The sequence below is a fragment of the Cephus cinctus genome, unplaced genomic scaffold (genome assembly GCF_000341935.2).
Source record: "Cephus cinctus unplaced genomic scaffold, Ccin1 Ccin1_scaffold0661, whole genome shotgun sequence".
Lineage (NCBI taxonomy): Eukaryota > Metazoa > Arthropoda > Insecta > Hymenoptera > Cephidae > Cephus > Cephus cinctus.
This window is the reverse complement of record NW_014333290.1, coordinates 287,199-430,754: the sequence shown is the minus strand read 5'-3', so window position 1 is coordinate 430,754 and position 143,556 is coordinate 287,199. Positions and strand designations below refer to the sequence as shown.

At 39.1% G+C, this 143,556-nt stretch overlaps 10 protein-coding genes and 2 long non-coding RNA genes across 26 annotated transcripts; 4 read left to right on the top strand and 8 right to left on the bottom strand.

Annotated features, from left to right (window-relative positions):
- Window positions 1-6,531: 6,531 nt before the first annotated feature.
- On the bottom strand, window positions 6,532-21,805 carry LOC107269426. 6 transcript variants are annotated; one of them, XM_025086721.1, is made up of 8 exons: window positions 21,336-21,805; window positions 20,434-20,796; window positions 20,080-20,343; window positions 13,805-13,918; window positions 13,618-13,704; window positions 8,430-8,636; window positions 8,098-8,283; window positions 6,532-7,928 (listed from the first exon to the last, which is right to left on the bottom strand). In XM_025086721.1, exons 2-8 carry the CDS (start codon window positions 20,735-20,737, stop codon window positions 7,120-7,122), a joined length of 1,971 nt encoding a protein of 656 aa, XP_024942489.1. In that variant the 5' UTR covers window positions 20,738-20,796; window positions 21,336-21,805; the 3' UTR covers window positions 6,532-7,119. The 6 variants fall into 6 exon arrangements, with proteins under 6 accessions (XP_024942489.1, XP_024942490.1, XP_024942492.1 ...); XM_025086722.1 differs by having other exon boundaries at window positions 20,434-20,748; XM_025086724.1 differs by having other exon boundaries at window positions 20,434-20,650.
- Window positions 21,806-25,897: 4,092 nt separating this feature from the next.
- LOC112494599 lies at window positions 25,898-29,024 on the top strand. Its single transcript, XR_003060187.1, has 3 exons — window positions 25,898-26,295; window positions 28,198-28,402; window positions 28,742-29,024. It is a non-coding gene; the product is annotated as an uncharacterized LOC112494599 (long non-coding RNA).
- A 5,476-nt stretch (window positions 29,025-34,500) lies between these two features.
- Window positions 34,501-48,351, top strand: LOC107269461 (MOXD1 homolog 1). The gene is made up of 9 exons (XM_015743327.2): window positions 34,501-36,192; window positions 43,219-43,371; window positions 43,948-44,124; window positions 44,528-44,614; window positions 44,975-45,164; window positions 45,237-45,502; window positions 45,579-45,997; window positions 46,172-46,496; window positions 47,844-48,351. Exons 1-9 carry the CDS (start codon window positions 34,918-34,920, stop codon window positions 48,024-48,026), a joined length of 3,075 nt encoding a protein of 1,024 aa, XP_015598813.1. The 5' UTR covers window positions 34,501-34,917; the 3' UTR covers window positions 48,027-48,351.
- A 491-nt stretch (window positions 48,352-48,842) lies between these two features.
- On the top strand, window positions 48,843-52,381 carry LOC107269462 (uncharacterized protein PFB0145c). Its single transcript, XM_015743328.2, has 4 exons — window positions 48,843-48,991; window positions 49,211-49,375; window positions 49,455-52,040; window positions 52,118-52,381. Exons 2-4 carry the CDS (start codon window positions 49,212-49,214, stop codon window positions 52,155-52,157), a joined length of 2,790 nt encoding a protein of 929 aa, XP_015598814.1. The 5' UTR covers window positions 48,843-48,991; window position 49,211; the 3' UTR covers window positions 52,158-52,381.
- Window positions 52,382-52,478: 97 nt separating this feature from the next.
- LOC107269444 (centrosomal protein of 162 kDa) lies at window positions 52,479-58,971 on the bottom strand. 2 transcript variants are annotated; one of them, XM_015743293.2, is made up of 7 exons: window positions 58,654-58,971; window positions 58,124-58,399; window positions 57,773-57,872; window positions 55,874-57,709; window positions 53,979-55,798; window positions 53,661-53,822; window positions 52,479-53,596 (listed from the first exon to the last, which is right to left on the bottom strand). In XM_015743293.2, the coding sequence occupies exons 1-7, from the start codon at window positions 58,690-58,692 to the stop codon at window positions 53,372-53,374; spliced, it is 4,458 nt and encodes a 1,485-aa protein (XP_015598779.1). In that variant the 5' UTR covers window positions 58,693-58,971; the 3' UTR covers window positions 52,479-53,371. The 2 variants fall into 2 exon arrangements, with proteins under 2 accessions (XP_015598779.1, XP_015598780.1); XM_015743294.2 differs by having other exon boundaries at window positions 58,208-58,399.
- Window positions 58,972-59,090: 119 nt separating this feature from the next.
- On the bottom strand, window positions 59,091-62,409 carry LOC107269447. 2 transcript variants are annotated; one of them, XM_015743299.1, is made up of 2 exons: window positions 61,930-62,409; window positions 59,091-61,397 (listed from the first exon to the last, which is right to left on the bottom strand). In XM_015743299.1, exons 1-2 carry the CDS (start codon window positions 62,050-62,052, stop codon window positions 59,841-59,843), a joined length of 1,680 nt encoding a protein of 559 aa, XP_015598785.1. In that variant the 5' UTR covers window positions 62,053-62,409; the 3' UTR covers window positions 59,091-59,840. The 2 variants fall into 2 exon arrangements, with proteins under 2 accessions (XP_015598785.1, XP_024942523.1); XM_025086755.1 differs by lacking the exon at window positions 61,930-62,409 and adding an exon at window positions 61,503-61,908.
- A 490-nt stretch (window positions 62,410-62,899) lies between these two features.
- On the top strand, window positions 62,900-64,237 carry LOC107269448 (pre-mRNA-splicing factor Syf2). Its single transcript, XM_015743300.2, has 4 exons — window positions 62,900-63,127; window positions 63,186-63,326; window positions 63,388-63,680; window positions 63,764-64,237. The coding sequence occupies exons 1-4, from the start codon at window positions 63,038-63,040 to the stop codon at window positions 63,927-63,929; spliced, it is 690 nt and encodes a 229-aa protein (XP_015598786.1). The 5' UTR covers window positions 62,900-63,037; the 3' UTR covers window positions 63,930-64,237.
- Window positions 64,238-64,260: 23 nt separating this feature from the next.
- Window positions 64,261-71,998, bottom strand: LOC107269445 (TGF-beta-activated kinase 1 and MAP3K7-binding protein 3). Of its 4 annotated transcripts, XM_015743297.2 has the most exons (10): window positions 71,661-71,998; window positions 68,506-68,644; window positions 67,767-68,115; window positions 66,990-67,382; window positions 66,679-66,924; window positions 65,863-66,014; window positions 65,710-65,803; window positions 65,353-65,634; window positions 64,443-64,499; window positions 64,261-64,357 (listed from the first exon to the last, which is right to left on the bottom strand). In XM_015743297.2, the coding sequence occupies exons 2-10, from the start codon at window positions 68,611-68,613 to the stop codon at window positions 64,332-64,334; spliced, it is 1,707 nt and encodes a 568-aa protein (XP_015598783.1). In that variant the 5' UTR covers window positions 68,614-68,644; window positions 71,661-71,998; the 3' UTR covers window positions 64,261-64,331. The 4 variants fall into 4 exon arrangements, with proteins under 4 accessions (XP_015598783.1, XP_015598782.1, XP_015598781.1 ...); XM_015743296.2 differs by lacking the exons at window positions 64,261-64,357; window positions 64,443-64,499 and having other exon boundaries at window positions 64,965-65,634; window positions 68,506-68,640; window positions 71,661-71,994; XM_015743295.2 differs by lacking the exons at window positions 64,261-64,357; window positions 64,443-64,499 and having other exon boundaries at window positions 64,965-65,634; window positions 71,661-71,993.
- Window positions 71,999-72,401: 403 nt separating this feature from the next.
- Window positions 72,402-80,905, bottom strand: LOC107269458 (chloride intracellular channel exc-4). The gene is made up of 4 exons (XM_015743322.2): window positions 80,707-80,905; window positions 74,356-74,661; window positions 73,952-74,278; window positions 72,402-73,838 (listed from the first exon to the last, which is right to left on the bottom strand). Exons 1-4 carry the CDS (start codon window positions 80,773-80,775, stop codon window positions 73,758-73,760), a joined length of 783 nt encoding a protein of 260 aa, XP_015598808.1. The 5' UTR covers window positions 80,776-80,905; the 3' UTR covers window positions 72,402-73,757.
- LOC112494593 lies at window positions 74,668-80,406 on the bottom strand. Of its 2 annotated transcripts, XR_003060178.1 has the most exons (6): window positions 80,335-80,406; window positions 78,182-80,275; window positions 77,927-78,030; window positions 76,842-77,834; window positions 76,356-76,765; window positions 74,668-76,232 (listed from the first exon to the last, which is right to left on the bottom strand). It is a non-coding gene; the product is annotated as an uncharacterized LOC112494593 (long non-coding RNA). The 2 variants fall into 2 exon arrangements; XR_003060179.1 differs by lacking the exon at window positions 80,335-80,406 and having other exon boundaries at window positions 74,678-76,232; window positions 77,731-77,834; window positions 78,182-79,567.
- Window positions 80,906-81,508: 603 nt separating the features above from the next.
- On the bottom strand, window positions 81,509-83,123 carry LOC107269430. The gene is made up of 5 exons (XM_025086712.1): window positions 83,086-83,123; window positions 82,632-82,672; window positions 82,476-82,538; window positions 82,162-82,267; window positions 81,509-82,084 (listed from the first exon to the last, which is right to left on the bottom strand). The coding sequence occupies exons 2-5, from the start codon at window positions 82,647-82,649 to the stop codon at window positions 81,600-81,602; spliced, it is 672 nt and encodes a 223-aa protein (XP_024942480.1). The 5' UTR covers window positions 82,650-82,672; window positions 83,086-83,123; the 3' UTR covers window positions 81,509-81,599.
- Window positions 83,124-86,054: 2,931 nt separating this feature from the next.
- On the bottom strand, window positions 86,055-135,475 carry LOC107269422 (neuropeptide CCHamide-2 receptor). 4 transcript variants are annotated; one of them, XM_025086725.1, is made up of 8 exons: window positions 135,295-135,475; window positions 134,561-134,818; window positions 89,486-89,731; window positions 88,945-89,093; window positions 88,659-88,858; window positions 88,384-88,565; window positions 88,088-88,302; window positions 86,055-87,991 (listed from the first exon to the last, which is right to left on the bottom strand). In XM_025086725.1, the coding sequence occupies exons 3-8, from the start codon at window positions 89,729-89,731 to the stop codon at window positions 87,799-87,801; spliced, it is 1,185 nt and encodes a 394-aa protein (XP_024942493.1). In that variant the 5' UTR covers window positions 134,561-134,818; window positions 135,295-135,475; the 3' UTR covers window positions 86,055-87,798. The 4 variants fall into 4 exon arrangements, with proteins under 4 accessions (XP_024942493.1, XP_015598724.1, XP_015598725.1 ...); XM_015743238.2 differs by having other exon boundaries at window positions 135,305-135,475; XM_015743239.2 differs by lacking the exon at window positions 135,295-135,475 and having other exon boundaries at window positions 134,561-135,057.
- Between the last annotated feature and the right edge of the window lie 8,081 nt (window positions 135,476-143,556).

Genomic DNA, 143,556 nt, shown 5'->3' with positions numbered 1-143,556 from the left:
AAAACGATTATGGTAACCAAATTAAAAATTTGTCTGAGAAAAAAATAGAGGTAGCGTTGGAGTTAACTAGACAAACAGAATTTTCGAATTTGACAGAGTCGTCAATGTCATCGATGTCCTCGGAGTCGTCCAAGTCGTTAGTCCACGAAGTGCACACTTAAATCCTTTCCGAGGGGTAGCGCCTACCAGGGGCGTCGGTAACTCAGCAAAGAAACAGAAGGGTAGGAAAGAAAAAGGGGGAAGTTTAAAAAAAATGGAGAAAATCCTTGCACCCTCTTAATCTGTCCTCGAGCTCCTTCGCCTTCCTTGTAAGCCCCTTGTCGGCATATTGCGACGATTCGCGGCTATAAAAACGCGAGGGCTCACCCGCTAGAAGGAAGGGTAGTAGCAGTAGCAGCAGCGAAGGGGTTGTCGGGCCTGAGTGACAAATGGTTCGGAATAATACCACCCAGCCGAACGCCCGGGAACCCGCTACCCGGCATCCGGCAATGCGAATGCCAAGGGTGCTACGAAGAAATCCTACACAGGGGGTGGCTACGACAATGTCGTTAAACGTTTTCTTTGTTTTATCCCTGGCGTGCGGGGTTTGTTGAGGTGTCATTCAAAACTATATATGTATATAAGAAAAAGGGTATCAGCATTTCTCCGCTTGACTCGGAATCATTCAATCCTGATTATACCGATAGAAAGTCAGTTCGAGTCTGATTTGCGAAACCTGGCAGGGGGTGACTTTTCTACTTTGCTAAAGGGATGATGAGAAGGCACTATTTTTTCATTAGCTCCGTGCATCGCGAGGATCCCGGGGGCATTCGGCCATGGAGAATGGCAGGGATCCGGATCCAGATTCAAGCCGATGACAGGGGGAGGGGATGGAAGGTCGGAGGTTAGGTCGAAGGGGGTGGTTTGAGGCACCGGGACACAAAGCTACTTTAAATAAAGGAGAGCTCCATCCATCGAAGCCATTGTCAACCTCTGACGTTGACTGAGCGAGCGGCAGCTCGGCCGAATCCATCATCTCCATAGAAAACCTTAATTATTTTCCGATGAAAGAAACTCCCGGGGCGAATTGGTTCCTCTTTCTGTTTTCTTTTTTTTCTTTTTTTTTTCTTTTCCTTTAACTTACTTCTTCCTCGGCGTCTTTTCTTCTTCTTAATTTTTTCCTTCTCCGTTACGTTCTTTAATTCTCTCTCCTGTATCTCGAAGACGTCAGGGATTCTGCGCGATATGTTTCAGAAAATCTGAAGAAATTTTTTTGAATTTGATATTGAGGACGAGAAAAAAAATTTATTTATGCTTATATTCAAAATGGCCGTCTATTACTTGAATCGACCGTATTGCCTACAGACGTCCTAGAGCTCAAAGTTTCGTGTCTTGTCGTGGCCTGGTCCAGTAGCTACGGAATTGAGAGAACCCGACAAAGCCGAGATGAAAGAGCGTTCATCCCCTTCCGGTGGCATTCAAATGTGGCCTTTCTAACCATGCAACCCCATATCTCCCGCATCCTTCCCTCTATTCGTGCTTCAACATTCTCTATAGTTGGCTCTTCTTTACTTCCTCTGACTCCCTCTTGCTAACCCCAATCTGTCTCTATCGTTTCTTCGCTCTGTCTCTCTTTCTCTTTCTATCGTAGCGCAGCTATAGCCACACCGTTACCACCCCTATAGTTCTCGTGTCAGCCGCCAAACAAATGACGCTTGAAACAAACGAAAGACGCGACTGGCGTTTGTCTTTTGTCCGCGCTGGGCGTGTAGGCACGCACGGAATTCCCCCTGAGACAGAAGAGAAAAAATTGTAGCAGCCTGGATTTTTGTCTCGGTTAGCCAAACATTTTTGTTTAATGGATCGCGAGATGCGCGAAGGGAAATTCGGCAGTGGGACACTCTGAAGCGGAAGAATGAATTTCTACAGATAAGAGAAGGAATACCTTAGAAGCTGAATCTAAGGGATGGGGAAAGGGGTTTAAGAATAGTACAGAACAGTATAGGAATCTAGAAGGAAAAATTCAACCCTGTTATTTCCAACCCTTCCTTTATCTCCCGATACCAATTCCGTACGAGTGGACGCGAACGCGCAAGAAAGTTGAAGTCGAAGATGAAAAAAGAAAATTTCTCTTTTTTTCCTATACCATTAAAATATTTTCATTTCTGTTACTGAATTTCTTTTTTAATATCGTAATGATATTTCTAGGCGAATAAAAAATTAAAGATTTTACAGAAGAATGAGACTTTCGCTATTCCAATACCTTAATGTCACTTCGCGTTACGAGTCTTTGTCTTCGAACACCCTCTTCGGCATGATCAGGGTGCAAAGGGGTTGCCACCCGCCGCACTCGAGGATAAAGCTTTATTTAGCAGATGATATTTACGACTTCCAATCTTGCGCAACCCTCAACTTTTATATTGTCTTTGGCGAAGTTACGTTTTGGCGACGCGACTCTCTCGCGAATCTTCTCCGATCCCCTTTCTATACTCGTCATCCCTTCTTTTCTCAGTTTTTTTTTTCTTCCGTTACCCTCACGTAGCAAGACTCGTCATTATGCCCTCATAAATACGCTAAATGTTTACATCCGAATGTACGCTCTTTTTTTTCAAAAATTATTTTTAACCATTGCTTCTCTTGCGAATAAGTTTCTACCTATAAGGGAAGAATTTCTAAAAATGTGGAAAAAATAAAATTCTAAAAAAATATGAATGCAGATTTTTTAAAATGATTTCTCATTCCGATATCAAAGTTCTGTACGTGTGCCCAGAATTAGGACTTGTATAGCAGCTCCTTATTGGCGCATTCCTTTTTTTTTTCCTTATTTTATCGCAACACTAATGACAGATTATACCGTAATCCTGGACCAATATCCACTTCTCTACAAACTCGTTACTATCTATTATCATTATTATATACATAGATACGTAGACTGTAGTGTATATTACTGAGACAAGTGTCGAGTGCACCCCTCGTGGAGCGTTTTTACGTTTTCTCGTGAGCATTTTATGGGGTAGTCGTTAAAGGTATCTACTGATCGGTTATTGCACTAAGGGTTGAATTCTCAGGGTAGCATCTACACACCCTCGTAGAACAGGACAAACAGACGATTTACCGCGAGTCGAATTTGTCAATCTGGCGTCTTAGCATCGTACCACCCCTGGATGTAGACCGGTAACTGAGAGAGACAGGCGGTTGTAAACAGCGGGAGCAAACATAATATGACGACTGCCTCCGGCTTATAGGGGTGGTACAGAGGGGGTTGGAAGACTCATTCCCAACCGAGACTCACATACCAGTACATACAATGTTCGTGGCACGTCTTCGTGTCGAACTTCGTTTCAACCCCTTTCTGCATTATTTTGTTTCTTCTATTCAGGATCCCTTGATTATCCTCTATCGTGCTTCAAAAAAAAATTCCTAGAGATAATTTTGTACGAATTTCTAGAAGCTTCAATCTCGCAAGGTACACTGGCTACTATACTGTATCCAAGATATAAAAATGACGGCATTCATTTTTCACAGCACTAACCAAATTTGTCGAACTCGGACCTTCGCCAAGGGTGCACGATCTAATTTAAGGGCTATTCCGATGGATAGGAGGTAACGATAGTGTGCCAGTCGAGCAGTCAAGCCAGAAAATCGACCCTTGAATATCCACCCTAACAATAGCTGGCGGAATCATTTATACGAATTACAACCCCCTTCAAGTGAGGCATCGTTTGTTATTATTAGTCGTGCAGTTGAACGAAACCGTTAACGTATGAAGTGTCAGACAAGGGGTAGATTTTCTTCGTATATCACAAGAGAGACGAAACTGAATTTCCACTCCTTCGCCGTGTAGCACAATGATACTTTTTACAGAAACGTTATCAAGGGGGTAGCTTTGATAATGGTAACAAGGAGTTTAAGTTAAGGGGGGTTTTCCTTTAAATAATAAAATATATATTCAATGGTAAATAGTACAAGATTAATTAATGGAGAAAATTGCGATGGCTTCCTCGTACAGGTAGAACGAGGGTAGATTACGGGTTATGTTGGCGGATAATGAGCGGTGCGAGGTAGGTCTCGTTGTTACCACGCAAGATGGCCGCTGGGGCGCCACCATCTGACGTCATACCTTCAATTTCACTCAGTGAACCCACCCTTGGTCTGTCTGGCACAGAATTGTTTCACTTCCTTACGTAACCAGATAGACGATATTTAACATCCCCTAGAATTCGCTAATGTAACTATGCAAAATCCACTGTTACCATTTTACCATTAAACGTAACACTATGCAAGCATTCCTGCCTGGTCTTGGTCGTTTCGCTTTCAAGATATCCGCTGATGTTTCAAGTGCGTTTAAGGATTAAAAAAAAGAGGGATGTTGCGACTCGAGAAAATAGTAGAATATCCCGGCAACCAGCCAGACAGCCAGCCAGCCAACTTAGGATACCAGGCGAATATGTCCGCTAAAGAAATTAAGGAGATAATTCCTCCAGTAAGGGTAATATGGCTAATTTGCCCTTTCGTTCGTAGCTACGTCCGTCCAAGCATCCTAGCCTTATTATCTAAAGTGCTCGGCCGACGCCAGAGCAAAGGATAAAAAGTGGCTGGAGAGAAAAAGGATGTCCAGAAAAAAAAGTATACAGGAAGGATACTACGCGCACATCGCGCACTTCGGATCCTCCCGAACACCCCTTCTGGATTCGAGACACTTTGGACAGGGATGTAGTATCCTTTTTTTTTATCATTTCTTTTATCTCTCTTTCATTCCCTTTATCGCCCCCTCTGTCTCTCCCTCTCTCTCTCCTTCACTTACTCAGGAAACTGACAATTTATATGGGAGTGGTAGACAAAAGGGAAAATTCACCAATGAGCAGGGTCCGAAGGATGAAGTCAGTGGTTCGTGATTCCACTTGTGATGAAAAAGATAAAAAAATTTAATAAAAAAAAAACAATGTTTCATCATCATTCCAGAAATGCATTTTGGTGCAGGGGTGGCTGGTCAGTGACGCCTGGTCATAGTAGCCCTAGGCTTGGTAGAAACTCTGGCCAATGCTACTGTCATAGGTCAGAGGGCAAAAGGGAGAGATACTATGTGGAGGGGGTGGTTTGCTATTTGGCAAGGGGTAGTCGAGTCTTTGTCGCTATTTTGGTGGATGCTCGAATAGATATTCGATCGATGAATCAATCCGTTTCTCGTGACGTTGACGGGGCGGTATGATGGTGCCAGCCAGAGGGTGTCCAGCCTATATCCTGGGGATGAGGTATGAGACCGGGACGCGCCTCGCGGTATGGCTGTTCACCGTCCGGGTGTAGGCATGCAGGTGCGGGTGTATTAAAAAGCGGGGGTCGCTGCGGTCGCGTACCAATCACCCTCCGGGGTGAGGAGGGTGCGGTAGCGCGGAGGGTTGCCAGAGTGGAGAGGGATCATATAGATGGTTTGTTCGGGGGTATGAGAACCCACCACGCAACCCCCCGTGAAATTTTAATCGCGTCGTCATTGGGGTAGTTTGTTGCGATAACCTGACCAGCACCGTGTACCGGTGGATTTTGAAAAAGCAACGTGATAACGGTACCTCGTGAATATTCTACGGGATTTGTCTTTCCTTCATTTTTTTTGCCATTCTGTATTCTCATCCCTACCCCTTGTTTACACTAATTTTATTAATTTTACTTATACGTCGTGTAGAGTTACCAAAATTTCGGAAAACGGGCTCGTGTTTATTTGTTCAATTTTTTTCCGAATTATCGCTATCGAACCTTTAACGAAAGATTCTGTTATTATCTCTTGAGTCAGACGCGTCTTACCTTCTTATCAATAGTGACGTATACTTTACGGATAACGTGATCTGCGCATGCGCAGATATACTCCCGTACTCGTCAAATTACAATGCTTAATCTCACGGACGTCAGGCTGGCGTTAAAATTATTTCGCATTTGGCATAGGACATATTGGAGAATAATGTAGAAAATTGTTTGTGGGCTTTTTATCTCGATTTCCCATTCTCCCCCGCTCTTTTCGGCCCCAACGATTCTTCCTCCGATGGCAGGACGTGTGCGGCCGGGATTTGTATTTCCATCAATCACACGATTTTCCAACGGATATCGAGGTTGCTGTTTTTGCGTGCGGTGTATTTCTCTCAATTGCAACGAAGCGAGACACACGGCGTTATTGAATCTGGCGCATCTAGGCCATACACGTTGCACACCATCGCCCCCCCCCCCCCCCCCCCCCCCCCCCCCCCCCCCCCCCCCCCCCCCCCCCCCCCCCCCCCCCCCCCCCCCCCCCCCCCCCCCCCCCCCCCCCCCCCTACCACCCGCCACCCACTCTATTCATATTTATTTTTTTTCACATATGTATATCTCGTTCCCTGCTTCTTTCGGCCCCTGCGAACTTCTGCAGCCCATGTCTTTTATTCGTAGTAACTTTTTTTTACTTCCATTACGTAGATGTTAATCTTTTTTGCTTCATCTTTACCAAAATCCATCAACGAGTGGGACATTCAAGAAAGACAATGAAAAAAGAAAGGATTCACGGATTGGACCAGGTGAGGCAAATCGATCGATAGAACAAATGATATTTATTCGATGACGTAATTTGAACAGTTGACGAAATTTTGGACACTAAATCCTAATTCACGAGGTCAGAGAATGGAATTAAAGGTCGAGGACGAATCCTTTATGAGTAATCTCACACAAGTATATTTGAACTTCCCGCCAGAAGAGACACGACAGTAGCCGAGTACTCACGAAGTCAAATTTAAGTAAAGCAATGTCGTTAAGTGCATCGATAAGGAATCCTACGAACACAACGAAGTAACATAACAGTCCTATCCCGATTCAATATTAATCGTACAATCACTTGAATATTCTCTAATCAGTATTATTTAATCCAGCGTCATCGAATCGGTCTCTGGTTATCGTTATCGGTTCCGACCCTACGGATGCACTTAATTTCATTATTCTTTATCCTACGCAATATCGAATGATGCTTAGATATATTTACATGCTAGTCGAAGGTAAAACCCTGGTTAGTCCTCGAGTCCTTGAGAATCATTCGGATGATATAATGCCTGAGGCTTTGCATGACTCTAGTCTCAGGCGACTTTGATTTAATAAGACAATCTTCATTGCTTCCCTCCTACTTCCTGTTCAATAAGGTCGCCAGACTTGTCTAGGCTTTGGTGTTCTTTCTCTCCTCGGCCTGAGAGATTCTCGGTCGACTTCTTCGTCCTTTCTTCTGGTCATACTGAGATCCTGACCTGTACTAAGATCCTCGCCCATGTTCTCCTTATCCTGACTCCTCTTGGTGCTAAGGTCAACGCTTTCCTCGATCCTAACCTTTGCTGTAGCTCCGACGTCATTCCTTTCCCTACGGTCCCGATCGTTTCCACTGACAGGCACTTCCGGATCCTGGAGGTTGTCGGCGCTGCTCGGTTGAAGCCGCGCAGATTCGGAATCTCGTGATTCATCTCTGGAGACGATCTCGTCTTCGTCGCTCCTAGCTGATCCTCTACTCGCTGATTCCTGCTCCAGGAGCAGAGACTCCGATTCGCTGACAACACGCTCCCTCTTCCTTATTTCTTGACTTTCAGGATTCTCATCGGTGACTCCAATACGTCTGTCTATAGCATCGTCGACCTCGATGCTACCATCAGGACTCTCTGTATGCCGTAATTGAGATACTTCTGGTTCATCCAGTTCCTCCAGTTCTACTCTCTTCTCTGTATGATCTCCTTCAGGACTCGCGCTGGAACGCCGAAGTTTCCTTAGATCCTCAAGTCGCGCGTCGGGCCTCTGTAGTCTCTGTTGAGCCATGCGTAGAGCCAGTGCGTGCCATTCTGGTTCCAGGATGTACTGCTGCGTATGATAGAGTGGATTGTAGAGCCAGGACGACTGAGGCAATAAGGGTGCAAATATTGAACCAAACAGCGAATTCGTTGCTCCCAGAAGGTGTAGACCTACAATAAAATAATTTTAGAGAATATAATATATTCTTGTTGTTATCTAGATTAAATATGTCTAAACTCATGTTAGGGTTGGAGAGAAACATATTTTTTAATTCTAGAATTACAAAGGAGAATTTTTAGGATTGTGCTAGTTCCGGTAGTGAAACACTTGGTGGTGTACCTTGAAAATGTGGATGCGGCGGATGATGGCCAGAAGGGCTGGACGTGGTGGTCGTTGGTTCTGCGGGTGGTGTGGGCGCAGTGACGGAAGCGGTGGTTAGTAGACCAGTCCCATTTCCTGGAGATGTTGTTGGTGTGACTTCCCTGACGGAGACGCTGATTGGCCCTAGATCGCTCCTCGAGGATTCTATAAGCACGCGATTAAGGTTATGTAATAATATGTTTTTTCAAACGTTAATACAAATATTTTCTTAAATCACAATAATTGTTCTAAATACATTTTTTCACTCAGTAAATTGAGTCATCTAATTTTATATTAGGTCCTATACGTACCGGTAGTAGCTGGTACCGGAAGTCTAGGTGATCTCTGTTCGATGACATGATGAAAAGGGTTAAAAGCGGAGGCACCGCCTGGTGGTGGATGGGTATGCGGATGATGACCAGGTGGTGGTGGAAGACAGTGTGGAGGTAGTGCAGATCCACGAGGTAAGCCACCCCAACCCTGGTTACTACCTTGTTCCAGACTCACATGCTGCAGACCTGCATAACCAAGTGAAACGTATTTCTAGGTTAGTGTGCTTTGACTCTCGATATTAAATCGTTCTAACGTAAAGCTACAACTTTGGAGTTTGATGTATGCTTAAAATGTATAGGACGCTTTTGGATCAGTTAAAAGCGGTATAAGAATTATGCGAAAGCATCAAAGGTGAATTAACACAGCAGAGAGGAAAATTAGTGAAACATTATATAAGCCCTTAGAACACGTTAGACGTAACGATATCCCTTTTTTTGGAAAACGTTGATCAATAGCAGATTATACCGTCATCTGTGCCGGGCAGTTTAAAAATTCCGTAAAAGCTCTGAAGCCAGTATAAGGGTGGGAGAAAGAGAGTAGGGGGTTATGGGGGGGGGGATGGAAAGGTAGGGGAGTCGACTAGTATATGAGGGTGGGAATTGTATGGTGGGGAGTAGAATGTTAAAAGAAGGGGAAATCGTTGGTAGGGACACAAGGAGGGTTACTGGTTCGTGGGCGTGGCTTGTGGAGATTGCGGCCTGCGGGATTGGTTGGCCGCAAACCTTGGCTCGTGGGTGGGGTGAAAAAGCTTCTAGTGGGATTGTAGGGGAAATTTTTAAGCTCTCTTTAAGCCGGCTAGCTGCAGGGAGGCCGCTACTATCTAGCGTCCTATCGTTGGCACGGCGCTGCCGTAGCTATACTGCTTTATGAGAGGATTAAGAAAACGATAAGAGCTTGCGAGTTGAAAAGCTTCGTAGCTCGAGCTTACGAAGCGCAAAAAGTTCACGTTGTAGTACCAACGGAAACTTCGTGCCCTTTGTATATTCCTAGCACTTCTTTTTTCTTTTGTCTCTCCGCCTCTTACTCTCCGTTTGCACGAGGCAAACGTGATGTTCCTAAAGCTCTACGCCATAATGTATGCCGGGGAATGAATCGTCGCCTACGTTTTGTTCTCCATCCTCGTAACGAAAAATCGACGTCACATCTCAAAACGACACTTGAAGGATCCATAAGAATTTCGACCTCGGTCCTCGTAAGGGATTGCTTCACTGCCAAACCGCCAGCCGTAACATATTTTCAATTTAATAAACCCGAGTGCCTGCCCTTCTGCTGGAACTCGCGTGCCGTGGATGGAGGCGATAATTCCGAAAACAAATGAAGACTAATGAGGGGAGGTCTGCCGAGGGTTGCAGGGCCAGAACGTTAAAGAGGGATCCGAACGCCAAGGGAAAGAGAGTCAGCGAGAGGGAACTCCAGCGAGCGAGGGAGCCACCGTTTTCAGAGAGAAAGGGTTCAAGGAGCTGCTACCCTTTAAGGGGTGAGAAATGTTAGGCTTAAACGTTACGACCCTCGGGTTAGTTGCCTTCGGTGCTCCAAAGGGGCTCGCAGTTTAAGGGATGATGTATTATCGAGCAGCACGCACAGAATGCCTAGGTTTCGTATAAGAAGCGACTATGCGGCCAGACACCAAGGTGGTCGAGTTCACATTTGATGTGTCTGGCTATTATTATATTAAGGACGGAGGAGTTCATTGATTTCTTTAATAACTCTCTCTCTCTCTTTATATCGCTTCGCAGTTACATGATTTTACATGCTGTCGCTCCGACTGTCTCAACGAAAACAAAGGAAGTCGTAATTATCCCTAGTCCTCGTGGAACTTCCGGTTACCGTGGAGGGCCACCGTTGAAACTTAAAGAGGCATTAGGCTAAAGCCTCCGAGTAAAACTCCCTCATGAAAGTAAAGAGTAAAGCCTCGGACGACGAGCGAAAGGGGATGCTAGAGTAAGGGACGGATAGCTAACGTTCGGCGCCCTCTTAAACTCTCCGATCCTAAGATACATAATAAATTAATTCGCGTATTTTCCTGTCTCCTTATCTATTCAAATCTATGCAAAACAGGCGTTAAAAGCGCCCTTCTTACTTCCCAGGCGTTAACCCTTATGGAGCCGGTAGCATTCGCGCCCTCTGTTTTACCCGCCCTTACACCCAGCCTCATCCTTCGTTGAACATTCCCAACCCTCTGTGCTTCTCTACTGCGGCCCCTTCCCCGCCCGCGCCCCTCGCTCTCTCCCCTTTCTCCCTCTGTCTCTCTCAACTCTCTTACCGTAGTTGCGGAGGCGGTCGGTCGGGTGTCTTTGCACAGCCACCCTTTGCGACCGTTCTCATTATCGCGTCGCAGCAACCCCTAAAATGCCACCCTGAAAGGTCCCTGCATCGGCAACTGGCGCACCGAAATATTTCACCAGGCCAACCACTCCTGTAATATCCCTTACGGTTTTCACTAACGTTTCAATGACTGTCGGAAGTAGAACATTTTACCGTATTTCATCAAGTATTTTCTTCTCTCTTTGTTTCACATATTCTGTTTTCACTTTACCACCCTACGAACAATAGTTTTGGCCCTGCCACCACGAACACCCTGGGCTCTCTCGTCCCGTTAAAGGAACGTTCGGTCCGTGATGTAAAAGACAAGTGAAACCAGCGGATAGGGGTAGAAGGAGGTGGAAGTGTCATTAGTTACCGTCGCTCTAAGGAAAAGCCCAGAGGCTGGTCACCGGACCTGATTAAAAGAGAGGACGAGACTTGGGGTTCGAGCTACCCTTGCAAGACTCCGGGTGAAATGTGAGGCGAATTTAAAGGATCCACCGTGATTCGACACGGGGATGGACAGGGACAACCCCTTAAAAAGGTTCCCTTTAAGGGCCACTACAGACTCTCGCTCAGCTCGAGAAGGGTTTCCTTCTCGCCAAAGGAACAAGAACTTACCCTTAAAGGTAGCCCACCTTCGTCGGGGACTCTGTGTCGCGTTGCTTGTTCGGTGTTCAAATAAGGGATGTTACGAATAATGATTAAGAATCATGGGGAACTGTTAAAGAAACGAAACCGAGCCATTTCTAAGGGACGATGGTCCAGGGGGAGAGTGGCTTAGGAGGAACAGATGCAGGGGACAGATCTGCTTTAAGAACAGAGGAAAAAATGACAAAGAAAGAGAGAAGGAAGAATAAAGGAGAATTTACTGCAAAGCGATCCGGCCGGAGCGACAGTTTTAAACGCGCGCCTAACAATCTCCCCCAAATGAGGTAAAGGCCACCTTATTGAAACAGGGGTTGCGATTTTTCCGGAGCCCGGAGGCGGTTAATTGACACGGGAGGGCGGAAAAGGCAGAGGCGGTCGCGCTTCTTGTTAACTTAAATCCCGGCTCTCGATTTTTCATCCCCTTAGCGTGCTCCGACCTTCCCGAGACTGCTGGATCGGGGTGTTTTCACTCTCGGACGATCCCGAATATCTCTCTGGGGGATTTTACTGGCTCTGACTTTCATCCCTTATTCGTACTCGGCTTTTCGCAATAGTTCCTTTCGCACTATTGTCACCCACCGTCCACGGGACTGACAGCCTAAGTAATTTTCATTGATCAAAGGTCAGCTAAGTTGACCTCTCGTAATACGTGTGACGCAAGAGGGTAGTTGAGGATGAAGCCACGAAACATTCGCAGAAAGTATTTCAAGACGAGGAAAGTCCTTCGGCGTTATTCCCTTAGGAGGAAACCCGTAAAATTCATCCCTGTCGATCCCGCTGAGGTCGCCCGAACGAAATTTAATAACATCCCCCTAGTTACACCTCAATGGACACCTTAACAACCCCTACACGAGTAGCTGGGCGGTTCTCCCTACGTCTCTCTCCTTATCAACCCCTGACGCGGATATCTAATAAACCACCCCTTGAAACACACCCTTACCAAGGCAGCGATACCTTCTTGCCAAGAGCCCGTACAACCCGACACGGTCCAGCTGGCACCGAATGGGGTTGCGGATCGGTCAGGGGTTGCGCGGCTGACCGTCCGCCGGACTGACCAGAGGCGACACCTGTGCGGCGCACCAAGAACTAACACCACATACCTTCCTGCAGAAAGGGTTACCCTGTAAATTCGCCAACTCTTTTGAACGGCCATTTTTACATGAGACTCGAACCAGCACGGTGTCCGCACGCGCACCGTCCCTTGCTCCCATCCTCCTACGAAATCGAGCTAGATCGGGAATCGACAGAGGGGTTGATTTAGCAAAAATGGCCCCACGGTATAATACTAGCAGCGGCTCTTCATTGCGATCCTAGAGAAGAGCAGGCTATGACGAGGGCTCACTGAATCGGGGGCGACGGGGGTGTACTAGAATGAGTGGCTAGGGGTTGGAAAACGAGAGACCCAGGGGATGGTCGAGCAGAACTGCGCCCGAGCCCTCCGGGGGTAGAGGGTAGCGAAGCTCCGTTAAGCCGCTTATCATGCCGAAACAATACACTGTTGGTGCACCAGTATCACTTCCCTGCTTCATCCCCTTTTGTACCCTGGCCAACCAACCCTAGAGGCTAGTCCCATAAAAATTTCGAGCTTCCAATGAATTCGAATAAAATCATGGCTCTCGTCTCAACGAATTTTCCAGAATGGCTTCACGTGGGCTCGATTGTTGAAAATTTTAAAAAATATATTTACCTCGCTGTAGCTAACAATTCCAACAGTAGGAGGACTACCCCTCTGTCAACCTTATGCTAGAAGCTAAGTGTGGACGGGTCAAAGGTGTGGGATTCGTAAAAGACGAAGTTCGCGAGTTATTACGACGAACGCCCGACTTAATCAGAATCTCCTCACACTTAGAGGCGGGTAGGAAAACTCAATTTTGAGTTGGTACCTGCTGCCGCTCAATTTTGACACCCTTCGCGTTACGTCGCTTCCAGGATCCCTCTTGCGCCTCTAACTGGGGTGTAGATCCTAGGACGGGGTAGGGTTGCAAACTTAGTTATCTATCAACGGAACCCGTACGGAGTAGTCAAGACGAGGTCTGAAGAAGATACCCACTAGGGTGAGTGTATATATATATATATATATATATATATATATATATATATATATATAGTATACACATTATATACAGTCAAGCATACATCTTGTACTTGTGCAAAAGGTATTTCTGCAACGACACCCTATTCGTGTAAGACAAACATAAATAGTGAACTTACCAGAAAACTTGAATCCTAGAGGATCCTGCGGATGCCCAAAAGGATATGATCGTGGTCCAAAGTGAAAAGGATGAAAGGCTTGATGTCCTGAAAAACAGGACCTCACGTGAATGGAAGATCACGAAAGAAAAAAAATATTCTGATTTCTTCCACCAATAGAGATCATTCTCAATGGGAATAGACTCACTTGTCTTTGACCTGGGTTCACGAGGACCATCCACGGTTACCTTAATAGCCTTGGATAGGGTGGCTATTTGGGGTGGTGAAGTCTGCAGCATTATCGTTAACGTGAAACTTTTACCTGTAACAAAGTGAAAATCAATCGACCCGACCCATAAACAACGACCCATAAGTAATCGACTTGGGAAGACCGTACAGTCTATAGTAAATGATATAGATAACAAGTCAAGGGATCGAGAATATCACGTATCCCAATAGGGACGTTAACTCAACCGGGAAGGGAATTAAAAACCATAAAAAGGCGTCTGGTTGGCGAACACGACCGAAGTTAACTTCGGTCTAGCTCGGTTTTCCCGTTCATTATTCAAATCCAATCGTGCCAACCGCGAGCTACTTATTTCGCCAGCGTTGAATTCGCGTTATTTTTCTTTCTCTTTCTCTTCCCTCTCCTACCCTGCCATCCCTTTATTTCCCTAATTGTAAGCATAAACCATCAACCCGAGGGTGAAGCTATTGTAACGTAGTTGTTATTGCGTGTTCCTAAAGACGAGAAAAATGATGCTTCCATCATGCTCGTCTGCTAGGACAAGAATAATCATCAAAAAACGATGTCTCGCTGGAGTTCAATGACACATACAAGTAATGTAGAACGTACATGTATCGTATGTATAGGTTGGTATAATGCGACAGCATCACGTATGCTGGAAGCAAGACATAAATGTGCTGGAAGTAAAATAAGGGGGTGAATAGGTGACGCCACTGTGCCACTAAAACAAAATAAAAAGAGATGAGAGTGATATAGGATCAGTGAGAAAATATAGAGTAGAGAGCAACGCTGCGTAATGGTAAAGATCGATCGATTATTCGCGCATTCAACGATCGACATGATCATTGCGATGATCTACGAAAGACTATCTAATGACTGTACAAATAGCACATGTAGATATATAAGCGTTTCACGGTAGCTTATAATGGGACACGACTACGTAGTAGCGCTTATACGCTGTACGACCTGCGGGGGGTTGTTTTATTTTATAGTAGGTCGCCAAGGGTGGTTAACGGGCCTGGTTTTTACGGTGAACCACGACATTTAACAGGTTTACCGGCGTCGCCAGGCTGCCGCGTCGAGCAAAATATTCGCACGAATTACTCCCTTTGCTGGGTATCTATATACTCCCGTATGTCCGTGTATACGTGCTAGTTTTTAGGGGTAAATAATAAAAGGGGATGCGCGTACGTGCAACGTTACCAGGGATGCGATGGAGACACTTTGCCAATCGAGGATATCGCCGATGTCAACGGGGATAAGCAGGGAATCGTGAAACGACAGTGGCGCCACTGTCTACGGCGGATCCTTACGGAAGAGCAAAGGTGGTTATAACACGTTTCGCAGATATGACGTTACTTTAGGACTATGTGACGACACTCCCGGCTTTAACCTCCTCGCCAAATCCTAACAAGGCCAAAGTTTATTGCAGCGGTGTCAGGAGCGTAGGGGTAGCTAACTGAGGGTGGTTCTGATACCGGCGGTGGTGAAGCCGACGGTGGCAGTGGCGGTGTCATGGCGGTAGTGGTGGCAGCCGCTCAAATCGGAGGGAGATGGCAGGCATTTTGGGGGTGTTTATGAGGCATTATGTGTAACACGCTGGAAGAACGATCCTTCCACGTTATCCACCCCCTTGTAATATCCCTCTAAACTGCCAACCCCTCCCAGCCAAGTAGGTACCCATCCAAAGATACATCTAAACATTTCTATACAGCACTAGCAGCAGTACTTCTCCTACTACCCCTTAGGTCTTTGGAGTCTACATACTTTTTTATAGTCTATGCGTCACTTTCGATACGCGGCAATTCATTTTCTGGAACACCCCAGTTTGTACGGGGATCGTGTGGCGTTAAAACAAAAAATCCGAATAAAAGAGAAAGGTGAAAGAATCATTCCCCACCCTCCCCTGCCCCCGTTTACCAAAGTCGGGGCGAACACGAGGGTGGCGCTGAATTGTTATTTCAGAATGTTTGCAGTGTTTTAAGATTCTGACGTTTTGACTACCCGAATCGGCGTTGAGGGGCAGGTACACCGAATTGCGTGCTGGAATATTTCAAGGAACCCACCCCCTGTGAAAACTCTTCACGCCTGTCTCTGTTCGAGGAATTTTACTTCGCTTCTATCCATTCTACTTTTTTTTCTTTCTTCTACCTATACGGCTTCTTCGGTACGGTCGCTTTTTTCTTATTTCACTTACTCTCTCTCTCTCTCTCTCTCTATCTCTCGCTTTCTCTGTCTTTCTCATCCTCCCTTACAAATTCATCCCATACACCCTACAGTTGTGTACATCTAGTAAACGGTGGCACGCACGATGTGCTGATAATCGAAGCGAAAAGCTTAAGTCGAGGTTCGAAATGTGATCCCGCTTCAATATATCATCCACTTCCATTATACATGACATTACTGGAGTGAATTTATCGAAGCGTTTATAATAGTTCATATGCATTCTATACATATATATGTCCTAACGGTCCGTCAAGGCAGTGGAATTAACATGTATGTAAAAAATAATAGAGCCATGAAACCAAATGAACGTAATGTGCGCGCAGTAAAATCTCGAATAAAAGAAAATATTTATAATCGGCAGAGAAGCACGCGAACCGTACACTCTACCATGGTAGCTACTCATTGCCTCCACTTGACGAAGTCGGCACGAGACTTGGGGGAGATTTTTTAATTTTTAATTGGGAAAAAAAGTCCTAGCGACTCCACCAGGGAGATATCTCCGAATGCTCGTCGTTTCGACGACGATGACGCCGTTTCTTTCGATTCTTGATCTTCTATGGAACTCCTGGCGCATGAGTCAAATGTCACGCTCCGATGCTTTTAAAAGAAAATCTAAAATTCTTTCTGTTTCAAATTTCCCGCGTTCTACAAATGAAAAATATTATTACCAAAACCCTATGGATTTTCTACGACGTTATCGCATCTACATGGCCTCTATACATCTTAAACGCGAATACGTAACGTAGTATGTATGAAAAAGATCACAATACCCGACCCTCTTCAACGTCGACTCTTTTACGATTTATTAAATCATTACTAGCAGAATATTGTCATACCTCGAGTACCATTGACCCTTCACCCTTTCATAAAGTACTAGCAGAAGAACAGTACGAGCTTGTGTGTGTGTGAGTGTGTGTATATATATATACTCCCAATGGTCATGCCAGAAAGAAACTCAAAATACAATATAAACGAGTACATAAAAAACAAGGCTCTAAAAATGATCCATATAAATTTTCCTAAAATACAAAAAAAAATATATATAATCTCAATGATATTTTTAATTTTCAGAAAACTCCAACAAACAGTACATGCAAGGTTGTCTACGTAAAAGCTATAATTTTGCATATGGAAACGACAAACTCCATTCTACGTGGATCTACAGATAATTCCAAAGAGTAGGATTGATCGTAAGAGCAGTGCAAAAGAGCAAATACAAAAGGACAGTACGAAAAAAGTACAGACGGCAACTGGGCAACTACGATCCCGATCCTGGACATCGGTCAGGATCTGCTGTCGATTGCCGCCACGTTTCTCGTGGATTCCGCGACTCTTTTCTATCTCCGAACCGTCATAAAACACAGGTAACTCCGGTATTTATGCGATCCGTTCGTCGTTTTACGCTTTCGGCGGGTATAGGCACATAGATACGTATCATGGAAAGGGGTTGGCATACGTATACGCATATGGGGATGGTATCACGTCTGTGACTCCTAGCGTCGGAGGTTGACGCTAATCCCTGTCGGGGTCGAAAGGGGTGCGACGTGATATACACCCCTGCGCCGGTATGATAATATTCCCGGTTCTCGTTGGCTCGGCTTCTCACCCTGCTTCTCAAACATACACCCGGACAACCCGGTCCCACCGTTGGGGATGTAAAAAGCCAGAATAAGCATTAAGGAGTTTCAACTTTTAGTGAATTTAGCATAGGTACCCCCGTAGGTCACCATAAACCTGTGGATCTACAGGTCGTTCCTGGATACCAAAAAAAGACCTTCGAGCTGTGCACGGAAGCACGGCGAATATATACATATACGGTGGTTCATAAAATCTCTGCGAATGTGTAAATATTTGAATTTAAAAATCGGACTCGCCAGCTACTCAAATAACGCTACTCTGCGTATACCGGCGTTTAAAATAATAAATGCCGAATTTGTTTATAAAACGTAATACGTGTTGGTCCATATATATACACACACGCATGTATATATATACATATATATATATATATATATATATATATATATATATACATATGGAAGAGCTGGATAACGTAGTGTGTGTAGAATGTATATGTAGCTCTCTCTCTCTCTCTCTTTCTCTTTCTCTCTCTCTCTGCCTCTCGAACTGATATCGCCATGTAACGTAACAAACAACATAAATTTCAGATTTATTTTATAAATCTGTTTACCTGCCGTTTGGTCGGCTAAAACCCTACCGCCCACCGTCTCCCTTTTCTCTACGGTTACTATTTTTACGTTTTATTACGTTAAGTCACGTCCATCGAATACCCAAATCCATAACAGTCGATCTGTGTAATGTGTCGTAATATACATGAGTATAGGGATAAAAAGTACTAGATATTTTCTGGCATATTTATATCCGTTATACGTATGCGCTATGTATTATGTATACAGCTAGATACATTAAGACTAAGAAGTGAAGGCATTACATTTAAGACGGTGGACGGCAATTTCCCTGGATACGTAACAATTTCATAACGGCAGATATTGGCCATAGTAGCACTGAGCCAAATCGTTGCGTACGAGTGGTAGTTGGGGGTAGCCCGTAATGCAGTAATGAGGGCTTACTGCCATGGAAACCAAAGCCGCTTACAGCCAACCACTCTGCTCGATTCGGCTATAGCAACTAATATCCGAGAGAGTCGTTCGATGATTTAACTAACAAAAAAAATTTCGAAAATCGTCAACCTGTAAAGTTTCTTTGTATATCGATATTTTTGTCGAGAGTCTTTTTGTCTTCCTGGTCCTTTTCTTTGTTCGATAAGTCGTGAAAAAGTCGACAGGAAGTAAAACTTGCCATTAAAGATCAGACACGTTAAGGGGCTTTCGAAAAGAATGGACGTTCAGAGCGGAGTAGAAATGAAGTTGGAGCACCTATAGGTGGAGATTATTCTCTTCTGTTTTATGAAGGAAGGGAAATCGTGACTTTTCCTACCCGATCAAATTGCAATTTCCGCATCCAATTTACCATAAACAAGTCAAACCTCCCTTCTCGTTAACCAAATAATCGGTAACTGTGAATTCCATGAGGTTTTACTTAGGTTATGTCTGTCTGTGGGACTTTTGGTGGATTTTTTCATCGCTCTGTCAAACTGTCGTTGCTGCTGTTCATACTGTGAAAATTAAAGACATCCAAAGAATATCGTATTACACGAGCTACGTACATCTTCCACCGGGTAATTTTCGCACTAGGTCTCAATCTAAAGATGTATGAGGGACGCCGAAAAGGAAGAGGATCTACGGTGTCTTCTTCAAAGAAAAACTTTGCTCTTTCCCCAGCACTCCTTACCCCAACGCCACATCAACTATCCGTAATGGCTGCGATTATTAGAATGCATTATTCAAGGGGTTCTTTCGGACCCCAATTTTTTGTTCTTTCTTACCCGGGTATATGCATACCCCGCACCAAGTTGGCGGATGGTCCTGGGCTAAAAGGAAGAGTGTCGAAGGGGTGGGTCGTACTAGGCTGGTACTGCGTTGGCAGCAAAGAAGTACTGAATTATTAAGGAAGACTTGGAATTAAAAATCCTGTGTCCGCCGACAGTCAGATGGATGGTGGATCGAGCCATGGTATTTGGCGAGTGAATTAAAAATGAGGACGAATAAGGACCCACCCCCCTATATATACACCCTCTCGACTCATCCTCTTTTCTCTGTTTAGAATGAGAGTGACTCGGGGTACGGCGTTGAAGAAACGAGGCCATCAGGAGGGGGTTACCTTTAATGTACCGACTGCTGAATCATTTACGCCAGAGTCTCGATAACGTCAACGCCCGTTCTCGATTTAAGAAGACGGCATGCTTTTCTCGGGGACGTTGAGAAAAGTGTGAGAGAAGGATGGAAGAGGGAAAGAAAATAATATGAAACATTTTTAAGGGACGAAAGGGTGTAAACTCAATCCAGTTCAAAGGAAATTGTAATTTTTGGAATTTCTTATTACGAGAGAAATATTGTTAATTTAAAAAAAAAATGTAAATAAAAGCGAACCATTTCTGTAGGGTACTCCAACCGAAGACTCACCCCTGCCGCTCCTGCCGACGAACCTGAGGTCATTAAACTTGGCCACCTGATTCTTCATCAGGGCTGTTGAATTCCTCAGCTCCGCACAGCAATTCTCATCGTTACCAGCACGTACTGTTACCAGGGTGCCGTCGCCCACGTCTCCTAGAGCTACCACCTTGAATGCTACTGGTAGAGTCTTGTTTGATCTCCAGTGCGACGGTAGCACAGTGCAGACCACGTGTGGACAACCTTTTATAAAATGAAAATCCGTCGGCTGAATATTGCAATTTTTTAATTTTTGTACAGTGAATCTGTCGAAATTTCTTAAATATATCTTACCCGTTCGCACGAGTTCTCCAGGATGTTCCGCGAGCAAACCGTCCAGGGTACGTTCGGCGAGGAGGTCTGCAGTTAGGGCATAATCGGGAAGATGATTAGAACCTGTGGTACTCTGAGGTGGAACCTCATTAGCTAAGTGCATTCTTCTTCGAGAGGATGCCCTTGTTCTCCGCACCCTGGTACCCCCTAGCTGGTTCACTTGGTTCGATGGATTCACCTGGTTCGATCGGGATAGTCTTGTGTCAGGATAGTCTAAGCCGAGAGGCCGATCCTCGGGGCATACATCTCGCGAAGGATTCGTCATGGGAACGAGGTCTTTAATTTTTCATGTGACCAAAAATCATTTTCTTCTTGTGTTATTCACTTGTTAAAAAAGAAAATAGTCTCTCGTAATGATTAATAACAATTTGTCTATCAACGAATTTTAAATCAGTCGATTTCTTTGTATATATATTATTACACTCTGATATCATACAATCAGTTAATCAGAATGATCTTGATCGAATGACAAAGTTCAATTGATCAATCATTTCCGTGTTATTGAAGTCTTTTTTTTGAGGGGGGGGAATCAAAATCGTAACACTCGTTAATTCCTGATTTGCTCAGATACATCAGTCAATAAAACACCAATAGCATATCAATCGTATCCTCCGGGAATTAGATTCGTTTCCTCGGGAACACCAGAAACAGGGTCCTTTGATCCTTATTTCATTATCCCACGACAGAGCGAAGCATCCGTTTGCAAATTCTTCGACTCGACTGCCAAGTCGCGGAGAAAATTCGTTTTATTGGAATCGGCTGGTTCTATCTAAGCCACCCTCTTATTTCATTCATCCCTCTTACCCTTCCTATTCTATAATTCTATGTCTCCCTTTCACACACTGTCAGTACGCAGTACATACCATGTTCCTCAGCATATAGATACCAAGCTCTTGAAACATCGTCACCATAGACACTCTTCACGACCCCCGGGGGTAAAATTTGGCACGATAAATTTACAAAATCAAATTCACAATATAATCGGTACAATAGATTTATTAATTGTCATTAAAATATAATCCCGTCAAATCACAAGACACATTTTTTTTTCAATTTCTTCACTGGACACCGTCGACTTGCACATTTCACCCAGTCTTCATTTTCGTAATGGAAAAAAAAGAAGCTAAGTGAGCAAAATTTCTCCCGCGAAAATTTATACTCTCAAACACACGTTAATTTCTCGCGACTGGATCCTCATGCAAGGAATCCTTAAGTCCAGGAATTCGTCCTTGCCAAGTGCAGTGGATGATCGCCCCAAGGAAAGTTGGCTCGTGCGACCTCAGCCTCGGTCTCGTTTCGGTTGAGCGGTGGAAGGTGGCGGCTTCTGCGGTGGAGCCGCGCGGTGTGGTTGCGGTGTATTTTTGAGGCCGCCGCCCCCAGCCCCAAACCCCAGCCCCCAGTCCCCGCCGACGCGCCGTACGGTACTGGTGGGGGTGGTTTTTCACACGGAGGGGAAAAATCCTGCTCTCGGAACAGACTCGGTTCCTCCAGTCTTCTCTGACGCTCTTTCTCCGCTCCTCTCTCTTTATCCTTCTTCCACTCCTCTTTTTCTCCGTACTAATCTTCTTTCGCCTATATCCTCCACCATAGACTTTCCAAGCGTTCTCCAGCTCCCCAGCTTATTTCCGTAACGTCGATAACAACGATATCTCTGTATCGCGTAAACTTTCATTCGTTCCATAAAATTACTATGAACTATATGAAAAATTATTGAGCTCTGCTTTGAACTGAAAAACCTTTTGACTGATAGGTAAAAACGAATTTTACCTGTGTTCGCATAAAATACAGAGGGGTCGGTGGACGAGGGAAGGTAGTTAATGCAAAGTGTATGACACAGTGTACCTATGGCAGAGTAAGCGTGCGCGCCAGCGCACGCACGCACCTCCTCGATACCGATAGGGAATGCTTTTAAAATCCGGTACTCGTCAACGCTTTCATTAATGCCTTCACGTCGAGCCGCACTGGACATAAAAATCATTTATTTAAATTCACGTCAATTTGCTCGGGCTGTATTCATTACCGTAGAGTATAGCATTCGAAATGATGGCTACCACTTGCGTAGCAAAAACACTATTGTTATTGGTGAGGGATCCATTATTTTTTTAATCTCCTTTTATAATGTCCATAATTACCGAACGATTCGAGACTTATTACCCACGCACTAAACACACTGGTACTTCATTAGAGTCACACACACGGGATCAATCTCACCCTGGTTTCTGACATCGCGGCCCTTTAAACCACCAGCTACCACAAATACCATCAGTGATTCTACCGGTAAACCTCCAGATTCGTGACTTATTGGTTATTGAATGATCAGGATCCTGGTAGACAACCGTATAGCGTAGAACACGAGACGTCACTGGGAAGAATGGAAAACAAAGACTGCAGAAGAGCCCTGGCTTCGTTCGGGGGTGGAAATATGGGGTTGTGCATGGAGGGTTGAAAACGGGCTGCGATATGCACTACTTCAGAGAAGCAACGAGCCGGGGGCCTAGGGGTAGTTTATCCGGGGTGAAGAATTCATGCTCTACCGAGTAACGTTGCACTTTGATACTACTTTTTTATATACTACTTTTTTTTAAAACAAATTTCGCGGGCTTTATTTTCGAATGACAAATAATACTGTCTATTTTATATTTTATACACGCAGTGATCGATAATTAATATATTCTATACACGAGAGGCCAGGATATTATTTAACGTATAAGTGAGGTAAATTAAACACTCCCATTATCAATGCGGATTGATTGTCGTTCGCGTGAAAATTCACGTATTGTAACGTGTTGCTCTTTCGGATGGACTAGCATGGAATTATCGACCATGTGCGTCTATCTGGCTGAAACTCTGAGAACCCCAAATGAGAGAAGCCCCCCCGCCCTGCCCCTTATAATCCGCCCCTATTTCAGTAACAATACGTATGGGGCCCCCTGCATCACCAACACTCTTCGTTCCACTGCTTTACGTCATACACGTGAATGAAAGATCGTAGTGGGTATTTATTTTTTTTTCAGTTGCCAGTTACGCTTTATCCTGGGACGCATCGAATCGGGGCCAAACTACCCCCTGGTACACCCCCGTTTATTACAATTCTAGTCCCCTCGATATAGGAACATTTTCAATTGCTACTGTAATAGTCTCCGGGCGATCTGCAGGAGGTCCTAAGTGGGACAGTCGTCACTACTGAAACCTTAGGTCCGTTTACAATGATAATAAAAAGTCAGAACATACTGCATCCGACACGGCTTACACGTGCTATTTACAACCCCAAATGAATGCCGAACGATTATTAACGCATTTTTTTATTCAAATTAATTGGACCAATTATGGAGGCCGAACAATTACCTGCTGGCAACCAATTAGACCGGTGGATTTGTTTGTTGGCTGCTACAGTGATCGTTCTGTTCTAGCCGCTCGAAGAAATAATTGGAGTTTGCATTTACGCAATGTAAATTGTACGTGGGAATGCAAAATGTTCTATCCGTTGCTCATTATGAATGACGGAAATTTTCCTAATTTTCCGTTTGAGATAATCATTATAGAATTTTCAATAAATCGTCTGCTCGACACTCACTGTACACTTTTTTCTTTCAGTTAGATTGTACACGTTCAAGCACTTCACTCTTTGTCGGCAAAGGACACGTAGGTTATTACGGTAGCACTTGAAATTTTCCACGTGTCTTCTTCATCGAGACTGTACCGGTGGTTGGATAAAGTTTTAAGAGCCCAAGGACACACTTCCGGATCCTGAAGCCGCGTATGTTAATACACATAGAGCGTCATGAGCAAAAAAGGTAATCGCACAGTTAGCACATGTTACCGGGGAATTCGCGAAAAACGCCGGTCTTCCAAGCATCTTGGGGGTCTCCGGGGGTGTCGAAAGGGTGCCAGGGGGTTGACGTGATGGAGGCGGCGCCACGGGGGCGGATCGCAGATTTTTCAGAGGATTGCGCATGCGGCAACTTTTATACCCCACCAGTGCCACCGCCTTGGCGTTGTTAAAGGCTTCTTAGGGTAAGTTTTGTCCTGGAGACGTTCCCTCGAGTCGGGGGTGTCACTGGGGTGGCTTTGGAAGGGTTGCTGCTTTCCGCGCCTTACACGCGGTCCTTGCGGACCCCGACATTACTATAACCTCCCTACTTTTCAAAGACGTTCGCAGTACCTAAACCCTCTGTCATAAAAAATATACTCTACTATTAATTCCAGTCATACCAGACCAACTTTTCATATATTATTTATATCGATTAAAAAAATTACCTCTCAATCCTACGTGGTAATCTTCCCATATGGGAACGTGCCGAGTACATACGACGGTTTGACGTAACAGGATTGTCGAGGGAAACCAAAGGAGTAAAGTATCAAGAAGTTCTGGTCTGGAGGTGATCCAAATCAGATTATACCCGAGACAAGAAGTCGGGGCTTATCGAGTTCGATATTACGTTCCGTGGAGGTTTTAGCCAGGAGTTAAAATAAAGGCGTTCATGATCATCTAGAGAAAAAGGAAACTCTATACAGATAAAGATTGGCCCAACTAGGCAACGAATGGACGCGAAGACGTCGCCTTGTTGGAATGAGAGAACGGAAGGGGAGGTCGTCGAATTCGCATCGTAAAACCTAGAAAGGATGGAAGGACGTACGAAGGGTGAGAGTATCAGAAGGTTAGGGCGATCCGGATGGAAGGTGACTGGGAGAGAAAATAAGAAAGCAAATTACCTAGCAGTCACCTACCCTCTGGGGTGAGGTGTCGATATGACATGTAGGGAGAACGGGACCGACGGCAGCAACCCCTGGGGTTTATTACAAGGGTGGAATCAAATACACCGGGTGTCAAAAAATGAAACGCCACCCTACCTACCCTTAACCTTACCCAGCATCCCTTATACTCGTTCTCTATTAAGTCCATCTCCTTCTCTTCCTCGCTGTATAAACGGGAATGAGTTTACCAGTTCAAGGATGAAAGATGAAGACAGGGGTGAGTTTTTCCTACTCGCCGCTCGTTTTTCCGCCGACGAATCAAACTCCAGCCGTTTCCTTTACCTTCAGACAGCTCGAAGGTCTTATCGGGATTTAATGAAAGTACTCGTGCCGCGAAATCCCGCGGACAATTTTCGCCATGGTTTCCTTTATACCCCCGACCAACAATATAGCCCACCGTGTCCCCTCTAAACATCCCTACGTAAATATCCAGCTCTTGTCGCCTTAAAGGGATGCCTAGAACGTATAGCTACCCTTGGCTTGACACCCTATTTCCCTCTGCTCCTTTCTCTACGACGCTCTCTCGTTTGTTTCGCAATCTTTAAGATCGGAAGGGGTTGAAGCCAGTAGGCTTTATACGGCCGGATGTTCTATTGTCCCACTACACGAGTAGCAATATACAGATTGCTATGGAATCCAACCTTAAACATCCCTTCGGAAAAATGTTCTGGAACGCGTTTGACATGTCTGAATTCTGTTTGAAAAAATATTTGTATCATTGCTAAACAAAATTTATATTGTTTATTAATATATATCTGCATTGCGCAAGGACTATAATTTTCCTGTCGCCGCTACCGAAACTTTGGTGCTAAGGCGGCTTTCGGGGGAATAAACGAGTAGTGATTAAATATTATGACCATCGCCATTAGTCGAGACGTTTAACCCCTTTTCTCACCTCTTGCTCTCACTCTCCGTATTACCCTAAGAGTATCACTTTCTAATCTCCCATCTGCATCATATCTCCAGAAGAGTCTGTACTTTCCCATATAATTAAAAGATCCTTGGATCCTTGGATGGGATAGGAGCTCCTCTTCGTATGGCTTTTCCAATGAAATCTTCAACTTCAAGGTAAGACTTGCATAAGGGTAGAGATTAGCTGTACCACTAGACTATCCGCCGTATCCGAGCAACCTCCAGTTCCACGCATCCCTATTAGATCCCATGGGACGACCGTGGGGAGGACACATGTTCTCACAGTGTTCAAATCACATATGTAGGCACCCTCGATAACCACCCTCTATGCGTACTTAGGAAAGAACCGACAAAGCGCCTGGGTACTTTACCTCGCGATACCCTCCTAACTGTGTCTTTCTCGTTATCGGCATCGTCATCCTGGACAAAACCCAGCCCTTCCATTGGATTGGTCCATCGTGATCGAGGCGGATGCCCAGCTTCCAAGGGCATTTCCATTTTGCCATGGCAAAGTGGGATCATTTCCCTAGAGAGCCAAGGTCCTCTATCCATAGCTCCTAGTGCAGCTGGTAGCCGGACCATTCGACTATCTACCTCGCTCTCTATACACATGTATGTTACATACTGAGGTTCTCCTTTAGTTGAGCCCTTTAAGAGGATAATCCACTGCTCTACTCGTATTTTACAGTACGCTTGGAAATCTTTTTGAAAACTCATTAAAAAAATATTATTTTCCAAAAGGTACATCGTGTAGTTTGATTCTGATCATATTTTGTTAGATGGCATAAACGCCTGGGTACAAACTTCAGGTATCAGAGGTTTCTAAAATTGGTCTCATGTACATCATTGGATCTTGATCAAATATTTTTGTTCTCTGTTACGTACAGGCTCCAACTCTTGCATTAGGACTTTTTATTAACATATAAGCATATAAGAGGTATATAAGAGGTTTCTCTTCTGAAAATGATCATCGTGGTCCAGAATTTCAGTTTGTCCAGACTTGCCTTTTGGTAGGAGGGTTGTTGGTACTTGCCCATCTCCATACCTAATGTAATCGCTCGCGGGTGTATCAGCCGTGATCTGCCGCGCGGAACTAACTACTAATGCTGTAATTTTTGGGAGATTTTACGTCCGCAAGTTATGGGCCTCGTTTACATGGAAATGGAAAGAGCCACTGTGCGATGCGTCCGATATCCATTTCGTAGGGTGAATTCCTATGCATTTAGTAACAGTGAAAAATGGTAGGAACGATATTTCATGAAATTAAATGTACTCTCGTAGAACCAGTAAAAAAATGATTATTGATAAAATTACACGAGTTAATTAAAGCAAAAAGTAAATTTTCACGAGTCGACATTTCTAACGCATTCGACAAGTACAATGATTTACGATACAAGACGTGCTGAAACCACCCCCTAGAAAAATCGCAAACGAACAATCTCGAGGGGTGTCTTCCGTATTCTTGTGAGGGTAACAAAGGGACAGTAGCTCATACGGCGGTGACAGTTTATCAAATTGCAGTTCGCCCTTCACGCGCGTAAAGGGTGCCCAAGACGGTTCTTGATTCTGTAGCTAAGGGATGCTGTATAAGGGAAGGAGTGAGCTTCAGTCAGAAAGGGAGCTTATTAAAGCGACGACAGCGTATCCGCACGAGGACTAACCTACGTCCGACCTCCGGTCGCCCCTGGAGGAACCCTAACTGTGCGTCTTACCCAATCATCCCTTGCAAGATGCTATTATAACCTCAAAATAAAAATACAAGGACTGCAATTCAGTATAACACATTTACAACTTAGGTTTAGCACACAAAAAAGAAATGTCTATTCCAAATCCATTCTTCGCTTTTACACCGTAGCTATAGTATATCTATAGCATTTCGTTCTAAGGGCAACTACCCCCCTAGTTTCAAATCAAGTAGCTACGTAACCAAAGCCAATGTAGAAGCCCGAAACGGGTATATCGACACCCTTTCCCGAGGGACGTGTAGCACCCACGCAGGAACAAGCCCATGGCAAATTCTCCCACGCTTAGCCGGATTTTAAGAGATGCTCCTTGCAGGGTCTCCTGGGGATAGTTTTAAAATTCATCCCCCATACGAGGACGCAAGGACACAGGGAGGCAATGCGCGCTCGAAGGAAGGAAAAAAGGGGCCGAGAAATGGTGATGGGACGTGTAAGGGAGCGAAGATGCCGAGACGAACTACACGTCGCTCATATCAATTTAGTGATCAATAGTCGACCCTAAATTAGGTTAAGTTTTTCAGGTACGTGTTCGCTGCCATATAGTACCTACCAACTGCAATATGTATAGGCATATACTATACTATAAATATGCTATGGTATAACGTCATAGTACTCTACTGTACTGTCGCTGGTGCTCTAGCTGAAAACGTACGCTCATACGCTGCTAATCGTATCGATCGACTACTCTTAATCCATTAATGAACTGCCTCTCTATCTCTCACGCATATACAGGGCCCTCTCTTTGATTCTCTCTCTGTCTCTCCTGATGGCCCGTGGCATCATTCACGCAATTCAGCGAGTATCTATGCTTTTCACGCTAGCGCGCCCACGCTTTTCAAAGTTGTCGCTTTCGGTTCCAGGTCCCCATGTCTCTCGATGTCTATTGCCCAAAATTTCATCCACCACCGTGCACCATAGTGCCACCCTCCTCCCTCGACCCCGCCCAATCCGCCAATTATATACCTAACTTATCACCGCGCGCCACTGATTTTCCACTGAGTGCAAAATTCTAATTAGACCCTTTCCGAAAATGGCCTTTCAAACCCTTCTCTTGAGTCGTGAAAACTTTAGTCAAATGCTGCCACGAGGGTACCAATACGTAACCGCGGCTTGGTAAGAGTCACTGTCAATTTTTTAATTTTATATGCTATTTTTTTGTCTTCCGTTGAAAATTAGATGGATCATTTGTCACTATTGATTTGTGCAATTTTATTATCACAGACAAATTTTGTATTGAGTCTGAGTTATGTAGACGATGGTGTCCATGATTGAAACTTGAACATTTTTATAGAGGTCAGAATAGACGCGCTACGCATTTTGAGACTCGTGAACGTTAAACTGACTATGCAAATTGAACGAAATCCTTTTATCGTTCCGCCAAACAAGCGATAGTCCCGTTTCTTATTCCGACGTGTCCTCGCACTACCTACACGACGTGTGTGTCGTCGAGGCGTTCCTCTCGCTTTCGGAATCCTCGCCCCCTTTTTCCAGCGACAAATTCCTCAAATATTTATCCCTCGCTTGAAGCCCCGGCTTCCCCAGCCACGCTTCCGTTTCACGCCCGGCGAGTGTGTCAATTCTGACGCCTATCGACGTATGACAAATACTTCTTGTCGGGATGTCAAGTCTGACGACAACGTGGGGGCTAAAAGTAAAGGAGCACGAGACATCCTCGTCACTTCTATCAAGCCACCCTTGCAACAAGAGGGAAAGACAGGAACGATTTAGATGCGTCTAGTACGTACAGCGATCGACCTGGTACAAACCTTAAAAAAAGAAGATTACAGAATTGAGGATCTGTAAGACGTCTTTCGGTCAGATTGCTACGAGTGTTCCTGACGTAGAGGAAACCTTGCAATTAATTTTTTTTTTTCCCGAGGTGCCGTTAATTGTTAAACTTAGATGGGCGGTCACCGACAGACCCACAGACTGTTGGTTCTCACTTCGTATCCATTGTACTGGTGAGAACTGAAGTTATATAGAAACTGTATGCAGTTTGCAGAACTTCGAAACTGTGATATATATGGTATATCTTGAGTGAGGGTATTGAATAAATTGTTAGAGATTGTTGAAGATTTGGAAAATAAGACTTGTGGAGGGAAGTATATGAAGAAAGGGAGAAAGATGAGACCAGGTCCATGAGACTCCAGTGAGACATTCTGAGGGTAGGAATTCTTAAGGGTTCAGACGGTGTAAGACATTCAGAGTCAGTGAAACTCTAAGACAACGTTAAGGAAGAGCGAACTGAAGGGAATCGAAGCAAGAAGCCAAGGAGCGCTGGTGGGATTGGGTTACCAAGATAATTAGAACGATGATTAGGAGAGAAGCCACGCTTCGTTGACCAACTTTTACCCCAGTGGCAGCAGCTGACTTGTTTTCGAGGTTCGCACAAAATACTTTCTAGAATGACAATCGATTCTGTCGGCCATGTCCGCCCGGTGAGATGATAACTTTTGAAGGAAAATATTATGGCACCCCCGTGGCATATTTTTATGCGTCGCGGACCCACGACTCGGCCGATTGCCCAGCAAACCACCCCCTCGAGGGATACTTTGTCGAACCTACCTAGCTGTACCGGCCGTAAAAAAGACTTATGTCATTTTGTGATTATTCCTGAAACTCCAGCATCTACATGGGTCCTGGTTTCATCCTTGTGAAATTGCACGATCTTCCGTCAGGTAATATCTCTTCGCTTCCTGAATTGGTGCCTCTTCTTGGGGACTTTGTTGGAGTATGATCTTCATCATTGGGAAGGATAAGGATGAATTATTTCTTGTTTTACAAAATATCCTCGTTAAGTTTCCCACGATGGAGAAATTAAAACTTAATGAGTATACAGTATGACTTTACTATTCTAATAATATTTTATTTATCATTTTTAGGATATTTCTTCGTCCAATCTTAGTAAAGAAATGGAGCTTAAAAATACTGCGACGCTCCAATTCCTTTCGCAAGAGAAAATCATTAGAAAAGAAGATTTTAAACTTAGCTACTCGACTTGACGTGGCTTAGCTATATCCGCGTTGAGGGACATGTGAATATTTGATCGGTCCTTCAGTTTCCACCCCCCCGACTCCTACACTCCGGTCTGCCTCTCAGCCACCCTCGGTCCCAGCTGTGGTGAATTATTTAATGTCCCTAGTGACAAAGAGTACGTACGTATGCGCCGATGTGTCAGCCCCGAGATTTCATGATTTTTCTTGGAATTATCCTGCCGCGTTGCTTACTTCTTTCATCCTCAATTTTCTCTCTTCTTATCCATCCCTTATCCTCTCGTACTCTAATTGAAATCCTGCCGTCTCCTATGGTATTCCTCGCACCTACCGTGTCCGTCGTTGCTTTTAAGAGTTAAATCGTCAAGATGTCAAGAGGATTCGCATTTCGACTACCAGGCATAAGAGCCGTCAAGGAATCCAGGGAACTTGAGGAACCCAAAGAAAAGTCAACAATGCTGAACGACAAGCAACCCACCCACCGACTCGTTCGACAAATACACGCAGCTGAGGGAGTAAATGGTAAACTTCGAAATACAAGGTGGAATTGGTTAACATACTGAATAACGATTTACCCTTCGAATCTTCCTATGATGTTTGTGAAAAGAAAATCAAAAATCGTAGCAACTTCCAGTTCCTTGACAGATTCTAATGAAAATAGACCATTGTCTTGTATAAAGTGCTGCCTCTTGCGTCAGTTAGGCGCAACTTCTATCACCACCTTTCAAGAAACAAAGTTTCGACGATACAAAGTTTTCGACAAAAAAAGAAATATATTACAAGTACCCTCAGAGGATTATATAACGAGAATACCTACAAGTTAATCTTACAAAGGGTGTCCGACATACCAACTTTTACAAATGGTAATTCCGTAGCGACTTACCTACAGTCGGTAACTCGCTTGAAAATTGTTGAATAAGTGCTGCCTCCTATACGGCTCAAGCAATTGTACGGAACCAGAAAAAAACGTGATTCAGGCCTCTGACGATACGACCATAATTACCCGAATCAGGCTGTATCTTTATGTCGAATGAAACCAGTATGCGTACGCACGTACCACAGAGGAAATGTGTGTAAAACCGTCAACGGCAAGACCATAAGTCAATGAAGGATTTATCGGGCTCTTTTAAGCAATGTAAATCTCAATGTACCCGATGATGACTGCAGAGCTCAACGCGAATACATCTTTATTCGAGGAAATCCCCAGGTTATTTGGCGGCGTTCAAATTCCTGCACGACGCTCTTACGTACGTATGTGGCATAAAACACGAAGTCTCCAGCACACGAGTAGAATACCATAGAAGCCTGCGTAGGTTTCTTAGTATGCAACTTCGCGAAATCTCAGAAACATCACAGGCGACGTTTTATTCAAGCACAAAAATTTCGGCGAGTGCTCGGGCATATTGTGAGGATAAAAAAAATAAAAAATAAATACGATCCAGGAAGAATAACTGAAGAACAATAAATAACTTTCAAATAAGTACCGAGGAGGTACCAACCATACAAAAAATCCTGAGTCCATTCGCCATTTGAATTATTCCAAACGAATGATCTCCAATCAATAAGAATTATCAGGGCTTGTCTTTCAGTGGCAGATGTCCTGACCAAGTACAAATCCCGCACGTTGTAAAAGCAGGTGTCATGGCGGCAGGTGAAGTCGCTCTCGTATCTTTCAAGGTTGTAAAAAAAATGAACGTTCCATCCGGTTAACTTTATTCAATGTCCTCCTGTAACAGCGTAAAAAGTTTTAATTATTTAAAAACGCCTCGACCGTTTAATTCACCGAATCAATCAAACTGGTACAAACCCATACTGCATATCGCGTGCTTTCCCAGGCCAAGACGATTTCCGATACGATACGATATCTTATTTCTGGTAAAGCCACGACGATGAATAATCTCACTGGATGAATACTAAGGAGTTTCGTGTAGCCTTCCTACCTTGCCCTCTACAAGGAATGCTTTTCGTGCCGTGAATATAGCCAAGGTATAAACTTCAAGTCACATTAAATCTTACTGCTTATCGTAGTATATGTATATAGGTATCTCCATATGTATATAGATACTATATACATATATACATATCGTATATAGGATTATATATACTGTCGAATTCTCTAACTGTTCCCATCGATACTCATTCAAATGATTTCCCGCATATCAATCAGAAATTTTCTTCAATTACACATAACCTTGAAAATTTTCCAAAGAATTTTCTTACCCTCCCACAAACGTTCTAGCATTATTACATTTTTTTTTTTTTTTTTTTTTTTTTTCCCAGTGACAATAGAAAGGTACCAGCGGCTACGAACAAGTCCCGTGCGACCTTTTTCGAAATGAAAAAAAAAAACCGGGAAATAAAAGAGATCACGAACAATGCACTGAATTCTTTTGAGGTACGATGCGTTTCCCAACGCTCAAGGGTAGATTCTAGGAAAATCTGTACTGCGCTGGATTAACGATTTTGTCTAGACATCCGGACGCGTTGGGAACCTTATGCGTACAAGTCGAAAATATCCAGAGAACTATTTTCGTGAATTTTACGAGCGACGGCGGCAGGACTCTAAGGCCAGGGAATTGATTGCGGCGAGAAACAGGTTTGCTATACAAGCAATTAATACGATTAAGAACTGTCTGAGCTCCAGTCTTTGATTACTAATATAACATACTATGTCCCCGTATATGGTTACTTAATCGTCAAAGGCTTCCATGAGAAATCGATATCTTCGGAAGCTATTCCTTACCTGACTTAACGATCGATAACCCTTCTTCTGGTGCCAGCGTAACACGATACACTAGTCAATGTCCACGCGCGAACGACGTCCGATCGTTAATTCTTTGTTACCAAAATTTACCAGGCGTAAAACAATAGTTCTCAACGCAAAGCACAGACTGTATAAAATTGTATAAGGTACATTTTCTACACGCAACTTCTTTGTCACTAGCCGTATACGCCATTTGAGCACCCCTGTCGAGGATAAGGGCGCGTGCCAAGGGCTCGCATCTGCCATATGCAGCCGCCCCATCAGCCAAACTCCCCAAAACGACACCCGGTCTCGGCTCTCCGGTTACAAAAACGTTTCCGCAGGAAGCGGCCCAGATCGCTCCCCATCATTTCTTTTTAGAAACTCACCGAAGCCCTTCGGAAAGTCGAGGGTAGCGAAGGAAGTAAACACGTGGATGTATGTGCGTATATACATATGCACATATGTGAATTCAAGTTTGTAGTAATAATATGCGTGTTATTATTGTGTTCGCGAGATCATTGGGCCGGAAAGCGAATTCAAAGTAGAATTATTCGTAAGAGCTCATTCCGTAAATATATATGTGTGCAAGTACCCATATGTATGCATATGTCTACGGTATGAAGTGGAACGTGCATGCGTGGCCGGCCAATGAAGAAAAAGTATGTCTTTTTAGATATTTAGCGGTAGAACGCTTTCCGGTGTATTCCACTGTATGCTCAATGGCTATTGGCTGCTACGTTTCAGGGTCCTACCGTCTATACTACGAATGGATAACGCGTTGGGCCGGTTGAGTCCCAACTATTGCAGACCGGCACGGCGTTCGACTGCTGGTTAACGTGGTGGGGATGAGGCCAGTAGCTATACGGTTGGGCCTTATGGGCCTGAGAGACTGGCATGGGGAACAGCAGGTAAGCAGCTGCGAGTATCCACAGGGGCAGCCCGCGTGTTTAAATTAGTCCTGGCATAACTGCCGCGCGCGCAACATGCAAGAACAGACAGAGGATGTGCGTTCACGATCACGTAAAGATCACTGACGACAGTATAACAGTGATTCACGAGCGTCGTTAGTCGATGGATAAATTTTTCGTGCGCGTATTATCGGTAGTGCATTGAGATTAGATTGACTCGAATATAACGTGAGTTGAGATATATATATATATTTTTTTTTATAATGCGAGAGATCATGCGATCTTGTTTTTGGTGAAGACTGTGAGTTTAACAAAATTTTTTCTACGAACATTTTCGTTTGACTCTTCGATTTCGGATGTTGATTTGAAGAGAAAAAACAAAGACGAGAATGTTGCTATTACGAACTGTCCTATTGATCTGCGTTCATCGAATCGTACTATGCGATCTTCTCGATCTTTACGTCCAGCACATGGACGAGACCATGAAGACGTTGGCTTACAGAAGAAATCATCCGAGGAATCTCAGGAGATCGCGTGCCAGAAGAAACGCACCACCGGAACCCTTTTACTCTCTTTCTAATTTCAAAAAACAATTGTTGGATATTGATGAGAAGACAGGGAGAGGTTACGACGCGAAAAAGAGCAAGATGGTCTTTATTGGAAAGGATGATGGTCTAGATTTTCCTAACGATCAGGAGAATAGCGATCCACGAGAATATTCTGTAGAGATCGATAACGACACGGCTCCTCGTAGGAAGACTAAGAAAGTCATCATTAAGGGGAATGACGCTCTCGATTTTCCGAATGATCAGGAAGATAATAATTTTGAGGATAAGTGGATTCTCACGGAGGAATTTGATGCGCCTGGATTCTTGCCCGAGACTGTAGACTCTAAATCGTCTAAGGAAGTCATTACTGATACGAATGGAACCGATATTCAGAATTTTGTCAAGGACGTCGAAGATCCTGTTACACTTGGAAAAACGATATTCATAGAGAAGGATGACGGTCTGGACTTTCCCAATGACCGCGAAGAGAACCTAAATCCTGATCAACACGAGCCGGTGCCAACCGAAGCACAAAGTGACGATGAGAATTCTACGATTAGTATGAATGTCTTAATAGAGGATTTGGAAGTGCCTACGGAATTAGTATCAGTATGGGAATCGTTGTCGAAGCCAATCATACCTAAAGAAGCTGCTGATATGACATCCAAAACCGAACCTGAATCGATGATAGAGATCGACGAAACTGAAGATGAGAACGAAGATGATATAGATTCGGCATTTGAAATGGTGGGCGATCTGGCCTTGAATGGTCCAGCGATCAAGGTTCTTCCTAAGATCGGAAATCGAGTTCCTAAGAAATATGTGCCAACCTCGAAGGAATTAAAAATCGCGAATAAACCTGCCAGGGAGAGACTGGTTCATTCGAGACATGCTCGAAGCGTTCCTGAACCATCATTCACACGATATGAGAAACTGGATGATGACGGTATCGTCATACTAGAATGGGATCCTAGTGACGAGGATTTCGTCACCTTCCGAGTAACTGCTAAGACCCGAGGATACGTGGGGATCGGGTTCAACGATCACAATCATATGATGGGTGCAGACATCATTCTGGCTTGGGTCGACGATGATTCCAATGCCGTAAATTTGCTGGTAAGTACAGAAAGTAATATTTCATAATGATTGTTTAAATGTTTTTTGTTATATTAAGAAAAGGAAAACTATACCCTTCGATTTGTCTTCCCCTCCTTTATCTACTCGTCATCGTCACTCGCCTTGTACCATTTCTCACACACGGACACACCGGTTCGGACGTACTGCGATCTCGGTCCCGAGAGCGCAAGGAAGAAATAAAAAATAAAGAGAAGTCAAAGAAAAAGAAGAACTAGTGGCAAAGAGCGAATAGCCCGTCGAGGGAAAAAAAAGGAAAGCAAAGGAACGAAAACCCAAGGAATTAAACGAAGATTAAGAGAGCGGTCGAGTGGAAGAGGAAAGGATGGGGAAAAAAAAGATAAGGGAAAAATAAAAGGAAAGAGAATAATAAGAAATAACAGCGTGGCAAACGAGAAGGAGAATCGCTTCGAAACAAAAGAGAAGATATCCCAGGATGATGCTGGATAGACTTTGTTCCCTTTAAGTGAGGGCCCAGTCGAAATCGAGTGAGGCCCAGTCGTTAGGGACTTCTTAAAGATCGTTCGTTTGATTGTTATAATGAGCCGCGTTAATTGGCGTAGTCCGACAATGAAGCCGTTTCGCGCTCCACTGCAATATCATCCTTCGTCAGATCGAAATCTTCATAATCGAAATCGTGCGGGACACTTCTATAATGCTAAGAGATCGGTCCCAATAATCGGGGCCCATTTGCTTCACCGGTAGAGTGAGATCTGTTTTGAAAGTGTAAGTGTTGCCTGGAGACTCGTATTTCACGGGCGTTTAATCCTGCAGTACTGCCAACCTACAGCGCGAATCGGCTCCCATTACATCCGTGACAATGGATTTCATCGTTGCGTTTACACATCCAACTACACAATGGCGACCCAGTCTTTTCAAAGGGATGCCGATCTCGGAGCCTCTCTCCAATATGTATCTAAGTATTCAAATGTTCCATGGGTCCATTCGGATTCTGTAATCCTTTAGCTTCTGAGGTATCTTTCAGTAACATGGGTCGATCTTTCATAAATCGTCCGGGGCAGATTATTCATTTTTTTAAAAGCAGATTAGAGTTGAATATTGTAAATGAAATGATCATTCATCATTTTTAATGATTATTAATTCTTATAGGACACTTTCGATTATTTTAATCGAACCGAAATTCAAGGGGGGCTCTATTGACCCTGCGATTAGAAAATATAAGGGTTATTTGAGTAATAATTAATATTTAGTCAAATTTTTGAAGTTTACAATTGTCGTTGATGCCCATACCTGAGTTCGATTAAATTTTAATGTCTATGAGATCGTTATCCAATTCTTAACTAGACTTGGCGCTGTCTTCTCTTTTTTTTTTCTTTTTTTTTTCTAAAACGTAGACAATTCATAGCAGAGACTATACAGCGTCCTCGCGAGGGTCTCACAATTTTTAATTGGAATTTCGAGCGTGGAAAAAAAGAGAAAGAAAAAGGAGCTAGGACGAAACTCGTGTGGAGACCGACCAAAGGAATAAGGATCGGGCGGAAGGTCACACCAGCTAAGGAACCTGCTTCGCTCGGCTTGCCCGAATTCCTAATCTTAATTAAATTTATTCCCATTACGGATCCCAGGTCCACGCTATCGAATAGGACCCCTGAATATAATACCCACGAGACGCACAATAAACACAGTCCGTTCATACGACATGGAAGACATTTTGAAAATTTCGAAAAAAAATTCAAAATAACCAATACCATGTACCAAAGGTGCAAAACCCTAACAGTTATCTACCATTTCCCTAGTAACTCTCTCCAATCCATCTACCTACCTTAACCCTGTACCACAGAGAGATTATAACAAGCGTATTGGAACGGCAAGAAAAAAAAATGTAAATACAAAAATTAACATATACGTCCCAAGTCACCATAAGATAACGTCACGATTAATTTACATTCAACAAGTCCCTTTACTTCCCCGAATCGATGACAAGACGTTCCCCATCCATACATCCTCGAACCACGAAGAATTAGCTGTCTCTTCCTATACTGTAATACCGAATGAAAAAAAAAATAAAAGTAAATAAAATAAAAACTTAAGAAATTCCCGTATTCCGCGCAAGGACCACGAAGATCGTGACTAGAAATTTGCAAGGATAAAAATGAAATGGTACCTATAGATAATGGGTAGTCGAGGGTGGCCGGAAGATCGCGCGTCGTTGCGTGTAATCGATTCGATCGTCCAGTATGTGCAGTGCTCAGGTCAAAGTTATCGTCGTAGCCAGGATAGGTATGTCGGTACGCCGTATGTCGGAGAGGAGAAAGAAGAAAGAAGAAATAAGAAGTAAAAGATAGAAGGGACCGAGGTAGGCGGAGGGGAGGAGGACCGATGCGGATACCGCGAGCAAGTGTAGCGAGGCCCGTTGGGCACGTTGGGCCCAGTTGAGTCCAAGGGGCCAGTCCAAGGCCTCCAGACATCGGCGGGCCCCCCCGTCGCGGTGGCCGACGCGAATCTTTTAGCATCAGCGAGAGAAAGACGGCCGTCTCGCCGACGGACAGACGGACACTCCAGTGCAACAGTGCATGCACAGAAATCCTTGGTCCTCTTCTAACTCCTTCGCCTTCCTTCTCCAGCAGCAGCGTATCCCATCCGTTGGCTCGCTCGCTGATTTCCTCTTTTATTTTTTCTCATTATCCTCCTCTTACTCCTCTTTTTTAATCCCTTTGTACCTCGGCGCTCCTACCCTCTCCATCTCCAACCTTAACCTAAACCACCCGAAGCCCTCTGGCTGCACTCCTCACTCTTTTCTCCTACCACCGATTTTACCTCCGAGGCGGTTCTACTGCTTTATCTCGTATGTTACCCCAGCCGTATATATATACGACGAAAGATTCGTACGTCGGTCGTTAGTCTTTCGTACTGGCGCGAGGGATTATTTCTTAAGGAATATTTCAAGGATTATGGGATATATAACCGGGACTATTCGAAACTGCCACTAACAATAAGACGGACAACCGTACTCTTGTGGAATCTCTTTGCTATACGGTCTCGTCTTAAACTTTTTCATTCCCATTGTCGGCGGTATGGTTATATGCTTACCAGGGACTTTCGTGGGAAATTCATAATACGTGTACTGCGCATGCGCGAAGAGTATATCTGCAAATGCGGTGGACTCATTAGCATACCTGGGACGACATCGGGTCGACATAATCCTACATATGATTTACAATACCCCTTGCCGAGGAACCGGTCCAGTGGTACCAACAGTAAAATATTACAATCTTTTCTCTCCTGCTATCTTTCGCACTCCCGTCTCTGCCTAACGTCAAGATGACGATTGATTTTGACCCTCTCTCTGCTCTCTTGTCCCTCCTCATTCTCTGTAATGAACAGTATATACATATATATAGTGACAGCGAAACCATAGGAAGTACGCCGAAGAAGAGGAGGATGGGAGTATAAGGTATAGCCTGGGGGATCGATACCAGGGAACCGTAACGCTCGTTAATGGCAATTAGAGTTCCATGATCCCTGGCGAACGGTCTTGCCACCGTGTGCCGTTCCTGATATCTAGATTGTTAGCCTCGGGGTGGCAAGGCTTAATGCAGGCCAACAGAGCCTGATCGAATTTGTCGCAATTTTTTTATACCTCATAAATCAATACTCTTAATTATACTTGTATACCGTTTTGGTGATTTATGTATATTTGTATAATGACGCTCCTGATAAAACGACGGTTAATAATATACCGCGGTGTAATTGATTGCGGGTACTTGGGAAATTAAGTAATGAACGCCTAGGGAGCCTAGAACGTTTTATTCGTTTCCGTCGCGGTGGTCTTGAAGCTTTTTCTTTGGAACTCTAATAGACTGGCAAATCGAGTTAATTCCATGAGTTTTTCGTTTGTCCCTGTACTCCTTGGAAACGGAGCTCGTTTTCATCCCAGTGTAATCTTCTTATCCGTGCGATCCTTGAAAGGATAAAATAGTTCTCTCCCGTGTCTCCCCATGGATATGTTCTCATGGGGGAGGTCTCCTCACGTTCCGCCTGTTTAATGGTCGCCGTCTGGGTACCTATATAACTCGCGCCCTCTTGGAAGGTGAGAAAAATAGAAGGAAAGGTGGCGGCGAGACACGAACGATCCGGTAAACTGTAAAGCGTTCGTTCAGAGATGCCGAGGAACTTTTACGACGCGAAGGCAGTTGCTGGTAGTGTCCAGCATCCTCAGGTACCTTGCTTCGGTCTGTGCTCGGTGTGAAAGTCGTCCTGTTTCTTGCGTACAAATAAAGGGCTAGGAATACTTGTATTTAACCACGAGGAAGAAGCAGAAGAAAGGGCGGGCATTTCAAAAAGTGGAATAATGGAAGAAGCAAGTCGTCATAGTCAGGACCCTGACGTAGCACGAGTGCGAATGAAGAGAATCCTGGAGGTTCCAGGCCGAAGGACGGGAGGAACCCCTTTTATCCAGTTCTCTAAGGACCTCAAAGTTCCAGCTGCCGCTCTAACCAGGTGGCAAAAGGGAGTCGGTCTTGTGGCCCGAACCGAAGGGGAGCAGAATTTAGGATGACGAAGAGGGAGCGGAAGGAGGGATGCAGAGAAACCGGAGGAGAAGGACTCCCGTTCGAAAACACCTGGCTACCGTCCTGGTGGCGCCTCGAGGGGCAATCCCCGCGAGAGAAATTCCTTCCTTTTTCTTCGTCTTTTCTCTTCCTCCCCTTTTCACCCCGCGGCCAGATCCCTGGGAACCATAACACAAAGGATGAATTTCTATTTCTCTTCCAACCGGTATCGATCGACAGGCCCACAGGACCTTGTTATAACCATTGCGTGTAGATGAGGTCCTTGAAAGCCATGGGCACTGCGTGAGATTCTGAGATCCTTATGAATTTCAGGTACACTTAGGTGCATGGGTACTGGTTGTACTCAATAGAAAGATCGAAACAAACCTGATCTTTGGTACTGAGATTGGTACAGCAGCTTTCAGTTTATTGTTCCCCGCTAAAGAAAAAAGTTTGAGGCACTTACTTAAAAAGCTAGTCTTCTCCCGGTAGTCGTTACGCCTCTCAATTATCCTTACCGACGTTATCGTCCTTCGAACCACAGGCCTTTGAGGTCCCTCATAAGCAGCAGTCGAACATTGTATATGTATACGAGGAAAAATATATTTCGAATCATTGGAAATCTTCGAGCTAACCTTACAGTCTTAAACCAGTCGCTGAAGATTCTCCATTTTCTCAATTACGTACAGTCTTACCAAACGTTAAAAGAAGCTTCCAGCAGACTTCGAATGATCCTTAATTACGACTCCGGGTTCTTGTTACTTCGAACAAAAGAATTTCAAGATGCTGAAGAAAGGTCTTGGCCATACCTCATTTTATTTACTCGTTATAACCATAACGATCGATATAGGTATAGCTAGCGTGTATACAATAAAGGTGATCAATCGCAGTTAACAGATCAAACAATTTTATAAGACCAATAAATACATACCAAGGATACAGACATACGTACATGAAGATTAATCAAACGGATGTGACGCCATGGATGGGTACCTGCGTTTCCTGGGGCGTCGGAATACGTATTCCGGACCTAGTCCCGTAGCTCATAGCGAGTGGATCGTACAGAATGCAGTGCAATGACGGAATGATTGGCGCGATCGGCCAACCGTAGATTTCATTAAGATTATTGAGTAATGATTTACGATCCATTTTCCAAGAACGAAAAGAAATATCTTCCCTTCATTTTGCCCCAATTATTTTACGTATATTCCAATAGAATAAAAATCGAATAGCCAAGCGATAAAGTCATCCGTCTAATTGATCTTGTTTAAGCGACCGGTCGAAGTAGCCGTAAAAGATCGGCTATGACGTCTCATCTAATAGTCTAGGGACTTTCAAGATCGGTAGGTAATTGGTAGAACGATGGGAATATCCGCATAATGCGCGAGAAAATGTACGATGAGAGATTACGGTGAGAAACGCTCACAAACCGGTCGGCTTCTCCTGAATCGGAATAGACGCACAAAAAGAGATCAATGAAGGGAAGATCTTAGCAGGACACATCCGGTCGCCAATACAACCGTTTATGACTATGTTACTTTAACGATCAATTTTCGACGGAACTGATGTGGAGTTAAGTAACTGTTTTTTTTTTTTCGTGTTCAACATTAATGTCAATCGGTAGAAGTTGGATGATCGTATACTGATCTTGTAATACAAGTTTTATGTTTTCGTTAAACGATGTTGTCCTTTTGTTTTCTCTTGGAACTTTTTTCCCCCCTTTTCTTACCACCTTGTCCCGTTCACTTGTATGGGTGTAGAGCGTGTAAGTACCTATTCTCAATGAAACCACGAAGATACGATCTAACCTGACTGAATTGAATCCAAACGAGACACGAAGCTGAAACGGTCTGCTGACGGAGGCGGTGGTAGGCATGACGGCACTTGGTAATTATTTGGATTCATTACGTGCAGGAAGGCGACTTCCCTTGGAGGAACGTTGGCAGTCCTGCCCGTGAGTCCAGAAACAGACGCAACGGACCTAGACGCTCCGGGCGTTTTACGCTCACGTGCATTCGTGCCTTTAGTTTGTTACAAACGAGAGACGTACGAGCAAAAGAAAAGTTAAAAGAAAAACGATAAAGCTACCAGCGACTAGGATGAAGGAGGAGAAGGTTAGACGAAGAAGGAATTATGATGTAAGATTTAATGAGGTTAAAAAAAATTGCTGAAGACTCTTTTGAACTAGTAATATATATTTGATTTCGGATACGTACCCCATGTAACGAATGGAAATAAAATAAGCAATGAAATAATTGAATTTAAGGAACATCATTATTTTCTCAAATAATTGATGTATACGTGCAAATGTGAGTATGGTAAATTTGATAAAGGTTAATGGAATTAATAATATGTATCTAACGTGCTTCCTGTATCTGTAATTAGGATTTAATCGAATTCATTCGGAATCTCAATTGTGAATGGGACTTCTGGTAATTCTTAGAAAGGACATTGACCTCTCGTACGACGCTCATTGCACTCTGGCTTCCGTTTGCAGGACTCTCATGGGATCGAGGAGTCGAACGCGGCGCCGGTAACGGATGCCTCGCAGGATGTGGAAGTCCTCCATAGTTCGCAAAACGGCACTCACACGAGCGTCACGTTCTCCAGGAGGTGGCAGACCTGCGACCCCCAAGATCATCAACTAACCGTAAGCAATGGAATTAAAACCAGTCGTGAATTCCTTAAGAGATTTTTCATGAATTCAGAAGAACGACGTTCGGAAGATTCGTTTCGCGGTAGTGGCTAGATTAAATTTACAACGGAGGAGAATTAAGAATAAAAGAAAAGGAAATCAGCTAACAAACGGAATCAAATAAAGTAAGAGAGATTCAGCCTGATTTACTGGACGCGTTTAAACTTCCAAATGGAAAGTTAGAGCCTGTAGCGATTGTCAGGACTGGTATTTAAGCGTTTAGCATGCCGAGCCTTTTGCGGTATACCCTAAACATGCCTGTCCTCTTACAAAATGCTCCAGGACTCCCGGTCTTTCACATATGTTTACCAGTTCCAAACCCAACCCACGCGATGCGACCCATTAAAATACTTTTAATCCGTGCCGATGTACCTACGGCCATACGAGCGACCCCCTGAGAATTTCTCGTTCTTCTTTTTGTTTCCGATTGGTATCCTTTGTTCTTTAACCGATTCCGCGTTAACTATAGTCACTCCTATGACGCTACGTTCTCTAGGATAACGTCACCGAGACCGTCTCGCTCATTTTCAGGGGGACACGATACGAGTATTATGGGCAATACACGAAACCGATCCGGAATTAAATACCGCGATGTGGCACGGTGAGAAACGTGGGGGTCGTGCCCTTAGGCTTAAAGCTCCAGCCCCACATCCTCAACCGAAATTGGACAGTTCAGATCTACGGCACTGGGATGTCAAATTGAATCAGGTAAGCTAAAAACTATGATAATTATTCCATGTGTGAGCGTCAGTGAAAGAGGAGGGGAGGGGGAGAGGGGAGGTGCGTATGGAGAACTATGTGTAAGAAAGAGAGATAGAACGAATGATTAGAGAGTCCGATCGATGATCGATGATTGGGACAAGCCGAGTAACTATAAATAATTAGTCAGATGGGCTAAACAAAAAAAGATTATGAGAAAGAAAAAAGTAATTAAGGAGCGAGCGTTGGAGAGATTCATGAGGTATGCAAGAGCATGAGCATATAGTAAAAAGAAAATAAATTAGTGAATTTCTTCGAATTTGAAATGTACATTTTTTTACTGTATATGACGAATATCACTGCCCAATTAAAAATGAAAATTCATACAAGTTGAAAATTCTTTTGATTTCAGTTTGCGGTACCAAATGACACCGATACCACGTACTGGTGCAAGATCTTCAGACCGCCGGGTCTCTTAAAGAAGCATCACATGATTGGAGTAAGTACAGTCGACATAGCCCATCAATCAATGATAATCCAATGATAATTTCTTCATGACACGCACATCGCTCCATAGTAGAACAGGGACGGTTTTGGCAAATGACGGTCATTGAGACTGATTCGGGCGGATGTCTCGTCGCCCGGAACGTTATCTGAATAACAATAAATTGTCTTTCGTGGACGATGTCACGTGGACTAGCAAGTATAGAGACACGTAGAAAGACTGACAATGGGATTTCCCATAGAAAATAAAAGAATCATTCTAACTGATCGCACGCATATCTGCCATTACCGTTCTCGTACCACGTACTACATTTTATTTAGATACCGAAGGATGATTAACTACTTGGTATTTCAGTACACGCCGTTGGTGGAGAAGGCGAACGAGGCTCTGGTTCATCACATCATCCTCTACGAGTGTGCTTCCACTGACTCGATCCTGGCTAAACATACCAAACTCATCGGTGCAGACTGTTACAGTGGTACTAGACCCAAGGAGTGGTCGTCCTGCCTACAGCCTGTTCTGGCCTGGGCCCGGGGTAGTAAAGGTACGGTAGTGCTCATTATCGTTCGACGTGTCAAATTATGAGATTTATAATTGACACTTTTCTATATTCTAGGAGAGTGGCTACCCGAACACGTGGGGATACCTATTTCTGAACATGCTGAAGGGTCGTACTATATGCTGGAGGTGCATTATAATAACCCTGGTTTCAAGAACGTCAACGACAGTAGTGGTGTCAGACTTCATATCACGCCTAAGTTGCGCAAGCATGATGCAGGTATACTTGTTGCCGGTGTTGCTGTAAGTCCTCTTCTGGTTGTACCTCCTAGACAGAAGGAATACGCAACAGCAGGTTATTGTGCGTCACAGTGTACCGATAAGGTTAGTAATTGTATATGGATAGTAAGTTCTTCGGTGATCGAAAATGGTTTTTCTTAATTTTGTTTGTATTGGATAGATGTTACCTGAGGATGGTATCAATGTAGTCTCCGTGGTGCTGCACGCTCATCTTGCTGGCAAACGACTTGGACTGAAACACATACGTCAAGGGAAAGAATTGCCAAGAATTGTTCAAGATAATCACTTCGACTTCAATTATCAACAGTCGCATACGCTAGATGAGGAAGTCAAGATTCTACCTGGTGACGAACTCGTTGCTGAATGCGTTTACAGCACCCTGGATAGACCTAAGATTACTCTGGGGGGATATTCTGCTAATCAGGAAATGTGCTTGGCATTCGTTGTACATTATCCTAGAACTTCGCTAGCTGGATGTTATAGCGTTACTCCTGTCGAGAATCTTTTTCACACACTGGGGATTGCTAGTTTCAAGGGTATCTCTATGACTGATCTGGAAAGGCTTTTCTTGACTACTGGGTAAGTCAAAGATTTTTCTTTTCAATTAATCAATATCTTTCTTCTTTAAGTTAACTCTGTCGATTTCAATTCTGAGGTTGGAATTCATGAGCTACTATGATTATGTTATTACTTTATGAATATGATAAATGTAGTTTTATTTTTACATCTTATTCATCTTCATTCCGATTATAGAACTGATGCAATTACTTTGCCAACGATTCAACAACAGCAACAACCGGTTCTGCCTTATCCACCAACAGAAGCCGAGAAAGTTGTCATGGGAGAAACAGTATCGGCTTTGAGAGCCATGAAGGAATATAGCGAGGACGAAGAAAATGCTAATCTCTTCGCTAACCTCGTTATTGAGAACCCTGAGGAATTTCGTGGTAGAACATTGGCTGAACATATGTTAGATATGCCCTGGAGAGAGGAATTACTGGTCAAGTCGATAGAGAGTAGTCTTTATTACGGAGAACACATGACCTATTGTAGAAAAAGGGATGACACATTACCCTTAGTAAGTTTCGATAACGGTTGTTCGATAATTAATGTCGTTTTTTTTTTCATATTTTTCAAAGTGAATTTATTTATATTAACAACAACCATTAATCAATTATATATTGACCATTCTGTTGGGTGACCTTTTGCCATCTTTCGGTAAGTTGAAAAATTCCACGTTCGAAGAAGCTTTGCTTTTTAGAAGCGAAGAATTGGTCCAATTCATTTTTAACAGCCTCATCGGAAGCGAAAGTTTTACCATGTAAATGGTTTTGAAGGGAGCAAAACAAATGGTAATCCAATGGTGCTAAGTCAGGTCTATAGGGTGGATGTGGCATCAGTTCCCAATTGAGCTCTGTTAATTTTTGACGGGTTATCAATGAGGTATGGGGTCTGGCGTTATCGTGATGGAACATCACGCCTTTGCGATTGGCCAGTTCAGGGCGTTTTTTCTTGATTTCTTCGTTCAATTTTGATAGTTGACGACAGTAGACATTCGAATCAGTCGTTTGGTTTCTTGGAAGCAGCTCAAAGTAGACTACACCCTTGTAATCCTACCACACAGAAAGCATAATCTTCTTTTGGTGAATATTGGCTTTGGATGTTGATTGTGGGGGCTCATTTTGCTTGACCCATGATCGTTTTCGGACTACGTTATCGTAAACAATCCATTTTTCATCACCCGTTATGATTCTTTTTAGAAATGGGTCTTTTTGGTTACGATACAGCAAAGAGTCGCAGATGTTAATGCGTTGGGTGAGGCGGATTTCCTTTAATTCGTGAGGAACCCAAACATCCAGTTTAGTTACATAACCAAGTTGTTGTAAGTGCAAGTAAACGGTTGAATTCGATATGTCGAGCTTCTCTGCTATCTCTCGAGTTGTCATACGCCAGTTAGTTTCGATTAACGCCTTTATTTTGTCGTCATCAGTAGTGGTTGGACGACCAGTATGTGGTGCATCTTGCACATTAAAATTTCCAGAGCGAAAGCGAGCAAACCAACGCTGACACTGGCGTTCGGTAAGGCAGTCCTCACCATAAACTTCACATAATTTCTTCCGAGCTTGCACCGCATTTTTCCCTTTCGGAAATAAAACAATAAAATATGCTCTCTTTGATTGTCCATTTTTAACGTGATTTTTAACCAACTTGACTTTTACTAATGACGCTCAGTTTTTGACTGAAGATAGTTTAAAGTCTAACCTTTAAAATAGTATATAATAATGTAAGCCACGCAATCACTACTACATGAACTGTACAGTTCATGCCATCTATGAGAAAAAAACGACATTAATTGATGAGACAACATTTTTGAATTTATTTTATTATATGATATTATTAAATGCAATTGTCTTTTGTATTTCAGCCTGGGGCTATTCAGATGTTCCCGAATTTTACGGCCCTACCGGAAACGAACGACACTAATATTTGTAGTGAACTAATGGCGATTTCCGGTAGTGAAAACATATGGACCAACAGTCCACTTTTTAAAGTGCTTATCATCTTGACACTCTCAATTTCACAATGGCGTCTTCTCGTTCGATTCTAGAGAAGAGTAAAACCAAAAGGAAATTCACTTGTCCCGAAAACCTTTGTATATTTTCAAATCTGTAAATCGGCGCTATTAATTTATACAAATACTTTCTCGATTGTAATTAAATAATTAATTCAATCGACTATTCGAACTGGGTTGTGGTCGAATTAGCCTCCTACGACCATGTAATTTAAATTGAACCAAGGCGACAAAATTTGGAAAATTTTGCGCGAAGGAGCGTGACCCGTGTACATATATTTATAAGCAGTATTTTAATGTAGCCTGACCGCAGATGCTTTGTAATGCGTGTTTTGTATAAAATAAAATGGAAATAAGAGTACTCGAGTTCAAAAATTACTTCCCAACTCCTTGCAGCTTAAAAGCTAAAATTGAAGTTTACATATGAAAAATATTGAAAGTGAAAACCTAGAGTACAGTATACTGATTATATAAAGTAATATCATCTTGAAAAATCAGTCACGCGTATAAATAAAAATTTTCAAAGTTATAAGCTTACAACGTAATTCAATAAAGAACCAGTGTATTATTTTAAGTAAGAGTAGCACCACCGATTATTAAAGTTTTATAGAATTATGTGGACCGAAAAATCAGTTATTTTCGTGAATCAGATAGCTTCTATGGTTATACTGTCAATTCGAAACTCGCCATATTTCTTAGCTTCAATTTTCCAGATGGATAATCCTCGATCAGACTGCCATTTTATAATCTTTCTACGCGCGACATTTCGCCGCCTACGAGAGGGATTCTCGCGCCTCAATGCACGAGCCCCATGTGGCCCTAGCTGATAACCACAGATTGCACTTCTATTAAATTACGAGCCGGGTTTAGTATATAACCAGCTCCATCAGGGCACTCTGCACTAGCTGCTCTTAGAGCACCATCGAGGAAGCATCTTGTGGAGCACGAAGAACCTCAGGAAGAACTTTCAACTTTGGCAACTCTCAAAAGACTTGGAAGATGTAAGTAAAAGTTTGCATACTTATCACGTTTGTGTACTTGAAGCAATTGGTCGACAAATCAGAACTGAAGTCCAAAAAATTTTATTACATTTAAAGTCATGAGAAGATCATGAGAGTGAAGGTGTCCTTCAGTACTCATTGTACTTCACAGTACTACAAAATAGACACTATTCAAAATTTCTAGCCTTCAGTTAAAAATCTGATTTTGATTTTCTTCAGAATGCGGAAGACACGTCACGTCATACTGCCAGTACGATCATGGCAGTATATAGGCCTGATGACCGTCTCTTTAGCATGCCTTACCCTGGGTCTAGTCTCTAGAGATAGAGAAGGTCAGGCCGGAAGTCTTGCGGGTCCCGAACTGCAGCATGGAGCACCCCATGAGTAATACACTGAAATTCTTTCTCGAAGATTTTTTTATTTTCAAATCATTTTTTAACATTTTTCTCATATGCTTCCATAGGATTGATGCCTGTCCGAATGATAATCCATTCAACCGGATGTCTTCTGCTGACGACCTGGTTTCGGAAAAACTGTCCACGATTACAAATTACGGATTGAATCGCATGTCCAGCGCAACTCGGATCTCTAGAAGCAGGACAGAGGATTCTAACGTCCTAGACCGATCTACCAGACTGTCGAACAAGCGATCGAGGGTCCACGACACTGCCAGACCTGCTAGGACCAAGATTGATCTTCGATCGCGAAGCAGGATTGATGAGAGTCGCCGAATTGCCGATATCAGATCCCGAAGTACCGATAGAGAAGCATATAACAGCGATCGCCGATTTGCCAGAAGCGATGAGAGACGCCAGTTTCTCTCTCGTTCACGAAATCTAGAAAGATCTGAACGCACTTCTCAAGAATCTGATCGAGATACGTATTTGCAAAGATATCGGGCTAATACCAATCGTAGAATCTCTAGAGATGTTCGGGATCGTCGTGATGAGAGACGCGTTGCTCGTTTACCGACTAGTATTAATAACGATCGTCTTGATAGGACCACCAGGAATACTCGATCTACCGATCTTCAAATAGACAGACGTAACGTTTTAAATTCTCGTATCTCAAGGAATATTCGAACACGTCGTTCAAGTTTTGGAGATACTCGATCAAGCCTAGCAAGAACCAATGATCTTGACGAATCACGAGCTCAGTTTACGGAAAGACGAGAAATGGACATGAATCGTAAAGAAAGATCTGTTGAATCGGTTAGGCGAGAGTATCGCGAAAGATCAGTAGAAGCTTCTAGAAGACAATCCCGAAGATCCGTAGATCGTTTGGATCTACAACGAACTAGGAACCATCTTGATGAGCCACGCGAAGATCGTTTTGCCCGTGAAAATCGATTGAATAAATTCTCACGCACTTTGGAAACATTTCAGAGGGCATCGAAAACGGTGGTCCGATCTAGATCGATGGAACGTCGCACTTCTAATATACGCCGTGAAAAACATTCTGATCTGGTCAATCGTGACGCTAGAAGAGAACGCGAGGTTTCAACGATTCGCAACGTACGCAGAGAGCGAAGTTTACCGAGGCTCGATGATAGTAGATCAGAAAGAACCGAACGTTTTATAGTGGAAAGAAGGTTCTCCTCGGAACGTCGTGATTTGGACTCCCGAAGAAATTCATTAGTACGTGAAAGAGTTCGATCTTTGGATCGTGTATCTCGCGATAGGGATTTTGTACGACGTGTACGTGATCTTAACGATCGACCTAGAACAAATATTCATCATGAGAGAGATCTAGACCGTGAAGTTAGGAACAATCTACGTCGTGTACGAGACGTCACTGACAGACAAGTAAGGATCAATATGGGTCGTGTAGAGAATTTTGAGACTAGCCGATCTGGTAAAGACGTGCGCCGTGTAAATGATCTCGATAGTCGCCGATTTAGAGAAGACGTACGTCGTGTAAGAGATTTAAATGAACGTCAAATTCCGACAGATATGCGACGTGTAAGAAGCATCGAAGATCGTCAAACAAGGATCGATTTTCGTCACGGAGTTAATCGTAACAATCGCCAGAGCAGGATCGATACTCGTCTAGGTATCGATGAGCGTCGAGATAAAATTGCCACACGTCGTGTAAACGATGAAACCGATCGTCAAATCAAGATCAATATTCGTCGCTCAAACGCTCAGAATGATCGTCAAAGGATCGACGCCCGTCAATTCAACGATCTTAGTCGTCACCAATCTAGAATCGATACTCGTCGAGTAACTGTTCTTGACAACAGTCGAGTTTCTGATCAAAAGGACCAACTCAATAGGATCGATAGTCGCCATGTAAATAATGATCGTTCTCGATCCAACGATCGTATTCAAACTGTTAGCAACCGCAGGATGGTTTCACCCACTACACAAAGGTCTAAAGAAATAACAGAACGACGATCATCAGTGATCAGATTTAAGAATCTTGTGGGAATCACAAGCAAAACTGATCTTCCTACTGAAAGATCCTGGGTCGATACTCTCCGACGAAATACCCGAAACACTCAAGATAATCGCCAAAGAAATATTCGATCTTTAACTGATCGTCGTACCTCAAATCGAATCCAGGATGATCGTCAAGGAATGCTCATCTCTCGATCAAGAGCTGATCGTCACTCCACAGAAAGATCCTGGGTCGACACTCTCCGACGTAATAATCGAAACGCTCAAGATAATCGCCAAAGAAATAATCGATCTTTGATCGATCGTCGTACCTCAGACCGAGTTCGAGATAATGATCGGATCTCTCGTGATCGCACTCTGGAAAAGGAATCTCGTGTTCGTGAATTTTACTTAAAAAATACTCAGGATCGCGAAGAACGTTTCCTCCGCCGCAAGGTAGACGAATCTCGCTCAAGGTACGAAAGATATGTTATTCGTGGACCGGAAAGAATCAATTACCAAGAACGTTCGAAGACTGAGGCTGGATTTAAAATACCGGAAGCAAATATAGCGGTTTCTACGATTTACGAAATATTACGGCAAGCACTGGTAATGACACTTTGCGTTTTGTATGGAGCTTCCATTTACAACGGGAAAGGCACTTTGTTCGGGTAAGTGTTAAATGATCACCTAATTACAATAGTGATCTTACACTCATGTGGGTTATTCATAGAGCGTTCTTTTGCAGAGACATCTTCCGGCAAACCAGTCGCTTCCTTGTATGGTGAACTACTTTTGCTAGAACTGAATGATCAATCAGGAAATCGCTTAATCGCTTCTTATATGTCCGCCTAAACTGTAACTCGTTATTGTTATTCAAAACTAAATGAAAAAAATTTGTTGAAGCTTATAAACGTGAATTTTAATGTACAGCAAAAGATGTTAAAATATAAAATTATTATAGTACGCAACTGAAATGTATATTTATATCTATGTAAAATCAAATATTTTATTGTGAATAAAGCATTCAAACGATTTATTTTGAATATTTGTATTACAACCAGAATTTCATGCGTTAAAAAATTCCAAAAATAAATAGACAATATAAGTATTGTATATTCGAATCGACAAAAGCTATTTTATTAAAGATAATTTCAATTTTGTACATCATGTTCGTGGACTTAAAGCTAGTAAAAAATGTAATGCGTGTGCGATGTGCTAGGTACATAAATGCTCAACGGCGTGTGCGAGCTTTCTTGAAAGAACTTTAGGAAAAAAAAATTATATTAAAGATATGAGTTTCGCGCCTGGGCTTATAAATTATATTCGATATACGAGACGCTTTGCGTAATCGTACACAATGCCCAATTGTCAATAAACTAATCATCACATTTGGCTCTGCTACAGCAATGTTAAAGACAATACTACAAATGTTGCCAATAACTTATCAGCATATATACAGCAAAGTCTAGAAAAAAGTTCTATAAAAACATTAGCATATTCTTTCTGGAAGAAAATCTAGAATCTACTTTAGGAGAGCCTGTCGTTATTTTCCATAGATCTCATTCTTCTTTTTAATTTTTATCCTAACCCTCATTTGTTAATTTGTCTGGCAGTGAGTCAACACTATCGCATAACCAAGTAAAATCCAGTTAAAATATTTTTAATCTTTATGCAAGCAATGCATTGCGTATTACTACGTAGCATAACTTGTCGCTTTTACATGGATAGTATAACAACAGACTTCAGTCTATTCTTGAACATGATTGGAATTGTGTTTCAGGTGCAGTGAGAGGAATGCTAAAGGTCAAGGAAAGAGACTCTCAAGTCATGTGCAATTATTCAGTCACTTTTTTGGAAGGATTGATTCTGCCACTAATGGCAAAAATTATCTACGTATCCATTGGCAAGAGAAAAATCTAGAATCTTGAATGTGTTCGACAAGATTCCAGTCTTCTAAGTATTCCTTCTATACTCGATGTCTCCAATCATCTGTTTATCATCAGTAAACATTTGCAAGTTCCTGGAGCATGCCTAGGATATGATCCAGTTCTTGTCGAAAGTAACACAGCTGCTTGTTCTTGCCTCTCTCACCTTTACAATCACGACACTGAGTTTTGGTCCTCAGTAAGTCACGTACTAAAGATTGTAATGTCATCTCACGACTCTCATGACGTTGCTGTAGTACAGTGATCTTGTCTTGTAGTAGTTGAAGTTGTTCAGTACCCTGAAATATTATGGATTAGCAACAGTGTCATGGCATGATTTATTAATTGTCATTCATTACTAACTGGTGTGGATAAGTATTTCACTTTCTCATTCAGGGTTTTTACTTTATTTTCGAGATGCTCTCTTTCAGCTTTTAGAACAATAACTTGCTCTTTATTATCCCTGAGCTTTTCAATCTGTTGCTTTAGATGAGATATTATTGCTACCTGTGTATTTATTTGACCCTATAAAAAAAAATAGTACAATATACAAAAATGCATTGAAACAATCTATATGTATATACTTTTGTTTGAAAAGATCAATTCGGTGATTTTAAGCAGTTATTGATAAAAAAATATGTTAAAAAAAGGTGCGAGCCAAAACGCGCAATCTTTACAGACCTGCAACTTTACCACTTTCGAATCGCCGAACTTCACGCTGTACTCTTTAACCAGAGCCGCCATTTCACGTTCGTGTTCCTCCTGCAGCAAATTTAGATCATGCAGACGTTTATTTTTCAGCGCCATGAAATCTTTATTCATTTTATTTAATTCTTCTTTGAGGATTTCATTTTCGTTGATTAATCTCTTCGTTGTAGCATTTTCAGAATTTTCAGAGAACTGTAACGGGTCATAAAGTCTCTGGGTGGAACTAGAAAGTCTTTGATTTGCATTGGCCACGTTACCATTTTGATATACATTTGAATTCTGATCATTAGAATCAGTAGTCTTAGAACTCGCAGGTCTGGAATCCATCCCAGTAACTTTGTTTGCAATAAGCTTATCAGCATCAACACCCTTGAAATTCCTTTTATCATTTAATAACTTTTCACGTTCCTTTTGCAGTCTACGATTTGTTTTCTGCAATTCTTGAAATTCCTTTGTAAGCTTTGATACAGTTTTATCTTTGTTGGCAAGTTCTAATTTAAGACCTCTGATTGTTGCTATTAAATGAGTGTCTTCTTTCGCGTTTTGAGACTTAGGACCCACTTTTGTTACTTTTTTTTCTTCTTTTTCAACGCTTGGGGCTTTCTCCTTATCTTGATTTCTAATTGTTTCCACTCCTTTGTTTTCTAAATGTTTCAACATTGTTTGTGTGAACATATCATTATAGACCTTACGATCTTTGACAGTCGCTTCTAATAACTTTCCTTCTAATTCCATTACTTGAGTCAAATATCTTTCTTTCATTTCAGTGAATTTATTCTGGAAATCTGCAAGCTTCTCCTGGGATATGTTTTCTTTTGCTTTTATTTCATTCTCCAGAGAAACAATCCTTTCCTCTAGGAGTTTCACCTTCTCTACACTTACTCTTTCATGTTCTGAGTTTGCTGTTAATATAAGAGCTGATACCGAATCCGGATTTTTTCGCTTAAGGATCCTTTCCATTTCTCGTACCTGTCTGTTCAGATCCATGATTTTTTTACTGTCTAGGATCACCTGATCTTTCAGTTTTTGCGTAAGTTGCTTCTCTCTCTCAACGTGACTCTTAGCTACTTGCAACTTCTCCGTCAATCCACCTTCTCTGACTCTTAATTCAAGAAGCTCCCTTTCCAGAGGTAAAGAGTTCTGTTGCAACCTCTCGTAGTCCAACTTCATCGACTTTAAAAGTTCCTTCTTAGAATTCAATTCCACCTTCATGTCTTCTATTTGCTTCCTCATTTCTAACTCGTTAGTAGTCATCGCTTGTAGACGTTCCATTACAGAGCTATTCTTAGTGCACAATTGCTCCTTGAACATCTCTAGTTCGTCCTTAAGCAACCCATTCTGCTGATTCAGATCCTCATTCCTCATCAAGTAGTCAGTATTCTTTTCCTTGAGCTCAGCTATTACCAAATTCAACTTTAGCACCTCTTCCTGCAGATCCTTTATACGATCAGCCTGTTTTTGAAATTCGTTTGATTCCATTATCACGTTCTTATGCTTCTGCTGAAGATTTTTTCCCTCATCGTGTAAACGCTTTGTTTCCTGCATCAACTTCTTATTCTCCACCTCGTAAGCTCTTATGAGACTCTCTTGCTTCTCTAATTCTCGTTCTAACTTTAATGTTTTAGTATCGCTCTTAACATGATATTCTGATCTCTTCTCATTCAATGTGAGTTCATCGACCTTCGCTTTTAATACTATGTTTTGTTTTCTCAAGGAGAACAGTTCCTCTTCGAAAGACGTGCGCATACTTTCTATTTGAGTCTTGTACAATTTGGCCTCGGAATTCAGCTGCTCTGTGGAATGCAAAGGAATTGATTTTACACTGTTAAAATACAAATCTTGACATAATCAGGAAATTGAACACTTACCTTTCAAAAGTGCGTTCTTGTGCCGCTCTTCGTGACATAAACTTTCCCAATCATTTTTAGTTAAATTTCTTCTGGTGTCGCCACCAGCTAATGAATGTTTCAAAATGCTGTCCGTGGACTTAGTCATGGTTACCCTGGACCCAAAAGCCAAGCATGGTGCAGAATTTTCTTTCGGTGAATCCTTTCGAAGTTTGGGAGACAATTTCATTGTGGGAGTAAATTTAGAAACTGACTTAGTTTGTAGTCTTGTCTTCGATAAAGGAGATTTCTTCGCCGCTGGCGGTACAGTTCTCTTTGGAATATCAGCGCTTTTGATATTCTTGACATCATCGAGGGATAACTTCAGATTCGTAATCGGTTTGCAAATGTGATCATAACTTTTAGATTTAGCGAACTTTATTCCCTTTTTACCAATCTTATTATCCAACGCCACAGGAATACGATCTGATCTTGCCGTATCGGATCCTATTTTTTGAAAATTCATATTAGACGGGCCTGCGGTACTAATCATCTTCTTATGGTCCTCTCGTAACTTTTTTGAATCCGTTTGTACTTTGCTCTCGTCGGATACACAAGTCCTTGTTACACGATTAGCATCCTTTTCATTCTCAATTCTATCGAGTTCTTGTTTCTTAAAATTTTCACTCGATTTCTCAGCAATTAATTTAGGAATTGCATCAGCGAACAATTCCAATCGTGGTGTCAAACCCACTGTGTACAGTTCATTCTTGGCATTTACAACTTTGGATTCCTTAGATTCATTTGATTTAACAGCTTCAACACTTGATAACATATTATCCTTTCTTCCACTATCAGATTTATTTGATTTATCTAGGCTGGAATTTCTTGACATCGACGCATCTCTCTTAATCGATCCTTCGGAACGAGCGGAGCGTCCGGCACTGGTACTGGATTCTGATTCTGCTATTTCGTGCATTTCTTTCTTCTTGTCTACTTTTAGTAATTCTCTTTCCAGAATTTCAGAAAATTCTTTTTCTGGAAATGCTGGGCTTTTAGCAAAAGCAGTTTCGCTCTCACCCTTGTTGCTGCTGCCTCCTGGTTGATTATGCCTTGTTATAACGTTATAAGAACTCATAGCTTCCTTAGGTTCACGTTCTTTCCTGTCGCTTTGATCCTGTAGAAGTTTCAAAAAGTGCGAAAAATCTTCTTGACCAAAACTGGAACTAGCGGACATACCACCCTCAATTTTTTCTTTGGATTTCCTTAATAAATCGTCGAAAAAATCCTTATCCACGTCCGTTATTTCCTTTTGCAAATTATCATTGGCTTCAACTTTTGTGGCAACTTTTAATTCCTCTGATTTCGAGTGTCGTTCTATAGGGTCGTCTAAATCTGAGCTACTCGAAATTTCAACTTTCTGTTCCTCGAATTTCTTCCTTTGTAATTCTAGAGTTTTAGGAGGTTTTAATGTGTTTACATTTTCATAAATTATTTCAAAACTCTGATTGATATCTTTCTTTTTCTCGTATTTAGGACTCCTCCTAATTTTTTCCGACTCCTTGTGAACCTCTTCCTCTATCATTTGAAATATGTCTTCTTCTAGTTGTCTGACTCTTCCAAGATTTTCAGTTGTATCTAAATTTTTGTTGGGCACTAAAGTATCAGACTTCGAAGCACTTTTTGAAAGACTATGTGTATTTTTCTTTACTAGTTTCTCAGCTTCTTCTAACAGCTCCTCGACAGATCTTTCTTCTTCTGTTTTATTCTTACCAGAACTCCCAGATTTTGTGTGATCTGGGCCAGAGTTTGGACTCAGCGCTCCTGCAATCTTACTCATTTCCTCCAGGATGCTGCCAATGTCTTCATCTGTGGCATCTGATACAGATAGAAGATATACGTTAATAACAAGATCCTTTTATTAAAATAGAACATACTTACTTTCAAAATCTGAAGGATACTTATCAAATGCTACAGATGCAAGTACATCGCAAAGTGTATCATCCTTGTCCTTGGCCTCAGCTTCACTTTTACACGCAACCTATGTATCCATAAAATGCATCTTACAGTATATATTTCGGTTACATTAATATAAATAATAGTTCTCTTGACAATCTTCCAAAGATGTCACAATAGTACATGCTTAGTATTCTGAAGATATTTTCTGTGCAAAGGTAGTAAGTTGTATACGATCACAATGAAAACTAACATAGACACGCATGAAAAACAAACTACTATGGAAGAGTCAACAAAACCAATACAGGAGACATTGGTCACAGAATGGTATATTACATTGCACAGTCTTTCTTTTTCAAGAAACTCTGCCATGGAAGAAGTTACATCGGGAGAAGGACCAGGTGACGGTTTCCCCCTTACTTCTAATTTCTTTACATCCGCAACACCTGGACGTGTCTCGACTTTTTTCAACCACCATCTCTCCTTCTCAATCTCTTCGGCAATGTGATCAGGTTCCTTGGTAGGCTTTGACTTCTCCTTTATACGAATAGAATTTTCTCCCACACTGAGACTAATAGAAGATCCTAGGGTATCTTCTTCAGTTGAAAGAAGCTGTCAGAGTAAATAAACACAATAAAATATTGATACCGGAGATATTCTATGTAACGAAATGTAGGTATAAAAAAATCATCAGTATAGTAGCCAATCAAAGAATGGTTCAGTATACTGCATAGACTTCATAAAAGCTGAATTACGACGGAACAATAAAACGGAGCCATCAAACTGCCATGAATGTCAGTTGCTACAAGCTAAGGTTAAGTATATATTTGCAGTATTCCTGTTATAGACATCACCAGTTAACTTACGTCTTCTAGGACTGGTGAGTTCCTCCCGTTCTGAAACATTTCACACAACTCTCACTGACCGCCCATAAAATTCCGATAAAACGTATAATTGATCATCATCCCGGCATCATTTGACATCTGTTCGCTTTTTGTTTGTTTGTTATTTTGTGACTCGCTCCCTCAGCGCCGTGCGAAGCTAGAATTCAGGGACTCACACCCATACTCACACTCACGCCACCCTTACTTCATAATAAATTCAGCTACCCCATTAGCAGACAATCGTTATCAGTAAAACATTTTCTAGTGAGCTGGTTCGGTTTAAGCAGGAACGTACGAACTCTCTATTTTCAATTTCACTTTATTGGTCGATTCCTAATAACAAAGTGAATCCTTCGTATGTTTAGTCAGTGAGAAACATGCCTTATAGATTTTTATAAAAAAGTAATGTAACGTTCAGCGATGTTAACCAGCATAATTTACTTCATACGTACAATCGCTTGATACGCTAATATAATAGAATGTATCTAGCAACTATATGGGAACAAGATAATACAAATTCGATACATGGTTATTATGCTATTATTGATAACTTATTCGTTCTCATGTCAGTGATTATGATACAGACGCTTCCCAGCAAAGACAATATTACATGTAAGGTGCAAATTAGTTGTAATATTCCATTCATTTTTGTAACATCTGTATGTATAACATGACTGTTACATTATAATGTGAGTTCGAAATTACAATACGCATGTTACGTATAATATTGTTTTTACTGGGTTATTAATGCACACATTGGCATCAACATAAAATATAACGTGTGACACACGGTTTAGAAAATTTTTAACATGATTTATTATTTACAATGAAGACATAATAGCACGCATTGATTCTTATATTTCGGCAGTCGAAATTGATTGATATCACAATAATATATTCTTCGTACGAACTGAAAAATCTTTTAATAATCTTAAAATATATCTTCTTCGAAGGATATTTATCATACAATATAAATATGCATGTATGTACTGTGTATAATTATTTATGCCTTCCGTTTAAAATAGACCTGGACAAAGGTAATTTAAATGTTTACACAAAAATACGTGCATAACAATAAAATATATACATCTCTGCCACTTTTTTCAATAGAAATATGTAATCAATGTCTTATCTAAAGCACCTATATAAAACTTAAAAGGATATTCGTATTAATCGTAATAGCAGGCATGCAACTTATAAAGTTCCTTATTCGCGAATTTGAAATTGCACTTCTCGCAGTAATATTTTATATTGGTCAAGGATTTTGTGGAAACGGTAATTTTTTTTATACCGGCATTATTTTTGGTGGTATTGAAAATATTTCTTTTTGAATTCTTGGTGGATCTAGGTATACTCTCATAATTCAATATTTTGCCGCTTCTAAGTTGTGCATCTTGACTTCTCAAATGTTTTGGTGCAAAATGTTTATTATTTTTTGCTATGCGCTTTATAGCAATTTTCTCAGATTTTAGTTTCTTTTTTGAAACGTTCGGTAAGGACTTTCTTTGCTCAATTATATCGAAACTATTATTAGCTTTCTTATCGTCTATTATCACACAGTCGGGCACGCATTGCTCCAATTTAACTATAACATTATTGGTTGTCGGATCGAACGATTTCATTAGATTTTTTATGCAGTTTTGTTTATTCGGGAATAAAGATCTATTGTTAATATGCATATCGGTCGTACAATTTTCATAGTCATCCTCTTTTTCTTTCTTCATTACTGATTCATTTATTCTACTTTGTGCACTTGATGTATTTTCCGTGTCCTCGTGAATTTTATGCCGTTTTAAATAATACTCGTTATTCGTTGAATTTGATAGAGTGTCTCTTTCCCTTTTAGATGACCGTCTCTTCGTTTGCATATAATCAATTATATTTTTTCTCGGTCTTAAAATACGTCTCTCGAGATGATCAGGTGGCTCCTGTTTCATATTTGTTATCACGTCTTGGTCCTTGATATTTCTAATTATTTTATTTTCCTTCAATGTCGATATAATTCTTATTTTATTTTTATTACCGTCACAATCTATAGATCTCCTTCCAGGCCGCAATTTATACGTTGCCGAAATATTTCTTAATTTCTTGTCAATATTTACAACTACGGCATTCTTTAATGAAGTAGCCATTCCCGTGCAGCTGTTGGACCTCCTGTCATCGGCACAACTTTCAGATTCGTTATTGTTTCCTTGTACTTCTGTTGGAATTTCGCATTGGATCTTTGTATCTTCAGGTATATTTATGTCGGATATATTGCAATTATTACGACTCGAGTTTTCACGTAAATATACAGGTTTTGTTCTACCGCAGTCCTCCTTTGATAACAGTTTATCAGTGCTATTATTCTGATCAAAATCACACTTGCATCGCGTACAACTATCAAAATTCGAATAACCTAATCTCTCATGCATCTCATCAGTACAGCTATTATTATTAACACGATAACTGACAGAGCTCATAGAATTAATATAATTAACGTTCTCCGAGATAGGGTCCAAATCATATATATCATATTCTGGAGGTTCCGTTTTGATTCTAATATTTTCAATGTGAACCATAGGAACCCCAAGATCTTCTGTAAAGTCCTCTTTCCTCATCCAAGACAACTGACTCTTCAAATCCGCATCCGTCTTAAGACAGTCAATGTAAAATTTATGAAACTCCTCTAATTTATAACTGCAACGATGACACATATGTTTCGGAAGCATGTCCATTTCATGTACCTGAAAATATATAATTCCACCATTAACTCCGGAAAATTTCTTACGTCCGTAACGCAATTATGCATAAATAAAAGTATTCTATAGAAAATCAATTTAAAAAAGTACCAAGCGGAAACTATTAATTGAACGTCTATCCTAATAATTATCACCGAAATAGATGTCAAATATAACAGGTGAGATTTGAAATATCAAGTCTTGCATAACTCAGTAGGCAATGCATCGGCAAACTGCACTATGGGCTGCACTGAGCGCATCATCCCACTCATTCTAAGCGAAACCTCCTGGCGCCACTATACGCCATCCCCATTTACAGCAGCGAATCGACTGGTAAAGAAAGAAGGAGAACGCTTTGGAGCGTTCAAGAGATATGTTCTGTGTCAGAATGTTGAGGAGCACCGAAGCCTAGTTAGAACTTCTGGCCGTAATAGAAGTAAAAAAGCCGTGACATACAACATTAAATTTTTCTAGTTATATAGTGAAGCCAGTTGCTCTTAGGCTCGATGATAGAGGAGAAGGCAGAGACTGCACCTACCAAAATCGGAAGGACTGCGTTGATCTTCCTGACGTGATTCTCCTTCTCGTCAAATATGTTGATGCAAATGCCGGATTGCTTGCCGCAAAGGCGGCACATGCGACTCGACTCCAATGTCTCCATCGATAAATGTCCGTACGTTCGCGCCGTTCACAGGGACCTCGTGGACGATTCTCTCTTTTATATTACAAACGGTCTTGAATTTAAGCGTTATGTATTGTAGTCTTGGTTGGAACCGCAACGCGGCCTACCTACTGTGTAATCTTATGAAATCGCGAGTGCTTTACAGAGTATATTACTCGTGACGCAGTGCCTCGCTGGTAACGCGAGCACTTTTACGCCCAGTGGACATCGGATTCTCGAGGTTACAGCCTGTAGGATTCGGGTAACGCTATTGGTTGATACACCGATCCAATCGCAGAACCGCATGCATAACATACATGGCTAAAGTAAGCTTTTGAAAGCTTGTTTTTGAAAACAGAACATTTGATGATATATTCCTTGTTATTTATGATTTTATAGGGGGAATACTAATTAAATGATTTTTATTACGGATACCTTATATGGTACTTAGAACGCTAGTAAAACTGCCAACAAAGAAATAATTGATTAATGATAATGATTATATAGCGGAATGCTATACGATGCTGATATAATACATTTATTTTCAGAATTAGCGTGAAACATTGTGATACATTGTAACATTGATTTTTTTAAATATTAGACCTTCCCTTTAATTTAATCAGTATTCTAAAAAATATGGTTTGAGGATACTGCTTTTTTAATAGGGGCATGAATCATCTTTTTTTTGTTAGTGCTCGTAATATTTTTAAATAATGATATCTGATTGATCGCAAAGACAATTTACTCGAAAATGATGGAATATTTGTGACACTCTCGGGATATTAACGTAATTCTTGATTTTTTAAATAAATGAATGAACACAGGACATATAAGCAATAATGAATACGTCACCACTAAATATATTGTCGGCCATTGTGGCATTGTATTTATATGGTGTGATACCCTGTTTACGTTTGGAGTATACTCTTAATAAGTAGAGAAGTGGAATATCGGTATAAAAAAGAGAAAATTGTCTTTCAAAACAATGAGCGACGAGGCGTCCACGAGTGCGAAGACTTTCGCAGAAAAACAAGCCGAACGAATGAAACGTTTGCGGGATCTTCACGCAAAAAGAGTGAGTTACATTAACCTCAAAGGACTAAGAACATAAATAATCACATACCTTTGCATAGAACGAAGCCAGACAACAAAACCACAAGGAAGTTGTTGAAGAGGACAAGAGAAAGAAATTACCCTCCAATTGGGAAGCTCGCAAGAGACAGGCTGAATGGATAATGCAAGATGAGAATTCTAGGAAGGAAGCAGAGGCTAAGGTACGGTTGCAAAAAATAAGCTGTCTTTTTATTTAAAAATATTATGTACATCTTTTTCCAGGGAATTGATTATGACAGAGCCAAACTCCTGAACATGGATGCCATCGAAGCAGGAAGACTTGATAGGAAGAGGAAGAAAAAGAATCCAGACCCTGGGTTTGCGGACTTTGAACAAGCCACTATTAGACAATACAACAGATTAGTGAAAGGCATCAAGCCTAATATGGAATCTTACGAAGAAGCTAAGGAAAAATTAGGACCTGCTTTCTATGGAGATAGAAACACTATTTTACATGGTCTTCACAATGACAAAAAGGATGCTGTGGATAGGATGGTCGATGACTTGGAAAAACAGTATGTCAAAATCTTGAATTATTGGATATGAACAAAAAGGTAGTGTGACAGTATTTTTACAATACCCTATTTATTATTTACAGAATTGCTAAACGTGAGAAGTACAGCAGAAGAAGAATGCACAATGACGATGCTGATATAGATTATATTAATGAACGGAATGCCAAGTTTAACCAGAAACTTGAGCGCTTCTACGGAGAGCACACTCGGGAAACGAAACTTAATCTGGAACGTGGTACAGCTATATAATTAGAGACCATGGCCCTGCTCTTATTTTTGTTACATTTTTTTCTGCGTTTATTGGAACGAATTGCGATTCCAGAATGTAATGTACTGTATGTACTCTCTGGTCTGCAATGACGTCGGTGGCGTTTATTATTCCGTATAGAATACAAAAAGGAAAAATGTATTGGAATTTCTGGCTAGTAAAAAATCATTTTGGATTAGTATTTAGTCTCAATGTAAGAACAAAGATTTTACACATTAAATTCTTTATGAGTTTAAGTACAATACATATGCTAATCGCAAATAAAAAATTAAATTAATTATTACAGTCACATTTTCGTATCAGTCACTTAAATCCCTATTACCTCTTTTTATTTAATTAAAATAATTATATGTACAGTTTTTAGGTCTCTAATTCAGTTCACATCATACCACCCAACTATGCACCGTTCCTGTAAACAATATAATTAACATCCCTCAATTTTTTATTCTAACGACATCTATTACGAAATCGTTAAATCCGTCAAAATCACTTACGTCTCGGCGAAAAGTTATGATGATGGGTCACTCGTATATGAATATCTTGCGTTTCACCTGAGAATTACATAATATCTGACGATTAAACAAGATTTAATTAACAGCACAACCGAATTATTAACACAATGCTTTGCATGGTTACGTAAAAAAAAACAATTGTCATTCATACTGAAAAGTTATGCAAAGATTTTGTATTATTCAAATACTAATCACGAAAATCATTACGTCTTATTACTCCTTTCCTAGAAAGTGATTTGCTTCGTTACTAAAGGTTACCTACCTTGTATTCTAAAGTTCACGATCTCCCCTCCCCTCTCTCAATAATTCCCTATTATCCATTAATGGCTGGTAAGGTGATAAAAGTACGAAGCATAGTATTACCTTCCGCATTGGTACACAAGAGGAAATATAAAACGTAATGTTAAACAACATAGTACAGTCCAGTATCAAATAATTCGTAAACGCAAAAAAAAGCACACGTCATGGTCATGGCAGGCAAATAAGCCAATAAACGAATGCACATAATTATGAAATATATTTATTAAGACATTTACCATATATACAAATTAATATTCCACGAAGCATCGTATGTACACTAAAAGAGGTACGGAATTACGTCGGCCTAGTAATTAATAAAACATTCAATACGTGCGCGAAAACGTTGATTAATATCACAAATAACGAGGTACTGTTACATTATTAGAATAGCATTAAATAAAAGATAATCATCACTCAATTGATAAACGTATCACGTTATGAGGCATGCGATTATTAATTCAAAATTATCAAACATCGGCAAACGTGGATTCTTATTTTCTGGATTTCGCATCTGCCAAAGATTTCGTGGACAACAGTGGCCTCGAATTGTCAATGGAGATGGACCTGGGTGAGGTCTTTATCGATGCCGTACCTGTATTATGGTTGAGCAGCCTGGGCATGTCGCACTGTTCGCACTTGTCCATCAGAGGATGATTATCGAAAGTGCACATCTTGCAGACCCAGGAGGGACCATCCCGATCATCTCGATCAGGATCAATATTAACGTTGGGTATAGTGTTCCTGGACGGGGCTGGTTCCCATGCAGGAGGTTGACTGGGCAGCGGTGGCGGACTGGCATTAAAGGGCACAGGGACAAACGGTTGCCCCGTATAAATGCCCTGATAAAACTCCTCATTCGTCTCCCCAAGAGGTACTGAAACGTGTCATCGTGTGGCTGGATTTCATAGGAAAGTTCCTGGACACTCAGGTTGTCCAGTCGGTTACGCACCTCGTGGATCGGATCTCTGGTCCACCTCGTCAGCAAGCCTGTCGCACTCTACCTGTAGTTGATAAATTTCGCTTCTCAGCTTTCTCTTTAGTTCCTAAATCAACAGATCAGCCATTAGACAAATAATTTTTTCAAACATTTTTCTACTCCTACCTGTGGTGGTAACGTCGAGTCCAACGGTCTCGCCAGGGATTCTAATTCCCTCTTCATAGCTTCCAGTCTTCCCTTTTCAGCCCTCAATTCCGATGCCAATCTATCTCGCCTGACCAACTGTTCCTCGACTAACCGCCTTTGACGCTCCGCGACTGCAACACATATAACAGGAATAATATTTTCTTCGTACCCGTGACTGAAAGAAGGAAACACACGAATCGCACGACGTGTCCACGTGTGTAAATATCCGCCTTACTCAACGCAGTGTCAAGATCCATAGAGAGTAAAGCTAGTACTACGCGGTACTTTTAACAGAACCAAGTATTCTGCAGGGAGAGTCGTATTTTGTCCTCCTATATAAAACCGTGATTTGTCGTTATCGCTCGAAGATAACAGTATTTTGTCTAGGTGGTCTGAATGACGTTGGATGATATTTAAACAACATATACGGAACAGTCACAGATGTCCAATATTGATTACTCAATAGTAATCTCAGAGAGAGCAAAAAACAGTACAAAGTACAGATTAAAAAAATACAATCAATTGCAACGACTTAAAACAGAGTGTAAGAAAAGAGAATACAGTATTGTAAAGCAGAGGAAAAACAGAGTATCGTACAACATACATATGTAAGTATAGTAGAAGGCAGAGATTTGCGTGAGTAATAGTATGCGTGACTCTATGTATAGCCGGGCGTGGGTCAGGAATGCGTAAATATCGATGCTGCGGAGTACTAGCGTGGGCGTGCGCGTGAACGTGTGACTCTCAGGTAAATATATGAGAAGTGCAACAAGGTGATAGAAAACTTTAATCCACCTTGGTTGAGCGGCGATCTAGCGGGTTCGGCGGTCGTCGAGGAAGAGGCGTTGTTGGTTGTAGCACGTGGTGCCAACGGAGGTGGAGTCGAGGGTGCCGAAGGGGTCGTAGGGAGGCTGCTAGGGGCGACAGGAACATTGCCGACCTGGGGAACGGAGGGTGTCGTTGGAGCACTCATGGTCGTCGTTGGAGCACTCATGGTCGTCGTTGGTCTTGGTAATTGACTAGGTGGACCAGCTGGTAGGCCTGATGGATAAAAGCAAAAATTTATTACTCGATTGTCAATTACAATTGAATCAATTAATTGGTACCTGGAGGTCGATGAGGTGTTGTTTGCTGTGGAGTTAACAGAGTAGTTGGTCTTGTAGGACCCATAGGAGGTCTGATCCTGGCAGCAGCTACACTGCCTACGTTTCCTGGACCGATGCTGATCTGAAGTCTACTCTGAAAACCCCTAGGATCGACAGAGGATGTCGAGTAAGTCAAACTCGAGCCCTGTGAGCGTATATCGATAGGTGGTTGTGGCTCGGACGACGGTGGCCTCAGGGTGAGACTGACGGAAGTGTAGCTTCGCGTATGATCAACCACAGGAGTACCGTTGGGTCCGTTACTCACATTCGCTGCCAAGGGGTCGGCGTAGTGAGGTCGTGGTTCCACGACCAGATCGCTTCGTTTACCGGTACTTGGTGGTACCGTTCGAAAATCTAAACAACATACCCCCCACCCCCAAAAAAATGAAAAAAAAGGTACAACCACTCTATGACAAAAACGATCTTCTTCAATGGTATTAGATAAACACGGATCACGATTAGTCGAAGAAAAGCTGGCATAGGAGAAGTAAAAGTAAACTCGCAAGGATCACAGCAAAGACAGAAAGACGGATTAGCGCAATCAAGGTGGATGTCACACAGAGACCAGTAGTAGCACGCATTGATCATATGATCACGTTCGTAGGCAGAGGGTAGTAATGGAACGATTAAAATATATAGGGTATCTTTAGTCCAGGCTAGAATATTTATATATTATACGAGCTCGCGCCCTGTTAACGTGGATGATGATCTAAGAGTTCGAGCTGACGTAATGCGTACCGCGATTGCTAGCTGGACTGCACGCGACGTTGACGTTGAGCTCGAAGCCGGCGTGGTTGGGGGTGTTGAGGTCGTCGAAGAATCCTCTGGCGGGACAAGCCGCCGGGGCAGAGGATGGCGCAACATGGGACGGATGCTGGATAGGTACACGTGGGCAAGTGACGGGACATCGTCGTGTTAAGCCAATGTCTAAGGACGCGGGCCGATGGGCACGCGAGGAATTGGAATTCATGGCGCAAGGGGTCGGCTGTGCTGGGACAGGGGCTGGCGGTGGAAACGCGCCGGGCGACGGCCGCGCGTCCTGCGTCGCACGAAGCCTCCGTGCACATGTCTCCCGATCGTGGCTGTTCTGCAACACACGCGTACCTCCCGTAAGCTATCGAGCATGCCTTAGACAGTTTATATATATCTCGAAAACCCGAAAAATACAATTTTTACTGTCTCGTGCATCTTCTACAGGGTTAAAGTTACCCGGGACTACCTCGGGTCGGGTCACAACCCTTAACTGTAAAACAAACACAACGCGCACTCCATGCAATAAGTATGTATAATGATGATAGGACGGATACGTGACAACGTGATGAGTTCATCCTGAGAGAGTTCAAGCGATAACTCTAGGACGATGTCTTAGTAAGATGAACATGATGAGAGGTGTTAACGAGGAACTCGAGGAAAATCTATATAGAGATAACCAAAAGGTTCTCATGGTTTCCCCGAGCAAGCGGACTCTAGGGTCTACCTGGGCGATGCACTGGGAGACGACGTGGTCGGGGAGCGCAGGAAACTGCTGCTTCAGCTCATGGAACAGCTGCATGATGGCGATGTTAGAGCAGTGGCACTCCCCCATCGTGGGCCCCCATCCTCCTGGCAGGGCCTACCTGCGGGTGCCAGGTGTAAGCTTCGTTATTCTTGGCGAGTTTCCATCGAGTCCTTACCGTCCACATCCTCTCCTCACTGTACTCTATGTAGGGGTGGTGATGAAGGAAGGGGGAGGGGTTGCTGTCGTAGCCAGTGAGTATATACGCAAAATCCGGACCGTCCATGATATATACGATATGTATGCTCAATTTAAAACATTATCAACACTAAAGGAATAAAAATCCATATGAACCCTAAAATGCTATAGCAAACGAGGAAGAAGATGACGTGGATGAAGACGTAGGAGAGCATGAGACTCGTCGACGATGGCAGCGGGGGCGCTTTCCATGCGGTTTCCCGATACACCCTCGTATTTATAAACGCGACTGACCCATTTTTCAAGAGCAAGGCACAGTTCGCTCGGGCTAACCGAGAGCTACAGTAACGTAGATCGGCGGACTTGGCAGGCACCGGGTTGCGGTGGACACCTGTGCCGCGTGCCGGAGGAGTGCCACATAATTAGCCGGCACTGTACGTGCCACACGCGCGAGTTATATAGTGCCACACGCGTTATACCTAGCCATTGCCATCTTGTCCTGTCTGATTTTGACTGCTCTCGCTGCCTACGAACGTTCGAGGAACATTGAAAAACGAGCGTTCACGTATGCATCGGTAAACACACTGTAAGGCGTTATTAAAGAATAATGACGTCCTCCTGGCACGTGGCCACGAATCCTTAGAGTGACAGGATACGTTGAGCAATACGATATTACGAACATAGTAAAAGATTTGTTCGAGTATAAATCGTAGGACGTGAAATATTAGTTGATACGACAATTCATGACATCCGTCTTTCCATCTTTAGGTAAAATTAATGTGACTTGAATAATCTGAGAGTCAGACATAATAATGATCACAAAAGTATCTTATTTGAATATGAACTGAAGATTGACCTTTGTGGACGCCTTTTCAAGTGATATTATCGAATTCGTTCCGGTATGCTAGGAGCAGCGATTGTGCAAACTCGTTCAAGCACAACCAAAGCTACGCCAGTTTTCGTTAGGATAGTGGGTAAAGGCTGGTATAGCAATTGCGAGATTGAGACGCGTGCCAGATTTTTTCTTCGGCAGGTGGCGGTATTAGGAATCAGTCGGGATATGGTTGGAAAGAACGAGGTAAGAGAAAAGCGGGGAGAAGACGAAGAGGAGCAAAAAGAGAGTATGGGACTGAGAGTGCGTTCGCCGAGAGGTAAGGAGAAAGGAAAAGCGGAATTCTTGGTTGCCGGGAAGATATTTGTGTCATGGAATACCTAGGAGAGACAGAGGGAGAGAACGGAAGATTGAGATGGAGAGAAAGAGGGACCAGAATGGAGTGTCTCAAAGAGAGGAAATAAGAGAAAAAAGAGAATAAGGATTTCCAGCTCTTCGACTTTGCTATCCAGACGACTAAAACCCAGAGAATCTTATCTGATTTCGTAAACCTAGGAAACCGATAGTCGTGCCAATAGGACAGGATGTAAATAAACCCGTGACCACGACACGGTTATCTCTCTCTCTCTCTCTCTCTTTCTCTCTCTCTGTTTCAGACTTGATAGTTTATTGGTTTCGCGAGAAGCACAAGAAGCTTTTCGCCGACACCTGTTCCAACGGCGTCGCAACCCATCGTACTACGTCAGCCCGTCAAACTGACGTACGCGGGAAACGATACAACGACGACCACGAGAATCCATCTAGCGTGTGCAAACTTTTAAAAATAAAAGCCACCCGCTACGGTAACCAGGTCGAACCTTTAGACATTGATATTGGAAATCTTTTATGCATCTGTTCATATTTGAATTCTATCACTTATACATTGTGTACTTTTATATTGTTCCTGTTCATTCAATCATGCATCTCTGCTACTGCAATTGGACGCTGTTGTTATTTAATCCTCTGTTATATCGTGTACTTTGGCTTTTATCCCGAACGTCTACTGTACTGTTCGATTAAGCCAAGAAAGCTCGACGACCCTCGTGAAGGAAGCGTCGGGGAGTCGTCCAAACCGTGCAAGGTTAAGGTAAGGAAGACAGTCGGTAAGCCCTTGGCTCCGACATTATTTCGAAACACTGCTATCAAGAGACTATGAGAGGGAGAGAGAGATCGTTCAATCATTCATCAACTTGCGTAAACTTTTAAAAATAAAGTTCTCTACATATGACGTTAAAAGACAATAGTAAACAGTTGAAGATCGGCAAAGCATTTTCGCAGGTGGGACAGATAGAACCTGAAGAAGAAAGTACTAAAGAAAACGTTAATCAAATTCGTATGAAACTGATGACGTTCGATACAGAATTTAAAAGTCGATGACTCTGTTGGATATGTTAAAAATAAACATAACCTTGGAAATAACGTTATTTTTATTTCTCTCTGATCTCACGTTGACGCTTTTCTCAATCTTTACAAAATAAACCGAATCGTATATCAATTCGAAGCTATGGTAACGTCGTTAGAAACTGTTGAGCGTCTTCCTGTGATACTTCAATGTTTTTATTTCTGGATAATCTCATTATGTTACAATGCATATATGTATATGTATGTAATAATCATTGCGTTTACTGCAGTAACAATAATTGATTTCGCACTGCGATATCATATAGTAGAGGTTAAGACATTAGCATATGATCAACCGGCATTTCTGTATCGATAGAAACAGCCAACTACATGAGTGCCAGGTTTACGCGGGGTCACGCTTGTAATTCTTTTCCTACTACTTTCTATAAACACTCATATCGAGTATATTAATCATAAATATATGTATCCTTATGAGAAATCGGAGTACCGAAGTATTAAGCATAGATAGGTGAGATCGTGCCAATCATATTGTGCCTGCAGTACCCGACTCCTGAAACGGTCAACACGTCATGATTGGCGGTTCGCCTTATTGTATATAATAAAAACGCAGCGACTCCATCGTATAATATGCGTACGAAAACAGAAATGTCGTGTACGCGTAGTTGTAAGTATCATAAATGATTGTCGAAGGTAGGTGTACACTCACCGGACGGCAACCATTGAAACGTCCAGAGGTAAGTACGGTCACGCTCACTTGAATCACTTTTAAAAACACTCGTGGCTGAATATTAGTTTACGAATTGTGTAATTCCTCCTCACGAGGAAACACCGTCTATCTCGTGGCTCATATCACACTTTGGATGTTAATTTTATCGAGCGTTTTCAAAATTACGAACGAGCGCCGACCGTCCGTCTAGACCACTGATCAGCTGTGCACTGCGTTTCGGTACTACGCACCTCATTTCTAACATTGTACCATGCCATCTTGACTATCATCACAAGCCAAATCTGTACGCGCTGCCCGTCGATATTCCTTGAAGGATGCTTTCCTCGATCTTCATAAGCGTAATACACCAAAAAGTCGTTTTCGGGTCAAAATAAAAGAAGCTTCTTTCATTCACGTAGTCAAGATGGCCGCCGCTACGACGAGTACCTCCTATTTATGAATGGAAGGCATAGTAATAGAACATGAGGAAGGGGAAGCCGGCTGCCTATTTTAAAACTTATTCCAACACCTATCCAACCCCTCGAAAACTTATTTTTTTCTTTATATTCGTTCTTCTTGTTCTTGGTGGCACTGGCGAGACATATTTTTCTCGTCGTGACTATCCTGAGAATTACTCACCATACTCTTGTTGAGGACGACTTGGTAGACATTTAGGCTGTTTTAATTCATTCACGAATTATAATGCGATAAGGTATTTGGTAAGAATAAAGAGACATAATATTACTGTAAACACTGGTATATTGACTCCTAAGAATATAAACCAAAATGTAGTAATACAATATTTTATAATATAATAATACAGAATAGCGATGGTTAAATTTGTCATCGTTTATCATTGACTCGCTATAAGGATACGCAGAGATAAGAGAGATGTTTCGCGTTTCTTCATCTAGTTACTTTATTGCCATGTCCGTTGATTTGTCATGTGTGATGGTAAAGACTGAATGTACCACACGATCATATCTGTCAATTAATGGCATAAATAATCGTGAAATTGATACTTGCACGAATTACCGACTTGTAGATCGTATAATGATAGAAAATTCAAAACGGTTCACTCCTAAGTTTCATAAGATTTTCTAAAAGTCTCATCTTTTCACTAGAGACTAATGATTTGCGAGTCCTGCCAGATTACAGAAAAAATCATTACCAGTAAACACAGAGTCGAGTACAAATATTCGTACATGGTAAGTAAAGATGAACATTTTGCAAGAGATTAGGAGCAACTCGCTTTGTATTCGAAAAATTGTTTTTTTTTTTATGGATTGCAATTACCGGTAACGTGTGATTATTCCTCGACAAGTTTGGCACAGTACTACGTTTTCTCTTTACTTATTTCTTCCTTCTTCCTGTCAAAAAAAGGACGTCCCGGCATGAACGTCGCCGATTTTTACGAGAGCACTTAAATCAGGTAATGATGCGCGTCACAAGCAAGTGAAAACGTTTGATGAAATCAGTAAGGGACAAGGGGCACAGGTCGAAGACCTTTAAGAAGTTGGAAGTTATGTACTTCCGGTACATAAGCGCGAATGACAACACTAGATAGGAAGAAAAATTAAGGAAGTAGGTTAAGGGGTACAGGAATATATATGTATATATATATATAACAGGTGTGTAAGGAGTGAACAAAAAATTGTGGAATTCAGTTGTCCGAGGTTACGTAAGCTTTAAAGGTTGTTTGAAAGTGTCTCTTGCGATAAAAAGGAAGCATTGTCGATCTAAGGTCCGGCACCGGGCCTTATCGGTATATGATTAATTTCATAAATTCATTTACGTTAAGTTTGATGCACTTTTAATGAATATGCGTAAGCGCGTGTGTATGCGTGCACGCACGTGTAATCTCGTGCGTGTCAGGTGTGTATTAGCATGCACGTATTACGGTGCGTATGTGTGTGTGTATACATGTGCCGATTAGGAAACAGCGTCGACACGATCGAGCCACGATGGCATTGGGTCGTTGAAGGGCGCGACAGGAACCTTTTTTTTTCTTTGCGCTACGTATGGGATTTGCGGACGGTGCCGGGTCGCCGTCGGGCCGACGACGTCGAGCCTGCCGACGTCAATAGCCCAATCCGTCTAATCTTCATTCACCTCGATGGGGATGCTGGTGGTGAAGGTAGGCGTCTCCAGCTCCTCATGCTTCTTCATCTTCATACTCTGCAAGATGGCACAGTTGTTACGTATTGGAAGATTACATGTAATTATTATACTAGCAGCAATGTGAATGTTAGAATGAGGAGAATATTCGTAAAATAATTAAAATAATTTACCTGCTGCAACTTATAATGATTAATGATATCCTGATCGGCAGGACAGCTCTGCAAGAATGCATCGAGCCTATACATATGATGCATATATCTCCATAGGTGAACCAGGGTTTCCGGGATCTCGAAGTCAGCGAAGTACTTGCCAGCGACCCTGATGTGCTGCAAACGTGGCATCAGCTCGCAGTCGAAGCAGCACATGGTGTCGCCAGTCAGGAAGCGCGTGCCCTTGCGACCCAGGTGCTCGTCAATCTTACGTAGATGGGCCATCAGAGACGAAGACTTGGGATCCTTGTCCTTGTCCTTGGCGTTGAGCAACAGCAACTTCAGCTTCTGCGAGTGGAGCTTACTGTTATCCACGGTGAAGCTGGCCAGACGAGCTACGAAAGCTCGCCCGGTACGGAACTCACACTGAAGAGGTTCTCGACGAGAGTCGCGACTTCCTTATCCTGGACGAAGAGGTTGTGCCCGCCAGGTATGTTCTTCATGATGTGACGCTCGATCTTCTCGTTCTCCAGGATGGCGTCCCCGTTGTCAATAAGTATGGGAGGCGGCGTCGCCTGGAAGTTTGTACGGAAATCTGGAGGCGGCTTCTGCATATCCACTGTTGTCACTTTCAGGGAGATTGTCTTCAGTTCTGCCAGTAGGTAGAGGTCCATGAAGTACTCCTGGCAGAAGAGGCAGGCACCCTTTCTGCGACCATCGATCGTCGAGGCCTAGGGACATTCAATTAAAATATCTGTCAGTACACTTTATCTTTTCACAAATATCATTATTAACCTAACAATTGAATTCGTATTGAACGCTTTTCATGCCGTCAAAATAATCCACGTATATATCTATCTGAATTCAGATTCCTTTTGCTTTCATTCCCAAGGTATATTCCAGTCATTCGTGTCACGATTTGTCTAGCAGGCTCTCGTAGTCTTGTGATGGTGCCGATCGATGTCTCCAGTAGTTCCAATGTACGCGTCATGAATTTGGAACCTGGATGTCAGAGTAAACGAAAGATCGCCTATTGTCTGCCGCAAAAGGAGTCGTCCAAAAAGTGAATCATCGTAATGACAATGAGGCAGCATGTGAAAGGGAGTGAGGGGTTTCCTTAGGCAGGGTCATTAAGCTTAGGAAAAAGATGACTGTAGTATGTTTATAGAAATGAGTATTTCCAAGTTTCCTGGTAGATCGTATTATCTCGTTGTTATCTGCATTCTCGTTTTATTCCTATTTCTCAGGCTGATCTTGTGACCGCATCCCGTTAAAGCGTCATGGCACAAAATGATGTCATTGGTTTATTCATCATGCTGACACGATCCTATGAAAATAACCAGCATCAGCAAACACGTCTGTGTACAATTCATCAATATTTAAATGATACAGACTGTAAAAACAATAATAATATAATAATTCCATACTCTGAAATTTTATCAATACATTACTTGGCGGTCAAACATTTTCATTTATCTGTATAAGGTTATCGGACTTATCTCGTGAATTTCAAATCGCCATGTTACAACCTATAGCTGTATCTCATTTTTGTAATAGTAATGTATCATTGAGTGATAGCAAAAATTCCATTTATACATGTCGTCTGTATAAAACTTAAATAGACACAAACATTTCCGTGCTCGGAATCATTTAAAGGCTGATAAAAAAAAAACAAGATGGTCGATCTTCGGCATCCTTTGATAATAATTGATTTATGAGAATTTCAAATGTTACTACGACCTTAAGATCTCTATCGGCAAGCGAGATTAATGAAATCTTATATTTAACGTAGAAATTTACAATTTTTAAGTTTTAGGTACCATTTCTTATCTAAAATTATTAATTTTTTTCATATTCTTCTAATAATATCTACCGCCCATTTTTTCGGTTACAGAATATTTCTATCCAACCGTGTACATACACTCTCCCTTTAGATTCATGGCCAAGACTGATCGATTGATCGATGCTCTCGTTATAAATAGGATCTTCTAGTTGGTTTATAACGGTGTCCGTACTATTTCTCAATAATAGTCCGTATGCCTGATGACGCATAGCCCGTTCTCCAGGTTTGGGAATTCGTTATTGCGCAACGCGAAAGTCAAGGCTCGAGTCAGTAGGTCCAACGACGTACGAATTAGTTACAAGACTCTTTCGAGTGAACTTTTTTGCAACTGGATATTAACCGACTGAACACAGAGCCAGGACAGACAGTGAAAACTAACGAGAAGACAACCATAGAACTAACACCAACGTCTCCAAATCAGTTCCAAAAATCGCCCTTAAGCCAGCCACTGCAATCCCTCTACAAAAAAAAAGGTGATCCAAATTAAATCTGCAATTAAACACCAATAAATGCATAGAAGACGAGGAGGATCAAATAACAAAGGTTCATAACGAAATCAAACCAATTAGAAACGACTTGCACCTGGAATCCCAAGATTTTTCACAGCTGAGAGCACGTGCCGTGAAACGTGGCGAGTTGGTAAACGGCTATAATTTAAAGCCCAGTCTCATCTCATAATGAAGTCTAAAGATGCTCTCTTATGTTTTCATTAAAAATATCGTAACGAAGCAAAGACAAATGGACGTTTCTTTTTTCGATCATTCAATCTCTTGTGCCTCTCTCCATGTAAATAAGATAGCAAACCCAAGAATAAAATTCAGGATATTTGTGTTGCTCCAGAGAATGTAAATCTCAGATCAAATGTCAGCAGCTGGATAATCATGTATTCTCCATCTTTAGACTGGCATCTCCTGCCTTCGATCGGATCCTCCTCTACTCCTTTCTCTCTTACGAAAGTCGGGAAATTCAAAGCGTGTCGAGCGCGTATTGGCCTAAGAAAAAAAAAAATAATAATAAACCTCTGCCAATGGATATGGATACCATACGACGACCTTCTTCGATACGAACTACTGGTCTACTCGTCGTTATCGGCTTACTGCGAAATCCGATAAGTCAATGCAATTGAAATTCACAGCTTAACGCTAATCGCACTCCGTAGAACGGGACGTTTTCGATGAATTTAAATAAACAGTAAGAAACTTGAACGCCAGGGATAATACGGAGACATTGTGAAATTCGTGAAAAAGTACGTGGCCGAGATTATCATTGAATTGAAGAAGAACAAGACCAGACGCAAGCTTGGATACATCAAATATAAATGTCAAAAATTAACTAATCAGCTAATTAATATTAAAACAAGTGATTAGAAGTTGTAAAGTCAGTAAATTTCAGTACTGAATATCTGGTACAGAGCATTCGAGTAGCCTTTACTTATACGCGCTGAACGTTTGTCGGTTTCCTTATCGTTTAAACGTGCTTAGCGGAGCTCGCTATTTGCAAAACATGGAAAATCTTATATACAAGTCTAGTCGCTCGTTAAACTACAGAGACCCTTACTGTATATTGAATTACACGAGAATACAAAGATATGTTTTAGGCTTCAAATATACTGAGAACCAGAACCAACAAAGAGCTGTATATCTGTTATACAGATACGTGTAATATCTTAGTACCACTAAAAAGATTTATATAATAAGTTCAATAAAACGTTAATTGAAACAATAAAGATCAGTGGCCTAATAATTCATATCGCTTATCTTAGTTAAAATATTATTCCTCGAATAAATATCGTGAGCCTAATCTACGTCTATGCTAGATGACGCTCTTTCAGTAACTTCTGGTACACAACATTGTACATAGACGCATTAGTAAGAAGCTATTAATGGCAGCGACATCTTTGACGCGAATCGTAGCCAACATCTTTTTCACTCAGAGTCCCACGTCGAAGGCCGAATACCTTATATACGCTTAATATATTGTTGCAGGTGCCCAACGATGGATGATGATTCATATGGCGCAATGATCAAGGAGACAGAAAAGGATGCAGAGAAGGAAAGCACTCTGGACAACAATGAAAAAAAAATTAATACAAAGTCATCTTAGTCTTCACACTAAATTTTGGCAGGATGAAAAAAATCAAGATACGCTCTTACCGAAGCTAGTTACGTTCCTTGGCCAAGATCCAGAGCGGATGTGCGGATAAATGAACGTCAACGGTGGGAAACGTTACTGAGCTGGTATCCGGACAATGAGAACTCTAGAGGAGTCGAGTGTAGGCGGACAACAAAAAATTAGTTAGTTGATTGGCTAATACGTGATTACGAGTATTGAAAGAAAATTTTTCTCTGAAATTTCCTAATGGCTCTTGCCTGCCATATACACTTGCCATATACACTTGGAAAACGTACAGTAGGTGCAGTGTTTGCGATGGAAGTGGACTGGAAGCGGATGATAATGAACATTAATCAAGTTCCTAAAGCTGTTTTTTAAGTAGAGCCCTACACTCGGTTTGATCAGTCTTATACTCTTTACTATTATTTTAACACTGTGTGTCACTTGGCGTATTTTATTCGACTATCATTAATCTGTGTCTCGTCTAGTGATTCCAAACTCCAAGGTGCAATAGTTATCTCGGATATCCCAGGATACTGTAGCTCTTGCGTAATTCTACGTGCGTAAAATTTGATACAGGGTGATACTGTACGTGCGTAAGTTACTATACAGAAATTCGCCGATTTATTACTCATGCCCTCCCGTGCATGAGGTCGTACAATGATTTTCAGAATATTTTATACGAGAATGATGTTCAGTAAGAAGGAAAACGAGTATGCAAGAGTTTAACGGTACGTTAGAGAAAAGATATCGTTCCTGGCGGAGGTGTTCACTGTCCCGTTTGACACACTTCGAGTGCAAGGTCGGCCAGTTTCCGTTATAGGGACTTGTAAGGACCCAGGGACAAAGGTGATTACGTCCATGGCGAGCAAGATTTTTTACCTTTCAGGATCTTATCATTTAATTTGATAAGGACCTGCGTACGTGATTCTGCCTGAGTCGAATTTTCTATATCAAGAAGTACGAACTCTTGACAAAGTTATTCGACACAATTCTACAATCGATTCACATTTTATCTTATCAGTCGATACAATACTGAAGCGCATCGTGAAAATCAAACGTTATCTAAGTTCCAACGAGAAAATAAGTTGAACGAGACGGGAAACTATCGTTCGGGTTCTCGATGAGATGCTAATTGATAACCGTGTATATGTACCACTCTTAAAAACGGTTCCTATCTAATTGTTTCTAATTGACGAGAACGAGCCTATTCTCGTAGCACAATCATTGTCAATCTTCCGTTGTATTGACGGTGGTTCCGGTATCAGTGATAGCGTTTGGAAAATGTTTATCTTGAAGTATTGGAGATCTTAATAAGACCTATTGCAACAGTATATATATACACTTTTTAAAAATGATTGATATATCGAACACGTCTAAAAAATATTATTATACAAGGCGAAAGATAAAATCAATAAAAATGACAAAGGTATAGGAAAATCGTCTGAGGACATAGACTACGTAGAGGGTGCTCAGGTTAAAATAATAAAAGGACCCACTGGAGACCTTTTAAGCTGTGCACGACATCATTCTTATCCAGTACAGTTATTGAAATGCGTACATGAGCGCTGACCCTAAGACGCGGTGAGCATTCCACATCGTTACCGTATGGATAAATACAAAGGAAGTCTAGGCTACAAGTTCTGAGTCTCTTCTGAAAGTTTATAGGGCTTTTCAATGTGACCACCTGTCGCGCATGTTCAGATACTCCCTGTATAATCTATATATATATATATATATATACATATAATGTACACAGTTGTTCCTAAGCTGTGTCAGCACTTTTCACGTAGTCTGAAATTCTATTACAAGCGGAAGGACGTAGGAAGCTATCGAGATACGAGGTCGTACCTTGCACGCCATTGGTCGCATACAACAGGCCACGTGGAAACCTGTCGCGCTAGCTTTTCGATTTCCTTCGGGAATAGCAAGGCAGGTACGTTTCCCTAAGATTTCCCCGTTAAGTTACACAGGAGATCACAACTTTTTCTCTAAGCAGCCCCAGGCGACGACACTACTTTTACTCGCCGGCCACGGTGTAAGCAGCGAAACGGATCGTTAGCGAGAATCGATTGATTGGCGAGCGTTCTTGATAGGCGATTTCGATGACGTCGCGAAAATAGTAAAAATGGAGCGTAAAATGGAGAAAGGTAAGTAAAAAAGCAACCGTCTGTGCCAACGGACGGATCTCGTTTCTACTCTATCGTGACACGTCCTCCAAACACAAGTTCAGGAGATATTCCACAGGTTCTTACTTCTTGTAGGCATTAACGAGAGAACAACCAGGACATAGAAAGGAGAGAGAACTGCTGCCGCAGCAGTTAACACGATACAACGCCGTAACGAGTTCTATCGTACCGGCTCACTGGGTAGCAGTTCATCAGCATTTTCTAAAAATAAAGCAAACACAGGCAATATTGTCTCTGGCAACTGAGAACAGTGCAATTACCGACGATTTTTTCGTACAGCGACGCTGCTTGTAAATGTTTAAGACGTATATAGATGTTAACTTGACGCCGAGACCTTCATCGAGTCACGTCACTTTAAAAAACAAAAGACAGCTGAGAGGGATTCTGGGTAACTTCGAGTTAACCACAGTAAAAATAGACTTTTCGGATATCCCAAGGCATAGGTACTTTGTACTTCACGGATGATTGTTTATTCCGCCGGAATCGTGCTTTGTTTTATAGAAATACGTGAGGAAACAGACTCGAAATCGTCGAGCGCAGCTCGTTCTGGCGTTCCACGCCCATTTCTGTAAGCAAGGCTCAGGGCTCTCTGATATCATCAACTTCAACCTGCTAAGCTTTCTTGAACTCACCTTAATAATCAGCTCAATCTCGGGCACATCCCCGTTGCTCGTGCCATTCTCGTGGCCGTCATTTGCCATTCTCGTTCCCTTTTGATTCGCTCGCTCGCGTATGAAGGCACTTTTTGGCGTCCGATAGGCAGCTTACTAGCGCTGACTCAAACAGAACGCGATGGAAGCTCACGGAACACTGCTACATCGTGAGCCGCCATACGATTACTACACTAGCGCCGCGTGTGGCAGAATTTAGTACTAAAGTGTAGTGTCGGTATTGTAACCAGCAATTTTTATGGTAAGCAAGCGGTGCGAGTAGGTCTACTTTTTTCATCTTCATTCAAATACAAGGCTGTAATAGTAAAAAATTAATTAAGCAACTATTTATAATTGGTTTTCATTCCGTTAATTACGTTTATTAAACGGCGAAGTATATGCTAGGTGGTTGTAACTTTTATTCATATAATTGAATGTGCTGCGCTCTAACGGCAAGAATATGTATTAAAAATTAGAGAATTTTGGGACTTGCATAGGTTCGAACGGTTATACGAGAAAAGCCGTTGGAACTTTCTCTTTGGACTTTTCAGCATATTAGTTTCCTCGTGTTATTTACAGTGCTGTGTTAATAAGTGATATTAATTGCAGATATTCATTATATACGTCAAGAAGAATTCACAGCCAAATCTTCTTGGATTTAGACGGTTGGAAGTGAAGAATGACAAAACGGTAAGTGTATTTTTTTACAATAGAAATTTATTAAGTTTTATATAGGTATTTGTTTCTACATCTTCAATGACTAGCGTTATTCACACGCCATGACTAGAATTCTTACTGATAATTATAATAAATACGTTTGGTAATAAGACTAGATTAAAGTATAACTAAGTCACGAAGAAACCATTCATGACTTTTCACTGTCTCATTAAGCGAGCAGTATAATCTCTTTGTTTAACTGCCAGATGTAAATCTAATCCTTTCAGCATTCGAATCCTTACTTCGTATTCAGTAGACAAGTTTTCTCTCTGAATGTCTTGAGAGTTCGCATCCATTTGACGCAAGTTCACGTTTTGTGCGTTTTGTTCTACTAGCAGCCCTGTCCTTCGATTTGCCATTTTTGTCGCGACCCTCGAGTACTTTCCCACATGAAATTTCTCAGCATCCTCACGATTTCTTGGGGTGTACTTCACAACATTCCTCATAAAATCAACGGCCACTCGTCGGCACATGTCGTATCCCGAAAGCTGAATGCTTTTACCGCGTACGACCTCAAGTTGGGCAGGTTCCGGTCTTATGGCGCGATTTATGACCGAGTCTACCGTAGACGAGGAGCCTGGTAGGTCCTTGAAAACCTTTGTCAAAACCTCTTTCATCAGATCTTCCTCGCTATCAGACTCTCCTGTTGATTAAGAGTATCAATTTATTACATGCTTCTACTCCTGTTTACTTCATGCGATCTCTAAAACATCCTCTTACCCAAGTCGCTGGTATTGTCGGTAATGTAGGAATCATCCTTAATTTGTCGTTGCAATTCTAAAACCTTTGCCAGCGCCAGTTGCAAGTATTCACGACCATTGGGTTGCTGCAAATTTAAATTTAACAATATAATTGTTACAACACAATTATGAGAAAGCAACAGAGTATTACTAAAGCAGAATACACTAGATATTTAAAGAGGCACACTCAAATGGTATTATCGACTAACGTTAATAAGCTAACGATGGTACAAAAGACTAAACATCTTTAAAGAGTAAAGCAAACTTGAAAGTTTTATTACTATTTTAAATTACCAGCGTTTCTGCAGCAGACTTAATTTTCTTAACTTCGTTATCGGCCTCTGCGAGACACGGAGCCTTTGCATAGAATTAAACGTTAAATTAAAACACTTAATCAGTTTAACATTACAAAATTTTTAATCTAATCCTGTATATCAATTTTCATCTTACCGACAAAGATCTCTTCATTCTCGATAACGAAAATTGTATATCTGTAACATAAGGTCACATACAGTAAACATAAAGTCATTCATACATTACATATTTCGTCAATATCTGCTAAATACATGTCATTGCAACGAGATAAAGTATTTCAATCGTATGACTCTGATTCATACAATCAATCCAAATGACAAACCGACAACAACTCGGCGTCTCTGCCTATACGACTACAACGCCTGTGATTAATTGCGAACCATAAATCTGTCGGAGGATTTAAACTAGCCTATACAATGTGACATAATTTAATTTAACGATCGATTTATAGCAGTCAATCTATTATATATTTTCACAAGTCGTCTAACTTGCCACCATATAATAAGTGAATTATAAAACACAACACTCGCGGCACGTTTACATTAAATTAGTTCCATAACAAATTCGTAGTTGCTTTAGCAATTCTTACCGTACGTTCATCAACGACAAGACGTACCGAACACTGACGGTTGACTATGAACGTTACGAGGGTGCTAGTTTGTCGCGTGCCCCATATCCCCACCCATGAAATACCCCATGACAGCTGCAAAACGACCCCCTGATCTTGAAGCGTGCCCCATGAGTAGTAGGGGGAGAGTATACGTTAAAATCGTTAGCCACTGCCGTACATATGGGATACGTGTACCTGAAGTACCGTTTACACTATGAAAAGAAAAACCATATATAGGAATCCATACAAATTTTCATACTTATATTGGAACGTTACAATCTAAAAATTTATCCAATCAAAAAAAATTTTATTGCGTAACGCCACTGTATATATATGTATATATCTTTATAATCTATCATAGTGGAAAGGTCTTTTCGTCCCTTGAATGAATTGCTATATGTATATAGATATAAGGGTCTGGGAGTAAACAGTGCGGTGCGGGTGCGACAAAAGGTAAGGGTACCCACCCTTAAGCATCCCAAAATCGAAATACCATGGCACGCGGTGTCGTACCGGTTTATTCACAGTAGTAAATGGTAACGGCTAAGCGTTGGAAACATCTGTCACATGTTTTAAATGGAAGCCAAGATTTTAAATGGCTTCGCTGTTATGTATGTATTACAGGTACAATAGACTCTCCTATAACGCGGTTAATACGTTTCGCGGTATATGAATTCGCGTTATAGGAAATTGTGCGGGACGGGAATTTTTCTCGTATAACGCGTATAATCTAAAGTAATATATTTGAAATGATTATTGCTATGCCAACTTTTATTTTTTATGTTTGAACAATTAGAACAGTATTATAAAAGTAAATGGCATGTATACGAAGTTGATGAAAAAAGAAAACATTATAAATGTATATAAAAAATCTTTTATTTTATTGAAATTTAATAAAAATGTAATAATAAAAATTTATGTAATATCTTTTTTAAGATTTTTTAGGTTGAAAAATACTGTTACAATCTTGATTATTAGTCACTGTCAGAATCGTCCAAAATCACATTTCAACGTATTCGGTTTGGTTGGAAGTATATACTGTATATTCATTTTCAATTGTTTAAACATTTTCAACTCAAGATTCAATATTTTCAATGAATATATTATCTTGCTTTATTACATTTGCCGTATTTATTTACAGTTCTTTTTGGAGTTTTAAATCTACATATATATTTTAAATATTAAACATTTTTTTTATTTAAATAGAAAACAATCTAATGCTCAACATGCGCATCTAATGCTGTGTTTTATTATTTAACGCGTTATAGGAATTCGCGTTGTAAGAACTCGCGTTATACGAGAGTCTACTGTATACATATTCTGTATGGGTATAGCCGCTGTTTTTATTCAGTTTCGAATCAGATGAGTTTTTTTACTACGACTGTAAAATTATTATTATGATTCAATTTTTCTATGTGAAGTTGAAGGATGACGGAAGAGCTGTAGATATATAAAAATGTATCGCTGACTAATAATTTTCAATATTTAATACTTGCTTACTGTATGTTAATCGGCGGTAAGGTGTGGTAAATAATAGTTGAAATTTCTGAGCACCTTATACATATCGTATACGAAACACACACGCGGTGAATTTTTCATATTGAGAAAACGTAACTCTAGACAAATAACGGGCTTTGTTAAATTATCTTATTATATCCTATATCCTGCTAGGTAGCGATACCATTCATGTGAATTTACCAGCATTAAACGATTATATATGATGTGCATAGTGTATCCTTCTAATATTCGTGCATTCTGCGGATACATTGGACAGCCTGGCTTGACTAGATAACTGCAATTCAGGTACAAAGCTTATGGGGTTTACATGGTGAAATACTGAATTACAAAATATTAATTTTCTGAACATAAATATATGTTCAACATATATTTTTATCTAAAACAAACTTAAATTGTTTGCTTCGGATATGAGGTTTTTCTATTTTTATCAATATTTAAAACTCTAGGGAATCTTTGGATGGTTATTAGTTCATGACTGTCGTCAATTTCATTTTATAATGCATTTCGTGTCTGGGATATCTAGATTGTTTGGTCGAATATCGTTCACGTTTTGATTTAATCTTGTCGTAGTTAATTTTCGGAAAAAGAAATATAAACATTCGGATTTCTCTTAGTTAGTCGGAGAAAAAAACTTGGAAAAATAATTGATTAAGTTTAAAAAAGATGAAAGGAATCTTGTGGTCCCTTGAAAACGATTACAGGGGATGATGTATTGTTCGGTAAATACAAACACAAAAACTTCAAGAATGATATTTTATTGGGACTTTGATTGACGAGAAAACGTGTTCTGTTTTTTAAATAAAACGAGCAGATAAATTCGTTTAGGTTTAGTTATATTACCAACAGAAAATTCTCATTGGTATTCCAATTTCCAGAATATTGCAACTCGCCCTGCATTTCTAAATATTTTATGAGGCAATGTCATTTTCGGAATTTTTAAATTCCCCTTACCACACCTGTTTATTAGTGACAGTAAGTCAATTAATAGAGAAATGGCAATCTTTGATCTCGTTTGTAAATTTGATGGGAGTAAGTGGGAGATTAAATTACTCGTATCAAAAACGAATGATGTATTGAGTATTATAAAGCAACAGAGATAGAAATAACATTTTCATACGACTAATTTATAAGGGATTATGTAGCGTGGCCTTTAACGCCTTTTAATTAAAAAAGCATTTACCAAAAATTTATTAAATTCTTTTTTCGTTAGACATACTAAAGATGCTTTAACGTTTCGATAGGGGTGGTTTCAATTTTTACTGTAGCTTCGAGGGAAGCTGTTTGCAACTAACGTAAAACCTTTTAGGTCCATGGGATATATTTTGGAGCAATGAAATATTGTGTAGGTTCATAGTAACAAATGAAATGGACTAGATGACAATGGTTAAAATTTATTAACTGGATTGTTAATAATACATATATACGTCCACTCATCCACGTGCTTATAGCGATTGTTAATGATATATTGAATCATATTTTTTTTGAAAATATCGAAACACGTAATTCTTAATTAGAATATTTTTTTTTAAATAAATGTTAATACACCTGTTGTTATCAGAATAATCAAATTCTGGGGCGACCTGAATTGTAGGGCGTTGTAGGGGTATACAATTTTCCTGCACGTTGAATAATTTCTGAGATATTTGTTCATCTTGTCACGAGTTTCACGAATTGAATCTGACGTGCCTTGTACTCTGGATGAGACTCGACCTCGACAGTTATGTACAGGACCCGAAAGTTTCATGACTAGATTGTCTTGAAATCATTAACATTGTTCACATTATACGTTTCCAAGTTTTCCTCATGAATTTATTCATTGTCAACCTTTCTACTTGTTCATGCATAATAACGTTAACTGACCCGCTTTTTTGTACTGTAAAAATTTTCCGTTACACTTGAAAGCGTCGGATCAACAGCAATAAAATTTCAATAATTTATTTTTTCATTTACGTACATGAAAAATTAATTTTTATCTTCCCTAACGTTTATAACTACTCGACAGATATTGACTAGCCTTGTAAATATATATTTTCGATTATTCGAAGAATTTTCGAAAGATTCTTTTGTCCCTGGATTTATCTCAGGGACACATGGTACATTGGTACTAGGTATCGTCGAAACAATAAACTTTATTCTTCCATTTATTACACTATACGACATACACAGTAACTATCGCGCGTGATCTCACGATCGGGCGCGGCCCCTTACGGACACGAAGCAAATCTTTTCCCCTTAGCGCACGAAGCTTTCGGAATGTGCGTATAAGTAAGATGACTAAATTTTAATACGTTCACGGCTCTTTTGTATAATATACAGATATACGATTATGTACAACGTTACTTTGTATACAGTAAAATATACTCGAGGTACGATACGACAATATCACACGCATACTTAATATAATATAATACATTTTTATAGATTAAAGAAAAGGCAAGATGATTGCTACTGGGTCCAATCCTGTGCATCGACTGGACCAGTCGAATCGATTTGTAAATATAAAACACGAGTTTGAATAATATCTGAGAGAAAGGATTGCATTGATATTCGAGAATGTAAGAAATAGTCAAAATACAGTTTATTTCTCGCCACCTCTTTCTCACTTGAATCTCTTAAACGATATACTCTAAAGATAGAGTCCAGGATGCTGTGCCCAAATGTACCGCTTCACTTCCATCAACGTCCTCCAGAAGAAACTGGCAGGATGATTCCTCGTCCAGTGACAGCTGGATATGTTAGAATTTCATCTCGTCATAAGATTTCTATACATTATATATAAGTAGATACGGATACAGAATCTTTATGGATGCTGAAAATACATAGACGTGTATTTGACGCATCGGGATCTCTGACATCTCGTACTGTAACATGAATCAAATATATAGTCCATATGACCTACATAAATACATACGTAATGTATAACTGAGCATCGAGGAAATAAGTACGTATATCATCACACATGATTCTAGTTACATATACGTCATTATTTTCGTGACGTATAGATCCCTGTACTTCCTTTAATTGTTTTCCTCTCATATGTCTTATCCAAACTTTCCTTTTTTTTCTCAACGTCCCATCGATTCTCCCTACGCGTGATTTACAGGTTCGACTGAATTTCTGTTTCTTCGTCGTGTCCTAAAAAGGGACACAGGTCTTTTCACGGGTCTTACTAGCTCAAGCTGGCTTTCCTTCGTTTCCCATATTGAAGAGGGTAGTCGAATTCAATTCTTGGGTATGCCTTCTGTAGGTTGAGTGAAAGCTCGTCTCGTAGAGGGTGCTTGCGTCACCACGGGTTCGTGGGAAACGACCCTCGCCACCTTCGCGTCGTCGAGCACCAGGTACACAGCAGCAGAGATACTCGTTGAACCTTTATACATTTGAATGGTTCGGACCGAGAGTATAGGGTGGTCATAAAGTATATTGAAGATTGGCTAATTTAAGTTGGGTAATCATGGGCTCTTACCTCTTTCTAAATGCCCCGCTTACGCAATACAACGCAATTGGATTGATACAGCTGTTTATGAAGCTTAGGCAAAATCCAATAATGCGAAAGGTATGCCAGAAGTCATCGTAGGCATCCTTGGATGATGGGTAGAAGTGGAACCACAGCATGAAGGTATGATAGGGGAGGAAACAGATGATGAAGATCACTACGAATGCTATGACCATCTTGCCGACCTGACGGGACGATAGCAGCGAACTGATTAATCAACCGCTTTTCATAGTGAAATTCGCTCTATGGGAAATGCTGGTAAAAACCTTTTTACGGGCTCGTATCTGGCCGCGCTGGTGCGGCGCGCCGGGTAGCTCGCCGGGCATGTTCCTGGTGGATAATTCCAGGTGGCGTGCCATGCATAGATAGAACCCTGCTATTATGCAGAGTGGTATCGCGTAATAGGCCAGGAACTTGAAGAGGACCATACCCTTCTCGTAGCTCGGTCCTATGAAAGCAATCATCAGCGTATGCATGTATGTACATTAGTATCAGGAATATTCAGGAAGGTTGTTAGCTTATCAGGTATATTCAGACTCACCAAACTCTTTTGGAAATGGACTACAAACCAGTATACTGTGATTTACTGTTAAAGGTATCGTCAAGACATAGGAGAAAAGTGCTGCAGGCATCGCCAGGATACTCGCCAGGACCCAGATTAACGTTGCAGTCAGGATGGTCAATGGCTTGGCACTGAGTCCTGCTACGTGTCGTCGAATGGGATTCACAATGGCGCAGTATCTAAGAATCGGTAAAAGGATTCTCTGTACAATTCGTACTTTGAAAATTCTCATAAAAATGCCAACGTGATATATAATAATATCTACCTTTCCGCGGATAGTGCCGTTAGCGTGAATACGGAAACGCCTATGGAAATGTCTTTGGCGCATTCCGACAACTTGCATACTACCAATCCCCATGGCCAGGATTCAATGGTATAAAGGATCGATGTGAATGGTACACACGTGATGATTACCTGGAACGAAATATTACATTCGGATCTGTAAGTATTAAAAAATTTTGTATTGCGCCGATAAGGATTGAAATTATCGACTTGGTGTTTCATCGTTAATATTCTTTATGTTCCTTTCTACAGCGCAAAACTTTGTGAAATCTGTTAGAGTCAGGTTGACGAAGTGTAACGCATTTGCCTAGACCCACTTGGCAGAACTCCAACGATCCCGTCGGAACAATGACGTTGACAAACTTTAACCAGCTTTATGATTTATGATAGACATTGTCGTATCAAAAAGCCACCCATCTCTGGACATATACGTATACACATATATACTCAGTCCTGGATCCTATCGATATCTACCTATATCTTACCATCTACGAGATACAATGTTGGATAATATGTCAACTCACCAGTAAATCTCCCAACGCCAGTGATAACACATACGTGTTAGGTATGTTGCGCATGTTAGCATGACGTAAAAGCGTAAGTACCAGAGCTCCATTTCCAGCAACTCCCACTACCAGGATCAGTAGAAATACTATTGGTACTATGTATGTTTCAGGACGTTGATCGTACGGCACGTATCGACTTTCTTCGTCAAACTCAAACTTCGTGGGTGGAGAAGCGTTTAAGGTCAGATTGAGCTCCAGCATCATCTGAAAGAATAAATAGAAAATCGTCCTAGAATCAACTTCAGACTCGAAGCTTTCATCAGTTTTGTAACTTTTTTTTCTGCCTCGTACCACTTTCTCTACTAGTTTTATCCACGTGATTCAATTTTCTCAAGAGGCGTTGCACTTGACGGGAGCCTCTACGCGTAAAGATTGTTTCCTTCGGAAAAAGCAATCGCGCAAGGGTCTCTCTTCTATTAATCGTCTGCTGACGACAATGACACGCGAGAATGAAATTGGTACGTGCTTGATTTTGATTCTTTTTTCCTTTTGTTTGTTATCTGGTAACAAGCGATAGTTACCTACGGGTATTCCTTTTAATTGAGAATATTAAACAATGCATGTTTCCCGAATCTTGGGAATATTTACTTCCCGCTTTTTATCCTGGGGTAAACTGGGAAAAATTGGCGGAACTAGTCAAGAAATTTGCTCAGTCAAAAAATTACTCCATCACTCAATCTTTTTGACATAATCTCCATCACTATCTTAGGGTCAATTAGTATTGCCTAAACGTGGCAACGCTTATAGACGCCAAGATAATATCAATATCTTCCTTAGGAATATCTTTGCTTATACACGCTGTCCCGTTATAAGTAATCCCTGCAAACAAACTTAAGTGCTTCGCCCTTGGATGGGTCCTCAACCTACTTGGGATAATAACAAATTAGTTCTCAGCTCAAATAGCATTAGGTATCCAATTAAGGTTGTTGATCGTGCTTTTCAAAACAAATACAGGTTTCTGAAATTTGTACAGTTTGTAAATTTAAAGTTTCTGCGTCGATTCGAAAAAGATCGAATCCGATTATAATATTATTTTTCAAGATATTAAATGCATAACTTGATACCAATCGTCACGAAAACGCATGGGTCATGTGGCAGGAGAGATCGTCGGTCACATTTACACACTTATATCTTCCGTGTGATTAATGACCGTCTTACGAAAATCATATATTATATACAATAGAGTATGAGGATGATTATTATGCAAAAAAATGTACGGTTATAAGGGAAATTGCAGAGAAATCGCGATAAATATGAGACAAACCGTCGAAAAAATGAGGGGAGGCTTGATGGCTCCCTAGAAATTTGGCAACGCCGCATTTCTACGAGAGTTAGCACAAGCGGCAAACACGAAGCGCGCGCAATTCGAATCAAGAAAGTATACATTATTCATACTTCTTATTATCTCGGAATATAAAATTTATCAAACGATAACATTTTTAATCAAATATGTGTGATAAACGTTCATCCTTTACCTCAATTAATATCGGACGCTTCGCAATAATAAATACGATCACATAACGAGCTTAATTATTAATTAAAATATTTAGACTGTTGTCATCAATCTGTTGTACGCCTTCAAATTTTTACCCGGGAAAAGATGATATTTATCATTTATCGATTGCAATTGGGTTCTAGATAATTATTATGCCTAATCAACTATCCAGAATCTGGAAATTATTAAGATGACGTCACGCAATGTGAAAGCATAGGAACCTCCTCTCTTCCCGTTGCCCCCTCGAGAGACTTGGTCACCAACCTTAACACTGATACGAAAATGGGAAACTACAATTGACTCCTCGGATTCAGCACTATGAAAATTCCTGTAGTTCTATCTTTCTTGACTCTTACAAGAGTTTTGAGAATGAGAGAAAACAGCTGAGAAGCATGAGCACTTATGTCCCTCTAGTTGACTGTAAATGCATCAACCTGTGAAGTTGTAGGAGCTTGATGCCAAGAAAAATGCTTTTTACATTTTGCATTTTTAACAGAAGGAAACAAATCCACTTCTAATTTTCCAAAAGTTTTACATATTTTTTCAAAGGCAGTACTCACAAATTCCCATTCGGTATCTTCATTATATGATCTAGAACAGCTATCAGCTTCTTTATTTTCTTTAGATGGGATATAAGATGCAATTAAAAATGTGCTCTCTGCTCAGCCTATTGCCAGATCTGTTTAGCCAAGTTGTCTAACTTAGAAATTCTAACGCCTCCAATTCTTATTAACGTAAACTATAGCTGCAGTAGTGTCTATACGTAATGAAATCTGACAATTCCTCAAATGAGAAGCGAATTGCTCTAATGTCAATTTTACCGATAATTGCTCAAAGATATTAATTTGATATCTCTTCTCTGCATCAGTCCAAAAACCGTGTACATTTTGCAAACCGCTGGTAGCTCCAAACATATACATATAACCAGCTTATAGTCATCTGTTCAGATAAGTAGACTTTTGCACACTGTTTTTCCATGGAATTAAATCAGGTTTAAGATACCTATTCATCTGTTAATTGAAATCTTCATAAGTTCGTAGATCCTGCAGCTCAAAATGGTTCACGTAGATAAAGTGATTAAGAGGTTTTAAATTCAAAATAAGCCTCGATGATCCGCCGTTTAAGAACTAGAAAAAAGGTGATAAGAACTGGTTCTGTTCTGTTAAACGGGGCTCGATTGCTCTTTTTTTTCAACATTAATCCTATGGTTTCTTCATAAGCATCAATAAACTTGGACAGTATAATTCATCGAATTACTTTCGGAAAAATGTACTTCAGTGTAAAAAGACAGTTTCTAACCTTGTAAGATACATAAAAAAAAAATTATCATTTGCGATTTTCTTCCATTCATAAATAAAAATGCCGTCTACCCGCAAGTACACCTACATCTACTTCTCTCTATTCGGGAGACCCGGTCCGAATCGCTGTTGATTCTGTCCTCTTGCATTTGATGTGTCTTTTTCTTAAAAACAACCTTTGTCAACCCATTCCTGATGATTGTGTACAGCCCGCCTGATTAGAGAAGAACTTTCTTCCCTGTAGGCCTCTCTGGCATAAATTTTCTCCAACTGCATGACTTGTTTGTCTTTTGTATCGAGGCTAACCTTTTAACCTTTTTTCTTTTCTATAGTCCTTAATTTTAGTCTTCGAGTCTTTGCCATAAAAGTATGTATCAGTTTTTGTAGAATTCAATATAGTTTTAATTTGCTCAGTTACCCTAGCTCAATTCGAGCTACGGCGACTGGTAGTCCGTTTCATCCCAGCTTGCCTGGACATAAAACCCGTCGATCACAGCTGATCTGCATTAAATGGCCTCTTTCACCAATAGTCGTGAATACTTTGTGTGTAAAATGTATTTTTACTTCATTACCCGAATTTTTCGATTATCCAAACCAGGGTCCATAATAGTTTACAACCTTATAGTAAATAATGAATGCCACGTTATAAGGATTTAAATTTATTATATAATTTTAATTTATTATATAATTTATTGACTACAATCCGCGTCACGTTAAAGTTACTATCCAGACTTGTGCTATCGAATACATAACTTAGAATTACTGCAACTTCCTCGAGTTAAATTAGACATGTTCTTTGGCAGAGTATCTAAAATCAAATAAGCAGCAAAGGATCCGTATGCTTTACACATCGGGTGGTACTGTAACAAGAACATTATTTATGGTGCGACAAAACGAATCATATAAGTAGTCGACGAAGATTTTCATGTATTCCTGATATACTCATGTATTCATGTATTTCATGTATTCCTGAACCTGCGAAAACGTCCCGTTCTTATGATTCTGGTTTATACACGAAACATTAGGTCGACTTAAGTAAACTCCAAGCCATCTGTCTGATGTCCACCAAGAGTAAGGGATGGAGTATGTCCGTTGCAGCCATATGTCTATCCCCTATATCTCAGGTATATCAAATTATCTTGGGACAGGTGAGAGGGTGTAAGTTAAATTTCAAGATCCCTTAGAATCATCCCCTATCATTTTTATTTAATACATTTCTCAGTACATTATCGTTTCAATTGATATTGTATTAAAGAGTATCGCGGTAATTAGGATGGATGGAGGGGCGGTGACGTACCTAGGAGTTAGATTGCTATGTATATCGTATATGAACAAGGCTTGAACTATAGCCAAGGGTGAAGAGTGAGCTTGAGTGAGTAATAAAACGCCTTGTTCAAAATTAATCTAATTGGACACATTGAATATTTGGCTAGGTTGTGAACGGCCCTTGAAACAAAGTTTAGATTTTGATACGCCGTTCATTTGCATATCGATATCCTTATTATTCGGCAGTATAACGTAATTCAATATGTTTCGTAGTTGCGGGGTTTAAACATGGCGACCTACGGGTTAGCGTAATTTCTTTGAACACAGTGAAATCGGAAGCCAAAGTTCATCTAGCTTCTATACGTATTACAGCCAACACTGTTGCCTCGTGGGGTTTCGTTTCAGATATTGATAAAGGGCTTTGTACTAACCATACCTTGCTGCTTTGTTTTTAATTAATTATTTTTGCTCCTACTAAATACCCAATTAAATCCACCATTTGTTCAAAGTCACTTCACGTACTGAATGCTCGTCTCCGTTTAATCAAGCGAGTGCTCAAATAACCACAGGCTAGTAATTTTACTTCGTTATACACGTACACTATGTGTTTCCAGATCAAAACTTGATACAGCAGTCTTTTGCGTTGAATTATACAAGCATTGGATATTTATCGACTTTCATTTTTATTAACAGAAAAAATTTTTTGCCTTTATTTAGTAATCGTGCGAGTTTTTCCTTGGTCATATTTTTTCGTTACTTCGAACCATGAACTTTTACTGTTAAGTGAGGTTTTGTTGGGACCCTGTAGATTGTTTTTGTATTAAAAATAGTTGAGGTCCCAAATATCCCTTTACGGAACATTTCACCCTACGTATTTAGGTTTAAAGAGGGAGCTTCGAAGAACCTTGTAAAAACGTTAATGATCTGTAATTAACAAAATTCCTTTAAACTGCCATAGAATAATGTATGAAAGTACAAGATAGCAATTTTCAAAATAATATGTAAAAATACTACTATAAGTTATCTTAGTTGGTCTTTTAGATTAAATACCAAAAGATTTAATGTTTCGCTGTCCAATTTCCTCGATTGAGTAGCATAAAAACAGGCTGAATTGATTTTCGGTATCATCAAAGTAGACACGGCGTTATTGATATTCATGTATCTTGACTCCTTTAACAAGTCTTATTAAATTGGAGTATCTATAGCGCCATTGAAGAATTGCCAAGAATTATTTTTTTTTATTTACCCAGAGTCACAGAATCGTTTCCTTAATATCATCTCTGAAATAATTTTCTCCAAAGACAATTTGGCCGATGGCGTATCTTCGGCGTATGCTGTTATCGCGCGATTCAATAGAGACGAAACAGTCCTGCAAAGTGAAACGAGGTAAAATGAAAAATGCAATAACTTTGCTCATTTCATCTGGAATCCATGTCTGGCGCACAAGATACTCAGAGGAAGAGGCAGGGACAATGAAAACGTGTATCGTACAGCTCACTTGAGCTTTACCGGAAGAAACAAAGAGCAGAGTTGAACCTTTAGATCTAGTTATACATTGGTATACCTAGTTATAACCTGGCTTTGAGTACAGTAAAAAGAGTCGCTTGCTTTCATTGAAAAAAACAATTATGGCAACTGAGGCAAATAACATGCTAGCGCTGAATTGACTTTGTTGACTTCTCGTTCACGCCACCCGATGCTACCAAACATTAACCGCAACGGTCACCGGTTACTGACGCAGCCTGAACAAAAGTTAACTGCCGGTCATCGAGGACCGACAACAGGCTTAACGCGTTAACTGTATCTAAGCCTAAAACCTAAAGTCAGGTACCGAATGACGGGAAATCAATATCCGCATTTCAGCGTAGTTTCCTCGAATCGTACTAATTTTCCACAACGTGCCTTCGTCAAATCTCTCGAGCGTGAAACTACTGGTGTTAACGGATATGGACGTGATATGCGCGGAAATAGCGAAACTGGTCTAGGATGATAAGGAATGGTTGGAACGAAAAGCGTGGTGATTGAAGTGGGTTTTGGAGACGAAGGATGATCTGTGACACAACGAGTAACAAATGGATTGTTCTTAAATATCATTTTTCTTTTTCTTCTCAGTACCCCCTAAATAGCTTCGGCTCCTCTTGGTTCAATTTTGATTACGTAATTTTCTGCGTTGGGTTTCTAGCTCTCTTGCTCCTCTCTCTCTCCGCCGCGGCAACGTCGCAGAGGGTATAGTGTCTGTGTATATATTTAATACCGATACCCAAATCGATGCTTTGACCATAGAAATCGTACGATTTGGTCGTATTTCAAGTGGTTCGACATTCGAAATATATTCTTACCCTTTTTTAACTATTTTCATGAATATAAATTGCGTTGGTCTTTTTCTTTTCTCTTTCTTCGTAGTCGCGCACAATACGAGTTACCATGTTGCCAGTGGCTGTGGTATGGCATATGTGAAAATAGTCAATAACAATTTTATATAAGGTCCGTTTTTTTTTCGTATTTTTCTCTATTATTTTTATTCCCTTCCTCTGACGCTAAACGATTGATTTTCTGAAAGGCCTCGCAAAAGGTTGATCCTCGGATCGTGCCGGGTACTTTGTTGAAGATAAGAATTTTATTCCCCGTGGCACGTGTTACCATTCTTAGGTGACGTGACATTATTTGTTTTCGAAATTTTGAGCTGCCAACCGCATAAGGTACGAATTTGATTTTGTCAATATATTTTTTAGGATTTTGTTCGAACTCGGTTGGTAAATCTTTTCAGTGATACGTAAGAACGCACATAAATGGTTTTACGTTTTTGTCACAACTCTTAACTATACAAGGTTATACATACTATAGGATAAACGGTTTTTCTTATATCTATACAAAGTAAAAATATTGTATGTCTATATGTTACGCTACTGGTAAGAATATTATGTTATGTTACTTCGAGATGTGAAACGTGACATAAGTCGTCTTTTGGATATGTGGAAGATGATTTTTTTATGTATGTAATATCTTTGAGTACCTCACGAAATATTAAAGTTACACAATACGTATCTCAATGTATAAAAGAATTAAACGAAATTTTTCATCATTCAATAAAGTTTCTTAAGAACTTTTTTCCATATTTCTACCTAATTTTCATAAATCGCCTACTTTTTGACTGCACCATGATTTTCGCGCGATCCTTTATACAAATTTGGGAATATATATTTAAATATATGTATATATAAGTGCATACGTATATTTTTAGATTTCTCCAAACCGTATATGATCAAAAAATCTAATCATATTTCATGCTCTTGCGGAAGTCTACATTCTGTTTTTTTTATTTTTTAGCCAACTATATGAGACCTGATGTTCCCATTTGGTGTTTCCCATATGGTGTTTCCCATTTTCTGTTTCCTATTCCGTACTACATTTCCGATAATATACATTATTTATATACAGTGTCGATAGATGTTCGATATCACCTTAAAAATTTGCGTATAGGTCAAATGATTTTTTGTTAACCCGAAAATAGTCGGGCAAATATTCTCTATTTAAGAAGCATTAAGTTAGGTTGTCTCAGACACTCCGCACGCTCACTCCCGGGTTAATGTTTCTTATCTCCTTTGATAATGGTAAGATGAAATATTTTGTGATATATCTTACATATCCGTATTTCTCTTTAAATCATCTTACATAACGAAATCAGCGAGGCTTGTATTGCATAAAGCCTATATAAATTTTTGTAGTTTCTATGGAATCTAGACTTTGATAAAACTCGGATGGTTTATCGAGGAATAAGGATTAAAAAATACCCTAGAGATATCGTACATACGTGGATTACTGCAAAATGGTTTGTTCCCGTCAGGCGTATAAGGTCAACACTTGTTCGCCATGTCCTCTGCTTCCCAAGGGTCGTAGGTTAACGACGTGGGGCTGCACTAATTCGCTTAAATTCGGTCTATCTCAGTAGGGTTAAATTCTTGACGTTCGCCCTGTGAACAATTATCTCTATTACGGTATCTATTACGATTCTGTCTAACCGTAAGGTTTCGTGGAACGTGCGATTTCGGAATAGCTATTGCTCTCTTATACAGCACCTACATTTGATAGACCCCGAATCCAATAAGAAGTATCTATAGATTTTATTTCCTTTATAAAATTTCCTTTAGATGGGAATCCTAGCAGAATTGGAAACTACTAATATAGAACGAAATTAAAAAATAGTATAGTACGCAAGCATCCCTTTGGAATATAAAGGAACGTTATATACAGAATGACATCAATTCATTCAACACCATTTGAATGGTAATCAGGATGAAGTCAATCGAACGTGGAAATGTGACCGTCTGCAAAAGGTCTAATTCCTAAGCCGTGCAATCTACATGAAGGAGAAGAAGAGTGTAAAGAGTGAAAGAATTCGTCAGGACGATTCCTTTGAAGATCTATTCAAAGGGTTCTTTTAAGTAGAAACCGAAGATTCGATATTCCGTGTATGGACGTTTTCCTATGTCAGAGTTAGGTCCTCGAGAAGGCATTCGAGGACTCAAGATGATCGGTACTCTTGTGGGGCTACGTTACTTCCGCTTAAGCCCGTTTCAAGCCAACTGGCTCTGCAAAGAGCCAATATATAATATACATATAAATAAAAAATTAGACTAGAAGCTAGACTTGACAGAGTAGTATAGTCTCCTATAATATCACAGTCCTTCCGGTTTCTAAGGGTGACGGCGGTACAACTTGAACAAGACCAGAATTCTCAACGTAAATTTCATTACTATCGTCTTACAAATAACAATAACCCGCCACTTAGATAATTAGCAAGGATGAAGTATTCACTTTTATAAATTGGTATGGTTCTTTTATCATAGGATGATAAAAGATAATACCATTCAACTTGTCTCATTAGCTTTTTGTTTTCATTTCTTTTTTTAAAAGAGGTTATTAAATTTATAATAAATTTTTCCTGCTAATGTATAAACGTACTATGCCACTCATTTGCAAGCATGTGGTTACGTGCTTTCTTTAGGTATTTTTCTTTCTCGTAGAGTGATAACGACCTCGGATTCTACAGCGGTAAAAGTCCTGTATCAGACAGACAACTTCGAACCCGACAGTTTGACTTAATACCTGAAACTTCTCGTATTTCTAGACTTACATCTTCCAGTCACAATGTCGCCTGTAAAGAAGATGCTATGTTTACACTCCCTTGTTTACTTGGAAGATCCGCTTGGAATTGGATAGTTACTTGTGGAATCGGAAAATCGAGCAACTTGCAAGATAGGTAATTTTGGGATTAATTTATTTTATAAATCGAAATATTTTTGAATATTTTATTCATTTTGACATTGTAGCGATCTATCTAGATAGATCTTATTGACATTTGTATGTTTTTTTCTCAGATACACGACTGGCATATCTTTTGCTGATTTATCTCCTGTAGATTTGCGCAATAATTCATCCTCAAGATGTTTCATTTAATATCGCATTCTAATCAATCATTCCTTTTTATTACTTCATGCGTTACGCGCCTTTATTTTTCTTCTCAAATCGAATGCTCTGTCCCTGCCACAGTACTACACTCTGAATGATATCAATCGATTGGAATAAGATTCCAGTAAAAATTTCAAATTCACAAATTCACCGTATCCATAGCAGTGTAAAGGAATCCCTTTAATCATCTCCATCCGAAGTATCTCACTTAACATACATCGGAAAGGCTATGTAGCACGGTAATATGAAATACGTCTCTTTCAATTTAACGATAAAAATCCCTATAACTCCTCAAAAATCCTTCAAACGTAAATTTACATATATGAATAATTAATTTATCTTTGATTTTATATGTATATCTGTATTTATATATTAAGATCGTTATTATCCCACATAAAATATGCTCCATATTTTCACTCATGTTTCGAAAATTTGTATCGCCGTAAATGGCTTCCTCGTCGTGACGTGTATATCAAATCCGAAATTCAGCAACAGCAATCGCAACCACTCTTCCCCATTTATTTTCCCTCTGCTCTGTCTACATTCGCCATTCGAAGGGGAGGTTTATGCGCGGTTGGTTCTTGCAAATTTGAAATTCAAATCCGATGCGTATCACGATAGGCGCGAATGGCCTTTATTACTTTTCTTAGTGATCCTAATCCTCCGCTCGAAAGTACGGTCCATTCGTTAAACCGATGGTCAAAGACTGACGAGTCACCCTTTTAATGGCGTCAAATTGAATAAAGTCATGCTGTGATTGCTGTACTACGAGGGCTTTTTCATTTTAGAGTACGTCGCTTTTACCCTCTTCTCTTGCAACCGTAATGTATTTAGTTATGACGGAAAATTTTATTTGCATAGATAATTTCCGGAAATGCTGTGCCAGAGGCAGTGAAAAAAATGTTAATTTAGATTCCACTTCACTTAGTCCGAAAATTATATTTATTCTTCATACTATATATATCATATATTTTTTGAATTAGTTGATACTTGAAATAATAAAAATAATATACATATATATATGTATACATATATCCTTCAGTAAACAATAACTTTAATCTACTAGTAATAATTGCAAAACTGAAATTCTTCATCTATGATATATAAATTCTCTCAAGTGTCTCGTTAAGAGTTGGTCAAGATGGTTTCACGCGGAATTTCACTATCTGGTAAAGACGAGCAATCACCTTTTACGGCCATGTCGTTAGACGTAAAGGCCGGTTCATAATGATAGGCAGTCTTTTAAATTATGATAAATTCATCGTTTCGTCTGGCGCCATTGTGTCAGAGAATAAAAAAAGGCATATTAAAAGAAAGTGTGATTAGAACCCTCATGCCTTTAAGATATCCAATTGATTAGCGTGTTATAGATTAGTCTATATTAGTCTGAACGATTTGGCAATTTCGGACCAAAATCAATGCAATATAAATTTATATAGATATATGGAAAAAAATTATTAGTAACGTATACTTTACATAATTCTATTAAAAATCAGTCGCGCGATATATGTATATGTATTTATATGTATACAGGGATTTCGTTGATGGATCTCCATTTTATGCTGAATTCCTGGATATCCATAGGGAAGTGTACGTTGGTGTAGTATACACGAATCATTGCTTTTGCATATTGCCTTCCCGTGGCGGATCTCAAATTCACAAGTACAATTCACTTTGAGAAATGTTACGAATCCCATAACATGACATAAATATACATATATATTTATATATATACGAGGGTTACATTTACATGAACGTTAAATTAAGCAGCGAATCTTCATAAGTTCTGGTAAACGAACAAATTTTGATAGTCTGTTTAAGACAAACTCTTTAACAAAGCTCATACAATTTATTCTTGTAAGGTGCTAATCTTATAGGAAACCTGTCAAACGATGTTTATAAATATATTTTTTTTTCATCACTTTTGTCCCTGCGATAGTTTTTATTGCACGTCGATCTACTATCTGAAGATAATGACGTAGTCAGTGACAAAGGGGAATTGTTTTTCTCCAATTTTTCCTTAGTCTCATTTCTTTTCGCTTCTTTATAAAGTGCTTTACTTATCCCTTACAAGGCCAAGGAGTTCGTAGGGCATTAAGTGGATTATTGTTAAGCTAAATTTAGTGGCTAAAACGAAGATAAAGGATCGTGAAATAATTGACAGCAAACTAATTGCGGGATGATTGTTGTCTTGTTAGTTAATGTTGGCAGAACTGCGTAGAGTGCAGTATCATTACACTTCTCACTCGTTAAGATTACTTTAAATGCGTTTTACCTGAGAGGGTAATTTAGGGTAATTAAAGGGTAATAAAAAAAGAGGGTGGTCTTTGGTAATTTTTAGACTTACAAGGTAATCACGATGCGTTATATTATGTATTTCTGTTTGGGGAACGTTGATTTTCAGAACCTAATCAATAAATCTCTCTATTCACCGGCCGGAACGACGATTATTTTATCGGCAACTGGGCTGAGAGCTGTGCACGACATTCGTCGAAGATCGTTCGCATAATGCTCAAATCATGAGGCATTTCACAACGAAAATGGCTATTGAAATTTTTTTTTTGTAAAGATATACGAGTATGTAAATTCATATGTGCAGCCAACAGTATCTGGATCTTCAACTCCCCAGGCACAGCTTGATTCAACCGGGAAAAAAAAGAGTACCGGTGTATGCCATGCTTGTCTCCAGAACGAATTCAAAAAACGTCGCAAAATTCCGAAATCATGTTCTGTTTGTGAGTACCTATTTGTGATGAATGTACTGTTTCAACCACGATATGTCAGGAGTGTGCAAAATAATTAAATTTAACTGTTAAATGGCACTGTATAATTATAAATAAAAGAAAAATAGCTAAAATAAAAAAACGTGAATGATGTTTTTTACCTACTATCTTTACTATTGTTTATAATAAGAATTGTTTAAATGAAGGAAATTACAAACTATATTGTTAAATATTTATTAAAAAGTCAAGTTACATAAATACTTTAATAAACGGTCCTTTTAGTGTGTATAAACCCGGCTTTCATAGACCTAAGTGAGTACCCGAGTACCTGGTCATTGAACGGGTGAGGTATCGAGTTTGATAGTTAAAAACTTTTATTGAATGAATTAAAAAAATTTTGACAAAAAACTGACGTCAAACTCCTTCTATTTTGGGGATCCGGGCGTTCGTAAAATTTGGTTCAGGAGAAGTTCATAATTTCTACATTGGAAACTGAAATGGATACCTCTCTCTCTCTCTATCATAATGAAAAATGAGACTATTTTTTAATTGCGCGAAAGCACGAAAAACTAAATAGTAAAATTGAGTTCAAAATAAAATTTTCATAAATTCATTTATTTTCTGTCATAAAAATGTTTTTTTTTTATTGACAGCAATTTGTTGAATTAAAAGCAAATCGCATCGTGATTACGTAGATTTGTAAACTTGGTTGGTTCTCTCAACAATCACAAGGATCGACTACTTAAGTTTTAACAGGAAAACTTTCAGGAGTCTGCCATAATTAGAACCGAGTGATTATGATATGTCGAAATACCAGCAAAGATATTAGTCGCTGAGCCCCGAGGATTTAGAGTGAGTTATCTATCAGAAATGAATGCAAGAGGTAGAACAATGGCAGACCATAAAATACTAAGGGCAAAAAATATTATGGCGGGTGCAGAAGTCAGATTACGACTTTAAATGTCGAGGGTGAAAAGGAGAAGGCAATTTGAGGACAAGTTCCATCAGTAAGATTTATCGCAAATTTACGTTACGTATTATCAAATCTACATCGCAGTTAGATGCCCTTTTTTACTTCGTCATTCTGGCAATTTAATCAAAAGATTGGAAGCATATCATATCACATCACTCGTAAACTAACGTCTCGAGATTTCACTGCGTCGTAATGCTATTTCGAACGTTCGATATTCAGATATTCAAAGTCTACCTTCGTTTATGTGATCTTTTTGTACTTCCCTTTCTTTTGCTTTTCGACCTTTATCGGCATCATAATAAATTCTACTCTATTGCACCTGCGTATTTTCCTTTTTCTTGTTCCAGAAAGTCCACATTCCTTATTAGAATTCGGAATAATATTTAGTGCGAGTTTCTCAATTCTGTAGCTAAGCAATATCGCGGTCATTTTTGAGCAGCTGTTTCGTTATACTTTGCAAGGTGAGAATTATCTAGATTTAAGGGTGGTTATTCTATAGGTTCCAAGGGATGGCAATATTTTGGAGTACGCCCTAACGTGGCCTCTCTCACACGACCTGTTCCATAAAAGTGATAACGATAAGAAGAGAAGATGAGTCTCCTGGGACAAAAATCGATGGGTGCAAGTGGTCATCAAGATCCTTAACGAGGACACCAAACTTGAATAGGACCATGACTATTCCTGCCAGCATCCAAAAAATCGGATGGATTGACCAGAAGTCTAGAAGGTGCTCGAGTAGGAAATTTAGCATCCGTTTCAACCTATTAGCTATACACGAGTACATTTGAGGCTTATATTATGATTATGGGATAGGGGAGGTCGAGTGAATTAACACCAGTTTCAGCCTCAAATTGTCAGTTATGTGAAAAAATGACAATTTTAGGTCGGCAATGTTATCAAATCTCATTTTGAACTCCGAAGTCGTATTTTCGGGGCAAAAATTTCAAGGCTTATTCAGACCCGAGACAACGGACAGCAATCAATTGACAAATAGCATCGAACTGCTGAACTTATAGATCAGACCCAAAGCATCTTGTCCATCGGCAAGCCCTTAGACCTATTTTTGGCCTAGTGATTTCACTAGGATCTCCAGGTTAAGATTCGTATTTATATGTATTATACACGAATCTTAGCTAATCAATTATATTCCATAAAGTTGTTCCGATCGAAATTTGTGATCGCGCTCTTATTGAACGTGCTCTTATTAAACCTATAGTACCAGCCTCAAAGTTTTGCCTCTAGGAACTCGTAGGCTGAAATTGGTTTTGCATCTCGGTCGACAAACCCAAAGAACAAAAGAATAAAGATTGCTTAGCCTCAAACCAGGGCTAAATTTTCGACCCGGTTGAACATCCGGTTGATGATCCGTAGAAAGGAGATGGAGAACGCAGAGCCCAGAAGTAGATGCCAGAAATTGGGTAATGAAATTGGGTATAAAAGTATTATATTTTTGAACAATTGGACCCTACTAAAAACACAAACACAACATAAGCCAGTGTTCTTTTGACAGGTGTATTGTTAAATTACATATAAAGTCGCACTCAAATTACCTTATTACGTTATACTCAACTCACAATCAGACGTATAATATATATGAAATTGTTACACATGTAGCCACCGTGTCTCTCATTTCAAATAACCGTCCACCTATTGGCTCTCTCGACCTCACGTTCCTTCTACAATTTCAGAAATAGGATCCACGTAATTGAAAATGACTTGTAACAAAAAATGCCTCAGTAAGTCAAATTAGTACGAAGATACATCTGATACCCAAAAAGATATATTTGGGTTGGGACCAAATGAAACAACGAGGTGGGATTCATGTGGAAATCCGTGTTATTGTTACTGTGCTTAACCCTGCTATTCGTGCTTACCGGAATGAATGAGTTAATTTTAACACCGGTATTGGATACCTTCATGAAAATCGGAACATAAGTATATTTATATATATTACATAAGTCTGGTCGGTAATTTCGGGAGCATATTTCTAAAGGACTCTCCAATGTAAGTGATATTGATGTTGAGCCACACAGCATCTTCGTAGCTTCATATATGTTCATTTAGAGTAACATCTTATATCTGGCACCAGATTCATATATAGGGAGAATAAAGCCAAAGAGAAAAAAAAGACGAGGAACGTTACATATATTATTTCGTTTTATTGATCTAATTTAATTCCCATGTCGAAAGTACACTCTGATTTATAAACCTGTATAAACATTCTCGTAGTACACGATATCTTCGTACACTGAGAAGAAATTTGCCTTTAAATCTATAAAGTACTTAGAAAAATATCCGTTCAATAATCGAAATTTTATTTATCTGAAATTTTTGGATTTTTGAACATCTTGTAATCCGTGTAGCGGATTACAGCACGTTATGGCAATTTCAAAACTGAGTACCTGTGCGGCAACTGCAACGGTGTGGTTACCTACACAATACACGAAATCCACCATATGTTACGGTGAGCGGAAGGCGTTTTACTCTTTTAGTTTCCTTCTTCGTCTTTGTGAAATATCGAATTACCTTGAATTTTTATGTCATGCATTGCGCATTCCAGATTCGCTCTCTAAGCGCACGTAGGAAACGGATCGACCGACTTAGTAACTCGTACACGTAGAAAAATGAGGTTTCGGCTTCCGGGACTAAAAGCCTGAAATCGGAGTATTGAATCTCCGAATTGTAGCAGTGGGAAAACACGTGAAGATTATGGCTTTAATTCACGTATGGAAGAACGTTAATGGTCACACTTAATGTATAAATTAGTATATTTCTAGGTCGTAGTGATATACTATTATATGACATGAATAAATAGTAAAACTTCATTTTTCTCAATGTATGGTTCATTCAAATCATGCATGCTCCTATCAATCTTATTTTTCTTAATAAATCTTGTAGTTAATATTACCTAATTTTTTTTCAATGTAGTACACATGAATATCTACGACGGCTATACTGATGTCTTTTAACGTTTTAATGTACCGTGTAAATTCGTCAATCTAAATTGCTGGAACATAAGATTTTTTAAAAAATTCTTTAGCATAAGCTCGTTTAAATTCTTTTCAATGTCTAAAAAAGTCTGGCTGAGGAAGAGACAAGGAGAGAATAAGTCTGTAGTAAAATTTCCTATTGCCAATGTTCCTTTGGCAAAGGTAATGAACAGTTTCCTATTGAATTCCACCGATTTACCACATACTGTCTTTGGTATAAAAAAGCATTGACAATGTGAAATTTCGCTACGGGAACTCAAACCGTAAAATGAACGTGGTTTTCTAGACGACAGGTAGCCAGATTGCTGACGAATGTGTGTGACCCTTATTTAGGATTATTTCGTTGACCCCAATACGATCAATTCTAAGATACATCAGAGAGAGAGAGAGTTTATTAAAGCCCTGGAATGACAAGAATTCCCTAAGGGCTGCTTACAGTACACATTCATACATTACAATTCTCTCGTATAGAATCAACAGAATAAGTTGCGAAAATGAAGGTGAAAATAATAGAAATAAGAAAATATGTGTGCAATAATACAGCAGAATGTTTAAACAATGCGCTACCTTGCTTAGACTTAAATTAAGTATTATCTAGTATAATCTAGTATAATCTAGTATAATCTAGTATAATAGTTATTTAATATGAGTATTTTTATCTATTATTCTTATCGTTATTCATAGTTATTATATATCTAATAGTTATTTAATATGAGTGCACGTGCTATTTCTACTGACGTTCTGACAGAAAGGTCCACAATTGCTAATAGAAATAAGAAAATATGTGTGCAATAATACAGCAGAATGTTTAAACAATGCGCTACCTTGCTTAGACTTAAATTAAGTATTATCTAGTATAATAGTTATTTAATATGAGTATTTTTATCTAGTATTCTTCTCGTTATTCATAGTTATTATATATCTAATAGTTATTTAATATGAGTGCACGTGCCATTTCTACTGACGTTCTGACAGAAAGGTCCACAATTGTCTCTTAAATATATATAGAGAGTTGGCAGTACGCACGCTAGAGGGCAGGGAATTCCAAAAGGAGCAGGACTTCGTAAGCCACGATTGTTGATATGTGGTGGTTCTACACATCGCGATAAACAGATGATTTCCGCTCCTGCCCAGCTCCCTGTTACAAATCTGTGATACCCATCTTATTTGTTCGAAAAGATAAGCAGGTCGTTGATCGTTAAGTAACTTAAATAGAAACACACCTAGAAAATATTCACGTCTAGTTTCTATACGAAGCCATCCTAGTTTACGATAAAACGGGGAGATGTGTTCACTTTTTCTTATATTGAAAATGAATCTAATGCATGAATTCATGGCCCTCGTAAGGTTAAGATCTTGTTCCTTTGTCAGGTCGTTATAGACAAGGCAACAATAGTCGAAAAAAGGACAAATTAAGGAGCTGACTAGTAGCGATCGAACTTCAGGCCTTAGACAGTTCAGATTTTGGACTTCACGAAAAGGTTACAGTATATATACATATAGTAAAATTTACTCTTGACATATTATACCCCAATCGAGCTAACATCGAACTTTTTATGAAACTTGAACTAACATCGCTAGTAGGACCATTTCGTTGTTTTCTTTTGCATCAAATAAACATAAATTTACCACCGAATACGAAACTTTTTAAAACAACACATAAAATTCCAATAAAAAAATGTATCCTGTAAAATGAAGCTTTGACTTTGAGAAAATAGTCCTTTTTCGAGTAACCCCTACATCGTAACTTTGAATTATCATACTAATATTACATAGCTGCTTCAAAATATACAAGAGAATTTCGAAAGTGTCGAGGGATAAAGAAAAACAATAAATTTCCAACCTGAAGAAACCATCACGATTCTTATTACGTACCGATAGTATTTTTTCAGGATCCACAAAATTTATGAGTCTCCAAGGGATTTACCGTAGGGGAAAAAAGGATGAGTTCGCACCACGCACATAACAAGCTCTTACGCATTTTCTAACCATGCAAGAAACAGGAGGTGGAAAAGTAGAAGGAAGCTTTTGGTAGCCGTGATATCAGTACTGCGACGCTCTTCCAAAAAGTGTTGTGCCCATGCACTGCTACATTGATATATGTAGGTAAGTAGGGAAGAGGTAGGAAGATAGGTGGGTAGGAAAACATATGCAGGGCGTGAAACGAATTCTCCTCCTTTTCCGAAGCATAAATCTTTACTGTAGTTTTTCATGCTTCCCCTCGCACCGCGTAACGTTTTCAACGTTAAACTCCCTGGGCTCTAAGAATTACAAGCGTCTCTAATTTCCCGTGAGTAGATACCCTTTTACACCTAGTGGAAAATTCCTACCCTATTCGTATCCACACGATAAAACGTGCTATTTGACTGGCATCGAGCCTCCAGGACTTTCCACTTTGCTCCCGGATTCACCGCAGGCTCAATGCATTTTTCCACTTCAGTCACTCAACTTCCTGTACTTCTCTTATGCACATATATTCTCCTGTACGTATTTCTCACGGTACAAAGAACTCCCTCCGGCGGAATTCTTGCTTAGAGAAATCTAAATTAGAAATTCCTTATGGGACACTGAGGAACAACGCCATTTGGAAATCTTACGGCAATAGATGATATATTCATTATCGTTTTTTCTTTTATTTATTTTCTATAACCATCCACCTGTATTCGCTACTACCTCATCCCGTGGAAATGTATAATAATATATTCTAATATATAATTTTGAATAAACATTAGTCATTAATAGAACTTTTTTCACTGTATTCATTCACTTTTTATTATACTCACTCGTTAGTATGTTTCCTGTCACAATTGTACCTATTGTTATTAACTGTTTATCCAGTGAATATAGCAAAATGGAGGAATGAGTACGTAAACGAAGTCTGGACGTGACATCGCTATTTCGGCCTTCATGTTAAGATTAGAGGAGCAAATAAGAGAAAAGATGGTGGTTTCCGTTGAATGACAGGAAAATTATAAGATATGACGCTGATAAATTGCTTGTCAAAGGTTCATTATTTATTCTTACGTCACGACACCCCTCAAATTATTTTATAGTCAAAGTCTCGTGAAAAGCTTGTAGGCTCACAAGAGGCGAAAAACAATTTCTATTAAGAAAGTTTGGAAATTTTCCGAATTTTTAAGACGCATTGGACGCTTTTAACCCAACACGTCCTCTTACGGTGTAGTATAAAAGGAACGAAATTTTACGCTCAGACGGTTAACCTACAGTCTAAGTAAAAGAAGAAACTGGTACGAATTACTTCTTCGAATTGTTTGTATTACGACTTGGAACGAAAGCTGCGTGAAGGGAGGCAGGCTGATAATTCGCAGAATCAGAACCAGGAGGAAAGATATATCCTTAGTTCTAGGAAAACAGAAAAATAAATAGCCTTAATTATAATAAATTTCATTGTGCAGATGGTTGCTGTGGATAAAGATTGGACAAAGTGGATGTGCAAAACTAAAGGATTAGTCCTTATTTTTTGTCCGGATTATTAAAAAAAAGGAGGAAAACTTGAAGATGTAATTAAAAAATATATGTATATTGTAACGTTCCACCCTTATACCCCACTATCCTCTATCCTTTTTCCCGCCCAATCATCCATTCTCGATGATTGATACGTCAAGAGCCCCACATAGGAGTGCATAGCGCACTGTGGATGTGCATAACAGTATCTGAGAGAACTCCTCAAATCCTAGAATTCCTCAATAATCCTATCGACCTCTCACAGCGACGCCGATAAAGGAAAGAGAATATAGGACCTTTGATTCTCTAATATTGCATAATTCCCTTGAAACTAGTCACAGCGACAGGAATGATGAAGTAATATTAGGAATTATTACTTTTAATATTCCTAGAATCCGAGATACAGTCGACAGACTGAAACCAAGACAAACAAGTGCCCAGACGCTATAAGCCGGCACGCGCCGAAGACAATAGAAATACCAGTAAGCCGGTACTGGAAGAAAACCGCTAATTGAATCAGTCAAATCAAATAGCCAAATCCAATCGTAAATCAAAATATTGAATCCAAAAAGCGACGTTAACACCTCGGGTGGATAAAAATCGCTATCTCCACTAGTTTTAACGTATGCCTATCGAGGATATAAGCAGCGGCTTCCTCGATAGGAAGGGCATTCGATTCACTCGTGTCTCTCTAGACTAATCACCTAGATACTTGTGCACCACTAGACGACAAGAAGCAGTAGAAGTTATAGAAAGTTCAACTATTAAGAAACCTGCACTCCTCAAAAAGAATTCCTGCAGCAACGTCATAGTGCCGGCGCTGTCAGCAACTCTCCAGAATCCACATCACCAAAAACCCTTCCGAAGTGAAGATACAGCGAACGGAGGTCATTGTGACCATCTGTGAGTTCTGATCTTTACCAACACCTATTTTCCGCTGGACCACAGTCTTCGGACGCATAGTGCACTCTGCTGTATTGTGGTTCCAGCTACCTCTTTCCAATCCAAAAGGCTAGCAGAGAGCACAAGTAAACAAGTAAACTTCTTGTCGCCTATGGTACCACGGGCAAGCTAGAGACAATTATAAAGTGTGTGTATGTGTGAGAGAGAGAGCAAAATAGAATAATAACGATACCTAGTCTGTAACTTATAGGACAATATATCATTATTCTTTTTATCTTAAGAACTCCAGTGTCTAAATTGTTTCTGAAGACGCCTGCCCAGTGCACAAACCCTACAAAAAGTCTCGTGATTCCTAAGGCTAGAAAATCACGAAACGTCTCAATATACATATATTTATATAAATATGCTATTCGTATAGTTTGAGGACGAGGTACCATAATGCGGCATTCATAATAGCGAGTTGCTGCTTTATTATAAAATAAAACTAAACCTTAGGACATCACAGCACTGGAAATTTACCCTATCTTAACTTAACCTTTAAAGCCTATCACGGCTCTGGGTGCATAGCATTGAAAAATTGATGGTCCTCGAAACAGCCGTTACGCAGAAAATTCTTTGAGGGCAGTCCTCAAAATAGCCACATGTCCGCAAGTAGCTAATACGCAAGTAAAATATCTCTAAAGTAGCCCAACCCCAAATTTATAGGTATTAAGCTTTGGAAATAATATAGCAGCAGTAGTGAAATATAACGTACCCGACCACGTATAACAATTCTTAAGATCAAAACTGTATTACGTCCTTGATTTTTATTTAATTTACTTTTTATATATGCTTCTTACACTATTTCATCCATTACATATTGTATAACACACCAATTTGGAAAGCTTGCGCAATATATATTATATCTCACCTGGCGTTTTCGTTATTTTGATAACGCGAACGGGTAGTTAGTCCCAAGTTGCGAATTCGCAAGATTTCTTACAAGTATAAAAAGTGAAATAGAACAGAAGAAGGATAGTATCAGTTGTTGTCGATCAACATTAATCAACATTTTTGTTCTTTTTTCCCATTTTTCTAGATCAGAAAAATACACGGGATACTCGACTCATCGATCATTTTCTATATTTCGAAATTGTTATAGAAGTTACACTGCACTCGACTCCATTGCCAATACCATAGCAATACATTCCACTAGGGACCCTAGAGTTTTTCTTGAATCGACTGACAGGAAAACAATAATTTTCCAAGTATAACGAGACTCGTTTTTACGAGAAATTATTTTTCAATTATTTGTTGCCCTATATTACTTTGGTTTGCCGCTCAACCATTTTCTATTATGTTTTTTTTTTATTAATAGAATAAACAGATGATATGTGACAGTAGTAAGGGTCTCGATGAAATTTTAATTAAACCCACATATTTTTTGGGAAGTAAAGCTCGCTTTTCAAAAGCCGTCTAAGTAAACGCAATCTGCCGGTTTAACGACAACACGAAGGGGAGCGAACAAAGATAAATACATAATTGTTTTACATTTAGAAAGAGATTCAATGTTTTATCTCAGATTCCTACAACGCGTAAACACTGTAATAATATATCGCTAACTTGTTACCCGTTATCTGAATGAAACCCTTTCTCTCAATAACATATACATACATGTAATATATACATATATATTACATATATTTATTGCTAAGGGATACTTTGGGGACGATTTCATTTACGAAATTACTATGTTGAGGACAAGTGGCTGTTTTGGCGACCATCCTCAAAGATTTTCGAGTATAATGACTGTTTTGAGGGCCATAAAGCGAACTGTCACACCAAATTTGTTTATATATTTTCAATGTTAGGTATTCAATATTTGTGATGGCTTAGAAATGTTTCGTTAGCTTAGGTTAGGCCAGAACTCCAATGCTGTGATGTCGCAAGGTAGTAGCTTTTAAAAAAAAAACATTAGCTTGCTATTGTGAACGCCCCTTCATTATTCGTGTCACCAAAGTATACAATATTTGGCAAACGTATGTGTGTCTATGTGGGGCACCTGCGCCCAACTTCTGCTGGTGCGTTTCTACTAATTACCTCTGTATATATAGATACCTTAGTAAATAAAAAAACATTTTGTGCATTTACCTTCGTTTTCGTTCACGGTCAACCCCTTTCTAATACTTCCTTCTTCGTTTATTCCCTCATTCACTTTTTCATTAATTCACTATACCAAAGACTCTGGGGTTTTTTGTCTGAAGAATCGGTACAATGAAAAAATGTTAAGCTACCTCCACATCGGTTTATTTGTTGGGTACCGTGGGGAATACGCCTGACGTTTATCTCCCGGAAACTTTCCGTACGACTTCGATTTATGTGGTACGTAGGTATTCGGCGGCTATGCGAATATCGTCCAGCCGGATTTGCGGTGGTAAAAATTTCACGGCTAATAATAACTTACGAGTTCCCTGTTCGACTTGTATAAATTTGTATTGGCAGTACCAAAACTTACTGTTAATACAGGAAAGTAATATTAGCGAGAGAAGGATTTGGTCAAACATCATCCCGCACGACTTTTCGTACTTATTTTTGTAATTACGGGAATTAGATCTTTGAAGCGAAAAACAGACTGGCACCCTTCATAAGATCAATATGTAAATCAGGTGAATGAAAAACATCTCGTCACAGGACCAAAAACAGGCAGCGATGAGCATATTTGTTTTCTCACAAGCACCACTAAGAAAAGGTGAAATTTATGATTAAGCTAACCTTGTGCATCTTGTAAGGGCAGATTACGTAAGACAGATCTTGTTTGTATAAGATGTAACGTAATCCCGATTGAAATGATTATGCGATAAAAGAACAAAGGGCTTTTTACAAGAGAATCGATTGAATCAACTTGAAAAGGTGTAATGAGACAATGTACTTTTTAATTTTCTATTCTGTATTTATCTTCATGGATTTATTTAAGTTTCTCTAAGGGACAAAGAAAGATCGGCAGAATGTTTTCTATGCAACAGGTAGTGGCGCAGTATTCTAATGTCATCTTGCATTATGATTGAGAAGTTTCCAAGATATTAGAATCCCATTTCAGTTTATTTTCTGAAATTCCATAAACCTATGTGAATGTGGCTCGATGAATAGGGAGGATATTACTGACAAATATTTTATATATATATATGTATATATGAACGTATGTACCTAACTATTATTCCTTGAAATGAGAATTTCTGATTGGCATCCCTTGCATCCCTTTTAATTAAACCCATCACGAAAACGAATGGAAGGTATACCATGAAATTCCAGGCAATCTTCGAAAATAGTTCTCACGGTGCGACTATTGGGTTTAGCTTTACCAATAAAAAATCGATGTCTTTGGACAGAAAAATTAATTCCACTTTTTTCTACTTTTGGAAATCAGTCGATAATGTCGTAGATATTTATCTCAAATTTTCACTATAGACTTAGGCCCTTACTCATACCTCTCTTTTAGCGTTAAGAGATGTCTATTAGTCCCTGCTATCTGCTGTCTTTTAAGGACTAATAGACATCTCTTAACGCTAAAAGAGAGGTATGAGTAAGGGCCTTAGTATACAGAAAAAAATGCAGGGTCGTATTTTAATGAATTTTGAAAAATATCACAAAGACTTTATCGCTTGTGCCCTAAAATATGGCTGGGCATGTGTTTCCCACCGAAAATTCTTGCGACAACGTAGTACGCCGATAAAAGACGTCTCTTAACGCTAAAAGAGAGGTATGAGTAAGGGCCTTAGTATACAGAAAAAAATGCAGGGTCGTATTTTAATGAATTTTGAAAAATATCACAAAGACTTTATCGCTTGTGCCCTAAAATATGGCTGGGCATGTGTTTCCCACCGAAAATTCTTGCGACAACGTAGTACGCCTTCCGGGTACTTTGTCAAGGTGGAGATTGTACACCCCCTAAGAGCACGAAGATGCTCCTGACGTTGCGTAACGTTACTACCAGCTATGCGTGTGAATAACGTCGCAAGCAGGGGTGCGCAAATTATAAATTAATAAAGGTTAAAGTTTGTCATGCTCGATAATGTTTAAGATATATGACTACCTAATAAGTATATTTATTAACAGTATACCAACTTTCTTTAAATTCCATTATATCTCAGATTTAAACGTTGATTAAAATTGTTACTGGTATACATTTTATTGTTAAGAGATTTTACAGAAACTACTGCCGTCTCGTGTCTCACGAAACGACAAATATAACTATGCTCAAGTTTTACATCACTATTGTACTTTACCTAAGAGTCCTTAAGTCTACAATTCGTCTTCACGTGTTATTAAATTATGCCAACAATAAGTCTCGAAGGCTTTGACACTCCTGCAGCTATAGGTAGACACCCCTTGTAATATAAAGTAGGTACCACTGAGTTTAGCAAGCACTAGAACAAGTATATATACTTAACTTTAAAGTATTAAGAAACTATACAGTGACATAATAGAAAGCAAGGATCATTAGATTCAAGAGAGAGATAAAGAATCCGCAAAGTAATTGTACATTAGAGTAACAAAAGGAATGAGAAAAAGTTTAAGAGTGCAGAACGTCATTCAGATAAGATAAGAATAATTTTATGTGTTTAACATAAAGACTGAGGAATGATTTTAGCTTGGGATTTTCTTCCTATTTTAAGCATAGACATTTAAGCAGACGTATGGTAAGACATAATTTAACCAATTATAAAAATCCTTGACGTATTTACCATGATCTACCATGACATCTGTCAATATGTGAAAATCGATAACATATCATGTGCCACGTGGTACAGATCGGATGAGTCTGACATATAAATCACTTTAGATCCAATATTGTCGGTGAAAACGATTTTCCACATTTCGTAAAAATTTCTTGAGGATAGTAGAAGATGTGCAGTTTGTAACAAAATGGTAGCCATTAAAATCAAAGAACGTTTGCAAAGCTGTAAACGTCAGTAATCAACGGGTACAGTAGATTTAAAACCGTGTTAAAACAAGTATATTTATAGTCTCCAAAGACACAGCATCCCATATGGACCACATTGTGTCATGTTCTGCATTATATATTTGAATTTGCAATTCCTTATGGAACTTTTAATGATATATAGTAAAATACATGCGTGAAGCAATACCGTACATCGGTTGATTATGATGTATCACCCAAAGTCCCATCACTAGATTTTGCCGGTAAAACAAAGAGGGAATTCAAATCCAGCAACGTCATATCACTTATATTTTCTTAATTTAATTTTAAAAACGAATTTAAATTATACTATTGAAAGTATATTTTTCTTTCTAAGTATGCTCTTATAACATTACGTAGTACGTAGTATTGACGTTCCATGCTTCTAAGACTAATAAAGATTTTTCATTTTTCCATGGTAATGTACCACTCAACATTATCATACACTATAGCATCCTAATATCTCATATGTCTAGTATCTAAATCATGTTCAAATACGTTACATAAAGTTTGCATATCTTCCGAAGGCAGATGACCTAGTAATGTTCCTTCCACTTAGAAAACTCATATATTTATTCAAGAGTACGACCCTTTAAACGATAACACGTTACTGCGAAATGTGTTTGGCCGTTCGCTTATAGTTTGGTGAATATATTTTTAACTCCTAATGCCTATTCCACTTTATCGACATACCCGGAGCTTCCATATTGTATTTTTAGAGATATTACTCGGTATATGTTTATTCATATATATACATATATATATATATCCGGGATAAATAATACATTAACCCTTGTTTCATTTACAATCTGACAATCAGTCACGAAAATGTTTTTCCTAGTATAATGATTAAAAATCCTTACTTAAATTCATAATATAGATCTTAATTTGGATTGTAGATATACACATTATTAATTACGTGAAAGCAGTTTTAGAATTTTTCTGTTAATTCCCTTAACATTTATTTCTATTAAATTTAGGATGAAACAAATTTTTATTTTTATTTCTTATTTTTTGCATGTTATTATTACATTTTATTTTTCATGGTCGGGATGTCGGATTGGTTTAATTTTCAACGTCATATTCTTTTGTGGGTATGACGTAATCGACTGCAATGGTATTTAGCGTAATAGATATACAGGTTATAATATTTTTAAATCGACTTCCGGTTTTTTGAATTTCAAGGTTTCGAAACTCCTTAACAATTCTTGCAACGTCTTACTCCAAGTTACAAGGAGAAATATCGAGCAAATGGTCGAGGGACTAATGTCGTTTTTAGGGTAACAAATGTTATTCGAGAACTTGGAGAGAATTAATTGCTGGGACGAACTTTGAATGTCTGACGTCGTTTTCACGTGCGGCGCTAACATCGAAGTTAAGGTTACAACGAGTTTTCGAAATTTTTCCCCTTTAGCTTGTAACTATGTGTGCTTTTCAAGGTACCGGAAAATTACATGGGGCCAAGAGTGATCTCGAATTCTGTGTTGCCCTCTGGGCTATAATACCAAGAAGATAAGATAAGCTAAGATACCAAGAAATCAACAGATAATTCTACATTTGGTACAAAGAACTCTTTCGAAAGGTTTAGTTTTATGCTGATCCTCTGGGAACTTTTAGAGCATACCTACTTTAACAGCTTTTCGCGTCGTTTCCAATACTATGAAAAACTCGAATGGTTTATCTTAACGTTCGATATTAACGTCAGAAATAAGAAACGGCTCAATGATTCTTTATTTGATCGTCCCTATGCTCCAGATATATTTGCAGTTATCGTACCTCTGATTTGTTATATATGGTTATACCTTACGTGCACCTATATAATATGTATATATACTTTTTCTTTTACAGATATATATTTTCTATATGCGTAACATATCAAAATTTTCTAACTTGCAGCTTATCATCGTAGTAGCAAAAATTGTTTGGAATCGATCAAGAGAATTTTGCTTCCATTTGAACTTGGATTCTCTTTTACGTCTTTATAGATAAATTTTGTATATTATTGCGAACGAGTACTTAAGCCGGGATATATTTTCCTATAGACTGTCTGTCTGCCGATTCGGAAACATCCGGTTGAAAATATTTCACGAGGTCGAAGGAAGCTTCCCAAATAAGCTCGGGGATTAAGTATCAATCTTTACGAAATATTTCGTTCTATCGAATCGAAAATTTCAGCGAATGACAATAGACAAAATGCACAGATTTTATTGGGATCAAAATGCGAAACAAAAGATATACTGTAAGCTGTATTTTGAAAATAATCAAAGTTGACAATTTTGAATTCTCTGGAAGGGATTACCTTTTTTTTTTAAATTAAATACAGGTACGTTTAGAAGGTTTTGTGTAGACGTCATGACGGTTCGACGTTGTGACAATGTCTGAACAAATAAAAATGGCGCCTAGGGCGAACGTAAAAGCCGCTTTTCACGTTCCTTTTCATCTCGTGTCACCGTTGCTTTATGAGGTTATGTCGATGCTGCCTTTCCGCTAAGATGTTTCCGGCAATTCGTTTTCTGGAATTGTGAGCGTATCGGATTCTTATAGATATATTTATGTACGTTCAATATTTCCCGTGGCAAACGATTACGCTTCCCCTTCGCTTACGATATTAATTTTCTAACACAAAAGTGAATTGCGTGATAGACTGGATTGAAAAAGTTACAAAATACATTTAGTAACTCGAAAATTAATTGATTTAAAAAAAATGTGTTAACTGTCACAGTGTAGATCTTTTATTTATTTCTATCATTGTCCTTGATTAATGTAAAAATTCCTATGGTCCATATTCAAATAAATATTCCTCATCTAACCTCTAAATCCAATATACTCAATTGCCATTGGCTTATTAAAATTTTCAGACGAATGTAAAGCTGGTTTCCACCCAAAGGCAAGGGCTCTGTGGGGTATTCGTTGTCGTAAAAACAAAACACGGTCCTGCAAGAACTTTTCTTTGAGAATAAAAGAAATAGCCTTGGGCTTCACGAGGGATGAATATCGGAGCTGATGGTTAGAACCCCAAATATAATTTTCGAAAAGCAAATACACACGCGCACCTATACATGAACGAGAGCACTGTACACCCATAAGAAAGGACCTCATCGATCAGAAAAAAATTCCAAATAAATAAAGTTAATTTACAGACATTTCCTTGACAGACTTCGTATTTCATGTTATTTTCAGACATTGACTTCGTGCAGAATCGTCTGGTTTGTGATTTACGGATTCTTGTTCTGTGGAAATACCACTGGCAATGTAACATATATATTATGTTTAATGTCATATAATAATGCAATAACGGGAAATTTATTAATGTGGCTTTAATCGCTATTAAAAATATTTTTATATACGCGATATATATAGTTAAAATATATCGTATAATAGATATATGAAGCTAGGAATATTTCCAATGGAGTCGCTACTTTATTCCATAGACCGATTTTCTCCTTTCTTCTGAAATAATTTGCATTTACATTTTCACATGAATCAATTTCTTGTTCGCTGATAAGGTCGCGAGGAAACGAGGTCGTTAACTTTTTTACATATCATTTTGATTCATTATTGCATTTAGTAAGAAGCTTCTTTTTTCGTAGTCTTTGATCTCCTTATTCGTTAATATTTGCCAGTTCTTTGAGCGCTTTAAATGTACTGAAGATGGGTTTTTAATATGCATAAATGTATCACTTTTTAGTATAAAAAGCACTTGGAAGGTTGGTGAGAATCGTCAAGACAATTTTCGGTTTCAAAAATGTTAATTGTCCCGATCATGTGGGGATGATGAAAGAACGTCGAAGTATTAATAAAGGGGACTAGGAAAATACAAATTAAAAAAAACTGTTTTTTTATTGCATATTCAAATAGTACAATTATCCTACAAGGGCATCCTGATCGTATAATAGATTCACTGGCAATCGTGTCCATCGTGAAATAATTTCAAAAAACAGATTTCAGATATTTGTCAATAATTTTTTTTCATAAAACTTTTTGCCTATTCAACCTTATTGTCTTAACCAGCAGTAAGTTAATAAATCAGCTCTAAAAAACCATTTACGCACATTCATTTAGAATGTGGTAATTTGAGTCTGAACTTTCTCACCGAAATTACCTATTCTTCCTTGTGACATTAATACTTGGCATCATATTAACGAAGCGATCGACTAAAATTTAACCCCATGAAGCCTGTCAAAGTTACGTAAAACGTCTGCAAAGAATAATCGATTTAACTTTTACAGTAGAATATTATAGTCAGAAAAAATATTTTGACGAGAATTATTCGCAATTTGCATATTAATTTACGTAGAAGTACGAGATAATTTTTTGTTACATCAACTGATAATCATACGACAAGTATCGATCGTTCCATTAAGTGTGCATTCTATTTTCTCGGGTTGAAAAAATCTTTTTCTTATTGTCTTTCTTGAAAGCGTATACCGTCAAAAATATATCCTAAAATGTTTTGCAAAAAATTACCAATATTTGCAGAGTTATAGGCCTGACAGGCCGACTCACCTCTCGCAGGTAGAAGGGCACCGGTCAGGTCGCTCCGATATCTCGGCGCACTTTCACTATAAGGAAAGCAGAATAGTTCGCAGGGGAAAAAGAGTGCTTGAAGCCGAAACCTAAGAAGAGTCTGAAGGCATTTTGGATGTAGCAGGAATAGTCGATTAGGCACAAGTAGCTTTTATATACGAAAGCTTGATACGAAAAACTTTAAACCCTTTTTTCTCAAAACTACTTTTTTTCTACTTGAATTTTAAAAAAACCAATTTGATCGATCAGTCTGAAATTTTTAAATGTGATTCTAGATACCTGCGGTCATTTCATGAATAAGGGGCATTAATGAATATGAATAATGGTAATTAATCAATAGTTTTCCACTTTTTTTATCATAAAAGAATAGAATCCAATCTTCGAAAGTCCGGCATTTTTTAATTTTTCTCACAAACTCTTTCTACGTGGTTCATACAATATGCAAATTAAGATCCCTCTTGTATTTTTTTTTACAGATTATTCCAACGACCACAATCGAGTCCGCTAGCGAGCATGCAATTTTTTTAGGCGATTTCGGAATCGCGAAAAACACGTATAAATAATTTTGAAAACACATCGATTAAACATCGAAAGATCGATTAATTAATTGCTCAAAACAGCTTAAATTAATACGGCAACGTGACTTTTTTTTTATCTTTCTTAACGAACAGAGAACAGTCCAATGCCATTGATTTACACCTAGGGAGATTGCGTTGTGAAAGGAAACAACAAGGGCGTTTCTACGTGTCAGTGGAAATCGAAGCGAAAGGCTTTAGAGTATGCGACAGATCGAGTTACCTTTGTTCCAAGCATTCCCTGGAAAATTCGTCCTTGGTCAGGTACTTACACGGGACAGGGGTAGCCCTTTGAAACAAGATGACATTGTCCTTTTATCGGATGCGGACCACTTAACGTTCCGCATCCCCAATTTGATGGGGTGGAAGGATATTCCGTATATATCTACTATCGCGTTCTTAGCAATGTCAACAAGTAAAAAATTTCTAATTATTATTGAGAAGGGTTGCGGACGGGATTTTCACGATTGGTTCATTAAGAGCTATCGCGTTGATATTACCTGAGAGATGCTAGATTTAGCATATAAATATACGTACCCCACCTATATGGATGTTACATAGTATGTACCCTGTAGCTATGTCTCGCTTGGAACTACCCCCTATAGCTGGGGTACTTCCCTGGATCCCAGGATTTCGTTCTTAGTCGCGCCCTTCACGTCGAATAGCTTTCAGAAAACTACCTTTATTATATCCAAGCAGCCCCAGGGGGAATGCCTGGTTGCGGGAGTATCGACTACTACCCTTGGTTATGTCTCTTTCTATGTCTCTATCTACTTCCTGTCTACGTACGTATACATAAGAAGGCCACACAACTACTCCACTTTGGGACTCATAAAACATAAGAAAATTCAACCAGTTCTCATCCCCTTCAGCATTTGGAATACCTACCCTTACTCCTCCATGGGATAGATGGTCTTTTTAAGGGTCGCAGAGCTGTTGTTACAGCGCTACTTATTGCTACTAGTGTACTCACTGCCACCCCCGTCGAAACAATTAAACCACCCTCTTTCAGCACGCTGCGAGGTCTTTAACCTTTTAATTCCGTTGCAATCGTCTACGGTTTTCTGGAAAATTAATCTGGCAGGGTTGCGAGTTGAATTACGAAATACTTTCTGAGTGGCGGTTAGAAAATTTTATGAAATCTTTAGCAATATAATTTTACAAAAAAAAAGAATGATTTTACTCGCGAACTGATTATAGCGTGTAATATTATTATTAATGACAATTTTATTTTTTTGCCAAATTTCCATGGTAAATCTTTTACCTTTATTCAGTCTTATGACTGCGGCTCACTTGGACAATAAGAGGGATGAAAGCGTTTAGACTAAGAAAGGCCTTCTCACGCTGGGTAACGATGATGCATGCTTCTCCTTAGTGCCAAGTCAGATTCCGAGGCACATGCTTTTTCTTTCGAGACTGAAAAAAGCGACTGAATTAGATGCCTAAAATAATTTCCAAATTGTCTTTAAGCCGTGTTAACGCACAAAACATTAAAGTGCTGATATACGTATATTATATTTAAAAAAGAAAAACTGTACAACTACCATCATTAATGATTAGGAAGTACGTATCAGTATATCATCTTCCTGACTCTATGATAAATTTATCAATGATGTCATCCTTTTTATTATCTTTTAAAATCATGTCGTTCCGATTTATTTTAAGACGACGGATTTTTCAATACTTTTCCAAGTGAGTGCTACCGTTCCAAGGACAATAAAAGTTTATGAATCTCAGCGACATTTATACCATATAACGATATTTCACGATACGATTAAATCGACTGTTCACGTATATATGTACATATATGTACGATAAATACCTAGATCGAAAATTTTCAAGATTTACTAACGCTCGGTACTAAGACGTTTTTGGAAGGAAAAGTCACGTGCGCAGAAGCACAAATGTCAAATTATTTAATATCGTATTACGCAATTTTCATAAATAAGATTCTTATTCTATTCGCAAATGTAGATTTACAAATGTTATTTTTATGTTTTCCAGGTCAATTAAATTATCGAGTTTAAATTGGATTTCCTAACCGGTCCAGTCACACTTTCTACTTTCCTTTGCTTATGATTTTATTTCCAATGGGATATGTGCAGGTACCTAGACTTTTCGAATTAGACTTAAGAGTTCGCGGAAGTTAGCAATGTACCTCGCGAGGCAGACAACATAGAGACAAGTGTGAATACCTATAAAATTTAAACATCGAATCCGAAGAGCGTTCGGCAAAATTCACATGAGTACTGACTTAAGTTTTAATGAAATTATTATTTTTGAACTTCGCTGACAGCTGGGCGCGAACCTCGAACCCTCCAATCGAAATCGGCGACGCTACCCACCGAGTACTTATCCCATGTAGAAATTTCGATTGTGTGCCGACTTGATTTCATTATCAAATGCCCGCTCTGAGGATAACCGCATTTGAATGTTGCGCCATTTAAATGCCCATGTAGAAATTTCGAGTGTGTGCCGACTTTGACCAAAGGCATTGCGTTGGACCGACTTTGGCTACCAGGCTTTGCTGAGAAATTGGGCCCAATACTTAACCGATAGTGGGTATAATATATTGCCGGTACGGACCCGATGTTGAATCGTAGTACTGATTTAAAACATTTTATCAGCGTTGGCCCGCTTACAAGTACCAGTTCCGGCACAGTATTAGTATTGTGTTATGTATTAACCATCGGCGCAATGTCACGCCAACATTGGGTCGCTTGTGCGCAGTACGATGGCCCAACATCGGAATTGGTTGGCTATGGAGCATCTACCCACTATTGAACTAATATTGAGCCGATGATGCATCTTGATATAGGCCCAAGATTGCAATTTCGTTGATAGACAACGTTCATCCGATACAGAGACAGTATTGAGCCGTTTGTGTTCACTACTTGGCCCAGTATTGGCATTGATTGTCTACGTAGCGTCGACCCAATGGCGGGACAACACAAATTATAATGAATCCCGAATCTGATATACTACCGGCATCTAACAGTGTGGACTGGGTAGTAGCACATCTCGAGAATGTAGAACTTTAGTTAGAACTCAGTTGTCACGGTGCATAGTGGTATCCATCCTTGTGCTAAAAAATCTCTGTACAGGAATAATATAGAAGCACATTTCGAAGAAAATGTCCTCCTACTACCGTTTAAAAAAATACAGAAAACTTAAGAGGAAACGTACAAGCTCATCGAGTGAAAGTAATAGTGAAATTACTTCTAACCCAGGTGTATCAAACACATGTAATGAAATCGTTGAAAACATTCCGATCAATCATTCCATCGATGAAGGCGATAGAAACAATCCAACAGGGACACTTCTTTCAACTAGTTCAATCTCACCTATTACCTCAGTGTCCAGTTAGATAACAAACTTTTCTCATTATTCACGTGATAATCTTCAAAGCATTTTAGGTGGAAATATAAAAACTAAATTGCAATCCTGGGCTTTGCGGAACATTAATACTTAAATTTAAAAAATCACCTTTGTATAACAGAATTATATATAACAGAATTATTAATGATTCTTCGCAGTGAAGGACATAGTGAACTTCCAAAAAGTGCTACAACTCTCTTGCGTACAAATAAGCGAAAGAATGATATCCAATCTATGTTGAGTGCTAGAGGAACTTACGGAAAATATATATATTTTGGAATTAAGGACGGATTGGAAAGGATAATTTCTAATCTATACACAGAGGATCATATCAGTGTTCTAATAAGCGTAGATGGTCTTCGAATTTATCGACACTCACAATTCTGGTCGATTTCAGCCCTGGTGTACCACGAAGATTACGACGTACAACCTTTTATTGTAGCAATGTACTGTGGGGATTCAAAACCTCAATCGGTTAACGATTATTTGGATGATTTTATTACGGAAGCTAAAGATCCCATTGAAAACAATTTAATAATCGGTGACAAGATATATTGTTTTGAAATAAAGGCATTCGTTCGCGATACACCTGCACGCGCATTTCTCAAACGTTGTAAAGATCATGGGGCTTTTTATTCTAAGCTAAACGCACCGAAAAGGACGAACACATCGTTTAGAGAGAAACGCCAGCCAGAACATCATTTAGACAATTGTACATCACCGCTTATAAATATTCCTGGATTTGACCCTGTCAAATCAGTCGTATTGGATTATATGCATTTACTGTGTATCGGGGTAATGAAATTATTACTTGAAAAATTATTGCACGGTAATAACCAAGTTAGAATTAGCCGTAGAAATCGAGTGTTACTATCTGATTTCATGAGTTGTATTTCTTCAGATATTACTGTAGAATTTCAAAGGCAAAATTTTGATGTAAACGATGTCGGAAATTGGAAAGCAACTCAGTTAAGATTTTTTCTCCTATATTGCGGTGCTTTAGTATTTCGACAGATTTTGCCTTCCCACAAGTATCGTCATTTTTTGTTACTGTTTGTTTCTTCTCGCATTCTCTGCAGTTCGCAAATGGCAGTCCTGCATGCAAATTATGCTAATGCACTCCTTCAACAATTCGTTGACTTATGCCCGTGTTACATGGTTCAGATTCGCAGGTTACAATCAGGTCCCGATGCATCGGTAATTAAACCACGTTGTCCACTCATTCTGTCTGTTACAAGACGGTCGAATTCTCTAGTGCATTTTGAACAATGTAATGTGAATGAGCTTCGTGATATAAGTCTGAGAGGTATGACGATAAAGAGTGTACACCCAGATAATGTTGTTCAGTTACGAAATAAGGAAATTATAGAAATAACAAAAATTATCATACGGTGTGATATTGGCTGTGTTACTGAAAATGATATTTTCATAGAAGGATATAAAAGGACGATACGTGGAAATGCATTTACATATCCATGCGCGTCTTCAGATATTGGGATATATCACCTTGGACCTTTTACATATAATGACCTTGCACATATAATGTAATGTACTTAATACGAACAATATATGTGTCTAGAATATATCTATAAATTTTAATTACATATAATATATATAGTATGAAATTGAAGGACATAAAAATATATAGTATACGATATTATCACTACGTATATGGAATTGCCTTGTTGGCTTTTCGTTTCTTGGATTTCGGGCCTGACGACCGACGTCACACGGACGTTCGCGTTTCTTTGTGGCATGAACAGCGGGTGAGTTCTGTGACAGTGATTACCGGGCCTCGTAACAAAGAAACTCTAGGAAGTGGAACACCAATACGCAGTTAGTATGTTATTTTATAATAGAAACGTAAGTACCAATCGACTGCTTAAATAAATTAAATTCCATAAATCTCTTCATCCTTCATGGTGATGTTTCCTAACTTACTTCAAATACTGCGAACATTGTCGTATTTCCTCTTTTTCCATAATATATCTGAAAACGATACAACATTCTCCACAGTACTTGCACTGAGTTAGAAAGCACGACCTATATGATTAATTTCAAAAGCATTATGTTTCTTTGTTTTAATTTCGATAAAAAAATATTTTTCGAGACATCTTTCTTACATGATTGTAAACGTGCAACAGTCGTTACTATCGTAAGTAGTGTACGAAGTCCTTATACGAGGAAGCATTTTCATTTTCTTTTAATCCTTGGCTTCCTCATAGATGAATCTTCATCTACTACCCACGATTCAGAGGAGCAAATTGCAAAGTTAAAATTCTGTGCTTCCTCGTATAGGGACTTCGTACACTATTTACTTCAGAAAAAGAAAATGTACTTCAGTGCAGCACCACGCACGTGCATAATTTGTAAAGAAAATTGTATGCAGAGCCACGTACATGTGGTTCGCTGGAGACTTCATTGTTGCTAATCCGTCAAAAGAACACATTCGACTTCTGGATCGACTATATGGTCGTTATTATTGTGGTCCGTTATTATTGTGAAGGAAGCGGGTACGTTACGTGCAATGAAATAAAATATTATTGAAATAAGATCTGTGATCACATGTAGAATGATTTCTTATTCCAGTTACTTATCAACAAGGACTCCGCCGTCTACAGAGATCATATCCAACATGAGTGATAGAAAGTAGCACAGCTGTCGAGGATTCATCTGAGACAGATTCTACCAGAAAGCAGGAAAAGAAACGAAGTGAACAAATGGTAGTTAGAGCATTTAAAAATATCCCTCCCTTCCATCCTAGCGAACTCGAAGAATCTGCACAAGAATCTACAGGTACAAAAACTTCATCATCAACAACATCATGTCACATTTTAAATCAATTTCTTATTTTCATTATTTCATATGGATTGACAGAAGTGTCCAGCACGTCTAGTGGCTCGCCAAATATAAAAAAAAGGAAAAAAATCCTAGGACTGCACAAGACATTTTATCACCATTGAGCTCGCGTAAGAACCTATTGGGACGTAAGTTTTCTTTTATTCATCCATCCTTTACTACGTTACTATAAAACTAACTAATGGAATAACCTTAATTTTTATTCTATGTTAGGTCAGTTGATATTGTCGACACCCGACAGTGGAAGGAGTTATGTGGATAATTCCAAATCGAATTCTAACTGTACAGAAAAATTTATCAGTAAGATGCCACTGTAACAGTATTTTGATCATGATATTTCATCAAATAATGTTCTTACTCTGCTTGCGAGTACAGAATATCTGTGAATCTTAAAAAATTGATAGTGAACTTATGGGCTACACTTAGATATATAGACTTCAAATATCTGTATAAATGACATCAACATTACCAAGTTTAATTTTGAAAATTAAAAGAAGTAATATTTTTCAATTCCTATGATCATTGATGACGAACAATAACAATTAATAGTTCTGATACTATTAGTAATATAGATACTATTAGTAATTTAATAGATGTACGATAAATATTATAAATATCATGATTACGATTAAAAGATGTATTATTTAGTGACCAGTGGTAAAGCATAATATGAGCATACGAAATTTATGTTATTTAGGAGGAAATAGCGTACAAGGCATTATCAAGAGTATGTAGGAAATGGAACAAAGCATTCTGAAAAAAATTGAATCAACAAAAAGAAGTATACTTTACGACGTGGACAAAAAATTTGAAGCCTTGCAAAATACTATTTCAATAAATAGCAAGCAATTTCCAACTACTGATATGTCTAACATATATGATAAAATTGGTATACAATTGCCAACAAAAACATTATCCGATTTTAATAATTTAGATAAAATAGTTTCAAATGATACTGAAAAAAAAGTGGCATTAGTAAGTAGAATATCTAGCATCAAACTTTAACAGACATTTTTACATCAAATTCATATATTTAATTCTTTCAGACAGTTATTATGTCATCAATATGCAAACGGCCCACAACTTTTAAAGAAGCTGTAGGAAAAATTTTGGGAAATATTATGAATAAAGATGTCCAGTTGCATTATAGCGCTTGTGGACGACCACAGAAGGGCACGAAAAACAAAATTTAAGTAAAACAACTATACACCAAATATTATTGTAAAAGATAAGTACAACAGCCAGACTTATCCTACATTTCCTTATGACTAGACTTATTCATAATGAATGAAAATTATTTGAATTTCGAAATAGACATTTAAATGGTTATTATTACTCGTGAAATCTTATAATTTCGTTGAGAGAATTTGTATCTTCTTCTATGTCGATAATTAATAACTACCGCTATATTTAATCAACTTAGAGTCAGCAGAGCTTTCGTGTATTTCTTAGTATTGCTTCGTTTCATACATTCCGAAAACAAGTTTTTGATAAAAAATGTTAATTTTGATTAATATATTTCAGATACTTTACTCGACAATTTTTCAAGTTTAAAAGATGGAAAAATTATTTCCATAACTAGCCGTTGGTTAGCTGGTGCAGGGGAACGAGAGGGTGGAAAAAAATGAGAGAAGCTGCAAAATTGAACCTACTAACGACATAATACTTAATTTATTTTTTTTAAAAGTTTCAATGTTTGAAAATTTGTTAACATTAAAAATAAATACATCCTAGTCTTCCATAATTCTGCATTACACTACTGAGCTGATACTCCTACAATACACCATACATACAGCCGATACTTAGTCGATGCTCCAAAGCAATATTGGGCCAGTGGCGTCAACCAATGCTTGACCGACGCTCTGAAATATTATTGGGCCAGTACTCGTAGTCGGTACTGCCCCATCGCCATTCTCCAACGGTTGGATCCATGTTATCATTCCAATGAATAGCCATTGCAATACCAACTCTGGTAGCCGACGGTGCCCCAGTCTTGGTAACACCGGCGCTGACTCTGGCCCAGAGTGGACCCTGTCGCAAATTTCTACATGGATTGCAATACCAACTCTGGTAGCTCGTAGTCGGTACTGCCCCATCGCCATTCTCCAACGGTTGGATCCATGTTATCATTCCAATGAATAGCCATTGCAATACCAACTCTGGTAGCCGACGGTGCCCCAGTCTTGGTAACACCGGCGCTGACTCTGGCCCAGAGTGGACCCTGTCGCAAATTTCTACATGGGATAGCCTGTGAAAATCAGTTCTTTGAATTTATTCGATTACGCGAGTCAAGCCGGTAGTTACGAAATGGCAAATATTTAGTTCTGCAAAAATGCAATCACCGTCATTAAATTATACAATTTCCCTAGCTGAGCGAAATACGTAAATCGTTAAAATTTCCCGCTAGCTAAGATTTCTTGAAAAGATTAATTCCCACAAGCGTAAAAAAATTCGAAAAAGTGTGGCGTTTACGAAAATATTTCTAAGACTTAAATCTCATATTTCAGAAAAAAATGGATCATAAGATCTAAAAATATAGGATTTAATCCTTAGCTACACTTTTCCTATTTTTTTATTTTTTAGGCGACCAGGGGTGGTTTTCTTAAGTCGTAACTATATCTTGTATACATGATATACGTATAGTGGAGACTTTTACATAATCTGTAACAAATAACATTATGGGTGACAGGTGCTGTCTTATGTATTGCAATTGTTCATGTTTACAAGATCTATTGTTATTATTATCAATTTTAGAAATAAGTTTCCTTAAGTGACCTGTATGAATGATATGCCATTTATAAAATGTCATTTCACAAAAATGATTTAAGTCGTATTAATCTCTTGGCTCCTCTTAGATGAATTTTATTTTTTTTTTGTTATAACCGTAAAAGAGATTAAAACTTATAATGTTAAAGGTTCAATATTATAGGGTTGGTAAATACAAGATTAATGAGTTTATATTTGGTTAAAATTTTTTTTACTGAATATTTCGGAGCTACTGCGAATAACGTCTGTCCTGGAAACTAAACTGAAGTATACTCGTGAATAATTTATCAGACGCATGAAAATAAAAAGTATGATAATATTAAGTAAGGCAAAAAAGTAAATACTTGACTTTGATTTTCAACAAATTTTGATTTTCTATCACATATCCACCCAGCTGTTTATTTATGAGATAATTGTGAGCCAAAGCATAACGTGGATTTTAATAATGACATAGAATGATTTTCCAATAATTGCTTACATGTCAATCAATCCTATCGAATGTGCAATAATGCTATTACGCGGTGCTTGATTGACAAAGGGTTAATTGCTGGATATTCAGGGGTTGGGTAATAACAGCCCTGCTTCTTCACAGCAACGTCGTAAATACGAAATATATTCAAAAGCATATCTTTTTTTAAATATTAATAATTAAGTACACATTAATAGCAAGAAGCTATATAGCATAGATTACTATTCAGATATAATAATGCAATATTAATCATACCTATGCTATATACATATATTTTTTACTAAGGAATACTTTGGGGACAATTTCATTTTCGAAATTACTCTGTTGAGGACAAGTAGCTGTTTTGGGGACCATCTCTAAAGAATTTCGAGCGTAATGGCTGTTTTGAGGACCATAAAGCGGACTGGCACACCAAAGCTGTTTACATTTCTTAAATATTAGGCATCCAGTATTTGTGATGGGCTAGAAATATTTCGTTAGATTAGATTAGCTCAAAACTCCAATATGGTGATGTTCCAAGGTATTCGTTTAAAAAAAAACATGAGCTTGCTATTGTGAGCGCGCCTTAATTTTTCTTGTCCCCAAAGTACTCCTTACTCAAGTTTATATATATACATATAAACTAAATATATCATGAAAATCAACATAATCCTCTATCATTTTATCCCATACGATATTACATCGTCCGATTAATAAAAACTATTTTTGGATGATACACGCAATTTACCCCATAAAGTCCCGATGACCTTTGACACTAAGCACTTGCATATAAGCCTGTCAAGGCTGTTAACCAACTGGTAATTAGTATACAGTTTCATACCTGTAATTGACCATAATTACATATATGGTCGGTATCACCACATATGACATCTTCATTTCCATGCACCCTTAGGCCACCATTGATACAAATTTATATATTCGAGATTGGGCAACAGGTATCTCGTTTGGTGTAATAAATCCTTCGATTTATTCTCCGTTAAGGGTACATAGACACGTGATGAGAACTGATGATACAATTTATTGGGATTATTTCCATGACAGTAAATAGTAAATAGGATCCTACTCGATGATTCTCAAGCTTATAGCGGGTATGCGTATTCGATATACAATTAACACTTTAACCTCAGTCGTCCAAGTACGATACCAGAAGTTCTAGTGAGTTTTGAAAAGTTTGAAATGGACCGTATGTCATATCGCCTAGTCATTTTCACGATGAATTACTGGGAAACAACAAATTACAAATTGCTCTCATCGTAACTATCTTCTTCAGACTCTGGCATTTCGATTTTCTCATATAGCAACTAACCAAAGATGCATGATTAGAAAGCAACATGGGAGAATAAATGTACGTTGGGATTTCAGATACCCTACGTGGACCTTCCGTGAAACGTCCAAACGAAGTAACTAGTTAGGGTTAACTACTACGCACCGAAGCGACTTAATGACAAGTTCACTTTGCTCGAGAAATCGTTTGCCACGACATAATGTCGCAGGGAAAACAGGCACTTTCTTCTGTATCTTTATCTTCTGTGCGGTGATTTTTAATCGCTAAATTTTAAAAATTCAGGAAAGTCATCGCGATGGTACCGGGGTTGCTAAAACGTTGTTTTTTTAATTAGCAATTTAACACCCTTTGTTTAAATAGGACGGTAGGTACTGTCGATATTAAGGAAACGCGATTGCTTGCTAATTGCGATGGTAATAGGAGGTACTAATAGTGATCTACCTCCATCTATGTATAACTTACTATTTTTGGTTCGTTGAGATTGGCTACACTGTTTAGATTATATACAGTCTGTGGTGCAAGTTCAGTGTAATCATTAGAAGGAGTCTCTCAGCGCAAATAAAAAAGCCATTATCGTTGATCGGTACCTTTTTACGAATAAAGTAAAAATGCGGTAACCACCTGCTGATGCTAATGGACCATCATGTTCGTTCTCTGATTTTCATGGTTAAAGAAGATGAGACCATTATCGTGATACTGTCTATATGAGGTTATTGTGGGTCGTTATTAAATTTGCAAAAGTTATTTCCGTGGTAGATACAAAAATGCTAGATTGTATTTTTTTTTTTCATTAAAATTTTTCCTTATCTGGACCAAGTTGAGTCATATATTAGTTGATCCTAGACCTTCTTTTATAATTGATCAGGTTCACGATAACGTTGCTTAAACCATAGTTATAGCACGTTGATAATAATTTTTTTTTAGATAGATCTAGCCAGTAAAACCTCGAATTTAATTTCATAGAAATTAGACTTACCAGGTTAGCTATTTAGGTTCCAGTTGTAACATTGGAGAATTTGGAGCTGGATGAGACACATTATAGTTGGGGGAATCTCGGATGTATTGTTGAAGTGTTTATAACAGAGGCCATTGCTATGTAATAATTTACAGCAGGATTCTAATCATTAATATCCTCACAATGCCCAGAGTAGGTAATAATCATTAAACCAATCCATTTCATCGCAATGATATCAACTTGAGTATGCATCTCTAGTTGTTATGTATTATCAGTAGTAATTTGGTAACAATAATTTAATCAGCTGCTTATCACATTGACAATAATGCATAGATTCATCTAATATAACAATGCTAGGGATGGGATTTGTTATAAAATAATTAGACTAATTTATGAAATTTATTATTTAGTGGTTACTTTATATATTTTATTTTAAGGTACACATCCTATAATTAGACTTTTATAATGCTACCTTGTACCGATCGTTGTAGTATTAGGATCTATGTATAAATGATTAACACGAGGAGTTCACTTCCTTTCCAAAATTAATATTCTACAATTAAACGGTGTTGTATAATAGCTATACAAAATACCGGTGGGAATATATAGCAGACAATGCTTTCTGTGTTATAGAGATTGTCGCCTCCAGAATTAGCCTGATAATTACGATTTGGCCTTAATCAAATAACATTTCATGTGAAACCGGGCAAATCTATGCATACAATTCAATACACGACGATACCTTTACATTAGACAAAGGATCATTTGTTATTTAGAAATGTCGAACAATCTTTGAAGAAGTGTAAACTTTTTTTAACAGTCAAGCACAAAACATTTAGTTAAGTTTTAAAATTATTCTTGAATCGCATGAATCTGCTTGTTACGTTTCAGTTAATTTTAAAACGCATTGGAATTTTTTGTGCTCTATGGGCTGTTAGCCATCATAGGTCTAGCGATCTAGAGGTGAAGTGAAACATAAACCGTGGATTATTTTTCACTGACCAGTTTTTCAAAATTAGAATCCGAAAAACTCGAAACAAAAATTAACGAATTCACGCGACAACAATATGGGGCAGGAGCTAGATAAAAAAAATAATAATTTTTATATCTTGTACATATGAATAAAATTATATCAAGTATATCAAGTATATTCACAAGTATATCTAAAGTCAACTGACGATCATCAAGCACCAGGGATTATGATTTGGAATCTACTTACAGTTCCATGAGATTTTACTGTATTAATCGGCTGTCGATTCATTTTGAATTTATATGATTGTTTAAAATTTTTTTACTTCTTGTTACTCCAGTATAGACGTGCATATACATATATGTCTCCGATAAATACATGGATGTACTATATATAAAGTAAACTTGAAGAATTGTTAGCTAATCCAAGTGTACTTTAGTTTATCGTTCATGCCAGTCACTTTGGGCTTCGTATAACTCACCGTAGGATCTGGCTATTAACCGTATAAAATTAGAGCTTGAAAAGTAAGAAACGGTAGGCGTACTTGAGCTTACAGCTACATCTGTGCCGGAACTTTATTGCCAATACTATAAATAACCAAACAAGCTGCTTCCACCGAGTGACGATATACTAGTGTACAAGCATTGTCAGCGATTTTTATATCTCTATAGGAAAGATCTTTATCGGAGAAGAGATATAAAAATTCCTTTATAACGATAATGTTTTACTTTACGAATGATGAAAAATTTATGTGAATGTGTTAAAGTTATTAATTGCAATTTTCTCGATTGTCTCCATATCCCATGGTTTAAAATTAGATTTACGGAAGTTGATTATCAGCGTCAACAGAAATTGCTAAAAAATAATACTTATAATTTTATTAACTTTAATTTTCGAATTTAACGCCTTTGTCACACACCTTTATATTCCATACTAGCCGGTGCGAGTTTGCAATTCACTCCAGTGTGGAATTTAAAGGTTTAACATGAAATTTGAAATCCGTCAAAATGACGGGTTCCGTAAATCTAGGGTAAAGACACCAGCCGTGAACGTTTCCGGTGGATAATAAATTGTGTTCTTGAATTAATTGACGAATCAATAAATCTGATTTTCCATGAATTTTAATGGACGAATTTACTTATCCTTGTACATGTTAGAAAGGAAGCAATTAACATGGAATACGATATTTGATCGTTTGTAAACAAGGGTGGAATTTTTTTTTGAAAATTTGTTTACTCGTCCAGTAATAGAATACATGTATATATTTTATATTACCTGACCGTAATTTTGATTTATAGTTGGGATCTAGATTTTTTATAATCTTCCGGTTATCGACAAATCGTGGACTAAGTAATTCATGGAAATTTTATGAAACGTACAATCTCAACGAGCTGATGGAATAATTATAAAAAATTTGATTTAAGGTAACGTGCTTTAAAGTTTTGAGATTACAATCGAGTAAATTACCTCTGAGAATTGATCTCGTTTAATCGACATTATACGTGACTGAAAACTTTAGGATACTTATTGTAAAAAAATTATAATACACAGAAGATTAAAAAAAAATGTCTAAATTTTCAATACTATTCCCAATGACATCTCTCGGACAGAAATCGATAATTATAATTATAACTTAAAAGAAATGCGAAAAAAAGACAATTAATACAAATTGTTGACATTCAATTTATAATTGTTCATTGTGAGACTCACCGTCGTAAACTGGATTGAATTTTTTCAGATTTCCATTCTCGACGAAACTTCAAATCTTGATTGTCTCTTTTACGAAACCGTTTTTCTGTCTCTTGTTCTTTTAACCCACTTTAAAAATCAGTTCCTCGTAAATTGACTTGAGCGTATTTGTCTTCCATTATTACCGTTGCTTGGTAAGGAATTGCAGGTTCGGAACGTCAATTCGTGGATTAACGAAGGATTAAAAGATACACCAACAACCCTCAATTCCTTTATAAACTGTAAGATAACTTTTAGGATGGGCGAGCGCGGAAACTTTCAAGACCTTTTGGTCTCCTTTAGATTAAAGTCGAAGGTAGGAGAATACCCAAAGAACGTGCATGAAAATGGAAAAAAAACGGAGAACAGATATAAAAAAGTAAAAAAACGAAAGAAAATATTTTAAGATTCTTATCAAGTTAATTCTAAACTATAGTCAGTGCACGAGTCCAAAGTGTTTTTTTTTGAAAGATCAAGAACAATGAAGTCTCCGACAAGATATACGTACCACTGCATACAATTTTTTGTTACGAAGTATGCATATGCACGGTTTAGCACTAAATATTTTAATTCTATTGTTCCATATTAACATATATTTACGTTATTTTATGGAAAATGAGCTGCGATTTGCTAAGAATTGCATTATTTGGGAACTGTCAAAAAAAAACACGTTGAATTTACGAACCGAATATAGCTTATTTGAATATTAAAAAAACCTTTGTATACCACATTATAGTGTAGCCTGCTGGACTTCTTTCTGAATGGCAAAAAACCATATACTGTTTATGTTCAATTAAAAAAAACACCTAACAAAATTGTTGATCTTTAATGCAGAAAATTATAACTCAAAATCTCATTAATGGGAAAACCTGCGTTAAGAGAAACTGTCACGGATGAAGAGCGCGCCGCAAACTGAAGTAACGCGTTTATAGGACCCGCTAGAGGTGGAGTTGGATACAGAGGTGGTGGAGAAGAGCTATTTCGACGCAGTCGCAGATAAGACGCTTTCGATTGTCATACACTGCAAGAGTTGGAAAAAGAATAAAACCCTAGTACAAAGAGACTAGTCCACACCTTGCCAAGTTCGCATCAAGTACAGGATCCTCAGCATCAGCAAATATCAGTGTCAGTGAACGTAGTGATGCAAGGTTTAGAGAAAAGAATTTTATAAAAAATAAATTATTTCAATAAAATAACAAGAAGCTGTTATCTAATCTTATCGGGGTCATGAATCACATCCAATTCTATATTTGAATACATAATCTACTCAAAGACCCCGAAAGTGAAAATAATTTATTTTAGCATGAAAATTCATCGTTTGACGTCACATCCTGGCGACAGGAGTTTGCGCATTAAAAGCCAATCTTCCAGCAGGCGAAGAATGTCCTCCCGTCCTTACTGTCTGCGAAATTTTTCCTACGTACTCAAAAAATTGGGATGCTGCTATGGAAACAATGTTTATCCGGTCCTGGAATAGCCGGCGCTGCTACTGGCGCCCTTAGCAGTATTTGCCAGATTGTTGCCGTAGGTGTTTTTTTTCGGAACCTGGGGACGCTTGAGGGAGATAGGTAAATTAATGTTTGACACGTGGTATAAATATGTATCCTGCCGTGATAGATGTGTTTTGCGAGATTTTACAGTTGCCTTCGTTAACCAGAACAACTTCTACTTCTGAAATGACAGTTAGGTAGGAACACGTGAAATCGTTGGTATTTCAATTTTATAATCGGTCCATGAGTTCGATATGCTTTTTTTTACAGATCGAAAAGAATGATTTCTCTAACAAGTCACAAGTAGCTCTGTGTACAATTTTTGTTATGAAGCATGCATGTGTGATTTTGCACTGAAATGTACAATATAGTTTTTTTATTTTACCATATATTCCCGTGATTTTATAGAAACCTGCGTGTGATTTTTTAACGATTGCATTTATTTGTGAACTGTCGATTATCAATTGTCGTAGATCGATTATAGCTGTCACTTAACCCGTCAGAGTTCACATTGGAAAAATTATAGAAAATTTTGTGTAAGCGTCACTTTATGGGCCTTGACGTAACGTTAAACTGTTAATTCCTTGAGATGATCCTCAAATTATGAAATGTCCCCGAAGGATACTTTTCACATATTTATACAAAAGAATTTCCAAATTGCAATACTTATTGGCTTAAACTCGTGAACCAATTTTATTTTGTAATTAAGTAGATAGATGGATACGATTACACATTATCCACGTGAGGATTAAAGTTGTGAAATCGGAGTAGTCTCGTGGGACAACGAGAACATCAAACCCAATATCCACTTGGCTTAGTTTTCCGGTAATTTGGAACTTTGTTCCTTCCACTTCCTCCAAAAGGAAAGTGACGTTGAATCTTTTGGGATGTTTCAGATCAAAGTTGTAGATATTATATGGTACCTAATTAATTTCCAAATATTCTTTTAATAACCCTATTTACAAGGTTGCGTATACATTATGCACCTCTTACATAATATTTATGTCCGATAAATGATTGATTAATGTTTTTAATAAATGTTGTTTATAAATAGAAAAAATCAGACTAGAAAAAACGTCACTGGACGATAGTAATTCATCAACCCTAAAGTGGCTCTTTCCATTCATCATTTCTATTTTCATCTCGTCCATTGGCACTACTGTACAGCTTCCCAGATGATAGTTGAATAAGTTCCTCAGCATTAGTGGCAAATGAAATGACACAATCACACAACATGGACACGTGTAATTCATACGGATCATTTCGCAATGTATTATGTGTTATACGTACGTATAACCACGATTTAAATGGTAAACCAGCTGACTTTCATTCACTCTTTTTTTCTACCTGCATTTCATGCAATTTTATCTCCCTCTTCTTCCTAGCTAAAAGACCCTTTTTTGCTTCCGACTTTTTTCTCTTATTCAGTACATTAAACTGAATACTTACGATCCTCGTAAACGGCATGCCGCTCGGCTATGTCCCCTTTGCGGTTACCTAATGAGCCACCATTAGGCATACATAACAATGGTTTCATTCACAATCCAAAGTTTCAGTATGTGTGCCATAAATAATATCTCAAACGCAATGCGAAATTCAGAAATGTTCTTTTCGTATGAATCTACGACGTTTACATTAAAAAATTGTATACATTCTTTGCCCAATGCTTACAGTAATGGCCGTCATATTTTTTTTTGGTACTCTATTTCATCCCATATCTTATACAGTATCTCTCATGGAATCGTAAGACTTGAGTTACATTACGTTTACATAGGTCAACAATCTCATAGACATGGAGTCAATTGAATATTGATTCAACGTAACGAATCAATGAATACTAAAATTTTTGAAAATAATTAAACACAGCTGTGGGTTATTTTTCTTTGAAATCTTTTCCATCCTGTAATCCTATTATTTAATACTCAAGATGGTCCACGTCGACACGTATATTTTTTGTTTAGAGAATATTCAATGGTATTAATTTTCATAGGGTACAAGATACTCTATGACATACGGTGTATCATAAATCTATGTATGTAGTAAACTGCTCGTAAACTCTGGGATTATTTCAAAGAGGAAAGTGACCATATATGGAATACCATTTTGTTTTTGTGGCATAAAAAACACTATCATGAATTAAAGGCTATTAATTATAAACACAGTCAGTCATACATTTTGGTTTATCTTAGTCATAGTTTTGTATTTTAATATTAATCGACATATTTTTTTTTTATTTAAAAATCTAAGTAACAGAATAGTAGCTATTAATGGAATAGAAACCCAAATATGGAATAGGAAAATAAGGAACAAAGTTTCTTAAAAAAAAAATCAACAAAAACAATAACATCTTTTTCTAAGAGATCTTGAGACTTTGGTCAAAAATAAAAGTATCTTATTCGGTTAAAATTAACTTATTCTACTTGCAGAAATCACAAACCAAGTTTCAATCTCTGGACCAGCGCAGTCATTATGTGCCCAGAGCCCATACGTTAAACAATTGATCCATGTTTCTCCTTGAATATTTTCAGAAAACAGTCCCTGACAGAACGTACATTCAGCGTCTGCTGTCAGGAGTTTGTTGTCCTATTGTGGCATCAGGCTCACTGAATTCCATAATTCCATATTCCATAATTAGGCACCTATTGTCTGTCCATATTTGGAATTTTAGGCAGGCTCAAACTTGTCGTCGTGTTTCACAAATAACAATAGCTACGCAATGAAACATGTCAAAATTATCAAAACAAACATCGATACAACACGTTAAATGTATAATAACGGTATTCTTACAAATTAACTAACGAAAAACACTTATTTTCTACATACCTTAAAAAGTTTGTTGGTGCCGACAAAACAAAACACTCTTGCTGTCTATACGGCGATCGTTTGACTGCCAAAATAAAATGAGTGCAACACTAAAGTGAGTAAGTGAGATAGAAGATGGTTGAATATTTCGTCTTGAATTGATTGTTTAAGAGAAACAGTGGTATTCCATATTTGGTCACTTTCCTCTACAGTTTAGAACTCTGGAAAACGAAGAGTGGGAAAGCTACTTATCATATGGTTCACATGTATCAATATATTTTCAAGTATCATATTCACGAGGCATAAGTATATCTAACCTATGCTGTACTACTTTGGCATACACTGGGGTTCATCAGACCCCAGGCCACTAAGTTTTCGCTGAAAAAGTTATTCTACGCTTAGAAATTGACTGGTGTAGCAATTTATACTATGTTTGAGGGTTTCCCTATACGATAGGGAGAAACTCGCATTCAGTAACTCCCTGAACCTTCAAGGGTACAGGTTTAACCTTTAGACTGCCGCAAAAGCCGCTTTTGGGGCTCTGAATAATTTCGCGATTCTGAACCACTCATGTGTTATCATGTATACATTTTTAATAAAAAAAAGATCGGTAATTTTACGAAAAATTAACAATAATCTGAAGGTTAAAGTAGTCCAAGCGTCCAATAGACCCCAGTGTACAGTTGATGTAATTGCATGATTCCCTGAGCAAATTTTAATTTTTTTATTTTATTTTTGCACTTACATTAGACTACTTTGTAGTGTTATTGTAATCGTTGTAAGTAAATATAGTAAGTCACGGTATTCAACTCTGTCTATACTGACATCAACGTGAGCGTCCTATACTATGCAATATGAAGAAACTTGGGCTTTTTTATATTTGGCAGCTGCTAGTCGTAATGAATCTTTGAGTTTTAATGTTCAAGAAATATTGTATTTTGAAGTCTCACAACCAAGATCAGACAGCCGACCGCGTAAAATGGGATGTAGCTTTATCCCATGGAATGCAGACCGAAAAACGATATACGTCTGTAAAGTTTACTCTCATGGAATTTGCAACGAGCACCGGGTAAAATATGTGCCTAATCTGCTCCGGGCAGTATTAAGTTAAACTTGATATCCTTCTTCTTTCCACATAGATTATTAAAATCATACTTTTCTAAGTAGCGAAAAATGAATCAACGTTGATACTTTCTCCATTCATCCTTTAGAAATTTTTTTGGAAATTTCGTTATTTTCACTTCTCTGGTTACGGGTGTTCTGGCTGCTTTTTTTTATTACAGCCTGGCTCTTAAGTTTTCACAAACTCACTAATTTTTCCCTCCCGTTCACACGAAAAATAATAAATAATAACTGGATTTATTCCATATTTTTTGTCAGCGTATTGAAAATTTCTAAGTACTGCTATATTTGGGTTAAAGCTCTGAATGCTTTAAAAACTGCATGAAAATCTTGGTTACAGTTTACACTTTACAAATATATCTGATTTTTCCAAATTTGATGATCAGGCTGGAAACAGTACAAAAAAACTTGTGGGGTCCATCAGACCCCAGAGTGCAGTCCGAGTACCTAAAAAAAGGAGTATAGAGCCGAAGAGTTAACGCTTAACCGGTTTTTTCTATAGATGTTTATATTGATGCAAAAGATGTATAATCCTTTTACATGGAATTTATACTCTGTTTTATGACGTCAATGGACAGCAAAAATTACGCGAAAAATAAAAACAATACAGTCAAAGTGACATAAAACGCCGTACCGAGAAATCACTGTTTACGAGAACCTTTTCGATAAAGCAGAACTACGCAATAGCCCACGTTCCTTTCTTTGAACGGTGTTTGTTGCGTGGTGGGTCCTTGGGGTGGATCTGCTAGTGCTTTTTTCTTATCTCCGTCTACTTTTCATTCTTCTAACAGTAACAATGTAAATATCTAAAAATAGGAAAATAACGGTATAGTGATATCACACATGCATTTATAAAACATTGTGCACAACAGTGTATAACCTTATACAAGTGAAGCTTCTATGAAATTGTTAATTTCCTTTAATTTCGTTGGAAAACCCTTATCTAGATCTATGTATATGCCTCATTCTCTCCGTTTAAATAATTTTTAAACTTCCTATACAGACAGGAAAAAGTTTTATCTCTGTACAGACAGTTACGAAGGGAGAATATTTTACGGAATTTTTATTTTTTTACTTTTCTTTGAAAAAATAATTTTTAACTAGTTTTACGAAGTATTTAACATACAAGCATCTTTAGCAATTATTCTTAATTATAGTCAACGATTTATCATACACTTTATTCTGCGAAAATTATACTTTAAGAATGGGTTAGACCATTGTCATATTAGTTTCTATACGAATATGTAAGTATGTAATATTATATGCATGACCCATTCCACCATGACAGTATATTATAATATATTATTATATTATATCACAAAGTTGATTTTTATAAATTATTTATACTCAAATTAATTGTTTAATAGACCAAATCAATGGACTGCAAGCTTAGCTCCAAATTTATATTAAGCTTATCGTGCTCATTTAGATGTTAATTAAAGGGTAAATCGAGAATAAAAACTTGCTTATGAATAACGTTAATTCCTGTCAGTTTTCGCTCTTCAAATAAATATTCGATGAGCATAGGTAACGAGGCACGTGATTAGATATTGCGTATATTCACGGACGCATATATCTACCATAAGTTATTAAAATATCTAGTTTCATGTTTCAATAAGTAATCTTGTATACAGATACGTTATAAACAACGTGTCCTATAGTATTATATATAATTATGAAATACGGCATCCATCACGAAGGGAACATTTAAAAGGACGAAATCACTCAACTTGACTACAGAGCTGCAAGAAATATCGGTTTTGCAAATGGCCATGGTTTTTTTCAAAAGTTTTTCCTTGAAAAAAAGTTGAATAACAGTAAAACTAGTGTCTCGAAGTGTTCGACAAATAACGAAGAAATTGCTTGTATCTCCAGTATTTTACATCTCAATGTGAATTTATTACGTGTATCTGTACATTATCTTTCATTCATTCTAATTCTATTTCATATCTCATCATGTTGTTTCATTTAAGCTTTTCTTAGAATCCGATTAAAATTTCGACCATGGAAATTGTGGCAGTAACGCCCGAGTAAAAAATTTTGACGTTTGAGATAGATCAAAATAAGATCTTATTTTGACGTGTATCTTATGCATGGCAAATCAGACTATCTCACATCTGGTAATCAACGTTACAATTACTCGTAACATCGTAATATGATAACAGAGTAAGAACCTAATTTTTTGTTACACAGTTGTGCAGTGCATAAGAATTTCGTGTTGTTGATCACTTTCATTTTTTTTGTTTCTTGTGTCACAACTTTATCAAACGTATATGTAACATAAATGTCGTACATGCGATTTTGTCATATCTTACTTAGACTAGACCCGTTGAATAGCACGCGCGTTTTCGTTATTGCATTAACATTACACTAACTGCGGGATATTCTACTAATTCTGTTAGTGTGAATATTTGCAAACATTTATATTAATTTTGCTAAGTATTTTGCTAAACATATCGTAAATTTAATATCAATATATGCGGTTCTAATTTCAATATATTAAATTCGTAAATTACAAATATATTTGTGTATTAAATCTATTGTATAGATTTTTTACGGTGTATTAAATATGAAATTTCACGTTGTATCTTACGAAACTAAATGTTTACTCGGATGATACCAACATTAATTTTTCTTTTGTGTATCTGCACCCTCGTCAGACTGCTGCCATCTTTTTTCTTCTCCATTCCGGAAAAAGTACAAGTTTTCGCCGTAGTGCAAAATGAAATCATTGAAGCTGAAAAGAAAAGAAAATTCAATATAAAGAACGAAGGGTTTGATACGCGTAAATTTCTAAACGTCAAAATAGATGTTAGCTCCTTCGTTTTCTTCTTACGATAGAAAATAAAAACTTTGGTCGATCTTGGATATCTCTGTCTATAACACGCTTAGTGCTAAATGGCGAAATCCTTAGTGCTAGGTGGAATCCATAAAAATTCCACAGGTACCTGTGGAATCCCTAATCCCAATATATTACGACGTTGTTCTTTTTCTTTATGTCTACTATTCTTTGTTTTTCTTTTCTTCTTTCATTCCCACTTTCACATTCCCAACTGACATCTGGCCGACGACGCAAATTCCTGCAAATGAATACGCTGCCTTGATATCTTGGTCGTCTGCGTTGTCCTGGGTATCTAATCTCATCCAGGCCTTTCGCTCGATAAAGATTCTCGATCTGCCTACGTGAATTCCTTTGAGGAATTCCCAGCAGAAGGATTCCTTTAAATTCCCTGTTTTGCCCTTCATTTCGTGAACATAAAAAAATTGCCCTCCGAAAGGTCATTGTTCGTTACAGACAAATAATTATTTGTTGTGGCAACTTTTTTTTTTCCTTTAATTTCCTGTGGATAATCTTTCGGAAATTCTACTTTGCTTATGGCTCCCTGAATTCTCGTTAACGAGCAACAACAACCACGTGCGCCGTTTCCTCTCAGAAAGTTTGAATTCGAACGTTAACATGGAGAACAGTTCGAAAAGTTTGTTATCTATTGGTTACTATAGACAAGTGCTTTTCGAAAATGAATCCCGTACTGCTGATAAATACAAGTATGTTTTGCTTTCCGG

Bases quoted from the DNA above. Each gene is read 5' to 3' on its own strand.
- LOC107269426 (XM_025086721.1), bottom strand. From the start codon at position 20,737: ATGACGAATCCTTCGCGAGATGTATGCCCCGAGGATCGGCCTCTCGGC. The intron at 8,637-13,617 runs GTAAGTTCACTA...TTGGTTATGCAG, and splicing joins TCTAGGATTCAAGTTTTCTG to GTCTGCAGCATGTGAGTCTG. The intron at 8,284-8,429 runs GTACGTATAGGA...GCGTGCTTATAG, and splicing joins TCCGGTACCAGCTACTACCG to AATCCTCGAGGAGCGATCTA.
- LOC107269461 (XM_015743327.2), top strand. From the start codon at position 34,918: ATGTTGCTATTACGAACTGTCCTATTGATCTGCGTTCATCGAATCGTA. The intron at 36,193-43,218 runs GTAAGTACAGAA...TTCCGTTTGCAG, and splicing joins CCAATGCCGTAAATTTGCTG to GACTCTCATGGGATCGAGGA. The intron at 44,125-44,527 runs GTAAGCTAAAAA...TTTTGATTTCAG, and splicing joins GGGATGTCAAATTGAATCAG to TTTGCGGTACCAAATGACAC.
- LOC107269462 (XM_015743328.2), top strand. From the start codon at position 49,212: ATGCGGAAGACACGTCACGTCATACTGCCAGTACGATCATGGCAGTAT. The intron at 49,376-49,454 runs GTAATACACTGA...ATGCTTCCATAG, and splicing joins CAGCATGGAGCACCCCATGA to GATTGATGCCTGTCCGAATG. The intron at 52,041-52,117 runs GTAAGTGTTAAA...GTTCTTTTGCAG, and splicing joins GGGAAAGGCACTTTGTTCGG to AGACATCTTCCGGCAAACCA.
- LOC107269444 (XM_015743293.2), bottom strand. From the start codon at position 58,692: ATGTTTCAGAACGGGAGGAACTCACCAGTCCTAGAAGAC. The intron at 57,873-58,123 runs GTAATATACCAT...ATGGATACATAG, and splicing joins AAAAAGAAAGACTGTGCAAT to GTTGCGTGTAAAAGTGAAGC. The intron at 53,823-53,978 runs GTCTGTAAAGAT...TTTTTTTTATAG, and splicing joins CGAAAGTGGTAAAGTTGCAG to GGTCAAATAAATACACAGGT.
- LOC107269447 (XM_015743299.1), bottom strand. From the start codon at position 62,052: ATGGAGACATTGGAGTCGAGTCGCATGTGCCGCCTTTGCGGCAAGCAA. The intron at 61,398-61,929 runs GTAGGTGCAGTC...ATATATTTTCAG, and splicing joins ACGCAGTCCTTCCGATTTTG to GTACATGAAATGGACATGCT.
- LOC107269448 (XM_015743300.2), top strand. From the start codon at position 63,038: ATGAGCGACGAGGCGTCCACGAGTGCGAAGACTTTCGCAGAAAAACAA. The intron at 63,327-63,387 runs GTACGGTTGCAA...ATCTTTTTCCAG, and splicing joins GGAAGGAAGCAGAGGCTAAG to GGAATTGATTATGACAGAGC. The intron at 63,681-63,763 runs GTATGTCAAAAT...TATTATTTACAG, and splicing joins GTCGATGACTTGGAAAAACA to AATTGCTAAACGTGAGAAGT.
- LOC107269445 (XM_015743296.2), bottom strand. From the start codon at position 68,613: ATGGGGGAGTGCCACTGCTCTAACATCGCCATCATGCAGCTGTTCCAT. The intron at 67,383-67,766 runs GTACGCATTACG...TATGTTGTTTAG, and splicing joins CAGTCCAGCTAGCAATCGCG to ATTTTCGAACGGTACCACCA. The intron at 66,015-66,678 runs GTGGATTAAAGT...TATGTGTTGCAG, and splicing joins TAGATCGCCGCTCAACCAAG to TCGCGGAGCGTCAAAGGCGG.
- LOC107269458 (XM_015743322.2), bottom strand. From the start codon at position 80,775: ATGGCAAATGACGGCCACGAGAATGGCACGAGCAACGGGGATGTGCCC. The intron at 74,662-80,706 runs GTGAGTTCAAGA...GAATGTCCCTAG, and splicing joins AGATTGAGCTGATTATTAAG to GCCTCGACGATCGATGGTCG. The intron at 74,279-74,355 runs GTGAGTTCCGTA...CTCCACTCGCAG, and splicing joins TCGTCGAGAACCTCTTCAGT to AAGCTGAAGTTGCTGTTGCT.
- LOC107269430 (XM_025086712.1), bottom strand. The intron at 82,268-82,475 runs GTAATTTAAAAT...TTAAATTTGCAG, and splicing joins AGTCTGCTGCAGAAACGCTG to CAACCCAATGGTCGTGAATA. The intron at 82,085-82,161 runs GTAAGAGGATGT...CTTAATCAACAG, and splicing joins CGACAATACCAGCGACTTGG to GAGAGTCTGATAGCGAGGAA.
- LOC107269422 (XM_025086725.1), bottom strand. From the start codon at position 89,731: ATGATGCTGGAGCTCAATCTGACCTTAAACGCTTCTCCACCCACGAAG. The intron at 88,859-88,944 runs GTAGATATTATT...ACCGATTCTTAG, and splicing joins ACGGCACTATCCGCGGAAAG to ATACTGCGCCATTGTGAATC. The intron at 88,303-88,383 runs GTTTTTACCAGC...TCGTCCCGTCAG, and splicing joins AGATACGAGCCCGTAAAAAG to GTCGGCAAGATGGTCATAGC.